The sequence below is a fragment of the Triplophysa dalaica genome, chromosome 25 (assembly GCF_015846415.1).
Source record: "Triplophysa dalaica isolate WHDGS20190420 chromosome 25, ASM1584641v1, whole genome shotgun sequence".
Classification (NCBI taxonomy): Eukaryota; Metazoa; Chordata; class Actinopteri; order Cypriniformes; family Nemacheilidae; genus Triplophysa; species Triplophysa dalaica.
The window spans coordinates 4,121,661-4,265,839 of NC_079566.1; the positions used below are offsets into that span (position 1 = coordinate 4,121,661).

General features: G+C 38.2%; 4 protein-coding genes across 10 annotated transcripts; all 4 read right to left on the minus strand.

The window, feature by feature from the left end:
• Positions 1–5,197: 5,197 nt before the first annotated feature.
• On the minus strand, positions 5,198–9,941 carry clic1 (chloride intracellular channel 1). Its single transcript, XM_056741773.1, has 6 exons — positions 9,595–9,941; positions 8,730–8,839; positions 8,514–8,639; positions 8,318–8,424; positions 7,195–7,376; positions 5,198–7,123 (listed from the first exon to the last, which is right to left on the minus strand). Exons 1-6 carry the CDS (start codon positions 9,634–9,636, stop codon positions 6,962–6,964), a joined length of 729 nt encoding a protein of 242 aa, XP_056597751.1. The 5' UTR covers positions 9,637–9,941; the 3' UTR covers positions 5,198–6,961.
• A 16,317-nt stretch (positions 9,942–26,258) lies between these two features.
• On the minus strand, positions 26,259–27,948 carry lye (lymphocyte antigen-6, epidermis). The gene is made up of 3 exons (XM_056741800.1): positions 27,804–27,948; positions 26,927–27,037; positions 26,259–26,756 (listed from the first exon to the last, which is right to left on the minus strand). The coding sequence occupies exons 1-3, from the start codon at positions 27,853–27,855 to the stop codon at positions 26,545–26,547; spliced, it is 375 nt and encodes a 124-aa protein (XP_056597778.1). The 5' UTR covers positions 27,856–27,948; the 3' UTR covers positions 26,259–26,544.
• An 887-nt stretch (positions 27,949–28,835) lies between these two features.
• Positions 28,836–34,144, minus strand: spaca4l (sperm acrosome associated 4 like). Its single transcript, XM_056740807.1, has 3 exons — positions 33,996–34,144; positions 29,678–29,791; positions 28,836–29,586 (listed from the first exon to the last, which is right to left on the minus strand). The coding sequence occupies exons 1-3, from the start codon at positions 34,045–34,047 to the stop codon at positions 29,372–29,374; spliced, it is 381 nt and encodes a 126-aa protein (XP_056596785.1). The 5' UTR covers positions 34,048–34,144; the 3' UTR covers positions 28,836–29,371.
• Positions 34,145–43,069: 8,925 nt separating this feature from the next.
• On the minus strand, positions 43,070–105,430 carry LOC130415353 (CMP-N-acetylneuraminate-beta-galactosamide-alpha-2,3-sialyltransferase 1-like). 7 transcript variants are annotated; one of them, XM_056740991.1, is made up of 8 exons: positions 105,251–105,279; positions 104,761–104,806; positions 61,262–61,657; positions 56,529–56,722; positions 55,038–55,217; positions 54,845–54,890; positions 54,635–54,754; positions 47,252–47,840 (listed from the first exon to the last, which is right to left on the minus strand). In XM_056740991.1, the coding sequence occupies exons 3-8, from the start codon at positions 61,547–61,549 to the stop codon at positions 47,673–47,675; spliced, it is 996 nt and encodes a 331-aa protein (XP_056596969.1). In that variant the 5' UTR covers positions 61,550–61,657; positions 104,761–104,806; positions 105,251–105,279; the 3' UTR covers positions 47,252–47,672. The 7 variants fall into 7 exon arrangements, with proteins under 7 accessions (XP_056596970.1, XP_056596969.1, XP_056596968.1 ...); XM_056740992.1 differs by lacking the exons at positions 47,252–47,840; positions 104,761–104,806 and adding an exon at positions 43,070–43,463 and having other exon boundaries at positions 105,251–105,353; XM_056740990.1 differs by lacking the exons at positions 104,761–104,806; positions 105,251–105,279 and adding an exon at positions 105,300–105,430.
• Positions 105,431–144,179: the final 38,749 nt, after the last annotated feature.

Below are 144,179 nucleotides of genomic sequence, written 5' to 3' on the forward strand. Positions count from 1 at the left end.
TGAGTCTTCAGTGAATATGAGCAGGACCTTGACACCGCACCTCACTACTGGGCTGACTGAGGGAACACTGCTTCTGAACAAGCCCACACTCCAAACTGACACTTTTGCGTAACATGCCAGCGCCCATCGTGGGAAGTTTTATGCTCAATTCATTACAATGGAAGGAAGCGGCGTCACGCTTTCCATCTTGTATACAGTCTATGGTCCTAACCAAACGCGATACGACGACATGCGATGAGGTCCATGTTAAGGTAGTCTCACTGTCTTTTTGCTCCTACTTTGCAGCTGCATATGACAAATGAATGCATGCTCGAACTGCAATGTGACCGCGGTTTTACCGGCCGTGACGTCAGTGCTGCGCGACGAGCATCGCCCGTTTCTATTTTAGCAGCTCTGCCAACTTTTGAGTTCAGTTTGGAGGGAGATTTCTCTGCATGAGGGCGTTAATGTTGTGGAGGAACTGCAGAGGGTTTAAAAACAAGTAAATCTTGCATTAGAAGTATAACATCATTTAATTACTTTCATTAATGTGAGCTGAACTGTCCCTTTACATTTAGAGCACAGATCAGATAAGGGACGTTTCTCTATTCCATGAATGCAAAAATCGGATTTGACAAGTTCAGACTCGAGATTGAACTCATGACGCGTACTCGGTTATTTTAGAAATGGAACAGCCGAGTACTTGATGCATCACTCAGTCAAATACATTCAATCCTGCTTCACTAAATAGCCCATTTATTTGAATGTAGCTTAAGCTTTAAACAAAGTAAAATGAAATCATATGACAAAACACAAAAGTGCTTCATGTAGTTTTTATTTAAAAAATATTAATGTGTGATTCTAGTAACATGCCTGCTCTCAGATTGGTTTATTGTTATAATCTCACTCTTTTAGGACAGTTCAATCGGCCAAAAACATTTCCCACGTTTTATACATGACAAGAGGAACGAGTCAAGAATATGGATGAAGAAAAGAAATCTGAGGTTTTACTGGACCTGTTGGGTAGGCATCCTCTGTGATTAATGATTATAGAAATACACAGCATATTGATTTTTAATAAGGAAAAAAATATGATGCAAAACACAATGCTTTATAAAGTGTAAGAAGTATGTAGTATAGGGAACATTTTGCAGTTGCTGCGCAATGGATCCAGAATTCAAACATACCCTTGTGTAACACTATCGATTTTTATTAATATTATTATTTGTTTAACATTTATTTTTATCTGTGCGACTCGTGTGTCATTAACTTTTTCAAATAAAACTGTTTAATATCCAAACAGCTATGGCTGGTCGATTTGGCATCAAATCAAATTTCGATTTTCTCTGGATTACAATTATTGAACGACTATTTCGCTTTTAATTATTTTTCTGTGTTTTTTTGCCCGGGAAGTTCACGGACAAGGTTTGTAGTGTAAATATGCCCAACTAAAGGTCGGGTCTTTTTTCCGATGAAACTTCTTATCTCATGTTATTTTTAGATGATCAAAGAAAATACAAAGTATTTATGGTTATTTGTTGAACATTTCGAATAATTGACATCTTTGTGGTCTTTTTTTGGAAACACTTCCTCTGCCACTGAAGACAGGAGAATAAAAGCCACACAAATCATCTGTCTGCATGTGTCGTGAGAAATCGAGTGTACTTTAGGACCCTGCCTGGAGGGTCAGGGTATATTCTGGCAAACTGTTTCCCGATCACGCCGTTTACCAACACACGATGGGTGATTCGCAAAGCCCAATGTTCCTTCTTGTTTTCCCACCACGATCCCATATAAAGGAGTTTAAAGTACGAGGTGGAGAATTAAGGGGCGGAACAATAGTTAAACAATTTCAAAGTTAAAGTTCGGGCAAAAAATATTAAACAAGTTTCAGTCAAATATTTATGCTTTGTAGGAAAATCCAGTGTTAAAGTAGAGTGCAAACAATCATATTTGGAACATTTTTCAGCAGCAGATTCAGTGACGTGAACGAATGCTGCTTTTAAATGAACATAAATTGTAGTTAGGGCGGATGAGAAATCATTCGTTATTGTAACGTTATTTACTTATTTATTTTGCTACCCGAGCTGCGGGTATCTGTTTGAAAATTTCAAAGTAAAAGTAAAAGTATAAATTAAAATTTTTCAAATCTGCCGGCTAAATTGTCACGTTAATAAACCATAAAAATATAAACTAAAGAATATGGGCAATTCCGTTAAAATTTCAACCTTTCCATTAATTTTTTTTTAGTTTTACCAACGGTTTTTATTATGCCAACAGCAAAGATATACATATTTGATGATTGAAATACCCATGTGAGGTCTCCCCAAGTTTTAAAAGCATCTGTTTAAGTTTTAGTACATGATTTTTGATAGTTGGGTAGGTGCCATTTTCAGGATTATCACATCCATATCGCTAGATATTCCTAATAAACGGACACAAGACATTTTAAATAAAGTAATTATTTGATGTTCTTTAAAGAGTCATCCCTTCTCCATTCATTGGGTATTGTTGCTTAAGGATTGTGCATTTTAATTCAAAGAAATCCTTCAAAGTTTGACGTCTCCCAAAAACTGTGTCCATTTTTTGTCACATCCATATAACGCATGTTTATATCCTTTTTTTTTTAATTAATTTTTTTATTCATAGACTGACACATGCCTGATTTTTAGACTATCAACAAGAGTTTAGTAAAACATAAAAAGATGGTTCTATATATTCGTAACAAATAGATTCTCTGAGCATTTTTTTATCACATCCATAACTCAAAGTGTCGGGTCCACAATGCTGGAATTGCCCAAATATAAAACTATCCAGTGGTATAGGATGATGGCATATGGCATTACGTTCCTAAAAACGGAACTCTTTCAGTTTAGACATATTTTTTCTCAGTGATTTTTGAAATGTCCATTAATATGGATTTTAACCAAAATGACTTCCACATGCCAAATAGGGATGATTAACCCAGGAGTACATTTGTGCATTTAAGCTGAAGAGTAAATAATGATGAAGTTTTCCCTCATTTAACCTCTTTATATAATAATTGAAACGACTGTAATCACCCTGCCTCATATATACTATGTACTGCTAAAAAAAAAATAGGGAAAACTTATAATCAGCACAGCATAATACCAAGGATGCATAACTGATGGTTAATCAGTTTCAATTGCATATAGCAAATAAAAGTGACAACAGGTACACTAGAGAGGCAACAGCAATGGTTGTCTGTGGAGGACTATAAGGGGATGAAATGCTCAGATCTGTTGTCAGATCTTTTGCCTTGGGGGATCTCCTCTGTGACTTGGATTTGGATCAGAGTATAGGTGAGCCCCTTGACAGTCTATGGTGTTACTTGACAGCTTCGGATATACAAGATCACAGAGGGTCTCAACTGGATTTAGGTCTGGGTAACATGAGGGCCAGTCAATGGCACCAATGCCTTCATCATCCAGAAACTGTCAACAGACTTTGGTCACAAGTGGTTGGGCATTATCATGCACCAGGAGGACCCTGCACTGCACCAGCATAAGGTCTGAAAACACATCTGAGGATTTCATCCCCATAGCACATGAGGTCTGTGTGACCCCCTAAGGATGGTCCACCCCAGACCACCCTTGCGGTTGACTCTCCAGTATACCTGTTGTCACTTTTATTTGCACCAAAAACTGTAAAAATGGTTCAAAATCACTTATGCTTAAGTCACAGGTTGATTGATATTCCTGAAGGTTAACTGATCTAGTGTGATACTGCGATAAGCATTCCCTTAATTTTTTTGAGCAGTGTATATATAAACACTCTAAAACGTGCTGGGTTGTTTTGACACATGATTAAATATTTGACAGAACACACTGCTGGGTTAAAATAAGCCATTGCTGGAATATTTAAATAAAATTACATACCCCTTATAGAATTTGGTACAGATAAACCTAAAACGTTCACAATTAATCAAATTATGATATTAATCCATGCATCAGCCTAACGATTTAATGGTTATGGAGATGGTGGTCTAGTGGGTTAAACCACTGAACTGGGAACCAAAAGGTTGCTGGTTTGATCCCAGCATCCACCACCAGTGTGTCCTTGAGCAAGACACTTTACTCCATGTTGCTCCAGGGGGATTGTCCCTGTAATAAGTGCACTGTAAGGTCTGCCAAATGTAAATAGTTAAAATAAAAGCAGGATTGTGAACATTTATGGTTGTATACGGTTTCAGATTTTTGTTATAATTACTGTTCTTGTCATTTTACACTTTTATTTTACTGTATTTCAAAAGCCTATCCATAGACTGGGGCTGCAAAATTATCCATTGGCTAGAAGTCTGTGTGTAGAGCATCTGTAATGTTATCTTGCATTGTTCCTGTTGAATAAACACTCAAATAAATACGAATTAACAGAGGATACCAAGAAACAAAAACTCAGAACTTGAAAAAAACGCAGTCTTTGGTATCCTGTAAATGATTTACTGCATTTTAAAAACAGAACGTTGAAATTAATAGATTAATAGAAATAAAATTTAAATTTAAACCGCCAATAGGTGTCGCTACTACCGAAGTAAGTTAGTCATAAGTTAGTCAAAGAGTCATTATTGATTTCATTGAACCGATTCAAACAGCGGATTCATCTAGGAATTATTTTAATTAAGACCTAACCCGACAATATTTTATCTAAAATATATTTCGCAACAATAACTTTTTGTATAAAATCAATTTTACTTAAGCATTGGACATGCTGGTATTGCTAAAAAAAAACATAATCTTGTGCTTTTGCAAAGTGATGTGCGTTGTGGGATAAACGCAATAATTATAAGAGTTACTTTTTTTTAAATAGCCAGAAGTCTAAAACCTGTACGACATTGCTCATCAAAAATAAAATTACAATAATTAAACAACACAATTTTCTTAAATTTCTCTTTTGAATTCCCCTCTGCATTCCAAGCTCTATATGTATCTGTGTGTCAATTTTCCTACATGGTATTATAAAGTTTTATACGTTTATAAACTCATGGTAACGGGTGTGTCGAGTTAAAGATATGCTTTCTGCATTCAGACTGGCGCGCGGGTAACCTTACCTACATTGACCAATCATGTGCGGTTTACGTTCGAACGTTTGCAACTTTTACTTTGAAATTTTCAAACAGAGACCCGCCTCTTCCGTCTCCTGCTTCTCGTTTCAAATTCAAATCGATAGTGTAGCGCTCGGAAATCAGACACGGCCGATTTGCTTTGCGAATATCCATCGTGTGTTAGTAAACGGCGTGTGATACAGACTGCTTTGCCGATTGAAAAACGTGATCGGGAGTTTGCCAGACCTGGAGACACCAGTGCTGCTGTCATAAGAGCGGTCACGTGAGAGAAACAGACGGAGATTTTAATAGTTGAACGGAGCATAGTTCCTAATCACATAGGCCTAGAAAATCGCTCATTTTCATTTCCCGCAGCTCTTTACACACGATATAACTACAGAAGAGTCCAATTTTAAAAAGGAAAAATATCTAAACTCTTTGGTCATTTTTGAACGCGATGCAACTGGTCTAATTGGATTCAATGATCTATGCTAAGCTTTGCTAAAAGTGCTATCACCAGATTGGAGAATGAGCCTATTTCCTAAAAAAGGTGGAGTGTTCCTTTAATTCTCTCCTCTTTTTCAGTTTTTACATTTTACATTAAATAAGAAGTGCTGAAATATATCACAAGTATATTGAAGACAACTACACAGCATTTATTGCCCATTTATTCTTTATTATGTTCTTTTATTGCTGGGTAACAATTTAAGAAATTAAAACACTAACAATACCTTTAATATTTTACTGTCAATCCTTCATCCAATCTATAAAAAAATCAATACAAACATTGTGTTGTGCTTCTCCTTAAGTGCAAATGAATAAACATGTTTACTTGAACATATCATTACTCTTCTGTCCCTGAATTTATTCTATTCCACATAAACACTTGAATATATATGTAGTAACAGTTTTCTTATGAAATGTATCTAACCAGAAAAATACAGGACCCAATATAACACATGTTAAAAAACATAGAAAAACTGTTAAGAAACATTTAAAAATCTCTTCATCTTGGAATCAGACCTCATCAGAACTTTAAACAGCAGGAAATATAAGAAACACTTAAATCTAACGGTTATGGTCCCTTATAAAATAATCTCTGTCAGATGTCTTGTCAGAAATTGACTTTATCAGACAGTAAATACACGATCAGTTTGATGTACACTAGTTTATAAAGTCACTGTGAAATGACCTTATCTTTCGCAAATAGCGTCTCGCACATTAAAAGGCTTGAAGTGAAGAGTGATATGCAGAGATATGACAGTCTGTGAGTCAGACAGACAGCTTTAGAACTCAGGGCTGTTTCTCACACAAGGTCATGTTTTATCATATTCATATCAAATATAGCACATATGAGGTCATAAGGTGCAATGTTTATGTATGAAAAACATGGGCTTATGCAGCAGCGTGGCGAGTTGTCATGATGCTGATGTGAATGTGACACAGAGGTGCAGAAACCTGGTTTACATCTGTTAAAAAGTGCCAATACTTCATCAGGGGCATCATTTCCCTTAACCTGACCTCATTAAACACTCAGCATGTCAAATACCAACATGAAGTCGATACAGTTTCATTGGAAGAATTTGGGCTATCAGAGGTCTAGTAGGGAAAAATACTATCATCATTAAAAAAGGGATACAGGCCATTTCTCTCTGCCAATCCCAGACCAGGTGATTCACTTCATGAAAGAAAAACACTATAAAGGATTGCTGCTGGTTTACACGTGTATAGATGATGTGTGTGTGGCCTGAAATACACTTCATGCTCACCATAATTCTGTCTGCAAAACTGGGGAATACAAAACTTATATTTAGGAAATAAGATAGTCAGGTCCTCACTAATATATAAAGCCTCAGCTGCTGAAGAAATGCAAGCAACTATTGAAACACGGGACAATGTGGACAGAGACTGTGTGTGTTTCTACTTAAGAGCCTTCACAACAGTGGAGTAAGCCATGTGAATCTCCTCATCGCTGGGGCAGGTGGAGGAGAACTCCTCGCGTGCATACGCTGCATCCAGATATCTCCAGAGAGCCGTGAGAGAGCGAGGGATGGAGAAACCTCGGAACTTCTGACACACCACCTGTGGGCGACACACACACCATCAAACTCAAACACACACTTCTAGAGGTTCATGTGCTGTAACGCTCTTACCTTCACGATGTGCAGTTTGGGCAGCAGGTTACAGTCGGCCAGCGTGAGATCCTGACCGTCAAGAAAGGGGCGGCTAGAGGAAGTGACATCATCAGAGCTGTTCTCGTCGATCTCGTCCGGGAGAGGTGAGTTCAGGTAATCATCTAACTTCTTCAGGGCCTTCAGTAAACCCTTCTCTAAATCTGAACCCACAACACACGCCTTCACTTCACACACCAAACCCCTTATCTTCCCTCTTTCACAATGTGTTCAAAAACCCCAGCGGCTCATTCAGCGTCTCCACAACACTCATGATTGTAATAACAGAACATTTTATGATGATTTTTGGCATCACACAAATAAACTAAAGACAATAAAACGCAATATGACGTATAAAAAAGCTGACAATTGGATGTATTATGGTAGTCAATAAATGCTTTCTCCCATGAAGGAAAATGATGTCTCATTTACACAATAACCATGGAGTAGAAAATGGAAAAGTATTTTGTTTGGCTTTTTTCAAAGTTGTCAAAACGATCTGTGTTTGCACACGAGCTAAAAGCTGTATAATGCATGCCAGACCAGCGGATCTGCGCACAAACACATTCCCAGTTTGAAGTCAAAAGTTCTTTTAACAGCCTCTTTGGGTGTACGTGTGTGTTGTCTTGGCGGTGCAGTACATCTACACTGTCAGTGTTCCTGTGGCTCAGTGGGTAAAGCGTTGTGTTATTAAAGGTTTGTTACCCAAGGATGAAATTAAAGGTATAGCCCAAATGCTCTGTAAGTCTCTGAGATAAAAGCATCAGCCAAATGCATAAATGTGAATGTAACGTACTTTGGGAATACTCATGCATGCCTACAGACTGAACATGTAATACACATGAACACTGTCATCATCATTTTGTGCTTTCACAATTTAAAATATAAACAAGAACTGACTTTTTCAAAACCGTGCACTTAGGAACATGTTTTTCGAGAGTTTGTGTTTTGAGTCGTAGTGTAAACGAACAGGCAAAAGTCGAGTTTTCAGTTGAAACACCTGTCCCTGGGATTTATTTTACTGTAAGTGTTTCATTCTGAGTGAAATGAGCATTATTCCTGCTAAATAAACAATCCTGAAGATGAAAATGAGAAGCACACTCACTGTCATTCATCTGAGGGTTGGAATTTTTGATGTATGCTGAGAACTTGGAGAACACATCGAGTCCTGCGGTGTTGGATTCTGGGTTACGCGCTGCCAGTCGAGGATATCTGTGATGAATGAGCGGGAGAAAGAGACGGTTAAACTGGTCACAGACGGACGGATGGATACTGTATGAAGTAACGGTGGGACGAGGTACTTTGGAGGGCTGAGGGTTTCCTCCAGAAACTCTTCAATCTTGTTGGTGTCAGTCTTCACCTCACTGCCGTACAGTAGGAACGGAGGCTGAGCGCCCGGAGCCAAATCTTTCAGAATATCTGGCTTCCTACAAAACACAGAAGAGAGGAAGGTCACTCCTTCCTTCAGTCAGAAACACGTGTGCATGTGTTCTGCATATAAACTAAACAACACAAACCTCTTCATATCAACGGTGGTGACATTAAACGTCACTCCTTTGAGCCACAGGACCATGAAGAGCCGCTGAGAGAACGGACAGTTCCCGATACTCTGACCATCACTCCCAGCCTACACACACACACACACACACACACATGTATGTTTTATTATCTCCATGGGGACAGTCCATAGGTGTAATGAGTTGTATACTGTAAAAACTGTATGTTTTATCACCTAACCCAACCCCTACACCTAAAGAAGATTTTAAAAAATTATCGTTCTGTACAATTTATAATCTTTTGTGCCCAATGGGTCCCCATGAGTATGTGTGCATTCAGGTTTAGGTCCCCACTAACATATAAAAACATGTCCACACTCACACACACACACAATACAGTTAAACGCATAGAAAAGTTCCATTTCATTCACTCCAGCAGGGAGCGCGCGGAAGTAACAGGTTACACGAACGCGCCTTAACGGAAGTAAACCGTGCAAACAAAAGCAGCTTTCATGCTTTAAAGTAAAAACAAACTTTATCAAAAATTCAAAATCTAAATAAATACACGAAAACAAAATAATAATAATTCATTTAACTGATGTAAAACTGTGAATTTGCACTGTTAGTCAGAAAGCGGAAGGCTCGAGGGACAACGCCCCTCTCATAATAAAGTCTTCTTTATTTAAATAAACTACACTCAAATATATCACATACACATTACTGAATGAATCACGCATATTCATAACTATATAACATACTGAATCTTTATTCCCTCTTTTTTGCTCTAAACGCTACTTTATCAAACGTATTAATAAAAGTGTTGTTCTTTATAACGTAGCAGCAGTGTTGTTATAAGCGCCGTTATTGATGAGATGATGAAACTCACTTTCACAAACAGCTCGACCTCTGGCCTCTCTTCACTCATCATGAAGTCTTGATGAAACCGATGAAGAAATAAAAACACACAGATATAAAATATTCAGTTTCTACACGAACGTCCTTCACAGTGAGTTCATTTCCGCTCTGTCTCAACGGATCAGTCTAAACCCGCTTCACTCTTCAGACGAGACCGAATGAAAAAGTGAAAATATTCACTACAGTTACAAAACTAAACACAAACTTCTGTGACTTATAATAAAAGATGCTGTTCACAAAGCTAACAAGTAAAATCTGCCTCTCTTTCTCTTTCTCACTTCCTTCACCTTGTAACCACTTTGCTGCGTTGACGCCGTATCGTAATTACCGTACAGTGTCGAGATGACAGCCGGTTCCATTCGAAGGAGTTCTACTTGAAGCTTTTTACACTTCGAGATCGTATGTTTCATAATTTTACGGTAATTACTAAGCGTCACCTCCATAATGGACCGGTCAATACACAGAAGTGAACGGGGTGTTGCGGCTGTGCTGGATTGAAAAATCAACCTATAGTCTGCGTTTCCAGACCGATCTCAGTGCTTGAGAAGTTCTCACAATCGTGACAGCAAGTATTAATGCCATTGTTAGAACGTTTTTCTACCTCAGGTAGATTGTAATCGGCTTAGAGTAGTAATCATAATTCACTTCTGTGTGTTATACTCTTGACCGGTCCAATATGGAAGCCCTGTACTTATGTCCGCTGAACCGTGCGTACTGACGCAACAACACGTTCCACGTAAATGACCCACGCGTATATTAACGTTGCGAAGAAATCTGTGCTAATTGTAAAAGTATACATGCACTTGTTTAAGCGTCATCAATCACAATGTTAAAAAATCGGTGAGGGATTTAGGTCTAAAAAGGGCACCTTCACCACATGAATAAATGTAAAGGTTCATACAAAATGTAGGTGTAATATAATCATGCACAACACATCAACGTGTCATTTAAAAAGCGAATTTATTTATTTCAATAGGGTATTGATAAAGACTACTATATTGTTTTATTTGCACTTCTAATTCATAGATGCAGCAATCACCTGTCACGTGAATAGCATGTTATTTTTATGGAAGTCTGTAATTCCCATAATATAATATAAATTATTAATAAATAATGTAAATAGGAAATGTAAATGAAAGAATTTAGTCACATTATAGGTGCACATAATTGTCCTGGTTCTTTCTTGTAACAACTCCCCATAAGCTGTGGTAATAACCCAAGTAACCTGTATAGCTCACTGGTACAGCATTACACTAGCAGTGCAAAAGCTGTATCCAAGGGAACACATACAATAATAATAACGTCACCATAGGAGCCGCAGGGATCTCGCTTGCGTTGGATGTGTGCTTAGATGGCTGCAGGTTTACCTTAAAATCTTCTTTATTGTCCTACTCAAGATGTCAAATGTCACCAAAATCTGGGATGGCCAGAGGGAGTAAACAAACAACATTTTTATACAAAGGTTATAAAGAGAAATAGGGCTGTGATTTATGAACGAGCCTAAGACCGAAAACTGGACGTAGGCCGTTTCCACTCAAAACCTGACATTTATCAATATCGTGATCGGTTGATTAAATGTCACGACAGGTCTCAGTTCCTGTACGCAAGTTTTGAGATAGTGTGAAGGTGTGTGTACACTTTACCCTTTTGATAACTGAAAAGGTATGATGACAAATAGAAAGATTTTTTTTTTCGTTTAATATAAAATTGATATGCGATTTATTATGTCCATTCATTAATAAAGTATTTTCCATTCTAGCCTTACTATAGGATCATTTTATTGTTTGAAATTACAAGGTTAACGGGTGCTTTGGTGTAAAAAAACATGAGCTTTTAGGCTATTTCTAAGATAATTTACCACAATTAAAATGTTTTAAAGTAAAACATTTAAAAACCTACAATAATACATAAAAAGCAATGGGTAAGTGTACCTATTTGCAACATGATAGTTTCTGTGTTTGACAAATATGCTTTGATGTTTTTTTTTGTGTGACCTGCGATGTTTGATGGGGTGGAAGCTCGAGGTTGTCTGGCTTTGTGTGGCATGTTCCAGGTCGGTGACAGACCTGAAAGAGAACAAATAAATGAATCAAACATAAAACTGTGTGTGCTTGATTAAAGCAGCCTGAAATGAAAGATTAGCAGCATTAGATTTTCAACCTTTATCCTGCTTAGGAAATATTAGGATTCGAGACTATTGTTTCATGTTTTTGCCACCAGATGTCATTGTTTCCACCTGTTTGTTTGCCGTTAAGGTCCCGTATTGTTTTCACATATGCCTCGTTTATCCCCAGAGTATTTAAGTTGCCATTCGATCTCTGCCTGTGATCGGTGTGCTAAGTTCAGTGGACATCTTTTCGAGTTGGCCTCCAGTCTAGTCTTTTGAATGTATTTATTTGAACCGCTTACCTTGTGGATGAATTTTTGTCGGCATTTTTGAGTAATACCAGTTTTTGAACATCCTGCGCGTCTCTCTTTTGGGTTCTCCATACTATGGAGGACCAGAAGAGTCGTGTGTAAAGTAATAAAGCATTTCATTGTTTAATAACTAATTATAAAATAAACAATTTGTTTCAACTTCATTTTTATATTCATATATAAATAGGCGCAATGATAAAGTCATTTATTGTTTTAATGGGCAATAAAAAGTGTGATTGTAAAAATAATCAATAAATGAAATATGAATCTATCAATAAATACTTCAAATTAAAAAGGGACTTTAAAAAACAACATAAAACACGAAATAAGTACTTAAAGGGGATTAATGAAGTCCTTTATAAATAGCGGAATTTCAAAATGCATATAACAAATTAAACTAGGAATACAAGATTTAATCGGTCATTTAAAAGACTATTTCTTTTACCACTTGCATTTCCATTTCCCCGCTGCCTTTCCTTTACCGATATGCTATTCGATTAGCTTAGTCATTTAGCTTCTCTATTTAGCATTTCCCTGACACTTTGGGACCTTGCATTGGTAAAACGAGGTTAAACAATGCAAATTAGCAAATGGCGAAAGAGATGTTACAAGCCCTCCGGTGGCTAGTTTCTAGTAGGTCATGTTCACAGGTGTCAGGGTCGGCGAGGTAAGAACCCAAATGCAGGCAGCGGCAGGTAAGGGGTGCCAAAGGTTTATTGGCAGCATTCACAACTGCTGGCAGACATCCCCACTTCGATCCGACAGCTCTTTGATCAGTTGCCCCTGCCTCAAGCCACCCCTCCAGCAACTGCCTGTTTCTCCAGCTCTCAAGAACCCACTCCCTTGGCTGAAACACACTTACCTCCACCTCAACGCTACACAGGAAATCACAGTGCATGTCATGGATTCCTTATGCAGTGCTCCCTCAGTTTTGAATTATAGCCATCATCCTTCCCCTCAGATAGAGCTAAGATGGCTTACCTCATCACTCTCCGCAAGGTCCTCGCCTGGGCCACGGAGGTTTTGAAGGTCAAAGGCCTGTTTTGCTCAAGTTACTCTTCTTTCAAGAATAAGTCCTAGAGGGTTTTCGATCATCTCTTTAGTTGCCAGGAGGCATCTAAACAACTGCTGTCTCTCCAACAGGGCGGTCGAAGTCCAGCAGAGTATCCCATCCAGTTACGTACCATAGCTGCAGGAAGTGGCTGGAATGATGAATCTCTTATTGTGTGCTTCCAAAATGGTCTTTCGGAGACGCTTCAGGACGAACTGGTCACACATGAGCCTTCTTATACTCTTGATCCCCTCTTTGACCTGGCAGTCCGGCTGGATAACCGTTTAGATTAGATTAGATTAGATTCAACTTTATTGTCATTACACATATACAGGTACAGTGTAACGAAATGTAGTTTAGGTCTAACCAGAAGTGCAATTAGCAAGTGCAGATATACAGTGTGAATAAATACAGAATACAATATTAGGAAAATAATTTACGTTGGGCATGTACTATGAAAATATGACAATCGGTATGTACTATGAACAATATATACAGAAGGCTATATACTGTGAACATTAATGTACAGGAGGTTATGAACAGATAACAATATAGACTATACAATAGTGCAAGTGACTTGAGTGTGCATTAGTTACAGACATTAGCTATTAAAGTTACAGTGCAGTAGATGAGTTAATGTGGTTATTAAAGGTACGGTGCAATACATGAGTAGATGCAGATATACAGTCACAGTGCAGTAGATGAGTTAATGCAGTTATTGAAGTTATAGTGCAATAGATGAGTAGATGCAGTTTGTTATGCGATAGATGCAATAATGCAATAGATGAGTTACAGTGCAGTAGGTGAGTTAGTGCAGTTATTAAAGTTACAGTGCAGTAGATGAGTTAATGCAGTTATTAAGGTTACAGTGAAGTAGATGAGTTAATGCAGTTATGAAAGTTACAGTGCAGTAGATGAGTTAATGCAGTTATGAGAGTAGTCCATTAGTGCAAATGAGCATTCAGTGTAATGTTCCTGGTGTGCAAGTGAGCAGTATAGAGTGCAAATGATGCGTGTAAACAGTCCGGTAGAGCAGATACATGAAGTACTGGTGTGTACAGTTCCGTCATGCATGGCAGCCCTGTAGTGCAATGTAAACATTATAATAGCAGCATTAAGTTAAAGTTATGAGAGGTAGTGAAATCAGTGGGGAGCAGAGTTCAATAATGAAACAGCTCTGGGAAAAAAGCTGTTTCCTAGTCTGCTGGTTCTTGCCCGGAGGCACCTGAAGCGCCTACCGGAAGGCAGGAGAGTAAACAGTCTATGAGCGGGGTGAGAGGAGTCCTTGAGAATGCTGCGAGCTCGACGCAGACAGCGTTTCTTCTGGATGTCCTCAATGGAAGGGAGTGTAGTTCCTGTGATGCGCTGGGCTGTTTTCACCACCCGCTGCAGTGCCTTGCGCTCAGCAACAGAACAGTTCCCGTACCAGACTGTGACACAGTTGGTCAGGATGCTCTCTATCGTGCAGCGATAGAAGTTCACCAGGATAGTTGAAGACAGTTGGTTCTTCTTCAGTGTCCTCAGAAAGAAGAGACGCTGGTGAGCCTTCTTGACCAGGCATGAGGTGTTGGTGGTCCAGGACAGGTCCTCCGAAATGTGGGTCCCCAGGAACTTAAAACTGGAAACACGTTCAACAGCCGTCCCGTTAATGTGGATGGGGTCGTGTGTGCCTCCTTTCGCCTTCCTGAAGTCCACGATGATCTCCTTTGTCTTTGAAGTGTTAAGGAGCAGGTTGTTGTTTGAGCACCATGTGGCCAGGTGCCGTACCTCCTCCCTGTAAGCAGTCTCATCGTTGTTGCTGATGAGACCAATCACTGTTGTATCGTCTGCAAACTTGATGAGGGAGTTAGATCCATTCACAGGCCTGCAGTCGAGTGTGAAAAGGGAGTAGAGAAAGGGGCTCAGTACGCAGCCCTGTGGTACACCAGTGTTGAGGGTGGTTGTGGTGGAGCAGATGTTGCCTAGCCTAACAAGCTGAGGCCTGTTCGTCAGGAAATCCATAATCCAGTTGCAGGTTGTATTGTTAATGCCTAGGTTTCCAAGTTTGATGATTAGCTTGGAAGGGATTACGGTATTGAATGCAGAGCTGAAGTCTACAAACAGCATGCGTGCATAAGTGTCCTTATTGTCCAGGTGTGTGAGCACGGAGTGCAGCGCCATGGACACTGCATCATCTGTGCTCCTATTGCTACGGTAGGCAAATTGGTATGGGTCCAGTGTGGATGGTAAAGAGTCTTTTAGGTGTGACAGGACCAGCCGCTCAAAGCACTTCATAACAATGGGTGTGAGTGCTACAGGGCGGTAGTCGTTCAGGCATGTCGGGCTGGAATGTTTTGGAATGGGCACAATGGAGGTGGATTTGAAACATGCTGGAACCACTGCTTGGGCGAGGGACAGGTTGAAGATGTCCGTGAAGACCCCAGCGAGCTGCTCCGCACATGCCCGGAGTACGCGACCAGGGATGCCGTCAGGGCCAGCAGCCTTGCGCGCATTTATCCGGCTTAGTTCAGTTTGAGGGTTATTCACCCCTATTGCTCACCCGAGTAACTCAGAGATGTTACCACAGTCCCCAGAGACCCCTGAGCCCATGAACTTATGCCGTATGAGAGAGCGCTGTTGCCTTTATTGTGGCCTTCTGGGACATCTCAGGATCTTCTCGTCCCGTCTAGAGACCAGACATGGGTGTTCCAGAGGTCTGATCTGGGATGCCAGAATGTGTCCTTCCCCTGAGAGAGTAGGTCCTCTGTCAGGGGAATGGTTCAGGGGGAGTCGCTGTCCAGAGCATCAACTCTGAAGCCAAGTGTGGTTAAACCAGTGTGGTGTAACCAATGACACTTGGTGCTCCTCTTACCTGACCTTGCACAGTGTCTGTGAAAGGAGGCTCCTGGGGGGGGGGAAGTGTGCTTCCACCCGTCAGCTGAGCGCCAGGGCATCCGTGCCGAGGGGGGGGCCTCGCTCAGGAAGTACCAAAGCAGACAATGGGTGGTGTCGCGGGAGGCAAAGAGGTCTATCTGTGCCTATCCGAACAGCTCCCAAATGAGCTGAAACAGGGATGGAGTCGGCACTCTCCGCAAGGTGTATACTGACGAGAGAGCGCGTCGGCTGTCTGGTTCAGTTTGCCTGGGATGTGTGTGGCCCGCAGGGAGCGGATCACCTGCTAACTCCACAGGAGGAGGCGTCTGGCAAGTTGAGTTAGCTGCCGTGAGCGTACGCCACCCTGGCGATGTACGGTACGGCTGTCATGCTGTCCCGAAGGACCAACACGTGCTGTCCCTGCACTAGAGGCCGGAGCCTTCTCAGCGCAAGCCACACAGCCCACAACTCTAGGCAATTGCATGCCAGCGCAGACGGGGGACCGTCCAGCGCCCCGCTACTGCGTGCCCGTTGCACACTGCACCCCACCCCTGCAGCGAGGCGTCCGTCATCACCACGACGTGCCTCGTAACCTGCCCGAGGGGAACCCTGGCCGGAGGAAGGTCATGGAAGACCAAGGGGTTAGGGTGCGTTGGCAGCAGGGCGACATCACCACGCGTCTGCTGTCGGTGTGCCACGCTGTCCTCGGAACTCGACTCTGTAGTCAGTGTTGAAACGGTCTCAAGTGCATCAACCCGAGGAGTATACCCCTGCGGAGAATGCGATGTGTCCCAGGAGCCTCCAGTTCAACACTGACTAAGCGCGTGCTGCGGACAGCTGCGCTGTCATGGTGCAGAGTTTAGTTCCATACCGAGAAAGAGGATGCTCTGCACTGGGGAGAGTTTGCTCTCTTCTCGGTTGACCTGAAGTCCCAATCGATCTAGATGCCGGAGCACCAGGTCCCTCTGTGTACACAACAGATCTCGCGAGTGTGCCAAGATAAGCCAGTCGTCGAGATAGTTTAGTACCCGCAGGAACAGACCGAAAGGGAGGACTCTGTCCTGATATGCCCGCCCCTCGAACGCGAACCGTGGAACGGGGCGGTGTCGAGAGGATCGAGACATTAGAGTAAGCGTCCTTCAGGTCGATTGCCACGAACCAATCCTGACACCTGATAGATGTCATGATGCGCCTCTGCGTGAATGATGAAGTGCGGGTCGTGACCCACTGAAAATCTTGGTTTTAGGGACGAACTCAATGCCTGTTTCGCCAGAAGGGTGGTGACCTCTACCCAAGTACGGAGGCGTCCCTGCCTCTGACAGAGGGAGAGATGATGCCTTGAAACTTGGAAGAGTCTCTGGCGAACTGGATCGAGTAACCAAGACGGACCGCCCGCATTGGTCAGCGAGACAGTGTGGGCAGCTCTCGAGCTCCCAGGGACTGTGACAGGGTGACCAAGGGGACGGTCTGCTTCATCATTCCTACGGGGGTGGTTCGTCGGCTGGCGGAGCTAACCATCTGTCACGGGGGTCCCCGGAGGGAAGGTTGGCTCCGCCTTTTTACCTGCCTGGCGGGACAACGGCATGCACTGTCGGTTTGAGAGTGGTGACGGCTGTCGTATGTGTACGACCTCACACCTCGCCAGGGTGTGAGGTCGGTTCGCCGAGCACAGTCCAGTGGAGTGTGCGATCGGCTGCAAGTACACCCGGGAGAACGGAAAAACTCTGTGAGTAAGTGGGCGCCAGGCCCTGAAAAGGGCCCCAGCTTTGGTGACGAGGCAGGAATCGTCCCGTACCGACCTATCAGAGCCGTGGCTGTGAAGGTTCGGGCCCGATGTTGTTCTCCTAGGAGTCTTCCCGTCAGTGTCCCTTCTCGTGAGAAGTATGCTGACGGGGTGGAGGTTTCCCCCTCGACATCTGCTTCCGGGGTGCCGCCTGTGGGGGCACAGGAACCGGAATCGATGTCGAAGGGGTCCTGGGTTGCAGGGAAGCAGACGTCACGCGGGATCTCGGAGGCCTTTTGGCGGCCGAGTCGCGGTGAGAAAAATGTGGTTAATTGCCACTGTCTGCTTCACCGTCGAAAGCTGCTGAGCGCAGTCCTCGACGATGTTTACCAACAACCCACCCTGCGAGATGAGTGCATCAAGAAAGCGGACTTCCTTGCTGTCACTCTTCTGCACAAGGTATAGCCGGGGGTGTCTCTCCTGGACCACTACCGTGGACATTGTCCGACCCAGGGCCCGTGCAGCTGACTTAGTCGCCTGTAGAGCGCTGTCAGCGGCGGCACGGAAATCCTGCATTATACCCAGGTCGGCCTTACCCTCGTGGGGCTCTCTCAACGCCTTGGCCTGGTGGACCTGCAGGCTGGCCATGGCGAAGAGAGAGGAGGCAGCCTTGGGTGCCCCACCATCGAGGGAAGTAAGGGAGGTGGAGCTGGTTTTCACTGGAGCGGTCCGTGAGTGGAGCGCTCCAAGTTTTACACAGCTCCTCATGCACCTCCGGAACCCGGGTTAGCATGAATGACATTTCTGCTTCCTCCTAACTCGACCGCTGGGGGTGGAGCTCGGATTCGTCAGAGTCGGATGTCAGTCTCCCTCCGATGCTGCGAGCGACATCTCATCTACTCACACATCGTTCCCGATGTGTGTGTGAGAATCCAGACGGTATGCCACCGCCAGTTGGGGAACGTTCAGAAGAGCGAATCGTGGTGCGATCGGCCGTGAGCACTTAGCTGGCGGGTTTACGTTCATATCACTAGGAAGTTGTCACTAGGAAGTTGAGTTCCCCATATCACTAACGCTGCTAACGTGGGTGGTCATCGGGGCCGCAGCCACAGATGTCACAGCCCGGGTAGCAGACGAAATGGTGGCTGGTTCCCGTAGGAAGACAGTCACCGGTGACCGCAACTTCTGAATGACAATCTGCCCGCAATGCGCGCAGATGTGTCAATGAACGCTGCTTCAGTGTGCTGGACACCCACACACCTAATGCAGCGATCGTGTCCATTCCCTGCCGCACCCAAGAGAACAGAGGGACATGTCGTTCTCGATGTGTGTGCGTGAGAATCCGGACGGTATGCCACCGCCGGTTGGGGAACGTTCAGAAAAGCGAATCGGGGTGCGATCGGCCCGTGAGCACTCAGCTGGCGGGTTTACGTTCGCAGAGTTCCCCATATCACTAACGCTGCTAACGTGAGTGGTCATCGGGGCCGTAGCCACAGATGTCACAGCCCGGGTAGCAGACGAAATGGTGTCTGGTTCCCGTAGGAAGACAGCCTCCCGTGACCGCAACTTCTGAATGACAATCTGCCCGCAGTGCCGCAGGCCGAACAGAAGGTGGGTCTGGCTGGATCATAACTGGGATAGCGCACTGTCCACAGCTGCCCGCTGAGTTCAATGTTTGCTGGTTCGTTCTATCAAGAATTTGGTATGAGAACCCATACGCAGACAGCAGTTTGCAAAACAAGGAATTTATTGAACACAAAAACCCACGATAGGGCAATCGCGATAACAAAGAAAATTTAAAAAAGCTCCAAACAAAAAAACTTCCCACGAGGCGGCAAAACAAGACTGTTCGCATAAACAGGAACAATAAATCTTAACAGGAATTGCAAAGAAGGAGCAAGGCAACAGGTTGGGAAAAAGTATAACAAAGAACAAGAACAAGACAATAAAAACAAAGGCATTAAATAGGTTAACTAACAAGGGGTCATTAAAATTAGGCAGGTGAGGGATATTAAACGAGAAATGAGGAAACGAGGTGGTTGGTCAGGAGAGCACATTGCCAACATAAGAAACAATGACCATGCGTTTCCACACAAAACACGTGTGGCTGTCATGATCCTGCCTCAAGTGTAAAAAGCATGACAAGGTGAGGCAGGATAATGACAGGGGTAGCTTCATGGCATTCCCACCAATCACAGCAAATTCAATTCTATAGGCACCCAGTAAATACAATTGTTATATACAATAAAGACCCGTTAACAATCAATAAATCACTCCATACGGCACACAAACCCTGTAGAGGCTCTATTAATCTCTGCCCAGCTCTCCACCAGCACTACCGTGGGAGGCCACCCCAAAAGGCTTGGGCAAGGGGAAGAAACAACCCCAGGAGATCAATGTAGCTTATAGAAAAAAAACAAAGGAAAAAAAACTAGCCAACACTTAAACACAAACACAACTAAATAACAAAACATATAAACACAAAGCTGGATAGGGAAAACATGACTTCAAAACAGGGAGCAGTCATAGTTTTACACTTACTTTAAGTAACAAACAAAAAAACATAAGAGAACAGCGTCAAACGTGTAGCAATCAATTTCCAATCCTACAACAACAAATCGTATCATGAATAACAGTCATTCAAATAACAAAACAAGAAAGAAACAAATCAAACAAAAGAACCTTAACAGGGCACAACCAGTCAAAATACATAGTCATCAGGAGGATCCATAACCCACATTCTACATTCAAAATATAAAATCACTTTTCATCTATACAAACAACCAAAAACATACCTTCGAAGCGCACAACAAATACACACACACACCTGCCCTGGAGCTCTACGAACTAAACACCTACCACATGCTCGCAGGACCCCAGCTGCCCTTCGCTTTTACCTGTCCTTTAAATCAACAAGCACACTTCCCATACCGTGATTTATTTGGAAACCTCTCTTCAATACCTCCACCCTTTGTCCTACCTACCCTGCTACATTCAGAAGAAATAAAAGACTGAACACACAAAACACAGACACACACAGGTTCATACACACCCACAAGCATAAAACACAACTCGCAAGCAAGCAAGCAAGCACAGATTTATCTCAGAGAAGCACACGTTTAAGATAAAGGCGAGAGAAACATAGTTCACATATTAAACAGACTATAAATTCCTTTATGTAATAACAAATAAACTAAGCAGAATGTTACATTTTAAAGTTATATTAATAAATATGAAAGCCCCCCCGCGGTCCGGCAAATAGTCCAAAACAGTTTTGCCGGTTGCCGCCTAATAATCCCTTAGAAGATTTGTGTCATGGAAGTGTTGTGATCGAGATGCGTCTTTAATCTACAATTAAACTGACAGAGAGTGTCTGCTTCTTGCACAGTATTCGGAAGACTGTTCCAGAGTTTGAGTGCATGGTAGGAAAAGCATCTGCCACCTGCACTTGATTTTGAAAGTCTAGGTATAACCAACTGGCCTGATCCCAAAGAGCATAGTGAACGTGAGGGACTGTATAATGGTAGAACTTCACGTACGTTCATGTACTGTGGAGCTAAACCATCTAAGGTTTTATAGGCAATCAGTAAGATTATAAAGTTAATACGATGCTTAATTGGTAACCAGTCCAATGTTGACAGGACCGGGCTAAAATGCTCATACGTTTTTGTTTTTATAAGATCTCGAGCTGTTTTGAGTAGTTGGAGTTTTTGTAATAAACCTGCAGAGCAACCACCTAATAGTGTGTTTTAATAATCTAGTCTTGACCTCATGAGTGTCGCTTTATCATATCTCCTAGAGGTAGCATGTACAATGCGAAGAAGAGCAGAGGCCCTAAGACTGAGCCCTGTGGCACTTGTGATTTGCATGAAACCTCATAGTTTATTGCTACAACTGAAAATAGTTATATAGGTAAGAATAAAACCATTTTCAAGTCTGTGTAAAAAAATGCTGCGGTCAATGGTGTCAAACGTTACGAGATGCAGCCACGATCAGATGCCAAAAGCAATGATTTGTTATTCAGAGCAGTCTCTGTAGTGTGATGTGCTCTCCATTGAGCTAAGGCTAATTAACAGTGACTAATGTTTGTCCATTAAGTCTTGCCTAATAATTTCACTGCAGAAGCTTAGGTGTAACCAGTAAGACTACAAAAGGACCATCGCTTCTTGACATAGACCATTTGCCCTGGCACAATACTATGCCCCCCTCTTGGGGCATTTTCCAAGCTCCCTGAACCGGTTTTGAGCCTTTTGTATAACCTCTGTCAAAGTCATGCAGTACATTAAAAGTGAATGCGACATCAAATGCACATCAGCCTCAGCAAGATCTGGAGTTCCTGGTAACGATATTGGTCGCCCTGTGATAACCTCAACATTTTCATTAGCTTTTTGTTTTTTGTTTGTTTGCTGTTGTGCTTTTCTGCACCACATCTTAAGCCTTTTCCATCCTTCTATCTCTGATCTAGGGTTTGCCATGCCCTCATCATACAAAACATCACCAAGAGCTTTCTTCACATTCCTTATATCTGTGGGTGACAGATTCACTGAGACTATGCTAAACCCATCTCTGACTGACAGAGAAAACACCTATTTATGAAATCATAAATTAAATAAACAAGAAACAAGTGTATGTTTCTATCCAGATCTATCATTCCCCCCTCTTAATCATATATGAAATAATTAGATTATGTATGATTATAAATCTAAAGGATTAAAAGCAAGCAAAAAAAAGCTTCTCATAATCAAACAAACCAACAACAAAAAAATCAAAAAGTTTGGTTAATCAGGCCATACTTTTCCCTTCTCCATGCCCTTTAAATGGACAGGTCATTTTCTCTTTCATACCACGTACTAGCATGAGAAAAGGGGATGTGACTAGTCTCAATGTGCTGTCGTCTGACCAGCATTGTACTTTTGACAAATGCTTTCAAATGATTCCAGATTGGTCCTAATATTGATCCGAACCATGTATCCCACTCAGATGAGAATATACCATGATCTTTGTTGATTTTAGCAACCTGTTCATGTAGAACTTGAGCTAGATGTGGACTACTTCCTAAGAATTGTCTGGAATGTAAGTACAATACTCAGTACGAATTATTTTACAGGCTCCTCCCTGAGAGGCTAACATTATATCTAAAGCCATTCGATTTTGTAGAACAACTTTTCTCATTGCATACATTTCAACAGAGATGTTGGTGATAGACTGAAGATTACTGTTTGCTGTTTTCTCAAAAGCTTCCTGTAATGCCTGTACTTCAGTTTGTAGATCAGTCACTCCGAGGAATGGTACAAATCGCCCTAACCACTTTTCAGCCTTGGAAAGGGAACGCCTAGTACGTGTCAGGATTAAATGACGTCTAACATAATCTTCTGACACTACTCGAACTGCTGGTAAAACATAAGCCAAATAACATCTTCCTCTCCATCCCTTAGGAAGGTACGGATAGGCTTTGTTAGCACAAACAAAGTGTGTGCCATTAGGAGCAATGAATGTTGAATTTGTGATAAATGTCATATTACATTAAGAAGCCTGAAAAGTCAGGTTTTGGTCAGACCGCATTCTACCATGCACCATGTCTGAACAAACCCCACGTTTATCAAAACTCTACTGGTTAATAAGTAAGTACTACAAACCGGAGTAAAAAACAAACCTGAAGCTGAAGAGACCTAAACGTTAACGGAAAAGACGCGCAAACCTGAGTGACTGAGAGAGAGAGAGAGAGAAAGAGAGAGAGCTGCGGACACAGTCAGCAACACAATACATCTGTATGTGTGTAGGGGAGGGGCGCTGTGACTAGCCTATCACAGAACGCAGACACAGTCAGCTACCAAATGAGGATTTTTATTCAATCCGAGCACAGATATTGACTCGTATTACTCGTATGATACTCGTACTCGGCAAAAGTGCTTTATCCGGCTCAACTCTAATAAGTGTACCCATTTAAGCCCCCCTGTAGTGGCTGTATTTCTACTTCTTCCAAATATAACACTTTTGGCCATATAAACACGTCTTTGGCATTTGCAGGCACATATTTGTAAAGGACTTCATCTTGACCCTGAATCTCACGATCCATTAACACGTTTCCATCCTTTGTTTTCTGAATATAAACTTCAGTTTTCTTTTGGCCTCTTTTAACATCAACCCTCAAGGGTCTGAGTCTTGCCTTTGCTCCCTGAAATTCATCAGAATCAGTATCTGTGTCATAATCAGTATCACAGGATTTAAGGATTTTCCTTTCTCTTACAGAAGGAGGTTTTTGCTTCTCTTTCTCCTTTCTACCCTGTTCAAACTGATCTTCGAACTCCTTACACCCGTCCTGTAGAGTTTGTTATTTCTATAGTCATAACTTCCTTCTCTTCGTTACAGTTTTCCACCTGGGATTTTAAATCATCACTCCTATCTTGTAATCCCCTCAATTTGCTTTCCATAACATCTTTCTCCCTTTTATGGGTATCTTTGTCTATTTTCATTTCCCATTTCCTACATTTAGACAAGGTAACAAGAGTCCAAGGAACCTTCCTTGAATCTCTTTTCCTCATCCTCTCAATTTTTTTCCATACTGTCCTGATGTCATTAGGCTCCCAAATGCAACCTTTCTGAGCTTTGATCATACATTTTTCAACTATTTCTGCCTCTGTTTGTTTAGTGTCAGAACATTCAGATAATTTATCTGACAATTCCCCAGCTGTTTCGTATGGTCTAATCTCTGCATCACCCTTAGTTTCAGACATCTTTTCATCTTTAGTTTTGTTACCTGACATTGCCATACCTATAATGAACAATTAGTTTCAATCCCCTAACACAAATAGTGTTAAACCACGGTACAGTTTAACTTTTGATTCTTTTGATTCTTTAGATGGAGATGACAAACAACCAACTCACACTGCTGTAGGCGCGCCCCAGTTGCAGCAGCATGATGAGGAGAAGACCTGCAGGGTTTCCCTTCGTACCTCTCTTCCGTCACAAGTCCGGTTGTTCAGCTGTCATTCCATCCTGCCGACAACGCCATATGATAGATCCAACTATGGCTTGTAGATCTCATAAATCTAAACTTTGAGTCCAGTTTCACTAGATCTCTCTCTGTCAGGAACAAATTACACCTGGAGATATCAACTCCGTTGTGAGTCAATCCTTTAACCCAACCACCAGGGAGATATAGAGCTGAAGGGAAGAACAGCAGGCAGGAGACGAAGTGATGTTAAATAGACAGACAAATGATTTATTGAATAATCTCAGTTGTGCGTTGATGCTCAGTCAAACTCTGCCAAACTTCGTCTGACTAGAAACAGATTCAATATGTTTTTTTAACATTCAAGATTACAGTATCAAAACATTGTCTCATGACATTATTATGAACCTTGAGATGAAGACCAACGGATACTCATATCAGCATAAGACACAATAAAACTCCCAACGAGGTTAAACAACAGGAAAGTAAGGAACAAATAATATGAATAGAAGTGAATAATACAATAAATGAATGAATACATATGATGAATATTGAAATAAATGGGATAAATTAAATAGAATAATAAAATGAAATAAACAAGAAACAAGTGTATGACCATACAATACAGAATAGTTTTTTGACAAATACAAATGCACCCAAAGACGTGTTTTAGATGCACTGTACTGTAAAATACTTATTCTTCTGTTGCCTTCTGGGTAACGTATTTATGAGAGTCATGGAGATTGAAAGCAGGCAAACCCCATACGTCATTGTGTCCCTTTTGGACACAATGACTGCTAGATGTCTGGACATATCCATAGAAGATTTCCATGGATGGCACAGGCATGCCAAAAGATTAGTTTCTAGGTGTATTGCCCTGGATGACATACAATGTGATGTGGATGAGAATCTGTGGCCAAATGCAGAGAATTGATTCGACTAGCATTCCTACCATATCTGTGGATGCTTTGAATTCTCGTATTTGGAAATGACTTCTCAAAACAAACAAAAAAACAGACAGCACCATGTCTGATTACTGTAATTCCTGTAACATATAATGAAGTAAACAGTAGATAGCTGTTTTTCTTTTACAGAAAAACAATGTTAACCGTAATGCTTCCTGTTGTAAGTTATTGTTAGATCATTGGTTTATAGATGATAAAGCGTGTTTGTTGACTGACAACCTTTGCTCGGGTTATGAAATAATAAGCTGATTTGAGACATGAATGAAGTGTTTTGATAGTCTAAGTGAAGTTTGAATGTGAAATGAACTGTTGTGCAAAGATGAAAATTTGTTAGGAGAGCTGTGTGAAGAGTTTTGTAAAAGTCACCTTAAATGTGTCCTAGCAATTGTAAAAAACTTTAAATCAGCCAATTGTCCTTCCATGCTATGTGAAATATCTCAAGTTTTGTTTCCTTAAAGTTAGGCTTCATTTTCCAGGCTCCTCTCTTAAGATGGTGAGTGTGCTCATTACACCACAGTGTTGGACTCCTATCTTTCATTTTCTTTAGGCGCAGAGGAGCAACTGTGTTTAACGTTTTGGAGAAAACGCAGTTAATATTTTCAGTGATAGTAACAAAATCTTCTCGGTTAACAGATGTGCTAGAGAATTGAAACATTTCAGAGAGAAACAAGTCTTTGGTAGTTGAAGTTATTTATTTCACCCAAATGTCATGTTTTACATCAGGTAGAGACATTGTCTTCCGTATTATTATTTATACCAATCATGCAAGGAAAATAATAAAATGCAACAACAGACAGAGTGAATTCATATTGATTTCATATATAGAGACAATCGATCACGGAAAAAATATCATTGTGTAATAATAGTTATAAGTGGCACAGTGTTAAAAGAAATGTAAAAAATACAGTATAGTGTCAGAAGGTTCTAAGATTTCATCTCGATGTGTTGTGAGAGGAGCATCACATGTAAGTGCTCCAGAATGTGGCCAGCAGGGCGGCGCTCACGGCTCCAGCTACAGACATGTGTGCAGCACTGGCTCCGTTGCACAGTTCTGTAGTACAGCAGGTTTTAGTGACGGTGTATCCGGCACCCAGAACACTTCCTCTTGTAATATTGCAGTCTGACGTGCAACCGCTCGTAGACAAACTTAAAAATCCTGTCACGTTGAACTCTATGAAAAACAAAACAAATTTGTACCTCAACACAGGATATCTAGTGTACATCAAACGTGAAGAATGAAATGTTTGATCTGGATGTAGATATTTATTGCGTGTATGATCTAATTCTTCAAAATGCTTCTGGCTGATGGATAAGTGAGTGTGTGTGTGTTTGTCGTCTGACCTGCTTTAGCAGTGAAGCAGCTGGTTTCAGCAGCAACACACGTGGCTTGAGATTTAAAAAAGCATTTTCCCAGAATGCCGACTTGACATGTGTTACACTTCAGAGCTTCAGCTGGAGAAACAAAGACACAACATGAACATGAGCAGAGAATTAACACAACCATGTACACACTAACATCAGTCTCACATCACACACCACTTCAGCTTCTGTTTTATTTCACAAAACACACACACACACAAAATATAAGGAGCACCAGAACACTGAAGAGCGTTACTTCACGAAGTTAGCATTGTATTGCATAAAAAGGTGAAATTGTGACATTTGTTCTTTTTTGCGTTACACTTTCACTGCTCAACGTGACCTTTGACACTGTCGTCACCGGTGTGTCTGTATGTATTAACCAAAGGAGATAAAGACACAACACTCCAAAAACAGCCATGTGTGTACAAACCCTTCATTACTTCAAAAGAAAATCTAACGCTACTAAAGATCATTATTACACGGCTCTCTGGAATACTTGATTGTGATTGGTCAGTCCCTGACCCGCTGACCTCACACTTGATACCATGAGTCATTTTTACCGCTGCAGTTTAATATGACCCATTCGTTCCTAACATATCTGAGACTATATTTAGAAACGATGAAGCCAAACCGCGCGTTCATTAGTCACACAAGAGTTCACATCAATATGAAGGATAATCAATGTGATGAGGTCATGACCACCGGCTCTTTTGTTCAGCGTGTTTCTTCTGACTGATGTGTGATTTATGGTTTTAGCTCATTAACATTAAACTCTCAACAACAATATAAATGCATCAACAGATCAACATAATAAACATGAATGTGTAAATGTGAGTGAAAAGAAATCATGACTTACATAAAGTGAAGAGCGCGACGACGGCGATGACTCCAAACACAACTCTGTTCATGATGATGGTGATGTGAAGACTTGCTGTGAAGTGAGATGCAGCTGTAAATGTGATTTGTGTGGATGAGCGCTCTCATATATGCTGAACATATGGATGGGTGGGGTCGTGCGTGAAGATCCGGTTTGGCCACATTTCAGGTATCACCGCTCAAAAGTCACATGTACTATTTCCTCACCACCAAACCATCTGCACGCTGACCCTAGATCAGTGAACGCCATAGTCTTGGGGATTCTTCAGTCACACAACTACTTCAGATGAATGTGTTCCTCATTCTTACACAACTGTTTTAACCCTGAGGCTCAGATCAGAATCAAATCTCACAGAAACAACATGAAACCCTCTCTGGGATCTATAGAGGAACACCAGCCGTCACTGTTTGTCAACAGGGTTGAAAACATCAAACCTTCCAACCATAATTCTACACGAGGACCTCGTAACCCTCACCTTCACACTGTCACCTGAAACATGACATCTCATGACGTACTCTGAAAATGTTCTTTTATCAAGTCACACGAGGGGTCAGTTTCGGGATCTAGATGATATCTTTAAAAACATTGATCAGTGGTTGACTGTGATGATACCAGAACAATGATGTTCAGTGTGTCTCAGCAGTGTTAATACTTCAAGCTTTTCAGGTTGTTTGTGTTAAAGTCAGATTTCACACATCGTAGATGTGTATCTATAACATAACACAAGAATCAGTACTCAGTTGTTAATGAAGCAACACATTCTCAGAAGAGTTTGACAAACCCACTGTAAGCTAAAGTCACAAAATGGCTCTCTGTGTTCTTAAACACAACATGTCGCTTTCATTTATTTCACACAAAACCAACACTAAGTTTGTTCAAATGACACATAATGTGTTAAATAGCATATAACATTGTATATTAATAACATTTACACAAATAAACAAAATGCTTTTTCATTCTTAAAAGACTAAATTCTCATCTGGTCAGAGTGAAAATAAAGAATGAGTCCGCTTTCAAGCCAAGCCAAACTCTTTTATTATAATTCTGCTGCTTTCATTTTCTATCATGATAACAATTCAAACACAGGACACCTGATCAGTACACATGACGTCACTTCAGGCTGTCCCATAACACAACTAAACAAGTAAGTAAATTAGGCTGATAAATCATGTGAGTGATAAAAATGTCTTTGACCTGAACATGATTTATAACTTAGACTGCAAAAATAAAGAAATAAAAAAACTCACAAGCACAATAATATAGTCTTAAAGCGTATTTCATTACCAGGGTTTAAATCCTCAGCTTCTGTAAAGAAGCACATGTGGAGTTGTGTTTTATATGACTGAGGTGTGTGGGGTTCATATCTATATTAAAAAGTTTTCATTTCGATGTTTCATTTCAATTTACAGTTTATGATTGTCAGATGAGGACATTGCAGCATTATAAACTATCACTTTATAACTGAGAACAGCAAAGATTCATTCATTTTCCACAGAGAAACTGTGTTTGTTAAGTCTCAGTGTGTGTGTGCGTGTGCATGCTCTTCTTCACATGATGAATTTGACGGCGGCGACGGCAGTGAGCGTCATCACGAGAGCAGAGATGTGCGAGCGGTCCGGAGCAGAGTTACACAGGTCTGTATTGCAGCACGTCTTTGTAATGGTGTACACTGTGCTCTCGTTGGTCGGAAAACCCACATTCTCGGTTTTATTGCATTTACTCACTTCAAGACATCCTTTGGTCTTAATGTCCAGAAAGCCAGCTGAAAGGATGAAAGAAAGAAAGATTACAATCATATATTCAAGATTACATGTCATGATTCTTCTCTTTCAGAAAGCTCAATCTCTCTGTACCTGCTTTACCCACACCGCTGAAGCAATGTTGGCTGGATGATGAGCAGTTCTCTTTACTGGTGAAGCACAAACTCCCCACACCAAGAGCACACTTGTAGCACTGCAGAGCCTGAGCTGAAAACAACAACAACAACAACACAATTGATTCATTACAATTTATTAATTCCTTACATTTAAATAGCGCTTTTCTGATCACTCGAAGCGCTTTACATGGAAGGGTGAATCTCCTCAACCACCAATGTGCAGCATTCACCTGGATGATGCGACGACAGCCATATTGTGCCAGAACGCTCACCACACACCAGATTATTGGTGGAGAGGAGACAAAGCGTGATGAAGCCAATTCATCTGTCAGTAAGTCACTCTTGTGTGCTCACACATGACATCTCCTTCAGCTCTTAGCACTCCTAGTGAACTACACTCATTTTAGTGCTCCATATAGTCTTCATGGGAGTTGGAGGTGTGTTAAGTTCAGATGTTTCCATAATCTCTTTATCATTTCAGAAGTTATTGTTTGACATCAATGAGATTCAGAGGAGAATGAAAAGATCAAATCCACACGCTCATTTCTATTCATACTGACATGTTTGACTTTGTCATCACGCTGTCTTATGATCAAATGATGTCAACTGTTTGGACAGAAAACTCACACAATATCAACTGTTTTCAATCGTTTCTGTTTAGTCTGGGACAAAACTCTTAAGTCTTAAGTAGCACGGCAATATTTTTTGTAAAAGACAAAAATACATTGTATCGGTCAAAATGACGGATTTTTCTTTTGTGCCAAAAATCATTAGGATATGAAGTAAAGATAATTTTCCATAAAGATATTTTGAAAATGTCCTACTTTATATATATAAAAAATTATTTTGGTGAGTTTACAGTGCCCCTGTTTAACAACTTCAAAGGCCATTTTCTCAACAAAAATTTTTTTTTTGCACTTTCAGATTCCAGAGTTTTAAACGGCTGTATCTCCACCAGGTATTGTCCCATTCTAACAAACCATACAACAAAAGAAATCTTGTTTATTCAGCTTTCAAGTGATGTAAAAATCTCAATTTTCGAAAATTGACCCAAAAGACTGGTTTTGTTGCCCAGGATCACACTATTGTCAAGATTCTCATCTCTGAGTGTTTCTATAAGGTCTTACAGAGATCAAGTGAAGCATCTGTATCACAGTAAACTAAAAACACCGCAATTAGTTGTGTAACACAAACACAAGTATGTCAGACACGCTCAAGGACGCATTAAAAAAAGTCAGAAAATTCCAGTAATTTGCTGTTGCACTGGTCTGATGACAAAGCACAGAAGTACACGTAAACAAAAACATTCAGTGCGGAAATCACAAATATTTGATATCCTTATAGCCATTTTGCTTATGAAAAGTGATGCTTGTGCTGTTTGACTCCACATGAACACATTAAGTCATATAGTTCATCTATCTGAGCATGGAGATGAGCAAAGTGAATCACAAAAACTGCACTCACACTAAGTAGTTTCGGTCACGCCCGACATGAAGTACAAGAAGCACACACACACACATGTGCACACACACACTTTATAAAAAACTGTCACTCTTCTTTTTCCACCACCAGACCACAACATCACAGCACACATGATGTTAGTTATTTCTTCATGAATCCGTCATGTTTTCCTCAGAGTTGTGTGTTTATGTGGGAGGGGTGTTTGTTCATTTTTTATATGTGAGCACAATTCTTCACTAGTTACGTTATGGGCCAGAAATGTCTTTTGAAGTCTTCCTGTTCATTCTGTGTTGTCGGAAGTCCTAGTTAAACTGGTTCTTCAGGTACGTAAAGGTTTCGTCACAGCGGGGTTTCTGATATTGCGGCTGAACTCGCTTATAGAATCAATGTAGAAGAGTTATACATGTTTTTATCAGTAGCACCTGATGTGTGTTGTATAAGACAAACACAACTGAGGAGAGCTTTTAACATACAGAAAGAATGTGTGTGCAGATGTTGTTCATGCCTGAAGGAGTTTCACAAGACGCTTAACATAAACATTCCAAAAACAACCATTTCATTCTTACCTGAAGAACCCTTTTCAACTAGAAAAAAGAACAGCAGACGGGTTCTGTGAATTTTTTATAGGACCATACAAGCCAACAAAGAGCAAATATTTAAAGACATATATCAAATAAATTAAAATGTGTACATTTGGTTAAGATATCTAGCATTCAATTTACATATCTCAGTATTTGACTAAACTAAATATTTGACCAGCTGAAAAATATATTTTAAAAATACAATTAAAATAAAAATGTTTCACTTGTAATCAATATTAAACGATACATCACAGGGTTAGATCTATAAAATAGTGTGAGATGTTTACACGTATGTAAACAGCCTAACCTTCACTTAAGACCACATTTCAATGCAATGGTGTAACTATGTTTGAAAAGTGGTGGGGACTCGTTGGGAATATGGATCATTTTTAGTGGGCGGTCCGTCCATTAACTTCGCCACTTTTCGATTCCAGCTCTGTATGTGTTTCACAAACTGTCATTTGGGCAAGGTCACTTGGCTGTTGCTGTGCACTACACTTAAAAACAGTTCATTCTGAATAAAAATGTCACTTGTTCATTGGTTTGTGTTAATGGACCCTAAACAATACACACCTTCTGCAAGCATTTATTATTTTTTTCCAAAAAGTAATGAGGTCATATCCCATCTGTCCCACCTGCAAATTACGTCTCTGTTTCAATGATTAACAAGGTAGTTTTAGGATTACAATACATTGTCATATTTATTGCTGTAAAGTATATAATTATCGATTAATAATAACTGATGTGTATATATGTGCGTATGCAATGTTGTGTATCTATTATCTATTATTTTATTATCAATTATCCATTGAATGTTTAAGCCGTTTTTTGTAGTTTGAGTCTGAATCAGTCAAAACCCTGAAGCAACAGCGCCCCCTGGTAATAAACACCCCGATTTACAGCAGCACACGAACGCCATTAAACCTCGCGCATGCGCCTTGCATTCAGTTCTAAGGTTAAAGGCAGGGTGTCCGATTTCTCATAATCGTTGTTGTTCAAATCACCAAAACAGACACACCCCTATCCCCATCTTTCGCTTACGTCAGCGCTCAGCTCGACTAATGTCCGTTCTGTACACCTCACTGCTGATTGGCTACAAGGTTGTTTTGGTACTCGGACCGACTTTCTCTAAACAAGTAATTCAGAAATCGGACACCCCACCTTTAACAATAATGAGACAGTTTCTAATTTCTAAACGTTTCAACTTCTGGAATAAAAATGATTCATTGATGTTATTAATGATGAACTGATACTGATAAAGTTTTATACACTGCGTGTGTGTGTGTGTGTGTGTGTGTGTTTTTGGATATATCTACAGATCTGTTTCACACACAAAGACTTCACAAGATGAGGTTAATGTGCAGATCACGACCTCCTTGAATGACTAAATCTCTCTTTTTTTATAATTAATAAATATTTGAATCAATAAAATATTAATGTACTTAATAATGTACTAATAAAAAACTAGTTCTAAAAAAACTAAATCACGTCAAACAGTGAGCAGAGAAGTGAAGTTGAAAAGGGGTTGTGATGATATTTACACGCATGTCTAATGTTACAGCTCTTTATCATTGTGTATAGACATTTAACCTCGACACACCATTCAAAGTTTAGAAACACCAGCTATTGTTAAAGGAAGAGAAAGTCAAGTTTCTGACTGATGTTCAAACAGCAGAGTTTTGGATAAACTGATGAAACAAATAATGATTTTAGAGAGTAAAGACACACACACACACACACACTGTTCAATTCTTTACATTCTCTCTCGACATGTACTGACAAGCACTCTTTTACTATACAACGAACTTTCCCACACTACACAAAAACTGTGAGAGAGAGAGAGAGAGAGAGAGAGAGAGAGAGAGAGAGAGAGAGACAGAAAAGATCGGATTCGACACCAGAGTTCGTCTCACAGACTCAAACATTTTAAATTTAAAATCAAACACTTGCGGCAAAATTCACGACTTCAAACAAAAAAAACTCTTTGTTGGATGGATGGTGACTCATTTATTTGAGAGTCATATGAGAATGAGTCATAACCTACAAACTCCTCAATTTAGCCTACTGTATAACTTAATTATCATAATGACTTTATTCATCCCAGAAACTTTGAACCAACCATCAGAAAAAGAAAAGCATTTATTCATCGCCGAGACTTTATTCGTTCTTCTCTGTTCTATTTACTTTCAAAAGTATTTTTCTTTCCACGCGATTATTTGAGCAGAATGAAATATAAAAGAGAGAAAGTCTTACCGCTGATGGCACAGAGCGCGACAGCGAGCGCGAGCAGAAAGACTTTATTCATGTTGGTTGATGTAGATGCGCGTGTTCTTCAGCTGGAGGACAGTTAGTTACACTCTTGTCTGATTCCTGTGCTGCTCAAAGATCCGCTAGATTTATACATCACACCCCCGACACGCCCCTTAAACCCGCCTGTGACGCGCGCCTGAAGGCCAACGGTGACGCGCATCAGGGCGCGGTGTACAGGGCTTTACTCTCTTTATGCTCGAACATCACGCGCACACGTATAATGCACTAGTATTATTGTTATGATGATGACTTCTGCCGATTAAAATCAATCCAGAAAACCAAGAATACAGATATATAAGACATTCAAATTGGACAAGAGATGAAATTGTGAAAGACGTTTAGGAGATTAACGTTTAATATAGATAGGCCTATACATATTGTCTGTTTGAACTCGAAACACTGCGGTGTTGAGTAAATAACTGTCAGGAGTATTTTGTGTTTTTATTGTGTTCTATAGTCTGAGTCAGCATTCATTTCTCATTAGTCTTCCAGGTTGTTAATTCTGTTGATCTGTTTCTAATTTTGTCCTCAGTAATTTAAACTCTTGTTCTCTTGTTCTTGATCAGTCCTCACTCGTGTGTCGTGTTGTCTGTTCTCCTGTATTTGTGTATGACATTTACATTTACATGTAGTCATATAACAGAGGCTGTGATCCAAAGCGACTTACAGAGAGTTATAAGGAGCAATAAGTGATATGTCACACAGGAGCAATAACACAACAGGTGCTGATACAAAGTTACTAGTTCCAACAAAACTAGTAACTAAACTAAACTAAAACATTTTTTTATTCTCATTTGTCTGTCAAGTATTCACAGAACAGATGAGTTTGAAATAGTTTTCTGAATGTTGTGAGAGATGTGGTTGATCTCCACCTTTTAAAGTGTTATTTCCACTGTAGATTGTACTCCGACAGGTGACAATAACAGTAGTCCTATAAAATGTATTTTATTCATAATTCAATATATTGAACACGTGTTTCATCTGTTCCAGACATAAAAATAAATAATAATAATAATTGAACCGAGGCTGAGATGCTGATAATCTCAAGGTAAAATAAAAAAGCACAGAAGAGTGATCCTGATGAGAGAAGATGTGTCGTCTGAGCAGAGATTAGTGTTATATGATGATGTATATATGGCATCCTTTTTCGTAACAGGATAGTATATCAGTGTCACACAAACACCCAAACCACATCCACGACCTCCTTCACCTGAAGTCTGAGCAGACGCACATGTAGTCTCTCTTTAGATGAAGGACTCTAACAGATGTTAACTCACTCACCTGCCACCTCTACCCTACCTCCACGTCTCCAAGTGTTCACCCGTCTCTGCTCTTAATAAACATACCTGTTTGGCTCCATCTGTCTCTGTGCAGAGTCTACACACCGTTACAAGCAGTTACTTGGTCTCCTGACACCAGATTTTATTTTCTGTAAGTAATCCTCTCTGAGTTCAAAAAAATACAGAAATATAAGCAAAAATACAGAACATGTGAGAAATGCTACACATGAATTTGACAAGCACAAGTTTGAGGTTGTACATGTGCTACAGTTTGATGTGTTCAGAAGAATGAAACTTCTCTGTTAATGTGATGATACTGTGTGTTTATGTGAGTACTATAAAGGCCTGTAGAGGATTCTGGGAAGGGATTTCTGAAGCACAATCATCTGTGCTGCTGTCTCCTGAGGTTTCATTGGTGTGTCATGAGTTTTACTGATGGATAAATGAGAAGGAAGCGGTTTGAGTTTCCTGTAAACTTAAGTTAAATCACACCACATTACAAAAATGAATAAGACAGAAAAGAAATGTGAATACTGTATAATGATTTAAAACATGATTGAAGTGTTTTGGTAGTTTTAGTGCATTTTGAATGTGAAATGAACTGCTGTGTTAAGCTGAAAGTTAGTTTGGAGAACTGTGGCAAGAGTTTTAAAAATGTCCTCAGTACTGAAATGTGAAATGACCCAGTGATGGTATAAAAATGGTAATAAATCTGAATGCTTGTTCTAGTTCTGTTGTTCTTTTAAATAGTTTATCTTCTTTGTGAGTGAAGATAGCAGCACGTTTTTCATAATTTTCAGAATACATCAGGCACCATTGATAATGATTATTGAAGGAATTGTGTGAGGACATTTTAATTTGATTTTACAGTCTACACTTTCTTATGTGTTGTTTTGGTTGACAAGAATATGTACTCTCCATTAAAAATGAGGTCACCCTAGAAACCCTTTAAAACAAAGTGTGTCTGTGGATGTGTCTTATCGACTCATGTTCTGTTCATCAGAGTATGTGATGTGGTCTGGAAACCCAATTTCACATATGACAGCGCTTTCTTAAACTTTTAGTTTGTTCATAACAAAAGTGGTAATCCAGGTGTGTAAACCCATCCCTGTGGGAGTACTGGTGGAGATGGAGGAAAGCTCAGTCAACACTCCCGTTACAGAGGATGATCTGCTACTGGACCATACTTGACTGGGCTGATGAAGTGGGTTTCTGGTTCACCCTGCTCTTCCTCGTCTCCGCTGGTCCCACACAGCGGATGTGATGTTATTGGTGAGAGGTGTTGCCATTCTGGTATGTGTTTTTGCACCATGTTTGTTACACCGTATATTACCATTGATTTAAAGAACTGTAAATGGTATGTTAAGACAGATGTTTATATATACCATAGAACACAATAAGGAGTTTCCCGATCTGAGTCCACCTGCATTTAAAAAAAAAGAAAGCAGTGATGGTCCCATAGGGATTATGAGTTGTTGTAAAGTTAGAAGCATGTGTCATCTGTTTCAAGCGATGACTGCAGTAAAATCAGTAAGATTATTTGCACACATCGGTGTTGTGTGGACTTGTGTTTATAATACGTCCATCTGTCCGGCCCAAGCATCCATTCCAGCCTCATATGTTAGCGGCCCACCTGGAATAGTTCTGGTAGTCCAGATAGCCAGTCAGCCCCTTGTCATGACCGTGGGCCATCGGTGGGACGGCCATTATGGATATTGACAGAATGTCCTACAGGTCAGTCTGCCCCTGGACTCTTCAGATACTTGCTGCTGAGTGGCTGGTATAACTGAAGGAAGTGAAATTAGTTTGGGGTCTTTCATTTTAAAATGTAGTTACAGTGTCGCGAGGATGGCACCCTGTGATTTTGGGGGGTCACGAGAGGAGAAACGAGGTTGGCAGAGAGAACGCAGCACGTTGTGATGAGTGGCTGGAATGCCGAATATTCAGATCAGAAATGTTCATTGAAGTGTTATGAGGGTCTCAACATGTGATTGACAGAACAAGCCAAAAACGCACAGGAACACCTCAATTTAATATTAGGATATTCTAGATATTTTAAGATTTTGTATGATTACATTGTGAGTGATAAGTGCTTGAATACCAATCGTTTTTAAACACTGGTACATTTGCACTCATTTTAAAAGCGAGGCTGTGCGTGTGACTGTGATTCATTAGGGTGACAATCTTTGCCATTTCTCTGAACAAATAGAGTCATTATGATGTAGTCTACTGTTTTTCTCCTGCATGCCATGTCGGAGTTTCACACATAGCAGAATGTCGGCGTGAGTGGACGGGTGCAGACACAAATATTGTGATAGGGATTAAAAACACATATTTTATATATACACTTTCACATTAGCTTTTAATTGACTCAGTCACCAGCATGAGGATAATAAAGTCTTGGTTACGACTGTAACCTCTGTTCTCTGATGGAGGGAACAAGACGTAGTGCGAGACAGAATGGGGATTGAACTTGAGAACATTTCACCTCTGATCATTATTTCAAAAGTCCTATGAACTTGGCGAATGATATGCACATGCCAATCTCCACCCCGTGCACACGAGTATAATGTTAGATGGCTTGCCCCTTCAGCTTTGTGCCGCGGTATCCATGTGGATATACAGTACCAGCATGATCTCACCATTGGAGAGAACTCATGGGACCATTGGTGTTCGAGGCCCTATCCGAGGGGTGCACAACTAGTGCTGGTGTAGTCCACCTAGGGGAGGTCACAGATTCATGAGAAATACGTCAGACATGACCACTCGAGAGGGTGGAGCCAATACATGTGGAGCACTAGCTCAGGTATAGGGGTTCACCTGCCCGAGGGAAAACTCTACCAAAACCACGACTGCAGGCAGCTGGCCAATAAGAATCTGTTCTTGCCATCCAAGAGCCAGACGTGGGGGTGCCAGGATGCGCTCCAGCATCAACAACCTGAAGGATATTTACATTTACAAAACATTTACATTTATGCATTTGGCAGATGCTTTGTCCAAAGCGACTTACATTGTATTATCCTATACATTTATACATAGGTATCTGCAATCGCCTGGAATCCAACCCACAATCCTCTTACCACTGAGCCGCTGGAAAGCGATATCCTCAAATTTTCCTGTTCAGGGTAGGCAGATCTCAAAATGGGGCGCAGATACCCAACTTATTTGGGGATGATTAAGTAAGGAGGGCTGGAGGGAAGGTGTGACCATGCCTCACCCGAGGGGTGGTGACTTCTGCCTGAAGCACGGAGACAATCTCACCTTAAAGAGGAAAATAAAATGACCCAAACCTGGGCGGGCGTCTAACAGACCAAATCACGTAACCAAGACGGATCGTCCACACTAGCAAATACGACTGGCTGGGAGTGCTAAACTTGCCCCATAGACTTCATAAAAGAGGACTTGGGGATTGATCTGCTTCATCGACCTTGGGGGGAGGTTCAGTTGCTGACAGCTGCGAGTGGAGTCATCACACGATGCAACGTCAGGTTGAGAGTGCAGAAGGCTGTGAGAGGTGTCGTCAGACGCTCTGTTCGCAGTTTACATAGCACCTTAAGTTTTTCTCTTAGGTGATACACTCAAGGGGTCACTTCCACTTATCTAAGGGAATAACTTAAGCCTGTTGCATGAAATCCCTCATACACTTCTCAAAGGTAAGGAAAAAAGCTTATTTACATTTACATTTAGGCATTTGGCAGACGCTTTTATCCAAAGCGACTTACATTGCTTTATCCTATACATTTTACATAGGTATTTGCAATCCCCTGGGATCGAACCCACAACCTTGCAATGCTCTTACCACTGAGCTACGGGTAAGCTTATCACGACAGTGACACAGGTTTGGTGTTACAAATGTTGTTGTTGCCATAGAAACGCCACTGTTTACATCAACGCAGGCAGAGGTTTCACAAGAAAAAGCTAGAACATAAACAGCATAAAGAAATGGATGAAGAAAAAAAAAAGACAGAGAGCCACATTGGACTAAGTAAGAGAGATGTCTTCTTCTGGGTGAATTTTAAAAAGCAAACTGAATCCTAACGTAACTGCGTCAAAAAAACAAAACAGTGGGAGGAAATGAACTCACAAAATCTCGATGTGAAGAGGATGGCTCAGGAGGTCATAAGAATATGAAAACATCTCTGTCGTAGCAAAAAAGAGTTGAGCACTGCAAGAGGGAATCCAACAAAACAGGACATTCTTGGCATCCCTGGTGCTTTAGAGAGAAGCTGAGCCAGTGCTACAAAGTCATACGGAGTGAGACAACATCATGTATCAGTGTAGCCTTACATTAAACTTAGATTATACATTTTATCTTTACAAAGTGTATAAAAACGTGATGACTGGCATTTCACAAATAGACCTTTACAGAACTGTCAGAGCCGATCTCCAGAAACAATGTGTTTATCAATGTGGAAACAGCTCCCATTACAAACTGAGAAATCCCAGTAACAAAAAGCGAAGCGCTGTAACACCGCTGGTATTGAGTGGTTGGGCAAGGTGAAAGGGTCAATGTCGCATTCCAGTCGGTTAGTGGTTATAGTAAGAGATTATTCTGAGGGAAATCACACTTAAGGTGCTTTATGCCACCGGGATCTGGCCCTCCCTGCTGAGACTGGTTTCTCTCTTCATAGATTTAACATTTGAGTTTGGGTTCCTCCCTACAGGGGTGTTGGCTCACTGGGAGACCGCTGATATCAGATATTAAAGGTAGGGGTCAATTCTGTTAACACGGCTTTATAACGATCATCTTGCTAGTTCTACATCACCATGCACTCAACTGTGTTTGACCTTTTCTCTGCTTTTCTCCTGTAAATCTGCTTTGGAACGATTCACATTGTGAATTTATAAATGCAAATGAATGGAATTCTGTCACAGTAGCACACATTCACTATTTGTTGTGTAACAGTAACACAAACTCAGTGGTTGTGAAGGTCACTGTATAAAATGGGAAATGATTTGAGTTAACTTTGGGCTTTGTAAACACTGAGATATGTTTGAGCAGACGTGTGTTCATGACTTTTTAACTGAAGACAAGTTGGAACACACACAACACAGGGTTCATACTTCAGGCGTTACACATTTACTCAGCTCACAAATGATATGGAAGTCAAAGGATAAGTCATTTGATAAACTGTGATGTTGGCCTGACAAACAACTTTTTACAGAGACCTTGACATTAGAAGGTGGTTTTGTTTGTAACGAAGTACATTTACACAAGTGTGCATGTTTGAATTCTTTAGTAAATGTAAATAAAAGTGCCTACAGGATTCCCCCGGGTCATGACAAACACTTGACAAGGACCTACAGTACACTTGGGCCTTATACCACCCATGAATAATATGCCTGTTTAACTTTGCACAATTAAAATAATGACTAAGCCAACAATTGATTCCTAACAGTCCATAAAAACAGTATTTTTAATCATTCTATTATGAAATATAATGAGTGAAATGAGGAGATGACATTAAATGGTCTTATTTGCCAGCACTGTGTAACAGACAAAATAACACAAAACAAGTGTTGACCTGGAGAGAAAAGATGTGTGATGTATTCGATGTTCTTACATAATTACTGACTGATGATCATGATCTTGAGTCATCTCTCTCAACCTGGAAAAATAGGGCAGAGCCGTACACACACACACACACACGCACACCTACACACACACACACGCATGCATGCACGCACACACACACACACACACGCACACACACACACACACACACACACACACACACACACACACACACACAAACATTTACTCTGTCATTGTCTGTACTTTGACTATATGATGTTTTGTAAACATTCATGATGTTCAGTTTGACTAAATGACCAGAATTTAAGAAGGTTATCCTGGAGACACTCGTGTTATTCTTTATTACTCCTATAAAGGCTTTACACCCATAACACTGAGATTTGACAGATATAGATTTTCATTTGAAGAGAAAAGATTAGGACGTTCAGTCCAAACTTCATTAGACAAAGACAGACAGCAGCCCTATTGTGTTTGATGAAGGCACGGGCCCGGTGTGTACATCATGAGAGCAGACGTCACTGAAATGAGAAACAATGAAATGTTTGGGGGGGAGTGTTGACATGCCTTTGATAGCAACACATGGAAAATCAGCTGATGGGAGGGGCCCAGACAAAGACACAGTCTACACAGGTATTTACTCCCACCTCCCAGTTAAAAGAACCAATCCTCACGTCACTACAGTGTCAAACACATTTCACATCACTGATCATAGTGGAGGAATGAAGAGATGACGTTTCAGCGGGAGGGACATCAAGTTGTGTGATGCTAGAGACCATCACAAGGTGATAAACCAACAGTTTTAGTTCCAGCCAAAGTATGGGACAGCCCACAACACTGAGACAAAAAAGTCATGGATGAAACTAAGCTCCAATTATCCCATGGTCTGTTTGAATACTGGATTCTGATTGGAAAGTGTGGGTTAAAATCCTTCAAACATCAGGACAATGATGAATGCAAACTTTAAATCACAGTGCGTGGTTCAGATGTTTGAGTCTGAAGAGGAAAAAAACACTTAAAAAACAAGAGACCATAAGATTGAAGAGTTCTGAAGGAAGGATGTCGTGTATATTTTGAAGTCTCTTTTGAAGGCATTTATCAAATGGATTCTGCCATCATAATGAGTTCATGATCAGGGGACACTTTGGAAATAATAATAAGACTGGATTTACCAAAACTGTATTTTGTAAATTACATTTGTGTATTCAGTAAAAAACATATTAACCGGATGACACCACAGACACTAATAATGTGAGACATGTGTATTGTCAGAAATGTAGCAAAATTGAAGAACAGGAATAAAAAAGAAGGTTGTCTTCATGAACCCCTCCGATCAAGCAGCACCTGACATGACCTTTGCACACAGGCAATCATCCCAACACACTTCATCCTTCTCACACCACACACATGAATCTGGGACACATTTTATTTAAAAAAACAGTTTAAAACAAATGTATATGTATATGTTACAGTATATAAAATCCAAATTCTCAAAAGCATTGGTGTTAAACTGTTCTATTGTTTAATGTCAGTACATGATACCTCTCATGCAGGTTTGGTGGGAACATGTATGCAAATCATAGTATGCTGAAATGAGTACCCTCAAAGTTCCCGGATGGTCTACTGTTCTGATGACAATTCAAGTTTGAATCCATAGACACTTAATGGATGATACTACCCATAACTCACTGCGAGAGGGCGGAGTTTGTAGACATTTAGGAAACATGCTAAGTTCATATTTGGTTACAATATTCGATTCTATTGTGTTGTTTTGTTACAGTTTAGTAATGATAATATTTACAATGATTACAAAAATAATACATTGATATATAAAATATTGAATTTAATGGGTGTATCTCAAATTGTCCCATATCAACATTAAAATAGTGTAGATTAGTTTACAATGTTTTACGAAAACCATTTATTATATTTAGTTTCCATTTCATTCATGCAACACAATTGATTTTTAAACTTATTTAAACTTAAAATGTAGCTTAATAGTTACTTTCCCTGGTAATCAGTTACTTTTGTAATGATGTTATTCAGTTACTTACTTAAATTACTGTTTTGAGAAGTAACTAAGTACTTTTTAAAAGTGACATGACCAACACCGTTCAAGTGTCAAAACAGCACCATCTGTAGGTTCATAAAACATTTAGTAGTCACTTCTGGAAGAAGAAATGACAAACGATGTAAACAGCAGATGAAATTCAGATTCATTTTAATTCTATGTGTACAAACAAAGCTTAGAGAACCACGTGTGTGTGTGAATAGTCAATATTATACATTCATTTATCCATTCAAGTGTGGCAATAAATTCAAATATAAGTTATTATTCATTTTTAATACTAAGTGCTTCACAAAAAAAGTCATACAAATTAACATCCATAAGATACTACAAAGACATAGACCACAGCTCTCAAACTGAGTTTAAAGTGTTTTAAGATTAGTTGTTAACACAGACGAGGTTGGGATCATCCTCACTAATGAAGGTAATAATGCGTTCCACAGTTTAGGGGCAGATTCAGTCAAGCCACGCTCCTCATAAAAGGATCAGACTGCACCGGTCCGCTTCGGTCTTCCTTTCACCTCCATTCTCTGTGTGTTGTGAAATAAAGTATCTTATTTTCTGCTTCTGGAGTAAACTGTTACAAGTATAATCTTCATTGCATATGTTTGGTAAAACATGTCACTTTTAACAGCACACAAATTGTGTTTAACCTATAGTATATAAACACTGAATGATTCATTGCCATTTCAAATGTTGTAGAATAGAGCGTCTCCACCTGCCATCACAAGTGAAGAACGTTCCTTCTAAGAGATGTATTGAGGTGTGAAGCAGTCATATGACAATGAGTAACACACTCACACACTCACACACACACACACACACACTCACACACACTGCAGTGGAGGAGAAAACCACTCATTCAGAACGCAAACAAGACAAACATCCAGTTTCAGACCTTCCCTGAGCGCAACATGCCAAGACAATACAGATCCAACAATAGATTACACAACAGTGATAAAAGGAACGGCAAATACAAGCCATGAATGCATGAATGTACTATAATACATAGTTCATAAGTCATTTCACTGAATACAACACAGATGTTTGTTTTCACCCTCAAGACAACATGTAGTCACCTCTCAGATAATACACACACACAAACACACACACACAAACACAGACACACACACGCACACACACACACACACACACACACACACACACACACACACACACAGACACACACACACACACGTATGTTTTATCTCTTATAAAACACCTCTCATAGGTGTTATGAGTTGTATACTGTACAAACTGTATATTTTATCCCCTAAACTTTAGCATTTTTAGATTTTTCATAAATGATCGTTCTGTACAATTTATAATGTTTTGTGCCCGTGAGGACCTCAGTTTTGTTCCTCACAGTGACACGAGTCCCTATGAGTTGCTGTGCATTTAGGTTTAGGTCCTCACTAACACATAAAACAAAGTCCAAACACACAGACTAGGGATGAATTACACAAACAATGACAACCCGACAATTTTTCTTTTCAGAATCATCAGAATCAGAAGGAGCTTTATTGACAAATATGTTTCCACCAGTTGGTGACAAAAATAAATGGCTGGATATATACTGAAATACAAACAGAAAGAAAGAGAAAAGAACAGAAGCAGAATACATATGAGTCATTTGCAAAAGTGCAAATGTATGTAAATCTGTAGCCCTGTACACACACACTTGAATGTCCGCACTCTCTCTCACACACACACACGTTCAGCTCACATTACCCATCTATCTATCCTAAACAAAATATCTTGCTTTGTTTAAATGATTGAAAGGTTTAGTACAACACTCTTTTAATAGAGAAAATACATGAAAACTTGTCATTTCTTAAAAAGTGTAATTACAGATGATACACATCTATGTCCTGTGATGTTGACTATGTGTGTCGCTGCTTTACATTACAACCACATTTACATAAATGCATTTACATTCAGTCATATGACAGACAACACTTATCCAAGAGTGAGAAAACATGAGGTTGATGGAGGCGCAGAGAAAGAAGAAATAGAGTTGATTCTTACGATCTGTCAAATATTCCAGGAAGAGATGCATCTTTCACTTTTATTGTGTTTTATAGCAGAGTGGAGCGGAGTGAATGTGAATAAACGTGACAGTGATGTTGTGTTAAACGTCCTTCACATTCACGTCCTCATTCCTGGGATTTGCTTTGTAAAACAGCATCAGCGAGCAGTTCACACAGTCTATAGCTGTTCACATCTGATTCTCAGAAGATCTTTAAAAACATGAACGTTTGAAAGCAGATTGTGCTATGATTGCTCAGAATAATGGAGTTTTATAATTATTATTTTTAAATCCAGAGGAATTGTGTGCGGGAGAAAAACAACCCATTCCATACACAGATGTCCAGAGGACATTGAGACATAAAACACATGTCAATTGTTGTTCTTTAAAAAATCTCTTGATGGTTTTGGTCAATTTAGCGTCAGGTGTCATGTGAACAAAGGGGTCAGATGGATCCTATCTTAGACTTTTTATTACATTTTTGAGGGACACGGTAGGTTCATAGGCGCCTCCTTCTCTTTAGCTTTTGTCATCCATGAATTGGCCATAGCAAAAAATGTCATGTGGTGCGACTATGATTTATCTTCAAATAATTTCATATGATCACTGGGGTCCCTCAGGGGTCGGTGCTTGGACCGCTGCTTTTTCCATCTACACGACATCACTGGGACCCATCATACAGGCACATGGCTTCTCATAATCACTGTTATGCCGACAACAACCAGATCTACATCTCGTTTCACCCAGACGATACCACTGTAGCAGCTCGCATTACAGCCTGCCTCGAGGACATCTCAGCTTGGATGAAAGACCATCACCTCCAGCTGAACCCTGCCAAGACCGAACTACTCGTGTTTCCGGCACACCCTACGGTCCAACACGATTTCAACATCCATCTTGGCAATACCACAATCACCCATTCCAAAACAGCCAGGAACCTCGGAGTCATATTTGATGAACAGCTGTCCTTCAATGATCACATTGCAAAGACAACACGGTCATGCCGATATGCCTTATTCAACATTAGAAAGATCAGACCCTATCTCACGGAGCATGCGGCACAATTCCTTGTCCAGGCCCTGGTAATCTCAAGGTTGGACTACTGCAATGCTCTCCTTGCTGGTCTTCCTGCAAAGGCTATCAAACCACTTCAGCTGGTTCAGAACGCAGCAGCACGCCTCGTCTTCCAACAGCCCAAAAGGGCTCACGTGACTCCCCTTTTCATCTCTCTTCACTGGCTACCGGTTGCAGCCCGTATCAGATTCAAGTCACTTATACTTGTCTACAGGACTATCACTGGATCTGCACCGGCTTACTTCCACACTCGCCTGCACTCCTACACCCCATCAAGATCCCTGCGTTCAGCAAACCAGCGGCGGCTTGTATTGCCTTCCCATAAGGGCAGTAAATCGCTCTCCCGCTCTTTCTCATTCACAACTCCTTCCTGGTGGAACATTCTTCCTAACTCTGTCCGTTCAACCACATCTCTCACAACATTTAAAAAACTACTTAAAACCAACTCTTCTGTGAATACTTGACAAACACATGAGAAAAAAAAAAAATACACTAACCCTTTCTCTCAACAGGTAGTGGTCTAGCTTTTGTTGAAACCAGTAACTTTGTATTGGCACCTAATGTATTATGGCTCCTGTATGAACTTTCGCTTATTGCTCCTAAACTCTTTGTAAGTCGCTTTGGATAAAAGCGTCTGCTAAATGTCTAAATGTAAATGTAAATGTAATTTTATTCATTTCCTTGACATGATCAACATTTTTAACAAATCTTAAGTAATTAAAGTTTTTGTTTTATAATTTTGAAGATCGCATGCAACTGATTAAAAAATACCACAGTATCAGAGATTCACATTTCAGCCACAAAAATGAAATATTATTATTATTTATTTCTAATTGAAAAGTGGTGGTTATACATCATTGACCCAAACACAGGAACTGTACTTTACTGTTGTTCAGTTTTTTATACTGTACAAACTGTATGTCATATTCCCACCCCCTAAACCTCACAATCACACAACACTTTCTGCACTTTTACATTTTCAAAAAAGTTAGTTCTGTTTGATTTATAAGCTTGTTTCCTCATGGGGACCAAAATGTCCCCACAAGGACAAGGGTTCGGGATATTGCCACCTTGACACGGATAGTGTCACCTGTCTTTACACCACCACAATGATTGTCAGAAGTCAGAGTAAGACTTTCTCATGTGTGCAGTGTCTCTGGTGTCAGAAATCACAAGGTCTTCAGGTGAGCACACATTGAGGAAACACTCAACAAGTGTCAACAAGCCTCAGTCTGCTTTATTTCAATATAATATTAACACAACCATCATAGTGAAGTAAAAGAGACAAATAAACGATATACTGATAGAATACAACACGACAGAGCTACACTAGACCATGAGGATTAAAACACTATTATTATGATTTTATATCCAGTCCAACTGAATTAATGTACACGCATGAATGACTTTCTTTGATGTAAAACACATCTGAAGGCACTTTTCTCTGAGTTTTGACTACAAACACGAGGCACTTGAAAACATTGAAAAACATGAACACATCACATATTATAAATTCATAAATACATTCTCTAGATTTACTCCTGATATGATATTTAATGATATTCAACATGGCAGTAAAGCATATAAAAAGTCCATAACGCTGAGTTTGTATAAATCAATGCTGATGTGTGTGTGTTCATGTGTGGAGAGTGATCTTGTGTTTATCTGCCAGCAGAAGTGTGATGTTGTACTCATAATCTCCATCATGAACGGCGGTGTGTCGAAACGCTCCTCCCTGCATGTTCTTCTCCCAGTAATGATGCCAGTTTCCATCCGCATCCGCACCGAATCCAAACACATTCACCTGAGTGAAAACACACAAGCATTCACTTCCAATGATGGAAAACACACAACATACAACAGATGTACGAGAGGAGCCTTTCTTACTGCACGACACACATCACTCTTCACAGCTTTGGTGATAGTTGATCAGTTCTATAACACCACTATAGTCCTTCTTTAAAACCTGACGTCATGCTTCCATTGAAGATGTACATTTTTACCTTTCACATTACCTTCAAAACACAAGATCATTGTGACATGATGACAACATCACACAGGAGTACGGCCTGTTTTAGTTCTTTTAACAGCAGGAAACAACACAAGATCCATGTTTCAAACCGCTGTTAGCGCTGACTGAATGTTATACTGTAGGGGTGTGAATCCCAGATCAGACCTGTATCTCTAACAATCGCAAAATTATTCATATCTGTATTCAGATGGAACAGGATGTGGGCGGGGCTTACACTGGAAGTTCATCAAAGAGAACAAGAAATATGTCTTTTATAATAATATTTCAATTCAAAAGGTATAAATATTGATTTTAATAGTTGGTTGCTTGTCCCTGTCAGAACAGGTCTGTTGGACGCACACTGTAAAGAATCTCAGAGTACTGTTAGAGCACAGAGCCGTCTGCTCACGTGATACTGTGATGTCACACAATGATGGGTCTGCGCAGCGCTGCAAGTCCAAAGCGTTCTTTCAGCTCTAACGTAGAGCTCAAGCTATGAATGAAACCACGACTAATAGTTGATCAAAAAGAGATTCATTTTGAGTGACATAGAGACCCTCAACAAGACTGAGCTGTAGAGTTGTCAGTTCGCTGAAACTTAACCGTTTTCTTAGCAAACACATCATCGCTTGATGAAAAATGACCTCAGCGCATTGAGAGCGGAAGTGGCTTAGAGGGCTGAGATTTAAGTATGTTATTGCCCCGTATGCATGTAACCCATCGTTTCGTCTTCCTAAACCGGTGGACTTTGTTTTCTCTAACTTTATGACGAGTCCACTCTCATTTATTCTACTCGCTCTGGATGAGTCATCTTTCAGTTTATCATGGTCTGTTGCTCACGTTCAATAGTTTGTAGTGTCAGTCTTATATTACTGTATGATACATTGAAGTATCTGAAAGATCTTGTGTCACACATCATTGGACCCTCTCAAAGCCTCTCCACCTTTAAACATTCCTCTTGTATAATTAAATGTAAAGTCATTCACTAAAAGTGCTAATGTTCTGTGTTTGCTACAGTTGGATGTTTGAAGTTAGGAGTGTTTCTAGGACTTTTGAGTTAGTTGATTTAACTCCAGACAAATCTCTGATTCCTGAAAGATGCGCAGAGCCACAAGGCTCATGACACCCCTCCATCCGTCCTGGGGTCACGATGGCCTTTCTCTGTTCACCGGTATTTTATACTTTCTGTGGATAACTCACCCCTCTTTTAAAACCACCGTGTAGTCTTTAATAACATGAGCATATTTGTTCATTTACACAACTGGAAGGGGATTGTTGGCATATTAAATTGTATCTAACTAGCCAACTTCACAAAGTTTGTTTGTTTGGTGAATTAATAGTTGAGGGAGAAATGGAGAGATAACTTACTACATTACTTACTAAAATGTTAATCATTGTTTTAGATGAAAAGAGATGAGAACTCCTGACCAGACTTTTAAAAGTCAGACTGAGACACTGCCAGCAATCTAGTGCAACGGGTGCTTGATAAAACTGCACAAATGGTCATTGTTGATTATTATAGTTAACTATCAATGCCAATAAGTGTGTAACTGCACTCGTAAATGTGACCCAGTGTGACAAAACTAGACTAAAAGTCTAGTTATGATTGACGAGCATCAGAGTATGATCCATTTATTTCAGTATGACTTACTCTTAGACACGGCCTTAGTCAGTCAATATTAAACCAAATCTAAATCTAAAGATTATACTGTCACAGGACATTCTTTACATTATGTTGGTTGTCCTGCTGAAAAAACAAAGAAGGCTAAATGTTAGTCTTAACTCGCTGAGTTAGACTAACAAAACCAGCAGGTCCCCCATCTGTCACTGGCTGTTAAAATCTAGCTTGTAATAAAAAAATAAAAATAAGTTGTATCTCAACCAAATAGTGTCATATCCAAACAAACCATACAGGAATAGCAAGCTTATTTATTCAGCTTTCAGGCGATGTAAAAAAACACGTCCACTAGCAGCAGCAGGCAATACCACAGAAACATTGGTCTTGATGTTTGTGTTGTTCACTGTGTGCATGCTTCTGATGGCTCAGTCCATAGACGCTTGTGTTAGGAGCGGGAAAATAATGAGTTTGATCCCCGGAAACATGCACTAATATATCCCTTAAATGACTGTATGTTGCTTATCCAAAGCGTCTGTCAAGTACATACATGTAAAAGTAAAAATTTAGTGAATTTAAAATGGTCAAATGTTGGGTTAGGGGCTGTGCAAAATGTGCACACATTACATGTAAAAAACACACACACATCCTGAATCATAGAAACGGTCAAATGTCATTTCATGACGTCACACACACTCACACACACAACCCTCTTTCAGTACAGCACAAACATCACTACACATCAGGAACACTTTAGTCAGTTGGTTGTTATGGCAGAAATGGCGTCTACACACGCCATTGTTTCACCCATCACTCCCAGGTCACCCCGCTGCACAAGTCAGATCATTTCCTCAACACTCTTGATCTCGACTTAACTTCTCCAGACACTACACATGCTTCCACACTGGTCACATTCCGACGCAACCTACGATCACTCTCTCCCTCCCGCTTATCCTCTGCAGTCTCTGCCACTCTCCCACCCCCTAAACAGTTCTCTCTCCTTGATGCTAACACTGTCACCCACACCCTTTGCTTAGACATCTTATGCCCTCTCAGATCTAGGCCATCTCGTGCATCTCCTTCTTCCCCCTGGTTATCTGATGTTCTCCGAGAACATCGCGCCCCTTTCAGGTCTGCTGAGAGAAAGTTGCGCAAATCCAAAGAACCTACCGACCTCTCTCTCTATCAGTCTATTCTCTCTTCTTTCTCTGCGGATGTCTCCTCTGCGAAAACCCAGTAAACCACGCTAAAATCAATAACTCTCCTGACCCTCGTGCTCTCTTTAAAACCTTTTGGGCTCTTCTTTGCCCGCCTACCCCCTCAGCTCCATCGGACTTAACAGCTGACGATTTTGCGTCATTCTTTGTAAAGAAAACGACCGCCATCAGCAATCAATTCTCTGCACCACCACCTCTTGACCACATCCAATCCCCAGACACATCCTTGCTCCCCTCGTTCTCTCTCGTATCTGAAGAGGACGTTTCCAAGGTCATTTCTTCGGACCACTCGACTACCTGCCCCCTAGATCCCATCCCCACTCATCTCCTCCAGGCCATTTCCCCATCAGTTGTTCCCTCTCTGACTCACATTATCAACTCATCTCTCACCACTGGTACATTTCCTACACTCTTCAAAGAGGCCCGTATTACCCCACTACTTAAAAAACCTACTCTTAATCCTGAACTGCTAGAAAACTACAGACCGGTATCCCTCCTCCCCTTCGTTGCGAAAACTCTAGAACGTGTTGTATGTAACCAGCTCTCATCCTTCCTCACCCAGAACAACCTCCAAGACAGCAACCAGTCTGGTTTCAAGAGCGGTCATTCCACTGAAACTGCGCTGCTCTCTGTCATTGCAAACGAACGGCGTCTTGTGGTGCCATCCCAAAAAGGTAAAAAATCTCTCTCGCGCACCTTCTCCGGATCTGTTCCACCTATGTGGAATGATCTGCCCGCTGCTACAAGATCTGCAGATTCTGTAGCCATCTTTAAGAAACGTCTGAAAACACATCTCTTCTGTCAACATCTGACTGATCTGTTCTGACTCTTTTTTCTTCTCAACTCTTTAAAAAAAAAAATATGAATAAATGAATGGTTCTGCATACTGTGTTAGGTTATATGAGACCAGTCTTCTCTTTTGATTGCACTTATGCTTTTGTTGTTCTTATGCTGTCCCAATTGTTTCCATTGCCTACCCCACCTGTAAGTCGCTTTGGATAAAAGCGTCTGCTAAATGACTAAATGTAAATGTAGAAATAGTGTCAGCCTCAGAATGACCATTGGCTGAACGTCTGATGGAGGCCTGTCGCAATAAAAACTTTTTGCTTGCCGATAAATTGCATCAGAAATAATATTATTGTCATTTTACTAATGTTTGATGCCACTGATTAAGTTATGATATTATATTGCAAGTAAACCCCTTACAGAACAAAAGCCTTTTAATAACATATTTGCACATTGAAATTGGAAAGTAGACATAACTGGAGAGTAAATATGTAAATAAATATCTAAAACAGACTTCTGGTCCTCAATTAGGATTGGTTGATTTTCGTAACAAGGCGTTATGATGAAGTTAAGGTCGAGCAGAGCTCTTGATAAGTGAACTCTGGAGAGGTCAGCACCATTGTATGTCATCATGTCTCTTTATCTGGAACAATCTGACCTTTTGAGAGTTGCTCCATTCCTGAAGTGTCCTACAAAGGAACAAAAGTGCTGTTTGGAACTTGTGTAGGGTGTTTTCATAAATGTGACATGTCTTAATGAACTTAACTGTCTGTAAGACCTCTCTCCAGCTTCTAGTGCTGCTTTTGTTGTAATCCGTTGTGTTGCTGTTTTCGTTTCCTCCGTATTTAAAGAGTAGTGCGTCTTGTTCACGCACTTTTGTTTTCATATCGCAGTGGGCTGTGAGGTTTAGTCCATAACTATTCTGAAATGGCTTTATTCATCAAGATAACACGGTATGAGTCCTCGACTCTTTTCACCTGCTGCTGTCCACCACGTATGTGTGACTGTGATTGTGTGTATGTGTGTGAGAACTCTTCTTTTGACACACTGACACAGGGCAGCAAACTCATATATAAACTCAATGGCGATATATTGCGTCACCAAAAACTACAGACGTCCAGTTTATATATCGCTCAAAAATGGAGTACCGCGACATGCCAGCTGTGTCTGAATCTGCTCCCTGTAGTGTAAAGAAACTCAGGGATCGTTAAGATTTTTCTTTTCTCCATTAATCAATCATTGGAGTTTGGGTTCCTCACCACAGCAGGGCAGTGTTGGCTTGATCACCGGGAGACTGAATTTATTTAATGAATTATTTATTTATAAGATATTATTCATTAGAAGGATGTTGCTTGCTCTATAAACACCATGCACTAGGCTGTGTTTCACCTTTCTGTGTTTTTCTCATTTTCTCCTGTAAAGCTGCTTTGGAACAATGCACATTATGAAATGCGATATATAAATAAACTTGAATTGAATTGAAGAATGTCCATTCTACGAGAGTAATTCTTTGAATTGTTTTGGTGGCCAAACTGGTAACGCGATGGAGACTTGTTCAGTAAAAAGTCTTTATTTGTGTTAAGGGGTACAAACACAACAACTGGTGATGAGGACTTTAAGAATGTTGCATTGAAGCGCTTTCCTGTTTTTTTTGTGATGGACGTTTTTTGCCTGGAAAACAAGAGGAAAAGAAAATGCAGTTTCAGGGACAGTGAGATACGTTGTAACCTGAGCAAGTAAGTGGAATAAGCAAGATGGCTGGATACATTGGAATAATTGAGTCATTTGACAGTGCCACGGATGACTGGACAATGTAATGAGAATGAATCGAGCAGTATTTTGCGGCTAATCATATCGACGTCAATAAACACGTGTCAGTATTGTTGAGTGCAATTGGGAGTAAAGCTTATGGGTTGTTGAGAAGTCTTACTGCCCCCGTGAAGCCGGCAGAACTCAGCTTTGATATCATTGTGAAAGTAATGCAGGAACACTTAGCTCCAAAGCCGCTACTCCTAGCGGAACACTTCAGATTCCATAAGCAGAACCAGAATGAAGGGGAATCCATAGCAGCTAATGTGGCTGAACTGAAAAAGTTGTCAGAACACTGTCAGGTCCGAGAGGAACTGAATGAAGCGCTGAGAGACCGCTTGGTTTGTGGCACTGTAAATGAGAGAACCCAGAAAAGATTGCTCAAAGAGGCAGATCTCACATTTAAGCATGCCATTGGAATTGCGGTCGCTATGGAAACAGCCGCTAGAGACGCAGTGGAGCTGCGATTAGGAGTGAAGATTTCTGTGAATAAGGTAGCTGCTGTGTACAAACCCAAACAGACACATAAAAATACAGAATTGTGTTACAGATGTGGCAGAGGTGGACATAAAGCAGATCAGTGCAGATTTAAAATTGAAACATTCAGGAAAAGAGCATGTCGTTCGGGTTTTTCTCAATTAATGAAAGACAAAGACCGTAAAGGGCTTCGAGAAAGACATACAAAGAGTTGCATGTTGTTGCTAATCAGTCGGATGACGAAAGTGATGCAGGATTTGCAAATTTGTCAAAAAGTCAATGGACATACTGTCAGAATGGAGTTAGACACGGCTCAGCTGTATCAGTGATGTCGCAGGGTGAGTTTGAAAGACATTTCAAGAAAGTTAAATTAAAACCATCACCTGTCAAAATAAAAACATATACAGGAGAGCCCATAGTTCCCCTCAGAGTGATGCCTGTGACTGTAAAATACAATAACCAGCAGGTTGAACTAGATCTATACGTAGTGCAGAAAGACGGACCAGAGGAAGCTAAACTTGGACTAGGAATCCATTTAAAGCCTACAAGTATCTAACCCGGATTCACAGCGTACCCAGAAACAACTGGAGGAAGTGCTGGGTAAAGCTAAAACTGTGTTCCAACCAGACTGTTCATTACTACTTGAAAACACTGAAGAAACTGAAAGTGTAAAACTCTTTTACCTCATCACAGACATGAACCGCAAACATGAGAGAGAGAAAACCAGTGGACGGATATCTGCCATGACCCTCCAGCCACGAGTCATACACATACTTCATGAAGCTGGGACTGTAGATTAACACCTGTCAACAACACCAACACACACTTGTCAACATCCATGTGTGAGAATCACTCCATGCTAATAAGACCATGATAAAGGTCAATCAACTGACCTTGTGTTTATTGGCTCTGATGTGAGACATGACAGGTACATACGTGCTGAAACACCACAGTAATAACACCACACAACACTGTTAATAACAAAGAAACTAGCAAATATGAATGGAAATGTTAGGAACAAAAACAAACAGAAGCGTCGTCATATGAAACCTGACACTGAATGTGAAGAATAAGTTCTGGTCTCACTGTGAGATGTTTCCTGTGGTCAGTGCGCTGGTGATCCACTCCAGATCCAGAGTTTTAAAGGGAATGAGAAGAAGACTTGTGGAGTTGTTTAAATCAACAGCGCTTTCTGGATACATGACGTGATGAGTGGTCCTCCAGCCCACGTCTCTCTCAAAGCCTTCAGTCGGAGCCTGATTCATTCTGTCAGGACACAAACCACAGTGTCATTCTACACACAGAGATCAGATTCAGGTTTGATTAGATCTGATCTGAAGTTTGAAGGGCTTGTGTCACTTCATTCATCTCAGTTTGTCATTTGTTTTGTACGTCCACACATGTGTCAGACACAACAGAGAGTTTTGGCTGTTAGACGTGCCTCTTTTGAATTCTGTTCAGATGGCAGCGAGCACTTTGAGAGCTGTTTAGGGTTGCCGGGTGCTTTGTGTCTTTGCTCTGAGCGCCAAAAAGAAAAGTGCTTGACATCATGTGCTTTTATTCCCATTGTCCCATCGAATGAGAGGAAGGCTGCGGGCCTCCAATGTGTTGATGGAACGTCTGTAGTCTGAATGATGAAGGAGAAACTTGTTTTGTCAGATCAAGCACTCACTGCTCGTACCTGTTTAAAGTCAATATGACCGTTAACAGCAACCAGAGCGCTCGCGCTTTAATCCTTGACTGACAGGACAGATGTTTCGGTGGTCTCCAAGAAACATAAAAAAACTGTTACCCTTTCCGTAAAGCATGAATGTATAATGCATTATAAAGAGTTATTAGCAGGTAAAATACATTATAATTCATAATGTGTGTGGTAATGAATTACATGTAGTTAACCAATTTAAAATGTGTGGTGTAACAATGTATTGCTAAGTGTTATAATGTATTAACTGTAATATCAATTATTTATAAGACATAACAATACACTAAAAGGTGCATTAGAACACTTTAAAACTACTTTTATAATGGATTATACATACGTGCTTCAAGGAAAGTTTTACCAAAAAAACACTATTGGTCGACTCTTTGAAATGAGCAGCGGCTCACGTTTTCCAACATGAAAAGTGTGTTGTATGTGATCGCTGCACATTTTTTCTTCATTTACATTTAGTCATTGAAATAGGCACATTTACAGGCACAACGTGTCATTCTCACTGTTGGAAGTCACAACTCAATATGACATTAAAGAATCACAAGAGTGACTTGACTCTACTCTGTCATCCATCTGGAAACATATAAAACTGTGCTAGGGCTTTATGGATGTCTAAAGGACCAGTGTGTCATTTTTTGGAAGATCTATTGTGATGACATCAGTGAACAGGGAGGAACGGAGTGAGCCATTAGTTGCAATTCACGATCTCACCTGTAGATGCCGCTACATTTTATACACTGGACCTTAAATGCCTTTGGTAATGCAAAGTCTTTGCTAGAAATCATGATCACTTGTGATTTCAGCATCACTTCTGATCCTTCTTCACTGATGAGAACTCATGAGACTGATGAAGAAGTTTTTTTTACCGTATGACAAAATCACTGGCATCAATGTCCGACCCATAATGAGACTCCAGGAGATTCCCAGAGTTTCCCACTACAGAGCAGATTCGACAGCGGTGTGGACCGCCATCATCATACTGTTCATCAGACGGGATCAACTGGAATAATCTGTCCAACACTGAGGTCAGATTAGACGGGTTCTTCTCTGCCTGGAGCCACTGTACAGATACACACACACACACATTACACGGTATGAAGATACATGTATGGAGACGTCAATGTAACAGTAAAAGTTCATTTGAATAACCTGAGGCTCAGTGGTTGGGTCTACACAAACGGATCAGGGAACTCATTTATAACCGTGGCGTAAACACAAAATATACCCTGAGTGAGGTGTACACCACTTCCCACGCAAAGATAGGATTTATAAAAACAAACTTGATAGAAAAATGTGCGCACCTGCACGCAAACTCTGACCCATGCGTACATACATTCAGGAGACAAGGTGAACTGAAGTTCAACTGCAGAAAGTAAGTTAGAGAAATGACTGGTTGATAATCTCGGCTGTCAACATTAGTTTACTGATAGATCTGCTTTCACAGCTTCCTGCTGGCTTCTTGCTTTGTCTGTGTGTATGTGTTCTTGTTTGTGTCTGATGCTTGTTAGATTGTGTTTTTATTGTACATCTTAGCTTACAGTCCTTTTCTACTAATTTGACGTTCTTTTAGGCTGACTTTTACCATCTGTTTTAGGGACGGCAGGTGAAAATTAGCCTTTTGACATACTCTTGCATATTGACGGAAATGTTTATTAATATGCATTGTCCCTGTAATAAATAAATAAATAAGTGTGTTAAAAAGGAACCATTAATGCTTCACATATTTAATTTGACCTCATAACTCTTAAAGATCCACATCATCACAAAGATTAATTTTGGAGTTATTTGCTCTTGAATTGATAAATGTTTCATGCACCTTCTTGTAAAATCCAACTGAAATCCTAAAATATTCAAAAATCCTAAATACATATTCAATCTAAATATTTAATCGCTGCTGTCAAACACACGCACTATGAGCGCATGAGGAGGAGATGATGTGACTGTGTAAATACTAAATATATGTTATTTACATAGTGTGCATCATCATCACATGTAAAGTGTGGAAATACAGCCGTCAAGCTCTCGCACAATCATTTCTCTGTCTGTCCTCATTATCAGTCCAAACTATAATCATGTTCATAACACAACAGGACTGAAGAAACATTGGTCTTTTACAATGATGTCTTCAAATGTTCTCTCAGGTGAAGGACACCGCTGATAATGATGTGATTTAATGAGCTGTTAATCATCAGTCTGGTGCTGTAAACATAGAAACCTTCTGCTTTAATAGAAATATTATAATAACAATTATTGATTTGTAAATCTTGTGTGGTCATTTGTGATTTCCTTACGGAGATAAAGGATGGGATCGGGGGTGTTCAGCAGTTGTTTTCCTATGGCATCTGATAGCGGTTTGATCCAGAAATAGTTCATTATGGTGCATGACGTCAGGGTTAACAAGTGGATTGGATGCCAGGCTTATTAATATAAGGGGTGCTCCGATCAACGATCCTCGATCACTGAAAGCTGTATCGGCCGATACCAATCACCGATTACAGGAACTATTTGAAGCTTTCTCAGTACCACAAGAGAAAGTCTCATGAATTAACAAATGAATATTAGTAAGTAACATATTTGGTAACACTTTCCTTAAAGCATGTATGTATAATGCATTATAAAGAGTTATTAAAGGGTAAAATCCATTATTAATATTCATAATGTGTGTTGTAATGCATTATATGTAGTTGTAAAGAATTATAACCAATTTAAAATGTGTGTTACAATGAATTGCTTAGTGTTATAATGTATTAACTGTAATAACAATTATCTATTAGACATTACAAAACATTAAAATGTGCATCACACTGCTTGAAAACTACTTTTACAATAAATTACACATACATGCTTCAAGGAAAGTGTTACCACATATTTTCATAAAACATAGCAGCATGTGACATGAGTCCCAGACACCCTTTGTCTTCCACAGTATAAAGTGGCCGTGATCAAAACAAATTTATTACATTATTTTATCTGATAATCTGATGTTTCTTTATGCTTCTTACTGTCCTTGCAGTAGGGTTGATGCTTTAAAAAATGTCTCTGTTACTGTCAGCTGAGGAGAGGTTGTGCTAGACTTAGACTTTTCATTTATTATTCAATGTTTCAGTTGTCGGACATAAAATAATAATCTAATTACAAGCAAATGTTTATGTTCTTATGTCCATACAATAACAATGACAGGTGCCTGTAAAAGGTGTTTTTTACTAACAAGAAAGCTGTGGTTTGGTCATATGTGACCCTGGATCACGAAAGCAGTCTTAAGTAGCACGGGAATATTTTAGTTATAGTCGAAAATACATTGTAAGGGTCAAAATGATCGAATTTTCTTTTATGCCAAAAATCATTAGGATATTAAGTAAAGATCATTTTCTACGAAGACATTTTGTAAATTCAATATGCTAAATACATAAAAACTTTATTTATGTGAGTGGATGGCCATTAACAGGGCCTCTTATTAACAACTTCAAAGGCAATTTTCTCAATATTTTGAATATTTTGCACCCTCAGATTCCAGAGTTGTAAACGGGTATATCTCCGCCAGATATGATCATATCATGACAACTTATACATCAATAGAAAGCTTAATTATTCAGCTTTCAAATTATGTATAAATATTAATTTCGAAAAATTGACCCATAAAGACTTCTTTTGTTGTCCAGGGTCAGATATATGTGCTGCTTCAGTGAACAGAGAAAACGCAGTTAGAGATATTTTTCCACTCACTGAAAGCTATTATTTATCTAAAAAGACGCTATTTTATGAAGTAAAAACTCTGTAAAGACGGCACCACATCGCGCCTGTGTGTATGCGGGGAGTGATGGATGCATCTCGAGTCTCTGTTGACCACATGCGCGTTTAGCAAAACTGAGCAGACATTTGAGAGTAAGATCATGAATAGAAACACACGATCTGTGCATCTGAGTGGCGCTCGAGCTGCTGAACTGCGCGCTCACTCTGCGCGAGGCTAACTTTGAAAACTACTCGCACTCCTTTACGTGACTAACCCTCAAACGTCTAAAGAGGTTGTTGGTGTAAAAATCTCGCATCGTGGAATTCACATAGTACACACGCATCAGATTGATAAAGCATTGTCTATTTCACACACCTTGTAGAATTGCCAGACCGGTGAAGCAGTTTTCATAGCGCGTAAAATAAATGTCTCGTCAATTATGCGTCATCTGATCGGCTTTTCTGGATCGGCCTTTTAGAGAACCGCCGATCATACTTCCCAAAGTGATTATCGGCCGATTATGATCGGCCACCGATCAATCGGAGCACCTCTAATTAATATAGGAATCAGTATGCATGAGGTGCGTGTGCGTGTACATGGGGGAGATGAGGCTGATTAACGCACACACACTGTCAGGTGATCTGTGATTTATAAAGTGAATATTGCTCACAGGTGTGCATACGCACAGTTTTATAGTCTGAATATTTTTTGGCGTACCCCATTTTGGCCTTTCGTGCGCACATACACTTTAATAAGGATCCTACGCACAGTTTTATGAGGGAGACCCCTGATGTGTGGTCTGAATGCACTGTTTGTCACTCTGATGCAAATGCATAAATGTAAATATTAAACTACATGATAATAAGGAAAGATTTATTGTACGTCAACATTTATTCTTGAGATAAGTTGTATGTTGTTTAATATATGTGTGAAGACATGAGTGACATGTGACTGAAAGCTGCTCTCTGATTGGTCACAGCTCTCTGTGTTCAGACACTGCTGTGATGATCTGATGATTGTCATGTGACGGTCATGTAGCTTCTCAACTCTTTATTGTTCAATTCTTGGCGTGACGAGAGGTGCAGTGTGACAGGCCGGTGTGTATAGTAGACATGATAAAAGGCCTTTAAATACATCTGACTGATTCATTCCAGCTCCATCAGCACTATTTAACACATCTTAATGTTTTCCGTCATCAATGTACACATGTCACATGCTGGTGAAGTCATCTCTTCACAGTCAGCTCGCTTCTGTCATGACTGTTTGCTTTCACACATGGACTGAAGAAGGAATGAACCTCATTCCATGACATGTGCTTGAATCAGACATGATGTAGGGGTGATATCACATGACCTTTAACAGGTCAATACAGTGATGTTTTCAGGGTAAGGACGTCTATGTCACATCAGGGCCGGACTGGGAAACAAATTCAGGCCGGGATATCCAACACACATCCAGGCCATAAACCACAAATCTATTTTTTTGTATGTAGAATGTTTTGCTTTGTAATCATAATCAAAACAAATTTGATCATATGGCCAAACCACAAAGCACGTTTAAATGATTTAAACCACAAGTCAATCTTAAAGTGAAGAATTATTCAATCTTTGGGTTTTTATAATAAAACAACAAATGCACATTATATGCTTAAATTGTACGTGTGAAGAGAAACAATTGCATTGTGCTGTCAATAATTTCTCCTTCACTTCTTTATGACTGTTTTGATGATCATATTCTGGGCTATATCAGTGATTGCACTCAATTGCTTCCATTGTTTCCCTCATCTGTAAGTGTCTTTGGATTAAAGCGTCTGCTACATGACGACATGATCAGTGATGCGGTGAGTCTGTAGACGTGTGTTGTGCTCACCTGCCACCATCTGTACGTGTCATCTGAGATGAACCCGTTTGATCTGGACAGCAGCGGCTTGAAGGAGTGATTGAAACGCTCCATAAACCAGCCGTCCTCATCACGTTGGGGATTCAGGTGAGAGATGCAGCGTGAACAGGCACATGAGCCGTCGGACAGACCCAACAGCACTCTGAAGAAGTAGAGCGAGGGTTCTCCCAGCGTGCAACTCAACACCAGCATTGAGAAAGTCAAAGCGCAGCACAGTGCCGTCAGCGTCCTCATTCTCCTGGGAGAAAAGCGCCTCATCTCACGTGGACTCCAACAAATGAGCAGCGACAGAGACCAAAACCAGATCTCAACACCAGACCAGAGGCGGATATATCCCACATGTTCGCTCCTCACACACACACGACTCTATCAGAACAGAATATCACAAGAATAAGTCATCTGATGAAAGCACACACAGGATCTTGTGGACGGTCACTTCACTGTTCTCTCTCTCTCTCTCTCTCTCTCTCTCTCTCTCTCTTTCTTTCTTTCTTGTTATTGACTGTGAGGGGTCAATGACTGTCGGCTCCACCCATTCTGTATAATCATCCACCAGGAGGACAAACACATTTCTCTCTTAACATCGCCAGACCAACTATAAAAGGTTCTCTTGAAATCCATTTCTTATCTCTGGTCAGGATTGATAATGTTTCCCATAACGCTCTAACCCACTTGTAGAACAGTGTGACCATACGTGCCATGTTTCCTGGACATGTTTCAGGTGCATCCTGTGGAGGTGGCATTTGTCCACATAAAAGAATAAACCTTCATGACCTGAGGTCCTGACCAGCAGTGCCAGGTATGCTCACTCAATTCTAGAGGTCACTGGCCACATACACACAATGACCAGCGCATTTAAATGAGAGATTGAATTCACCAAATGATCGTTGCTTGTGTGTTCAGAACAGGTAGTCACTCCTGCATTTGTTTTAATTGACACACGGGTAACCAGAGCTGTCACCATCTGTTCTGTGTTCCCCTCTTATTTTGGACTTTTCAGTCACTTCCTGTTTCTGCCATGTGTTTTGTAGTGCCTTGTAGTTTTTTTGGCTGCATCCAAATATATCTACTATTTCCTGTTTTTGGCCCTAGTGTTCTAGTGTGTGTGAAGATGAGCATGTAATATTTCTAACCTGACGGGACACACTTGTGTAAGTGCAAACATGTTACGTTAATTAATGTGGTGTTTCTAATCATGTGATAATAAAGTGATTTAAAAAAAAGACATAACTCTTCTCCAATAAAATGTGTAACACTACGTTTTACTACAAAATGATATGTAATATCTAATTATATAGTCCAGTCAAGTTTAAAGTGCTTTATTTGTATTGTATCAAAGCAGCTGTGAAAAAGCAAAAACAAGTTTAAGTGCTATAATCAGGTCCCGGGTGAATCTAGAAAACATGAAAAATAAGAACCCAGTGAGTTTGTTTTGGTGTGCCTTTCCCTGCAATCATGCGAGAGAGCCATTCAGATTTCGCTCCGGTTGTGATGTCCAAAGCAGATTTTATTATAATGTTACCGTCCCTTAATCTACACAGTTCTGCGCTCCGCCATTGTTGTTTTCACAAGCGACAGTGGTGTCAAAAACGGCATGGCCAAAGTTCGTGGACAGTTGCTGCTAGTTGCTGCATAGAGTCCAATCCTAGTAAGAGACGGAACTCTCTCAGAAACCAGGAGTAAAAACCTGCTTGTTTGCGCGAATCACACAAACCAGAGTGCTTTTTCAACCTGGGACAGTACAAGCAGGATTTGCTTCAAAGTTGTTCCTCAAGAGGGATCGAGACCGACTGCACAAGCAAAACTGCCGATGTGAGTAATATTTATCAACACTCTGAATTGAAGTAAACGTACCGGTGTTGTGTAATATTCAGTTTCCGTGAAAAACTGTTTCAGTGGGCGGGGTTAGTGTGAATATTCATAGTTTGTTCTGCTGTGGGCGTGAGTGTTGTAGTCTGCTCTTCAGCTCATTTTTGATTAATTATTTCGTTAAGGTATTACAAACGAATGGTCATATGCCCCGTTTAGATGTCTGTTATTCACACAATAAGGTAAATTGCTGATTGTTTTGCATGTGCTTTTATAAAAACACTTTCTCATGGCCAAATGACAATGTTTTTGCTGTGTACCTTACGTGGATGATACTAAACCACATGCAGAGCGAACCAAATCGAGCTCATGTATCGTTGTTTTGTCATTTATTTCCAAGCTGTACACTGTGTCAGCTTGGTGTGTGTGTTTTTGTCACGATTGAGAGACCAAAGAATCCAGTTGCAAGTGTAAACAGATTTAATATAATAAGGAGAGCGGAAACAGGAATAGTGGGAGGAAGACAAAGTGAGTAGGTTCTAGAAGCTGATCTTCGATCGTTATAGATTGAGTCCAACCATCCCGAAGATCCAAACACTACTGGTAGTCCTCAGCAATATGATTATCCCCTGACAAGAGACTAGGTGAACAATGAGCAAGAGTCACAACGAGGAGCTTAGGGATAGCAGTGCAGATATAGGCAGCCGGCAATGCACTACAGGTGCCGCCAAGCTGATTGCTAATCAACGCCCTGGTGCTAAGGGAACAGTAATCAGCAAACAGACATGAGACAAACAAGCAGGAATGAACACACGGATCCATGAACCGTGACAGTTTTGTTTTCCTTTTTTTTGCTGCATCGTAACTTTCACAACTTTTCATAATAATCAATGACTACTTATAAAACTAAGATGTCGATAGATGCATTTATAAATAAAGATCTGTTTCATGTTCTCTGGTGTTATTTTGTCAAGAGCCTTGAGGTGTTGTTTGTAATTGTTTATATGTTGCCCATTAAAAGGCTTTGCATCTATTACCTAAACACACACACAGAGTAAACGTTTCACGCATCTGCATCTGTCAGACACAGGTATCCTCGGGATGGGCGTGATCTCTGCTCTGATTCTATGAGATGTTGGCATCCAGTTGGAGCTGGGGATTATATGGGCATCCCAAGGTAAGGTGGAAGGGCAGACAGAGTAATTGGCTTCAGTTGATGAATTTTTAGGTCATTGATTATGTAATTTTTATTTGATCTTTTACTTTTAAAGTATGAATAAAACTTTTTTTCAATTACACAGAAAGTGGATTCTTTTTAATTTTGTAATCCAGCCACTAAACTTTTTGGTTGATTGACAGGGTTATTTCTCAGAGACTGTTGTTTATAACTATTTAATAATACCCAACTCAACACCATAGCTCATTTATGTTGCTTAACATGGAATCATGTAGAAACATGTAATAAGAAAATGGTTATTACTTATTTTAATTTGTTTCCTTCAGTGTAAAGGAATGGTGGGCAGGGAACAGATTGCCAAACCCAATAATATTCATATTTTCTTTGGTTTGGATTCCTGTTGTTTGTTATAACTCATTTTTGTATTTCTCAACTTGCTTTAAACCTACTTATGTACATACTGTATGTTTGTACATTTGTGTAAATATATTTCTAATCATACAGAAAACATGAACTGAGGATGTGAGCCAGCAGTTTCTTGCAAAAGCTGTTTTTAAATAAAACATACATCCAAGTTTTTATTTGTTTCATTTGTTTATTTTTTTGTTTATCTTTTTTTATATCTTGTGTTTGTGCATCTAGAGAGAACATGCATGCTGGTAATGACAAAAATGAGTAATGCATTGTTGCATCACTTATTTATGCATGAATAAAATGTGAAACGTTGACTGAAACGTTGACTCTTTGTGTATGTGTAAGTAAGGACAGTGGGCACTACATTACATTTTTGTCTTTTTGTCTTTCTTCTCCTATTTGACTTTTATCTCTGAGGAAAACACATAAACAACACCTCTCCTCTCTGTCATGATTCTGCTATCCTGTCATGTCTATTCTTGGTCTTGGGGCGGAGTCATGGCATGGCCTTAGGTTGTGCGAGGAGGGAGAGATAGTGATCCTACTGCTTGCTATACTCTCTCTCCGGTCTGAGTCTTAGTTTCCGCCATCTCGTTTCCTCATTAGCTTTACTTGAGTGTTCATCCCTATCATCTGGTCCTTATTAATTATCCTTTGTCTGTCTCCCCTATTAAACATCCTCGTGTCTGGTGTCCTGTGCTTGTGCGTTGTATGTACTCGTATGTAAATGTGCCATGTGAGCTTCGTGGTGTTACCGTGTCGTGTGCTGTAGTTCTTGTTAACACCTCTCTCCTTGGATTTCCTTTCCTTGCCTGTTTGTAAGACGTTGTGTCGGTTTGGTTTTTAGTTTAGTTTTTGCCCCCTCGTGAGAAGTCTTTTCATGTCTTTTTGTTATATATATTATTTAGTCTTGTCTTTGTCACCCCCCATCGTGGGTTTTTGTTTTAATCCTGTGTTGTGTTATAATAAATTTGTGTTAACCCCTTCACCACCTCAGCTGCTCATTGTTCTTTTGACTTGCTGTAAGGCTCTTGACAAAAAAACGTCACAAAATAACCAGAGAACATGAAACAAAACTTCATTTAAACATGCATCTAACGAAATCTGAGGTTTATTGCAGTCAATGAAAGTTACCAAAAGTTGTGAAAGTTATGATGCAGCAAAACAAAACAAATACACAGCAAGTAGAGACACAGGAAACACTTAGGCCTACAGCTTGAAAAAACAACAAAACGTGTTCGATTTGATTCGCTCTGCTTGTTGTTTAGTAACATCCACGTAAGCTTCACAGCAAAAACATTGCCATATGGCCATAAGAAAGTGTTTTTATAAAAGCACATGCAAAACAATAAGCATTTTAGCCTACTATGTGAATAAAATACATCTAAACGAGGCATATGACCATTCGGCTCTATTACTGTATTATGAAAAGTGTACAAATATTTTATACTGAATGGGAAACAGGAATAAATACACAATCTGGAAAGTAACACACAAAACAACGTGTACATCCTTGCGTTTCTCAACTGATATGTCAGAAGAATTATTAAAAAGCTGCTTGTATTTACATTTACTGAAAACTTTACTGAACAGCGGTCGCTCGCGGACATGATAAAATAATACATTTTCAAAGAGTTATGTTTATTCAGATGTTCATCAGTGAATTAATGCTTATTTAACTTAAAGGAGATTTAAGGCTAGAAATGTCAGATTTGGCACCATCATTTCTTAAGAGTCAAGCTGAATAAACTACATATGAGGCATTTATGTAAAACACATCTAATTTGTGCATTTATGGCTGTAATGTTTAATAAAGGTGAATGATTAAAGCAAATCAAGTAAGCTGTGCACGCTGTTGATGTTGCAATTCTCAAAACGGCCACCAGATGGCGCAGTTTATCGGACAATCCGATGTTAAAAACTGATCAGGAAAACGACATATGAGTCGATCTCTACGGTTTTGTCTGTCAATTTAAACTGTCTTACCGCCTACAGATGCACTGTGTTTTGTCATTTCTCAGAAGGCCTGTTCACAGAGCGCTAACCCCAGTGAAAAATAAATATACTCAAATTTATTTGTATTACATTTATTTAACCCTAACTATACTGCAAATCCGTTTACATCTTATGTACTCAATGAAAATACACTGAGATTGTATTTGTGGTATACTAAATGTGTGTGCTTAAAGTCTGCTGGAAAACATTTCGATGCATTCTTTACATTTACTGGACTCTAAACACACTTGTACTGTATGTACACAGTGACATTACTAGTTTTGTTTACAAATGTTCATCGATAAGTATGTCTACGTGGAGCTTTTAAAAAATGAATTTATGTTCTGTGGATTTATGTTCTGTGGATTTATGTTCTCTGGATTTATGTTCTCTGGATTTATGTTCTGTGGATTTATGTTCTGTGGATTTATGTTCTGTGGATTTATGTTCTGTGGATTTATGTTCTCTGGATATATGTTCTGTGGATTTATGTTCTGTGGATTTATGTTCTGTGGATTTATGTTCTGTGGATTTATGTTCTGTGGATTTATGTTCTCTGGATTTATGTTCTGTGGATTTATGTTCTGTGGATTTATGTTCTGTGGATTTATGTTCTGTGGATTTATGTTCTGTGGATTTATGTTCTGTGGATTTATGTTCTCTGGATTTATGTTCTGTGGATTTATGTTCTGTGGATTTATGTTCTGTGGATTTATGTTCTGTGGATTTATGTTCTGTGGATTTATGTTCTCTGGATATATGTTCTGTGGATTTATGTTCTGTGGATTTATGTTCTGTGGATTTATGTTCTCTGGATTTATGTTCTCTGGATTTATGTTCTGTGGATTTATGTTCTGTGGATTTATGTTCTGTGGATTTATGTTCTCTGGATTTATGTTCTCTGGATTTTTGCCTGTTTCTTGTTCACCTTTATGTTCTGTGGATTTATGTTCTCTGGATTTATGTTCTCTGGATTTATGTTCTGTGGATTTATGTTCTGTGGATTTATGTTCTGTGGATTTATGTTCTGTGGATTTATGTTCTCTGGATTTATGTTCTCTGGATTTTTGCCTGTTTCTTGTTCACCTTTATGTTCTGTGGATTTATGTTCTCTGGATTTATGTTCTCTGGATTTATGTTCTGTGGATTTATGTTCTGTGGATTTATGTTCTGTGGATTTATGTTCTGTGGATTTATGTTCTCTGGATTTATGTTCTCTGGATTTTTGCCTGTTTCTTGTTCACCTTTATGTTCTGTGGATTTATGTTCTCTGGATTTATGTTCTGTGGATTTATGTTCTGTGGATTTATGTTCTGTGGATTTATGTTCTGTGGATTTATGTTCTGTGGATTTATGTTCTCTGGATTTATGTTCTCTGGATTTATGTTCTCTGGATTTATGTTCTCTGGATTTATGTTCTGTGGATTTATGTTCTGTGGATTTATGTTCTGTGGATTTATGTTCTGTGGATTTATGTTCTGTGGATTTATGTTCTGTGGATTTATGTTCTGTGGATTTATGTTCTCTGGATTTATGTTCTGTGGATTTATGTTCTCTGGATTTATGTTCTGTGGATTTATGTTCTGTGGATTTATGTTCTGTGGATTTATGTTCTGTGGATTTATGTTCTGTGGATTTATGTTCTGTGGATTTATGTTCTCTGGATTTATGTTCTGTGGATTTATGTTCTGTGGATTTATGTTCTGTGGATTTATGTTCTGTGGATTTATGTTCTCTGGATTTATGTTCTCTGGATTTTTGCCTGTTTCTTGTTCACCTTTATGTTCTGTGGATTTATGTTCTCTGGATTTATGTTCTCTGGATTTATGTTCTGTGGATTTATGTTCTGTGGATTTATGTTCTGTGGATTTATGTTCTGTGGATTTATGTTCTCTGGATTTATGTTCTCTGGATTTTTGCCTGTTTCTTGTTCACCTTTATGTTCTGTGGATTTATGTTCTGTGGATTTATGTTCTGTGGATTTATGTTCTGTGGATTTATGTTCTGTGGATTTATGTTCTCTGGATTTATGTTCTCTGGATTTATGTTCTGTGGATTTATGTTCTGTGGATTTATGTTCTCTGGATTTATGTTCTGTGGATTTATGTTCTGTGGATTTATGTTCTGTGGATTTATGTTCTGTGGATTTATGTTCTCTGGATATATGTTCTGTGGATTTATGTTCTGTGGATTTATGTTCTGTGGATTTATGTTCTCTGGATTTATGTTCTGTGGATTTATGTTCTGTGGATTTATGTTCTCTGGATTTATGTTCTCTGGATTTATGTTCTGTGGATTTATGTTCTGTGGATTTATGTTCTATGGATTTATGTTCTGTGGATTTATGTTCTGTGGATTTATGTTCTCTGGATTTATGTTCTGTGGATTTATGTTCTGTGGATTTATGTTCTGTGGATTTATGTTCTGTGGATTTATGTTCTCTGGATTTATGTTCTCTGGATTTATGTTCTCTGGATTTATGTTCTGTGGATTTATGTTCTGTGGATTTATGTTCTGTGGATTTATGTTCTCTGGATTTATGTTCTGTGGATTTATGTTCTGTGGATTTATGTTCTCTGGATTTATGTTCTGTGGATTTATGTTCTGTGGATTTATGTTCTGTGGATTTATGTTCTCTGGATTTATGTTCTCTGGATTTATGTTCTGTGGATTTATGTTCTCTGGATTTATGTTCTCTGGATTTTTGCCTGTTTCTTGTTCACCTGCATCCTGTTTTCACACAGGATTTATGTTCTCTGGATTTATGTTCTGTGGATTTATGTTCTCTGGATTTATGTTCTCTGGATTTATGTTCTGTGGATTTATGTTCTCTGGATTTATGTTCTCTGGATTTATGTTCTGTGGATTTATGTTCTGTGGATTTATGTTCTCTGGATTTATGTTCTGTGGATTTATGTTCTGTGGATTTATGTTCTCTGGATTTATGTTCTCTGGATTTATGTTCTGTGGATTTATGTTCTGTGGATTTATGTTCTCTGGATTTATGTTCTCTGGATTTATGTTCTGTGGATTTATGTTCTGTGGATTTATGTTCTGTGGATTTATGTTCTGTGGATTTATGTTCTCTGGATTTATGTTCTCTGGATTTATGTTCTCTGGATTTATGTTCTGTGGATTTATGTTCTGTGGATTTATGTTCTGTGGATTTATGTTCTGTGGATTTATGTTCTGTGGATTTATGTTCTGTGGATTTATGTTCTGTGGATTTATGTTCTGTGGATTTATGTTCTGTGGATTTATGTTCTCTGGATTTATGTTCTCTGGATTTATGTTCTGTGGATTTATGTTCTGTGGATTTATGTTCTCTGGATTTATGTTCTCTGGATTTATGTTCTCTGGATTTATGTTCTCTGGATTTATGTTCTCTGGATTTATGTTCTCTGGATTTAGGTTCTCTGGATTTAGGTTCTGTGGATTTATGTTCTCTGGATTTATGTTCTGTGGATTTATGTTCTGTGGATTTATGTTCTGTGGATTTATGTTCTGTGGATTTATGTTCTGTGGATTTATGTTCTCTGGATATATGTTCTGTGGATTTATGTTCTCTGGATTTATGTTCTCTGGATTTATGTTCTGTGGATTTATGTTCTGTGGATTTATGTTCTGTGGATTTATGTTCTCTGGATTTATGTTCTCTGGATTTATGTTCTCTGGATTTATGTTCTGTGGATTTATGTTCTGTGGATTTATGTTCTCTGGATTTATGTTCTGTGGATTTATGTTCTGTGGATTTATGTTCTGTGGATTTATGTTCTCTGGATTTATGTTCTGTGGATTTATGTTCTCTGGATTTATGTTCTCTGGATTTTTGCCTGTTTCTTGTTCACCTTTATGTTCTGTGGATTTATGTTCTGTGGATTTATGTTCTCTGGATTTATGTTCTGTGGATTTATGTTCTCTGGATTTATGTTCTGTGGATTTATGTTCTGTGGATTTATGTTCTGTGGATTTATGTTCTCTGGATTTATGTTCTGTGGATTTATGTTCTGTGGATTTATGTTCTCTGGATTTATGTTCTGTGGATTTATGTTCTGTGGATTTATGTTCTCTGGATTTATGTTCTGTGGATTTATGTTCTCTGGATTTATGTTCTGTGGATTTATGTTCTCTGGATTTATGTTCTCTGGATTTATGTTCTCTGGATTTATGTTCTGTGGATTTATGTTCTGTGGATTTATGTTCTGTGGATTTATGTTCTGTGGATTTATGTTCTGTGGATTTATGTTCTCTGGATTTATGTTCTCTGGATTTATGTTCTGTGGATTTATGTTCTGTGGATTTATGTTCTCTGGATTTATGTTCTGTGGATTTATGTTCTGTGGATTTATGTTCTGTGGATTTATGTTCTGTGGATTTATGTTCTGTGGATTTATGTTCTCTGGATTTATGTTCTCTGGATTTATGTTCTCTGGATTTAGGTTCTCTGGATTTATGTTCTCTGGATTTATGTTCTCTGGATTTATGTTCTGTGGATTTATGTTCTGTGGATTTATGTTCTGTGGATTTATGTTCTGTGGATTTATGTTCTCTGGATATATGTTCTGTGGATTTATGTTCTGTGGATTTATGTTCTGTGGATTTATGTTCTGTGGATTTATGTTCTCTGGATTTATGTTCTGTGGATTTATGTTCTGTGGATTTATGTTCTGTGGATTTATGTTCTCTGGATTTATGTTCTGTGGATTTATGTTCTCTGGATTTATGTTCTGTGGATTTATGTTCTGTGGATTTATGTTCTGTGGATTTATGTTCTGTGGATTTATGTTCTGTGGATATATGTTCTCTGGATTTATGTTCTGTGGATTTATGTTCTCTGGATTTATGTTCTCTGGATTTTTGCCTGTTTCTTGTTCACCTTTATGTTCTGTGGATTTATGTTCTGTGGATTTATGTTCTGTGGATTTATGTTCTGTGGATTTATGTTCTCTGGATTTATGTTCTCTGGATTTATGTTCTGTGGATTTATGTTCTGTGGATTTATGTTCTCTGGATTTATGTTCTGTGGATTTATGTTCTGTGGATTTATGTTCTCTGGATTTATGTTCTGTGGATTTATGTTCTGTGGATTTATGTTCTCTGGATTTATGTTCTGTGGATTTATGTTCTCTGGATTTATGTTCTCTGGATTTATGTTCTCTGGATTTATGTTCTGTGGATTTATGTTCTGTGGATTTATGTTCTGTGGATTTATGTTCTGTGGATTTATGTTCTGTGGATTTATGTTCTGTGGATTTATGTTCTCTGGATTTATGTTCTGTGGATTTATGTTCTGTGGATTTATGTTCTCTGGATTTATGTTCTGTGGATTTATGTTCTGTGGATTTATGTTCTGTGGATTTATGTTCTGTGGATTTATGTTCTGTGGATTTATGTTCTCTGGATTTATGTTCTCTGGATTTAGGTTCTCTGGATTTAGGTTCTCTGGATTTATGTTCTGTGGATTTATGTTCTCTGGATTTATGTTCTCTGGATTTATGTTCTGTGGATTTATGTTCTGTGGATTTATGTTCTGTGGATTTATGTTCTGTGGATTTATGTTCTGTGGATTTATGTTCTCTGGATATATGTTCTGTGGATTTATGTTCTCTGGATTTATGTTCTCTGGATTTATGTTCTCTGGATTTATGTTCTGTGGATTTATGTTCTGTGGATTTATGTTCTGTGGATTTATGTTCTCTGGATTTATGTTCTCTGGATTTATGTTCTCTGGATTTATGTTCTCTGGATTTATGTTCTGTGGATTTATGTTCTGTGGATTTATGTTCTGTGGATTTATGTTCTCTGGATTTATGTTCTGTGGATTTATGTTCTGTGGATTTATGTTCTCTGGATTTATGTTCTGTGGATTTATGTTCTGTGGATTTATGTTCTCTGGATTTATGTTCTCTGGATTTATGTTCTGTGGATTTATGTTCTCTGGATTTATGTTCTCTGGATTTATGTTCTCTGGATTTTTGCCTGTTTCTTGTTCACCTTTATGTTCTGTGGATTTATGTTCTGTGGATTTATGTTCTGTGGATTTATGTTCTGTGGATTTATGTTCTGTGGATTTATGTTCTGTGGATTTATGTTCTGTGGATTTATGTTCTCTGGATTTATGTTCTGTGGATTTATGTTCTGTGGATTTATGTTCTCTGGATTTATGTTCTGTGGATTTATGTTCTGTGGATTTATGTTCTCTGGATTTATGTTCTGTGGATTTATGTTCTGTGGATTTATGTTCTGTGGATTTATGTTCTGTGGATTTATGTTCTCTGGATTTATGTTCTGTGGATTTATGTTCTCTGGATTTATGTTCTCTGGATTTATGTTCTCTGGATTTATGTTCTCTGGATTTAGGTTCTCTGGATTTAGGTTCTCTGGATTTAGGTTCTGTGGATTTATGTTCTCTGGATTTATGTTCTCTGGATTTATGTTCTGTGGATTTATGTTCTGTGGATTTATGTTCTGTGGATTTATGTTCTGTGGATTTATGTTCTGTGGATTTATGTTCTCTGGATATATGTTCTGTGGATTTATGTTCTCTGGATTTATGTTCTCTGGATTTATGTTCTCTGGATTTATGTTCTGTGGATTTATGTTCTGTGGATTTATGTTCTCTGGATTTATGTTCTCTGGATTTATGTTCTCTGGATTTATGTTCTCTGGATTTATGTTCTGTGGATTTATGTTCTGTGGATTTATGTTCTGTGGATTTATATTTTCTGGATTTATGTTCTGTGGATTTATGTTCTGTGGATTTATGTTCTGTGGATTTATGTTCTCTGGATTTATGTTCTGTGGATTTATGTTCTGTGGATTTATGTTCTCTGGATTTATGTTCTCTGGATTTATGTTCTGTGGATTTATGTTCTGTGGATTTATGTTCTCTGGATTTATGTTCTCTGGATTTTTGCCTGTTTCTTGTTCACCTTTATGTTCTGTGGATTTATGTTCTCTGGATTTATGTTCTGTGGATTTATGTTCTGTGGATTTATGTTCTCTGGATTTATGTTCTCTGGATTTATGTTCTCTGGATTTATGTTCTCTGGATTTATGTTCTGTGGATTTATGTTCTGTGGATTTATGTTCTGTGGATTTATGTTCTCTGGATTTATGTTCTCTGGATTTATGTTCTCTGGATTTATGTTCTGTGGATTTATGTTCTGTGGATTTATGTTCTCTGGATTTATGTTCTGTGGATTTATGTTCTGTGGATTTATGTTCTGTGGATTTATGTTCTCTGGATTTATGTTCTGTGGATTTATGTTCTGTGGATTTATGTTCTGTGGATTTATGTTCTGTGGATTTATGTTCTGTGGATTTATGTTCTGTGGATTTATGTTCTGTGGATTTATGTTCTGTGGATTTATGTTCTCTGGATTTATGTTCTGTGGATTTATGTTCTGTGGATTTATGTTCTCTGGATTTATGTTCTGTGGATTTATGTTCTGTGGATTTATGTTCTCTGGATTTATGTTCTGTGGATTTATGTTCTGTGGATTTATGTTCTGTGGATTTATGTTCTCTGGATTTATGTTCTGTGGATTTATGTTCTGTGGATTTATGTTCTCTGGATTTATGTTCTCTGGATTTATGTTCTCTGGATTTATGTTCTCTGGATATATGTTCTGTGGATTTATGTTCTGTGGATTTATGTTCTGTGGATTTATGTTCTCTGGATTTATGTTCTCTGGATTTATGTTCTCTGGATTTATGTTCTCTGGATTTATGTTCTCTGGATTTATGTTCTCTGGATTTATGTTCTGTGGATTTATGTTCTGTGGATTTATGTTCTGTGGATTTATGTTCTCTGGATTTATGTTCTGTGGATTTATGTTCTGTGGATTTATGTTCTGTGGATTTATGTTCTCTGGATTTATGTTCTGTGGATTTATGTTCTGTGGATTTATGTTCTCTGGATTTATGTTCTCTGGATTTATGTTCTGTGGATTTATGTTCTGTGGATTTATGTTATCTGGATTTATGTTCTCTGGATTTTTGCCTGTTTCTTGTTCACCTGCATCCTGTTTTCACACAGGATTTATGTTCTCTGGATTTATGTTCTGTGGATTTATGTTCTCTGGATTTATGTTCTCTGGATTTATGTTCTGTGGATTTATGTTCTCTGGATTTATGTTCTCTGGATTTATGTTCTGTGGATTTATGTTCTCTGGATTTATGTTCTGTGGATTTATGTTCTGTGGATTTATGTTCTGTGGATTTATGTTCTGTGGATTTATGTTCTCTGGATTTATGTTCTCTGGATTTATGTTCTGTGGATTTATGTTCTGTGGATTTATGTTCTCTGGATTTATGTTCTCTGGATTTATGTTCTGTGGATTTATGTTCTGTGGATTTATGTTCTCTGGATTTATGTTCTCTGGATTTATGTTCTGTGGATTTATGTTCTCTGGATTTATGTTCTCTGGATTTATGTTCTGTGGATTTATGTTCTGTGGATTTATGTTCTGTGGATTTATGTTCCCTGGATTTATGTTCTCTGGATTTATGTTCTCTGGATTTATGTTCTCTGGATTTATGTTCTGTGGATTTATGTTCTGTGGATTTATGTTCTGTGGATTTATGTTCTGTGGATTTATGTTCTGTGGATTTATGTTCTGTGGATTTATGTTCTGTGGATTTATGTTCTCTGGATTTATGTTCTGTGGATTTATGTTCTGTGGATTTATGTTCTCTGGATTTATGTTCTGTGGATTTATGTTCTGTGGATTTATGTTCTGTGGATTTATGTTCTCTGGATTTATGTTCTCTGGATTTATGTTCTGTGGATTTATGTTCTGTGGATTTATGTTCTGTGGATTTATGTTCTGTGGATTTATGTTCTCTGGATTTATGTTCTCTGGATATATGTTCTGTGGATTTATGTTCTCTGGATTTATGTTCTCTGGATTTATGTTCTCTGGATTTATGTTCTCTGGATTTTTGCCTGTTTCTTGTTCACCTGCATCCTGTTTTCACACAGGATTTATGTTCTCTGGATTTATGTTCTGTGGATTTATGTTCTCTGGATTTATGTTCTCTGGATTTATGTTCTGTGGATTTATGTTCTCTGGATTTATGTTCTGTGGATTTATGTTCTGTGGATTTATGTTCTCTGGATTTATGTTCTCTGGATTTATGTTCTCTGGATTTATGTTCTCTGGATTTATGTTCTGTGGATTTATGTTCTGTGGATTTATGTTCTCTGGATTTATGTTCTCTGGATTTATGTTCTGTGGATTTATGTTCTGTGGATTTATGTTCTGTGGATTTATGTTCTGTGGATTTATGTTCTGTGGATTTATGTTCTGTGGATTTATGTTCTGTGGATTTATGTTCTCTGGATTTATGTTCTGTGGATTTATGTTCTGTGGATTTATGTTCTCTGGATTTATGTTCTGTGGATTTATGTTCTGTGGATTTATGTTCTGTGGATTTATGTTCTCTGGATTTATGTTCTCTGGATTTATGTTCTCTGGATTTATGTTCTGTGGATTTATGTTCTGTGGATTTATGTTCTGTGGATTTATGTTCTGTGGATTTATGTTCTCTGGATTTATGTTCTCTGGATATATGTTCTGTGGATTTATGTTCTCTGGATTTATGTTCTCTGGATTTATGTTCTCTGGATTTATGTTCTCTGGATTTTTGCCTGTTTCTTGTTCACCTGCATCCTGTTTTCACACAGGATTTATGTTCTCTGGATTTATGTTCTGTGGATTTATGTTCTCTGGATTTATGTTCTCTGGATTTATGTTCTGTGGATTTATGTTCTGTGGATTTATGTTCTGTGGATTTATGTTCTGTGGATTTATGTTCTGTGGATTTATGTTCTGTGGATTTATGTTCTCTGGATTTATGTTCTCTGGATTTATGTTCTCTGGATTTATGTTCTGTGGATTTATGTTCTCTGGATTTATGTTCTCTGGATTTATGTTCTGTGGATTTATGTTCTGTGGATTTATGTTCTGTGGATTTATGTTCTGTGGATTTATGTTCTCTGGATTTATGTTCTCTGGATTTATGTTCTCTGGATTTATGTTCTCTGGATTTATGTTCTGTGGATTTATGTTCTCTGGATTTATGTTCTGTGGATTTATGTTCTGTGGATTTATGTTCTGTGGATTTATGTTCTGTGGATTTATGTTCTGTGGATTTATGTTCTCTGGATTTATGTTCTGTGGATTTATGTTCTGTGGATTTATGTTCTGTGGATTTATGTTCTGTGGATTTATGTTCTGTGGATTTATGTTCTCTGGATTTATGTTCTGTGGATTTATGTTCTGTGGATTTATGTTCTCTGGATTTATGTTCTCTGGATTTATGTTCTCTGGATTTATGTTCTGTGGATTTATGTTCTGTGGATTTATGTTCTGTGGATTTATGTTCTGTGGATTTATGTTCTGTGGATTTATGTTCTGTGGATTTATGTTCTGTGGATTTATGTTAGGGTTAGGGTTAGGGTTCTGTGGATTTATGTTCTGTGGATTTATGTTCTGTGGATTTATGTTCTGTGGATTTATGTTCTGTGGATTTATGTTCTGTGGATTTATGTTCTCTGGATTTATGTTCTGTGGATTTATGTTCTGTGGATTTATGTTCTGTGGATTTATGTTCTGTGGATTTATGTTCTGTGGATTTATGTTCTGTGGATTTATGTTCTCTGGATTTATGTTCTGTGGATTTATGTTCTGTGGATTTATGTTCTGTGGATTTATGTTCTCTGGATTTATGTTCTGTGGATTTATGTTCTGTGGATTTATGTTCTGTGGATTTATGTTCTGTGGATTTATGTTCTGTGGATTTATGTTCTGTGGATTTATGTTCTCTGGATTTATGTTCTGTGGATTTATGTTCTGTGGATTTATGTTCTCTGGATTTATGTTCTCTGGATTTATGTTCTGTGGATTTATGTTCTGTGGATTTATGTTCTGTGGATTTATGTTCTGTGGATTTATGTTCTCTGGATTTATGTTCTGTGGATTTATGTTCTGTGGATTTATGTTCTCTGGATTTATGTTCTCTGGATTTATGTTCTCTGGATTTATGTTCTGTGGATTTATGTTCTCTGGATTTATGTTCTCTGGATTTATGTTCTCTGGATTTATGTTCTGTGGATTTATGTTCTGTGGATTTATGTTCTGTGGATTTATGTTCTGTGGATTTATGTTCTCTGGATTTATGTTCTCTGGATTTATGTTCTGTGGATTTATGTTCTGTGGATTTATGTTCTGTGGATTTATGTTCTCTGGATTTATGTTCTGTGGATTTATGTTCTGTGGATTTATGTTCTCTGGATTTATGTTCTCTGGATTTATGTTCTGTGGATTTATGTTCTCTGGATTTATGTTCTGTGGATTTATGTTCTGTGGATTTATGTTCTGTGGATTTATGTTCTGTGGATTTATGTTCTCTGGATTTATGTTCTGTGGATTTATGTTCTGTGGATTTATGTTCTGTGGATTTATGTTCTGTGGATTTATGTTCTGTGGATTTATGTTCTGTGGATTTATGTTCTCTGGATTTATGTTCTCTGGATTTATGTTCTCTGGATTTATGTTCTCTGGATTTATGTTCTGTGGATTTATGTTCTGTGGATTTATGTTCTGTGGATTTATGTTCTCTGGATTTATGTTCTGTGGATTTATGTTCTGTGGATTTATGTTCTGTGGATTTATGTTCTGTGGATTTATGTTCTCTGGATTTATGTTCTCTGGATTTATGTTCTGTGGATTTATGTTCTCTGGATTTATGTTCTCTGGATTTATGTTCTGTGGATTTATGTTCTGTGGATTTATGTTCTCTGGATTTATGTTCTCTGGATTTATGTTCTGTGGATTTATGTTCTGTGGATTTATGTTCTCTGGATTTATGTTCTCTGGATTTATGTTCTGTGGATTTATGTTCTGTGGATTTATGTTCTCTGGATTTATGTTCTCTGGATTTATGTTCTGTGGATTTATGTTCTGTGGATTTTGCTGTTCTTGTTCACCTGCATCCTGTTTCACAGGATTTATGTTCTCTGGATTTATGTTCTGTGGATTTATGTTCTCTGGATTTATGTTCTCTGGATTTATGTTCTGTGGATTTATGTTCTCTGGATTTATGTTCTCTGGATTTATGTTCTGTGGATTTATGTTCTGTGGATTTATGTTCTCTGGATTTATGTTCTGTGGATTTATGTTCTGTGGATTTATGTTCTGTGGATTTATGTTCTCTGGATTTATGTTCTGTGGATTTATGTTCTGTGGATTTATGTTCTCTGGATTTATGTTCTCTGGATTTATGTTCTCTGGATTTATGTTCTGTGGATTTATGTTCTGTGGATTTATGTTCTGTGGATTTATGTTCTGTGGATTTATGTTCTGTGGATTTATGTTCTCTGGATTTATGTTCTCTGGATTTATGTTCTGTGGATTTATGTTCTGTGGATTTATGTTCTGTGGATTTATGTTCTCTGGATTTATGTTCTGTGGATTTATGTTCTCTGGATTTATGTTCTCTGGATTTATGTTCTCTGGATTTAGGTTCTCTGGATTTATGTTCTCTGGATTTATGTTCTCTGGATTTATGTTCTGTGGATTTATGTTCTCTGGATTTATGTTCTCTGGATTTATGTTCTCTGGATTTATGTTCTGTGGATTTATGTTCTGTGGATTTATGTTCTGTGGATTTATGTTCTGTGGATTTATGTTCTCTGGATTTATGTTCTGTGGATTTATGTTCTCTGGATTTATGTTCTCTGGATTTATGTTCTCTGGATTTATGTTCTGTGGATTTATGTTCTGTGGATTTATGTTCTCTGGATTTATGTTCTCTGGATTTATGTTCTCTGGATTTATGTTCTCTGGATTTATGTTCTGTGGATTTATGTTCTGTGGATTTATGTTCTGTGGATTTATGTTCTCTGGATTTATGTTCTGTGGATTTATGTTCTGTGGATTTATGTTCTCTGGATTTATGTTCTGTGGATTTATGTTCTCTGGATTTATGTTCTGTGGATTTATGTTCTGTGGATTTATGTTCTGTGGATTTATGTTCTGTGGATTTATGTTCTCTGGATTTATGTTCTGTGGATTTATGTTCTCTGGATTTATGTTCTCTGGATTTTTGCCTGTTTCTTGTTCACCTTTATGTTCTGTGGATTTATGTTCTGTGGATTTATGTTCTCTGGATTTATGTTCTGTGGATTTATGTTCTCTGGATTTATGTTCTGTGGATTTATGTTCTGTGGATTTATGTTCTGTGGATTTATGTTCTCTGGATTTATGTTCTGTGGATTTATGTTCTGTGGATTTATGTTCTCTGGATTTATGTTCTGTGGATTTATGTTCTCTGGATTTATGTTCTGTGGATTTATGTTCTGTGGATTTATGTTCTGTGGATTTATGTTCTGTGGATTTATGTTCTGTGGATTTATGTTCTCTGGATTTATGTTCTCTGGATTTATGTTCTCTGGATTTAGGTTCTCTGGATTTATGTTCTCTGGATTTATGTTCTGTGGATTTAGGTTCTCTGGATTTATGTTCTCTGGATTTATGTTCTGTGGATTTATGTTCTGTGGATTTATGTTCTGTGGATTTATGTTCTGTGGATTTATGTTCTCTGGATATATGTTCTGTGGATTTATGTTCTGTGGATTTATGTTCTGTGGATTTATGTTCTGTGGATTTATGTTCTGTGGATTTATGTTCTGTGGATTTATGTTCTGTGGATTTATGTTCTCTGGATTTATGTTCTGTGGATTTATGTTCTGTGGATTTATGTTCTGTGGATTTATGTTCTGTGGATTTATGTTCTGTGGATTTATGTTCTCTGGATTTATGTTCTCTGGATTTAGGTTCTCTGGATTTATGTTCTGTGGATTTATGTTCTCTGGATTTATGTTCTCTGGATTTATGTTCTGTGGATTTATGTTCTGTGGATTTATGTTCTGTGGATTTATGTTCTGTGGATTTATGTTCTCTGGATATATGTTCTGTGGATTTATGTTCTCTGGATTTATGTTCTCTGGATTTATGTTCTGTGGATTTATGTTCTGTGGATTTATGTTCTCTGGATTTATGTTCTCTGGATTTATGTTCTCTGGATTTATGTTCTCTGGATTTATGTTCTGTGGATTTATGTTCTGTGGATTTATGTTCTGTGGATTTATGTTCTCTGGATTTATGTTCTGTGGATTTATGTTCTGTGGATTTATGTTCTGTGGATTTATGTTCTCTGGATTTATGTTCTGTGGATTTATGTTCTGTGGATTTATGTTCTCTGGATTTATGTTCTCTGGATTTATGTTCTGTGGATTTATGTTCTCTGGATTTATGTTCTCTGGATTTTGCCTGTTTCTTGTTCGCCTTTATGTTCTGTGGATTTATGTTCTGTGGATTTATGTTCTGTGGATTTATGTTCTGTGGATTTATGTTCTGTGGATTTATGTTCTCTGGATTTATGTTCTGTGGATTTATGTTCTGTGGATTTATGTTCTGTGGATTTATGTTCTCTGGATTTATGTTCTGTGGATTTATGTTCTGTGGATTTATGTTCTCTGGATTTATGTTCTGTGGATTTATGTTCTGTGGATTTATGTTCTGTGGATTTATGTTCTGTGGATTTATGTTCTGTGGATTTATGTTCTGTGGATTTATGTTCTCTGGATTTATGTTCTGTGGATTTATGTTCTCTGGATTTATGTTCTCTGGATTTATGTTCTCTGGATTTATGTTCTCTGGATTTAGGTTCTCTGGATTTAGGTTCTCTGGATTTAGGTTCTGTGGATTTATGTTCTCTGGATTTATGTTCTCTGGATTTATGCTCTGTGGATTTATGTTCTGTGGATTTATGTTCTGTGGATTTATGTTCTGTGGATTTATGTTCTGTGGATTTATGTTCTCTGGATATATGTTCTGTGGATTTATGTTCTCTGGATTTATGTTCTCTGGATTTATGTTCTCTGGATTTATGTTCTGTGGATTTATGTTCTGTGGATTTATGTTCTGTGGATTTATGTTCTCTGGATTTATGTTCTCTGGATTTATGTTCTCTGGATTTATGTTCTCTGGATTTATGTTCTGTGGATTTATGTTCTGTGGATTTATGTTCTGTGGATTTATGTTCTCTGGATTTATGTTCTGTGGATTTATGTTCTGTGGATTTATGTTCTGTGGATTTATGTTCTCTGGATTTATGTTCTGTGGATTTATGTTCTGTGGATTTATGTTCTCTGGATTTATGTTCTCTGGATTTATGTTCTGTGGATTTATGTTCTGTGGATTTATGTTCTCTGGATTTATGTTCTCTGGATTTTTGCCTGTTTCTTGTTCACCTTTATGTTCTGTGGATTTATGTTCTGTGGATTTATGTTCTGTGGATTTATGTTCTGTGGATTTATGTTCTGTGGATTTATGTTCTCTGGATTTATGTTCTCTGGATTTATGTTCTCTGGATTTATGTTCTCTGGATTTATGTTCTGTGGATTTATGTTCTGTGGATTTATGTTCTGTGGATTTATGTTCTGTGGATTTATGTTCTCTGGATTTATGTTCTCTGGATTTATGTTCTGTGGATTTATGTTCTGTGGATTTATGTTCTGTGGATTTATGTTCTGTGGATTTATGTTCTGTGGATTTATGTTCTCTGGATTTATGTTCTCTGGATTTAGGTTCTCTGGATTTAGGTTCTCTGGATTTAGGTTCTGTGGATTTATGTTCTCTGGATTTATGTTCTCTGGATTTATGTTCTGTGGATTTATGTTCTGTGGATTTATGTTCTGTGGATTTATGTTCTGTGGATTTATGTTCTGTGGATTTATGTTCTCTGGATATATGTTCTGTGGATTTATGTTCTCTGGATTTATGTTCTCTGGATTTATGTTCTGTGGATTTATGTTCTGTGGATTTATGTTCTGTGGATTTATGTTCTGTGGATTTATGTTCTGTGGATTTATGTTCTCTGGATTTATGTTCTCTGGATTTATGTTCTCTGGATTTAGGTTCTCTGGATTTAGGTTCTCTGGATTTAGGTTCTGTGGATTTAGGTTCTCTGCATTTATGTTCTCTGGATTTATGTTCTGTGGATTTATGTTCTGTGGATTTATGTTCTGTGGATTTATGTTCTGTGGATTTATGTTCTCTGGATATATGTTCTGTGGATTTATGTTCTGTGGATTTATGTTCTGTGGATTTATGTTCTCTGGATTTATGTTCTGTGGATTTATGTTCTGTGGATTTATGTTCTCTGGATTTATGTTCTGTGGATTTATGTTCTGTGGATTTATGTTCTGTGGATTTATGTTCTCTGGATTTATGTTCTGTGGATTTATGTTCTGTGGATTTATGTTCTGTGGATTTATGTTCTGTGGATTTATGTTCTGTGGATTTATGTTCTGTGGATTTATGTTCTCTGGATTTATGTTCTGTGGATTTATGTTCTGTGGATTTATGTTCTGTGGATTTATGTTCTGTGGATTTATGTTCTGTGGATTTATGTTCTCTGGATTTATGTTCTCTGGATTTAGGTTCTCTGGATTTAGGTTCTGTGGATTTATGTTCTCTGGATTTATGTTCTCTGGATTTATGTTCTGTGGATTTATGTTCTGTGGATTTATGTTCTGTGGATTTATGTTCTGTGGATTTATGTTCTGTGGATTTATGTTCTCTGGATATATGTTCTGTGGATTTATGTTCTCTGGATTTATGTTCTCTGGATTTATGTTCTGTGGATTTATGTTCTGTGGATTTATGTTCTCTGGATTTATGTTCTCTGGATTTATGTTCTCTGGATTTATGTTCTCTGGATTTATGTTCTGTGGATTTATGTTCTGTGGATTTATGTTCTGTGGATTTATGTTCTCTGGATTTATGTTCTGTGGATTTATGTTCTGTGGATTTATGTTCTGTGGATTTATGTTCTCTGGATTTATGTTCTGTGGATTTATGTTCTGTGGATTTATGTTCTCTGGATTTATGTTCTCTGGATTTATGTTCTGTGGATTTATGTTCTCTGGATTTATGTTCTCTGGATTTTTGCCTGTTTCTTGTTCGCCTTTATGTTCTGTGGATTTATGTTCTGTGGATTTATGTTCTGTGGATTTATGTTCTGTGGATTTATGTTCTGTGGATTTATGTTCTCTGGATTTATGTTCTGTGGATTTATGTTCTGTGGATTTATGTTCTGTGGATTTATGTTCTCTGGATTTATGTTCTGTGGATTTATGTTCTGTGGATTTATGTTCTCTGGATTTATGTTCTGTGGATTTATGTTCTGTGGATTTATGTTCTGTGGATTTATGTTCTGTGGATTTATGTTCTGTGGATTTATGTTCTGTGGATTTATGTTCTCTGGATTTATGTTCTGTGGATTTATGTTCTCTGGATTTATGTTCTCTGGATTTATGTTCTCTGGATTTATGTTCTCTGGATTTAGGTTCTCTGGATTTAGGTTCTCTGGATTTAGGTTCTGTGGATTTATGTTCTCTGGATTTATGTTCTCTGGATTTATGCTCTGTGGATTTATGTTCTGTGGATTTATGTTCTGTGGATTTATGTTCTGTGGATTTATGTTCTGTGGATTTATGTTCTCTGGATATATGTTCTGTGGATTTATGTTCTCTGGATTTATGTTCTCTGGATTTATGTTCTCTGGATTTATGTTCTGTGGATTTATGTTCTGTGGATTTATGTTCTGTGGATTTATGTTCTCTGGATTTATGTTCTCTGGATTTATGTTCTCTGGATTTATGTTCTCTGGATTTATGTTCTGTGGATTTATGTTCTGTGGATTTATGTTCTGTGGATTTATGTTCTCTGGATTTATGTTCTGTGGATTTATGTTCTGTGGATTTATGTTCTGTGGATTTATGTTCTCTGGATTTATGTTCTGTGGATTTATGTTCTGTGGATTTATGTTCTCTGGATTTATGTTCTCTGGATTTATGTTCTGTGGATTTATGTTCTGTGGATTTATGTTCTCTGGATTTATGTTCTCTGGATTTTTGCCTGTTTCTTGTTCACCTTTATGTTCTGTGGATTTATGTTCTGTGGATTTATGTTCTGTGGATTTATGTTCTGTGGATTTATGTTCTGTGGATTTATGTTCTCTGGATTTATGTTCTCTGGATTTATGTTCTCTGGATTTATGTTCTCTGGATTTATGTTCTGTGGATTTATGTTCTGTGGATTTATGTTCTGTGGATTTATGTTCTGTGGATTTATGTTCTCTGGATTTATGTTCTCTGGATTTATGTTCTGTGGATTTATGTTCTGTGGATTTATGTTCTGTGGATTTATGTTCTGTGGATTTATGTTCTGTGGATTTATGTTCTCTGGATTTATGTTCTCTGGATTTAGGTTCTCTGGATTTAGGTTCTCTGGATTTAGGTTCTGTGGATTTATGTTCTCTGGATTTATGTTCTCTGGATTTATGTTCTGTGGATTTATGTTCTGTGGATTTATGTTCTGTGGATTTATGTTCTGTGGATTTATGTTCTGTGGATTTATGTTCTCTGGATATATGTTCTGTGGATTTATGTTCTCTGGATTTATGTTCTCTGGATTTATGTTCTGTGGATTTATGTTCTCTGGATTTATGTTCTGTGGATTTATGTTCTGTGGATTTATGTTCTGTGGATTTATGTTCTCTGGATTTATGTTCTGTGGATTTATGTTCTGTGGATTTATGTTCTCTGGATTTATGTTCTGTGGATTTATGTTCTGTGGATTTATGTTCTCTGGATTTATGTTCTGTGGATTTATGTTCTGTGGATTTATGTTCTGTGGATTTATGTTCTGTGGATTTATGTTCTCTGGATTTATGTTCTGTGGATTTATGTTCTCTGGATTTATGTTCTCTGGATTTATGTTCTCTGGATTTATGTTCTCTGGATTTAGGTTCTCTGGATTTAGGTTCTCTGGATTTAGGTTCTGTGGATTTATGTTCTCTGGATTTATGTTCTCTGGATTTATGCTCTGTGGATTTATGTTCTGTGGATTTATGTTCTGTGGATTTATGTTCTGTGGATTTATGTTCTCTGGATATATGTTCTGTGGATTTATGTTCTCTGGATTTATGTTCTCTGGATTTATGTTCTCTGGATTTATGTTCTGTGGATTTATGTTCTGTGGATTTATGTTCTCTGGATTTATGTTCTCTGGATTTATGTTCTCTGGATTTATGTTCTCTGGATTTATGTTCTGTGGATTTATGTTCTGTGGATTTATGTTCTGTGGATTTATGTTCTCTGGATTTATGTTCTGTGGATTTATGTTCTGTGGATTTATGTTCTGTGGATTTATGTTCTCTGGATTTATGTTCTGTGGATTTATGTTCTGTGGATTTATGTTCTCTGGATTTATGTTCTCTGGATTTATGTTCTGTGGATTTATGTTCTGTGGATTTATGTTCTCTGGATTTATGTTCTCTGGATTTTTGCCTGTTTCTTGTTCACCTTTATGTTCTGTGGATTTATGTTCTCTGGATTTATGTTCTGTGGATTTATGTTGTGTGGATTTATGTTCTCTGGATTTATGTTCTCTGGATTTATGTTCTCTGGATTTATGTTCTCTGGATTTATGTTCTGTGGATTTATGTTCTGTGGATTTATGTTCTGTGGATTTATGTTCTGTGGATTTATGTTCTCTGGATTTATGTTCTCTGGATTTATGTTCTCTGGATTTATGTTCTCTGGATTTATGTTCTGTGGATTTATGTTCTGTGGATTTATGTTCTCTGGATTTATGTTCTGTGGATTTATGTTCTGTGGATTTATGTTCTGTGGATTTATGTTCTGTGGATTTATGTTCTCTGGATTTATGTTCTGTGGATTTATGTTCTGTGGATTTATGTTCTGTGGATTTATGTTCTCTGGATTTATGTTCTGTGGATTTATGTTCTGTGGATTTATGTTCTGTGGATTTATGTTCTGTGGATTTATGTTCTGTGGATTTATGTTCTGTGGATTTATGTTCTGTGGATTTATGTTCTCTGGATTTATGTTCTGTGGATTTATGTTCTGTGGATTTATGTTCTGTGGATTTATGTTCTCTGGATTTATGTTCTCTGGATTTATGTTCTCTGGATTTATGTTCTGTGGATTTATGTTCTGTGGATTTATGTTCTGTGGATTTATGTTCTCTGGATTTATGTTCTCTGGATTTATGTTCTCTGGATTTATGTTCTGTGGATTTATGTTCTGTGGATTTATGTTCTGTGGATTTATGTTCTGTGGATTTATGTTCTGTGGATTTATGTTCTGTGGATTTATGTTCTCTGGATTTATGTTCTCTGGATTTATGTTCTCTGGATTTATGTTCTCTGGATTTATGTTCTCTGGATTTATGTTCTGTGGATTTATGTTCTGTGGATTTATGTTCTGTGGATTTATGTTCTGTGGATTTATGTTCTCTGGATTTATGTTCTGTGGATTTATGTTCTGTGGATTTATGTTCTGTGGATTTATGTTCTCTGGATTTATGTTCTCTGGATTTATGTTCTCTGGATTTATGTTCTCTGGATTTATGTTCTGTGGATTTATGTTCTGTGGATTTATGTTCTGTGGATTTATGTTCTCTGGATTTATGTTCTGTGGATTTATGTTCTGTGGATTTATGTTCTCTGGATTTATGTTCTGTGGATTTATGTTCTGTGGATTTATGTTCTCTGGATTTATGTTCTCTGGATTTATGTTCTGTGGATTTATGTTCTGTGGATTTATGTTCTCTGGATTTATGTTCTCTGGATTTTTGCCTGTTTCTTGTTCACCTTTATGTTCTGTGGATTTATGTTCTCTGGATTTATGTTCTGTGGATTTATGTTGTGTGGATTTATGTTCTCTGGATTTATGTTCTCTGGATTTATGTTCTCTGGATTTATGTTCTGTGGATTTATGTTCTGTGGATTTATGTTCTCTGGATTTATGTTCTCTGGATTTATGTTCTGTGGATTTATGTTCTGTGGATTTATGTTCTCTGGATTTATGTTCTCTGGATTTATGTTCTGTGGATTTATGTTCTGTGGATTTATGTTCTCTGGATTTATGTTCTCTGGATTTTTGCCTGTTTCTTGTTCACCTTTATGTTCTGTGGATTTATGTTCTCTGGATTTATGTTCTGTGGATTTATGTTGTGTGGATTTATGTTCTGTGGATTTATGTTGTGTGGATTTATGTTCTCTGGATTTATGTTCTCTGGATTTATGTTCTCTGGATTTATGTTCTGTGGATTTATGTTCTGTGGATTTATGTTCTGTGGATTTATGTTCTGTGGATTTATGTTCTCTGGATTTATGTTCTCTGGATTTATGTTCTCTGGATTTATGTTCTCTGGATTTATGTTCTGTGGATTTATGTTCTGTGGATTTATGTTCTCTGGATTTATGTTCTGTGGATTTATGTTCTGTGGATTTATGTTCTGTGGATTTATGTTCTGTGGATTTATGTTCTCTGGATTTATGTTCTGTGGATTTATGTTCTGTGGATTTATGTTCTGTGGATTTATGTTCTCTGGATTTATGTTCTGTGGATTTATGTTCTGTGGATTTATGTTCTGTGGATTTATGTTCTGTGGATTTATGTTCTGTGGATTTATGTTCTGTGGATTTATGTTCTGTGGATTTATGTTCTGTGGATTTATGTTCTCTGGATTTATGTTCTGTGGATTTATGTTCTGTGGATTTATGTTCTCTGGATTTATGTTCTGTGGATTTATGTTCTGTGGATTTATGTTCTCTGGATTTATGTTCTGTGGATTTATGTTCTGTGGATTTATGTTCTGTGGATTTATGTTCTCTGGATTTATGTTCTGTGGATTTATGTTCTCTGGATTTATGTTCTCTGGATTTATGTTCTCTGGATTTATGTTCTCTGGATTTATGTTCTCTGGATATATGTTCTGTGGATTTATGTTCTGTGGATTTATGTTCTGTGGATTTATGTTCTCTGGATTTATGTTCTCTGGATTTATGTTCTCTGGATTTATGTTCTCTGGATTTATGTTCTCTGGATTTATGTTCTGTGGATTTATGTTCTGTGGATTTATGTTCTCTGGATTTATGTTCTCTGGATTTATGTTCTCTGGATTTATGTTCTGTGGATTTATGTTCTGTGGATTTATGTTCTGTGGATTTATGTTCTCTGGATTTATGTTCTCTGGATTTATGTTCTCTGGATTTATGTTCTCTGGATTTATGTTCTCTGGATTTATGTTCTGTGGATTTATGTTCTGTGGATTTATGTTCTGTGGATTTATGTTCTCTGGATTTATGTTCTGTGGATTTATGTTCTGTGGATTTATGTTCTCTGGATTTATGTTCTGTGGATTTATGTTCTGTGGATTTATGTTCTCTGGATTTATGTTCTCTGGATTTATGTTCTGTGGATTTATGTTCTGTGGATTTATGTTCTCTGGATTTATGTTCTCTGGATTTTTGCCTGTTTCTTGTTCACCTTTATGTTCTGTGGATTTATGTTCTGTGGATTTATGTTCTGTGGATTTATGTTCTGTGGATTTATGTTCTGTGGATTTATGTTCTCTGGATTTATGTTCTCTGGATTTATGTTCTCTGGATTTATGTTCTCTGGATTTATGTTCTGTGGATTTATGTTCTGTGGATTTATGTTCTGTGGATTTATGTTCTGTGGATTTATGTTCTCTGGATTTATGTTCTCTGGATTTATGTTCTGTGGATTTATGTTCTGTGGATTTATGTTCTGTGGATTTATGTTCTGTGGATTTATGTTCTGTGGATTTATGTTCTCTGGATTTATGTTCTCTGGATTTAGGTTCTCTGGATTTAGGTTCTCTGGATTTAGGTTCTGTGGATTTATGTTCTCTGGATTTATGTTCTCTGGATTTATGTTCTGTGGATTTATGTTCTGTGGATTTATGTTCTGTGGATTTATGTTCTGTGGATTTATGTTCTGTGGATTTATGTTCTCTGGATATATGTTCTGTGGATTTATGTTCTCTGGATTTATGTTCTCTGGATTTATGTTCTGTGGATTTATGTTCTCTGGATTTATGTTCTGTGGATTTATGTTCTGTGGATTTATGTTCTGTGGATTTATGTTCTCTGGATTTATGTTCTGTGGATTTATGTTCTGTGGATTTATGTTCTCTGGATTTATGTTCTGTGGATTTATGTTCTGTGGATTTATGTTCTCTGGATTTATGTTCTGTGGATTTATGTTCTGTGGATTTATGTTCTGTGGATTTATGTTCTGTGGATTTATGTTCTCTGGATTTATGTTCTGTGGATTTATGTTCTCTGGATTTATGTTCTCTGGATTTATGTTCTCTGGATTTATGTTCTCTGGATTTAGGTTCTCTGGATTTAGGTTCTCTGGATTTAGGTTCTGTGGATTTATGTTCTCTGGATTTATGTTCTCTGGATTTATGCTCTGTGGATTTATGTTCTGTGGATTTATGTTCTGTGGATTTATGTTCTGTGGATTTATGTTCTCTGGATATATGTTCTGTGGATTTATGTTCTCTGGATTTATGTTCTCTGGATTTATGTTCTCTGGATTTATGTTCTGTGGATTTATGTTCTGTGGATTTATGTTCTCTGGATTTATGTTCTCTGGATTTATGTTCTCTGGATTTATGTTCTCTGGATTTATGTTCTGTGGATTTATGTTCTGTGGATTTATGTTCTGTGGATTTATGTTCTCTGGATTTATGTTCTGTGGATTTATGTTCTGTGGATTTATGTTCTGTGGATTTATGTTCTCTGGATTTATGTTCTGTGGATTTATGTTCTGTGGATTTATGTTCTCTGGATTTATGTTCTCTGGATTTATGTTCTGTGGATTTATGTTCTGTGGATTTATGTTCTCTGGATTTATGTTCTCTGGATTTTTGCCTGTTTCTTGTTCACCTTTATGTTCTGTGGATTTATGTTCTCTGGATTTATGTTCTGTGGATTTATGTTGTGTGGATTTATGTTCTCTGGATTTATGTTCTCTGGATTTATGTTCTCTGGATTTATGTTCTCTGGATTTATGTTCTGTGGATTTATGTTCTGTGGATTTATGTTCTGTGGATTTATGTTCTGTGGATTTATGTTCTCTGGATTTATGTTCTCTGGATTTATGTTCTCTGGATTTATGTTCTCTGGATTTATGTTCTGTGGATTTATGTTCTGTGGATTTATGTTCTCTGGATTTATGTTCTGTGGATTTATGTTCTGTGGATTTATGTTCTGTGGATTTATGTTCTGTGGATTTATGTTCTCTGGATTTATGTTCTGTGGATTTATGTTCTGTGGATTTATGTTCTGTGGATTTATGTTCTCTGGATTTATGTTCTGTGGATTTATGTTCTGTGGATTTATGTTCTGTGGATTTATGTTCTGTGGATTTATGTTCTGTGGATTTATGTTCTGTGGATTTATGTTCTCTGGATTTATGTTCTGTGGATTTATGTTCTGTGGATTTATGTTCTGTGGATTTATGTTCTCTGGATTTATGTTCTCTGGATTTATGTTCTCTGGATTTATGTTCTGTGGATTTATGTTCTGTGGATTTATGTTCTGTGGATTTATGTTCTCTGGATTTATGTTCTCTGGATTTATGTTCTCTGGATTTATGTTCTGTGGATTTATGTTCTGTGGATTTATGTTCTGTGGATTTATGTTCTGTGGATTTATGTTCTGTGGATTTATGTTCTGTGGATTTATGTTCTCTGGATTTATGTTCTCTGGATTTATGTTCTCTGGATTTATGTTCTCTGGATTTATGTTCTCTGGATTTATGTTCTGTGGATTTATGTTCTGTGGATTTATGTTCTGTGGATTTATGTTCTCTGGATTTATGTTCTGTGGATTTATGTTCTGTGGATTTATGTTCTGTGGATTTATGTTCTCTGGATTTATGTTCTCTGGATTTATGTTCTCTGGATTTATGTTCTCTGGATTTATGTTCTGTGGATTTATGTTCTGTGGATTTATGTTCTGTGGATTTATGTTCTCTGGATTTATGTTCTGTGGATTTATGTTCTGTGGATTTATGTTCTCTGGATTTATGTTCTGTGGATTTATGTTCTGTGGATTTATGTTCTCTGGATTTATGTTCTCTGGATTTATGTTCTGTGGATTTATGTTCTGTGGATTTATGTTCTCTGGATTTATGTTCTCTGGATTTTTGCCTGTTTCTTGTTCACCTTTATGTTCTGTGGATTTATGTTCTCTGGATTTATGTTCTGTGGATTTATGTTGTGTGGATTTATGTTCTCTGGATTTATGTTCTCTGGATTTATGTTCTCTGGATTTATGTTCTGTGGATTTATGTTCTGTGGATTTATGTTCTCTGGATTTATGTTCTCTGGATTTATGTTCTGTGGATTTATGTTCTGTGGATTTATGTTCTCTGGATTTATGTTCTCTGGATTTATGTTCTGTGGATTTATGTTCTGTGGATTTATGTTCTCTGGATTTATGTTCTCTGGATTTTTGCCTGTTTCTTGTTCACCTTTATGTTCTGTGGATTTATGTTCTCTGGATTTATGTTCTGTGGATTTATGTTGTGTGGATTTATGTTCTGTGGATTTATGTTGTGTGGATTTATGTTCTCTGGATTTATGTTCTCTGGATTTATGTTCTCTGGATTTATGTTCTGTGGATTTATGTTCTGTGGATTTATGTTCTGTGGATTTATGTTCTGTGGATTTATGTTCTCTGGATTTATGTTCTCTGGATTTATGTTCTCTGGATTTATGTTCTCTGGATTTATGTTCTGTGGATTTATGTTCTGTGGATTTATGTTCTCTGGATTTATGTTCTGTGGATTTATGTTCTGTGGATTTATGTTCTGTGGATTTATGTTCTGTGGATTTATGTTCTCTGGATTTATGTTCTGTGGATTTATGTTCTGTGGATTTATGTTCTGTGGATTTATGTTCTCTGGATTTATGTTCTGTGGATTTATGTTCTGTGGATTTATGTTCTGTGGATTTATGTTCTGTGGATTTATGTTCTGTGGATTTATGTTCTGTGGATTTATGTTCTGTGGATTTATGTTCTGTGGATTTATGTTCTCTGGATTTATGTTCTGTGGATTTATGTTCTGTGGATTTATGTTCTCTGGATTTATGTTCTGTGGATTTATGTTCTGTGGATTTATGTTCTCTGGATTTATGTTCTGTGGATTTATGTTCTGTGGATTTATGTTCTCTGGATTTATGTTCTGTGGATTTATGTTCTCTGGATTTATGTTCTCTGGATTTATGTTCTCTGGATTTATGTTCTCTGGATTTATGTTCTCTGGATATATGTTCTGTGGATTTATGTTCTGTGGATTTATGTTCTGTGGATTTATGTTCTCTGGATTTATGTTCTCTGGATTTATGTTCTCTGGATTTATGTTCTCTGGATTTATGTTCTCTGGATTTATGTTCTGTGGATTTATGTTCTGTGGATTTATGTTCTCTGGATTTATGTTCTCTGGATTTATGTTCTCTGGATTTATGTTCTGTGGATTTATGTTCTGTGGATTTATGTTCTGTGGATTTATGTTCTCTGGATTTATGTTCTCTGGATTTATGTTCTCTGGATTTATGTTCTCTGGATTTATGTTCTCTGGATTTATGTTCTGTGGATTTATGTTCTGTGGATTTATGTTCTGTGGATTTATGTTCTCTGGATTTATGTTCTGTGGATTTATGTTCTGTGGATTTATGTTCTCTGGATTTATGTTCTGTGGATTTATGTTCTGTGGATTTATGTTCTCTGGATTTATGTTCTCTGGATTTATGTTCTGTGGATTTATGTTCTGTGGATTTATGTTCTCTGGATTTATGTTCTCTGGATTTTTGCCTGTTTCTTGTTCACCTTTATGTTCTGTGGATTTATGTTCTCTGGATTTATGTTCTGTGGATTTATGTTGTGTGGATTTATGTTCTCTGGATTTATGTTCTGTGGATTTATGTTCTCTGGATTTATGTTCTCTGGATTTATGTTCTGTGGATTTATGTTCTGTGGATTTATGTTCTGTGGATTTATGTTCTCTGGATTTATGTTCTCTGGATTTATGTTCTCTGGATTTATGTTCTGTGGATTTATGTTCTCTGGATTTATGTTCTCTGGATTTATGTTCTGTGGATTTATGTTCTGTGGATTTATGTTCTGTGGATTTATGTTCTGTGGATTTATGTTCTCTGGATTTATGTTCTGTGGATTTATGTTCTGTGGATTTATGTTCTGTGGATTTATGTTCTGTGGATTTATGTTCTGTGGATTTATGTTCTGTGGATTTATGTTCTGTGGATTTATGTTCTGTGGATTTATGTTCTGTGGATTTATGTTCTCTGGATTTATGTTCTGTGGATTTATGTTCTGTGGATTTATGTTCTCTGGATTTATGTTCTGTGGATTTATGTTCTGTGGATTTATGTTCTGTGGATTTATGTTCTCTGGATTTATGTTCTGTGGATTTATGTTCTCTGGATTTATGTTCTCTGGATTTATGTTCTCTGGATTTATGTTCTCTGGATTTATGTTCTGTGGATTTATGTTCTGTGGATTTATGTTCTGTGGATTTATGTTCTGTGGATTTATGTTCTCTGGATTTATGTTCTCTGGATTTATGTTCTCTGGATTTATGTTCTCTGGATTTATGTTCTCTGGATTTATGTTCTGTGGATTTATGTTCTGTGGATTTATGTTCTCTGGATTTATGTTCTGTGGATTTATGTTCTGTGGATTTATGTTCTGTGGATTTATGTTCTCTGGATTTATGTTCTGTGGATTTATGTTCTCTGGATTTATGTTCTCTGGATTTATGTTCTCTGGATTTATGTTCTGTGGATTTATGTTCTGTGGATTTATGTTATCTGGATTTATGTTCTCTGGATTTTTGCCTGTTTCTTGTTCACCTGCATCCTGTTTTCACACAGGATTTATGTTCTCTGGATTTATGTTCTGTGGATTTATGTTCTCTGGATTCATGTTCTCTGGATTTATGTTCTGTGGATTTATGTTCTCTGGATTTATGTTCTCTGGATTTATGTTCTGTGGATTTATGTTCTCTGGATTTATGTTCTGTGGATTTATGTTCTGTGGATTTATGTTCTGTGGATTTATGTTCTGTGGATTTATGTTCTCTGGATTTATGTTCTCTGGATTTATGTTCTGTGGATTTATGTTCTCTGGATTTATGTTCTCTGGATTTATGTTCTGTGGATTTATGTTCTGTGGATTTATGTTCTCTGGATTTATGTTCTCTGGATTTATGTTCTGTGGATTTATGTTCTGTGGATTTATGTTCTCTGGATTTATGTTCTGTGGATTTATGTTCTGTGGATTTATGTTCTGTGGATTTATGTTCTCTGGATTTATGTTCTCTGGATTTATGTTCTCTGGATTTATGTTCTCTGGATTTATGTTCTGTGGATTTATGTTCTGTGGATTTATGTTCTGTGGATTTATGTTCTCTGGATTTATGTTCTGTGGATTTATGTTCTGTGGATTTATGTTCTGTGGATTTATGTTCTGTGGATTTATGTTCTCTGGATTTATGTTCTGTGGATTTATGTTCTGTGGATTTATGTTCTGTGGATTTATGTTCTCTGGATTTATGTTCTCTGGATTTATGTTCTCTGGATTTATGTTCTGTGGATTTATGTTCTGTGGATTTATGTTCTGTGGATTTATGTTCTCTGGATTTATGTTCTCTGGATATATGTTCTGTGGATTTATGTTCTCTGGATTTATGTTCTCTGGATTTATGTTCTCTGGATTTATGTTCTCTGGATTTTTGCCTGTTTCTTGTTCACCTGCATCCTGTTTTCACACAGGATTTATGTTCTCTGGATTTATGTTCTGTGGATTTATGTTCTCTGGATTTATGTTCTCTGGATTTATGTTCTGTGGATTTATGTTCTCTGGATTTATGTTCTGTGGATTTATGTTCTGTGGATTTATGTTCTGTGGATTTATGTTCTCTGGATTTATGTTCTCTGGATTTATGTTCTCTGGATTTATGTTCTCTGGATTTATGTTCTGTGGATTTATGTTCTGTGGATTTATGTTCTGTGGATTTATGTTCTCTGGATTTATGTTCTGTGGATTTATGTTCTGTGGATTTATGTTCTGTGGATTTATGTTCTGTGGATTTATGTTCTCTGGATTTATGTTCTGTGGATTTATGTTCTGTGGATTTATGTTCTGTGGATTTATGTTCTCTGGATTTATGTTCTGTGGATTTATATTTTCTGGATTTATGTTCTGTGGATTTATGTTCTGTGGATTTATGTTCTGTGGATTTATGTTCTGTGGATTTATGTTCTGTGGATTTATGTTCTGTGGATTTATGTTCTCTGGATTTATGTTCTGTGGATTTATGTTCTGTGGATTTATGTTCTGTGGATTTATGTTCTGTGGATTTATGTTCTCTGGATTTATGTTCTCTGGATTTATGTTCTGTGGATTTATGTTCTGTGGATTTATGTTCTGTGGATTTATGTTCTGTGGATTTATGTTCTCTGGATTTATGTTCTCTGGATATATGTTCTGTGGATTTATGTTCTCTGGATTTATGTTCTCTGGATTTATGTTCTCTGGATTTATGTTCTCTGGATTTTTGCCTGTTTCTTGTTCACCTGCATCCTGTTTTCACACAGGATTTATGTTCTCTGGATTTATGTTCTGTGGATTTATGTTCTCTGGATTTATGTTCTCTGGATTTATGTTCTCTGGATTTATGTTCTCTGGATTTATGTTCTGTGGATTTATGTTCTCTGGATTTATGTTCTCTGGATTTATGTTCTGTGGATTTATGTTCTGTGGATTTATGTTCTGTGGATTTATGTTCTCTGGATTTATGTTCTCTGGATTTATGTTCTCTGGATTTATGTTCTCTGGATTTATGTTCTGTGGATTTATGTTCTGTGGATTTATGTTCTCTGGATTTATGTTCTGTGGATTTATGTTCTGTGGATTTATGTTCTGTGGATTTATGTTCTGTGGATTTATGTTCTGTGGATTTATGTTCTGTGGATTTATGTTCTCTGGATTTATGTTCTGTGGATTTATGTTCTGTGGATTTATGTTCTGTGGATTTATGTTCTCTGGATTTATGTTCTGTGGATTTATGTTCTGTGGATTTATGTTCTCTGGATTTATGTTCTGTGGATTTATGTTCTGTGGATTTATGTTCTGTGGATTTATGTTCTGTGGATTTATGTTCTCTGGATTTATGTTCTCTGGATATATGTTCTGTGGATTTATGTTCTCTGGATTTATGTTCTGTGGATTTATGTTCTGTGGATTTATGTTCTGTGGATTTATGTTCTGTGGATTTATGTTCTCTGGATTTATGTTCTCTGGATATATGTTCTGTGGATTTATGTTCTCTGGATTTATGTTCTGTGGATTTATGTTCTGTGGATTTATGTTCTCTGGATTTATGTTCTCTGGATTTTTGCCTGTTTCTTGTTCACCTTTATGTTCTGTGGATTTATGTTCTCTGGATTTATGTTCTGTGGATTTATGTTCTGTGGATTTATGTTCTCTGGATTTATGTTCTCTGGATTTATGTTCTCTGGATTTATGTTCTCTGGATTTATGTTCTCTGGATTTATGTTCTGTGGATTTATGTTCTGTGGATTTATGTTCTGTGGATTTATGTTCTGTGGATTTATGTTCTCTGGATTTATGTTCTCTGGATTTATGTTCTGTGGATTTATGTTCTGTGGATTTATGTTCTGTGGATTTATGTTCTGTGGATTTATGTTCTCTGGATTTATGTTCTGTGGATTTATGTTCTGTGGATTTATGTTCTCTGGATTTATGTTCTCTGGATTTATGTTCTGTGGATTTATGTTCTGTGGATTTATGTTCTGTGGATTTATGTTCTGTGGATTTATGTTCTGTGGATTTATGTTCTGTGGATTTATGTTCTCTGGATTTATGTTCTCTGGATTTATGTTCTGTGGATTTATGTTCTGTGGATTTATGTTCTCTGGATTTATGTTCTGTGGATTTATGTTCTGTGGATTTATGTTCTCTGGATTTATGTTCTGTGGATTTATGTTCTGTGGATTTATGTTCTGTGGATTTATGTTCTCTGGATTTATGTTCTGTGGATTTATGTTCTCTGGATTTATGTTCTCTGGATTTATGTTCTCTGGATTTATGTTCTCTGGATTTATGTTCTCTGGATATATGTTCTGTGGATTTATGTTCTGTGGATTTATGTTCTGTGGATTTATGTTCTGTGGATTTATGTTCTCTGGATTTATGTTCTCTGGATTTATGTTCTCTGGATTTATGTTCTGTGGATTTATGTTCTGTGGATTTATGTTCTGTGGATTTATGTTCTGTGGATTTATGTTCTCTGGATTTATGTTCTGTGGATTTATGTTCTGTGGATTTATGTTCTGTGGATTTATGTTCTCTGGATTTATGTTCTGTGGATTTATGTTCTCTGGATTTATGTTCTCTGGATTTATGTTCTGTGGATTTATGTTCTGTGGATTTATGTTCTGTGGATTTATGTTCTGTGGATTTATGTTCTGTGGATTTATGTTCTCTGGATTTATGTTCTGTGGATTTATGTTCTGTGGATTTATGTTCTGTGGATTTATGTTCTGTGGATTTATGTTCTGTGGATTTATGTTCTCTGGATTTATGTTCTCTGGATTTATGTTCTGTGGATTTATGCTCTGTGGATTTATGTTCTGTGGATTTATGTTCTGTGGATTTATGTTCTCTGGATTTATGTTCTCTGGATATATGTTCTGTGGATTTATGTTCTCTGGATTTATGTTCTCTGGATTTATGTTCTCTGGATTTATGTTCTCTGGATTTTTGCCTGTTTCTTGTTCACCTGCATCCTGTTTTCACACAGGATTTATGTTCTCTGGATTTATGTTCTGTGGATTTATGTTCTCTGGATTTATGTTCTCTGGATTTATGTTCTCTGGATTTATGTTCTGTGGATTTATGTTCTCTGGATTTATGTTCTCTGGATTTATGTTCTGTGGATTTATGTTCTGTGGATTTATGTTCTCTGGATTTATGTTCTCTGGATTTATGTTCTCTGGATTTATGTTCTCTGGATTTATGTTCTGTGGATTTATGTTCTGTGGATTTATGTTCTGTGGATTTATGTTCTCTGGATTTATGTTCTGTGGATTTATGTTCTGTGGATTTATGTTCTGTGGATTTATGTTCTGTGGATTTATGTTCTCTGGATTTATGTTCTGTGGATTTATGTTCTGTGGATTTATGTTCTCTGGATTTATGTTCTCTGGATTTATGTTCTGTGGATTTATGTTCTGTGGATTTATGTTCTGTGGATTTATGTTCTCTGGATTTATGTTCTGTGGATTTATGTTCTCTGGATTTATGTTCTCTGGATTTATGTTCTGTGGATTTATGTTCTGTGGATTTATGTTCTGTGGATTTATGTTCTGTGGATTTATGTTCTGTGGATTTATGTTCTCTGGATTTATGTTCTGTGGATTTATGTTCTGTGGATTTATGTTCTCTGGATTTATGTTCTGTGGATTTATGTTCTGTGGATTTATGTTCTGTGGATTTATGTTCTCTGGATTTATGTTCTCTGGATTTATGTTCTGTGGATTTATGTTCTGTGGATTTATGTTCTGTGGATTTATGTTCTGTGGATTTATGTTCTCTGGATTTATGTTCTCTGGATATATGTTCTGTGGATTTATGTTCTCTGGATTTATGTTCTCTGGATTTATGTTCTCTGGATTTATGTTCTCTGGATTTTTGCCTGTTTCTTGTTCACCTGCATCCTGTTTTCACACAGGATTTATGTTCTCTGGATTTATGTTCTGTGGATTTATGTTCTCTGGATTTATGTTCTCTGGATTTATGTTCTCTGGATTTATGTTCTGTGGATTTATGTTCTCTGGATTTATGTTCTCTGGATTTATGTTCTGTGGATTTATGTTCTGTGGATTTATGTTCTCTGGATTTATGTTCTCTGGATTTATGTTCTCTGGATTTATGTTCTCTGGATTTATGTTCTGTGGATTTATGTTCTGTGGATTTATGTTCTGTGGATTTATGTTCTCTGGATTTATGTTCTGTGGATTTATGTTCTGTGGATTTATGTTCTGTGGATTTATGTTCTGTGGATTTATGTTCTCTGGATTTATGTTCTGTGGATTTATGTTCTGTGGATTTATGTTCTGTGGATTTATGTTCTCTGGATTTATGTTCTGTGGATTTATGTTCTGTGGATTTATGTTCTGTGGATTTATGTTCTGTGGATTTATGTTCTCTGGATTTATGTTCTGTGGATTTATGTTCTGTGGATTTATGTTCTGTGGATTTATGTTCTGTGGATTTATGTTCTCTGGATTTATGTTCTCTGGATATATGTTCTGTGGATTTATGTTCTCTGGATTTATGTTCTCTGGATTTATGTTCTCTGGATTTATGTTCTCTGGATTTTTGCCTGTTTCTTGTTCACCTGCATCCTGTTTTCACACAGGATTTATGTTCTCTGGATTTATGTTCTGTGGATTTATGTTCTCTGGATTTATGTTCTCTGGATTTATGTTCTGTGGATTTATGTTCTGTGGATTTATGTTCTGTGGATTTATGTTCTGTGGATTTATGTTCTGTGGATTTATGTTCTCTGGATTTATGTTCTCTGGATTTATGTTCTCTGGATTTATGTTCTCTGGATTTATGTTCTGTGGATTTATGTTCTCTGGATTTATGTTCTCTGGATTTATGTTCTCTGGATTTATGTTCTGTGGATTTATGTTCTCTGGATTTATGTTCTCTGGATTTATGTTCTGTGGATTTATGTTCTGTGGATTTATGTTCTGTGGATTTATGTTCTGTGGATTTATGTTCTCTGGATTTATGTTCTCTGGATTTATGTTCTCTGGATTTATGTTCTCTGGATTTATGTTCTGTGGATTTATGTTCTCTGGATTTATGTTCTGTGGATTTATGTTCTGTGGATTTATGTTCTGTGGATTTATGTTCTGTGGATTTATGTTCTCTGGATTTATGTTCTGTGGATTTATGTTCTGTGGATTTATGTTCTGTGGATTTATGTTCTGTGGATTTATGTTCTGTGGATTTATGTTCTCTGGATTTATGTTCTGTGGATTTATGTTCTGTGGATTTATGTTCTCTGGATTTATGTTCTGTGGATTTATGTTCTCTGGATTTATGTTCTGTGGATTTATGTTCTGTGGATTTATGTTCTGTGGATTTATGTTCTGTGGATTTATGTTCTGTGGATTTATGTTCTCTGGATTTATGTTCTCTGGATTTATGTTCTGTGGATTTATGTTCTGTGGATTTATGTTCTCTGGATTTATGTTCTGTGGATTTATGTTCTGTGGATTTATGTTCTGTGGATTTATGTTCTGTGGATTTATGTTCTGTGGATTTATGTTCTCTGGATTTATGTTCTGTGGATTTATGTTCTGTGGATTTATGTTCTCTGGATTTATGTTCTGTGGATTTATGTTCTGTGGATTTATGTTCTGTGGATTTATGTTCTGTGGATTTATGTTCTGTGGATTTATGTTCTGTGGATTTATGTTCTCTGGATTTATGTTCTCTGGATATATGTTCTGTGGATTTATGTTCTCTGGATTTATGTTCTCTGGATTTATGTTCTCTGGATTTATGTTCTCTGGATTTTTGCCTGTTTCTTGTTCACCTGCATCCTGTTTTCACACAGGATTTATGTTCTCTGGATTTATGTTCTGTGGATTTATGTTCTCTGGATTTATGTTCTCTGGATTTATGTTCTCTGGATTTATGTTCTGTGGATTTATGTTCTCTGGATTTATGTTCTGTGGATTTATGTTCTGTGGATTTATGTTCTGTGGATTTATGTTCTGTGGATTTATGTTCTCTGGATTTATGTTCTCTGGATTTATGTTCTCTGGATTTATGTTCTCTGGATTTATGTTCTGTGGATTTATGTTCTGTGGATTTATGTTCTGTGGATTTATGTTCTGTGGATTTATGTTCTCTGGATTTATGTTCTCTGGATTTATGTTCTCTGGATTTATGTTCTCTGGATTTATGTTCTGTGGATTTATGTTCTGTGGATTTATGTTCTGTGGATTTATGTTCTCTGGATTTATGTTCTGTGGATTTATGTTCTGTGGATTTATGTTCTGTGGATTTATGTTCTGTGGATTTATGTTCTGTGGATTTATGTTCTGTGGATTTATGTTCTCTGGATTTATGTTCTGTGGATTTATGTTCTGTGGATTTATGTTCTGTGGATTTATGTTCTCTGGATTTATGTTCTGTGGATTTATGTTCTGTGGATTTATGTTCTGTGGATTTATGTTCTCTGGATTTATGTTCTCTGGATTTATGTTCTGTGGATTTATGTTCTGTGGATTTATGTTCTGTGGATTTATGTTCTCTGGATTTATGTTCTCTGGATATATGTTCTGTGGATTTATGTTCTCTGGATTTATGTTCTCTGGATTTATGTTCTCTGGATTTATGTTCTCTGGATTTATGTTCTCTGGATTTTTGCCTGTTTCTTGTTCACCTGCATCCTGTTTTCACACAGGATTTATGTTCTCTGGATTTATGTTCTGTGGATTTATGTTCTCTGGATTTATGTTCTCTGGATTTATGTTCTGTGGATTTATGTTCTGTGGATTTATGTTCTGTGGATTTATGTTCTGTGGATTTATGTTCTGTGGATTTATGTTCTCTGGATTTATGTTCTCTGGATTTATGTTCTGTGGATTTATGTTCTCTGGATTTATGTTCTCTGGATTTATGTTCTCTGGATTTATGTTCTGTGGATTTATGTTCTCTGGATTTATGTTCTCTGGATTTATGTTCTGTGGATTTATGTTCTGTGGATTTATGTTCTGTGGATTTATGTTCTGTGGATTTATGTTCTCTGGATTTATGTTCTCTGGATTTATGTTCTCTGGATTTATGTTCTCTGGATTTATGTTCTGTGGATTTATGTTCTGTGGATTTATGTTCTCTGGATTTATGTTCTGTGGATTTATGTTCTGTGGATTTATGTTCTGTGGATTTATGTTCTGTGGATTTATGTTCTGTGGATTTATGTTCTGTGGATTTATGTTCTCTGGATTTATGTTCTGTGGATTTATGTTCTGTGGATTTATGTTCTGTGGATTTATGTTCTGTGGATTTATGTTCTGTGGATTTATGTTCTCTGGATTTATGTTCTGTGGATTTATGTTCTGTGGATTTATGTTCTCTGGATTTATGTTCTCTGGATTTATGTTCTCTGGATTTATGTTCTCTGGATTTAGGTTCTGTGGATTTATGTTCTCTGGATTTATGTTCTCTGGATTTATGTTCTGTGGATTTATGTTCTCTGGATTTATGTTCTCTGGATTTTTGCCTGTTTCTTGTTCACCTGCATCCTGTTTTCACACAGGATTTATGTTCTCTGGATTTATGTTCTGTGGATTTATGTTCTCTGGATTTATGTTCTGTGGATTTATGTTCTGTGGATTTATGTTCTGTGGATTTATGTTCTGTGGATTTATGTTCTCTGGATTTATGTTCTGTGGATTTATGTTCTGTGGATTTATGTTCTGTGGATTTATGTTCTCTGGATTTATGTTCTGTGGATTTATGTTCTGTGGATTTATGTTCTCTGGATTTGTGCCTGTTTCTTGTTCACCTGCATCCTGTTTTCACACCTGAAAACAGATCTGTCATTAAACCCTCTGCACAGGTACTCTTGAGTGTGTGCTCTCCTGCTTGGACCAAAGGTGTGACACCAATATTCTACATTCGAATGGGTTCTATCGTCTTCTATCGCGTACGGTTTATACGGGTGTAAGAGAATCGTGGCCTGTTCATGGCCTGACAACTGCAGTTTTTATTTCTTAATTGCGATAGAGCAAAGCTTTTTTATCCGAGACTACATGTAAACAATGAGTTGAGTGTCATAAAAAGCATCTGCAATGTGTGTGTGCTGTTAAGCCTTTGTCCTGTATTGAACCAAAGATGTTCTCCAGAGACTGCTGTCAACTATTTTGATGAAATACCGATGAGAGATAAAGCAGAAAGAGACATTACTGTGAAAGGCCTTGATTCATCTATTAAAAACTTATCAAATGTAAACCCAAAGCTTTAATTAGGTATGATGACATCGTAACCACTCGCGGCGAACATTCTGACTCAAAAATGTGTTCCAACCCGCGCGGTACTAAAATGTGTGTGTCATTCAATATCTTCTCCTGGCCGCCTGGTGGGAGTATGTTTTTCCTGAATACGACGATAACTACATCGAGTGCGAGCCCCTGAAGCGTTGGACACTTCGGGATTTCAGCCCTAATGTGATTTCAGGTCACCGCGGCTTTCAGAAAATTTGCGTTGCGTTCAACCGGTCGGTGGGCTTCATCTAAGCTTTGGACACTAATGAAAGGTAGTTGGACCTAAATACACAGCTTTTATCTTGTTACTTACGAAATTCCATCGAAATCCATCGAGGAGAAAGTATTTAACTAAATCGCGGAAATTGTGAAGTCACATTTGTGGCGGGTAGATTAGCGAATGCAATGCAGGCGCCGTTCTAAAAAAAACATCGTCTGTATTCAACTCATTCTGACGGTGTTTTTCTTGAAATTTCTCTCAATTAGTCATGCTATGTAGTTTAATATGCACATCATATGTGTTGTATGAATATGAATTAGCAATTAATTTTGATGTGTATTGTTTTTTTCTCTTGTATTCTCAAAATAAATGTTTATGAATATGAATGAACGCTTATTAATTGTATGTGTTTTGAGTGAGGTACCATGGGTCTGATGGCCATTCCAGCTAAAACAGTACATTTTCATGATTTCATTTGAAAGAACGAACACAATTCTACCTTCTATTCAAATTTCATGCAACTATCTGATCAAATAAGGAAGTTACAAGCAAAAATGTGTGAATAATAAGCATTTTCGGTCACACGACTTTTATTGGAGTTAATGTTAATTATTTGACTATATTCCTCGGTACTATAAATATCATAACTTTCGCAATCCTCAACTGATTTTCACAATTCAGGTGTCGTCGGATTCATGTGATCCATTTTGAGATTAGGGGTGTTTGAAAATTTTGTCATCATACCTACTTTAATCTAGTGTTCAACAGACTTCCAACTGCTCTTGTAAAGACATCTGAAGACACAAATCCAGCAGTCATTACACCCTGTGTGTTTCAATCTCTTTATATATATATATATATATCATCATCATTTTAAAGTCACAACTAATCCTTCATTAACATTCTTAATGGTGGCGACCTGTAACTGTAGTATTTGGTTTCAAACTGTGCATGAGGGGATCTTAAAACATGATGAATATTATTTACATTATTTTGATTTGTATTGCATTATAATTATAATATATTGTAAAATGGGTTTATATTTGTGACATAATTCGCCAAGCAACAAGCGTCATAACAATGTCATCATTAAAACGCATTGTTTGAATAGACCGCAGTCATAAAGCGTGTTAAACTGACATTAGCAATCATTCTTACAGCACGTGCTGCACTACAATCATATTACACATTACATCATTATAACTGTGACGTGAAACGAGAAAATATATGAAACTCACCATGAGCTGAAAAACAAAGACATGCAGGTGCGCGAGCAGGTTGACTTACATGAGCTCGCGCGATGGTCTTCTCTCACTGCATTGATTCCTTCGCCTGTCACGCGACGATAATGCGCGAATATCAGGCGCGAGGGGTCAGAGAAATATGACGCGGTGTGACGCGCTCTGTCATCAGCGGACCTGTGGACGCAGCGCGAGCAGACACGCGCACACGAAGCCCCTCCTACAGCTGGCTGTCACGAGCATTTACATCAGAATCAGAATTTTCTTTATTGCCCAAATGTGTGCAAGGAATTAGTTGTGTTTCTTATAAGCTCATGGCACATAAAACACATACACATGACATGAGAACATGAAGAAGAAGAGAATAAATACATATATATAATACTGTTCAGTACAACTGATTTAAATGTTAAATCGTCCACGCTTGCATGGTGGCTTAGTGGTTAGCACGTTCGCCTCACACCTCCAGGGTTGGGGGTTCGATTCCCGCTTCCGACTTGTGTGTGTGGAGTTTGCATGTTCTCCCCGTGCCTCGGGGGTTTCCTCCGGGTACTCCGGTTTCCTCCCCTGGTCCAAAGACATGCATGGTAGGTTGATTGGCATCTCTGGAAAATGAGTGAATGAGTGAGTGTGTGTGCCCTGCGATGGGTTGGCACTCCATCCAGGGTGTATCCTGCCTTGATGCCCGATGACTCCTGAGATAGGCAAAGGCTCCCCGTGACCCGAGGTAGTTTGGATAAGTGGTAGAAAATGGAATGGAATGGAATCGTCCACGCTCAAGACTTTCACTCCTACAGTTTTTGTTTTTGTTGTGGTGTACTGTTTGTGGTGTACTGTTTGTTGTGGTGTACTGTTTGTTGTGGTGTACTGTTGTGGGAGACAGAGCTCCGTCAAACTTTTTCTAAATATATCGTTTATTCCTGTTATTTCTTAATATTTATATTGTAAATTGATAACTCACAGAGGGTTAAACCTATCCTTAAGTGTATCCCATACCAAATATCGTCATATAACGCACAGATAGATTTGTTTTATACGATCATTCGCTATTAGCACTCAGGCTGTTAGCATTCCCAGCCTTTAGTTTCTGAATATTGCCTCTACTGCTTAACTCACTGTTCTCATTATGACACCACTAATGGCTAATGATTCAGATATGTGTTTAACGTTACCTTTGAGTGCAGATGATGAATCTTTCTTCGCACTTCAGTCAGAACTGGAAGCATTTGAGAAGCAGATCCACGATCTACTCGAGAGGCAAACACGTCTGCGAGAACGTAAAACGGCGATAGAAACATCCCGGGCTGACGCTCGCAAAGCTGCGGTAAGTGTTCGACGTGATTGTAATACTCCTATCACTTCTACTCCGTGTGTTTCTATGCACAGAGCCCAGGCTTCAAGATCACGACGAGCCGAAATGAACTTCACTCCTGCACCTGCACACACACGGCGGAAGGCGAAATCCAGGACCGGAGCGATGACCTCTCCCCCACCGCCGCGACCGGTCTTCGAGATTTCTACGAGAAATCGCTTTGCCGCCCTCTGCGAGACGAAATCCAACGCTGTGGTCATCGGAGACTCAATCGTCCGGAACGTACGCGCCTCCTTCAATGCAGGTAAGGTGCGCACTCACTGTTTTCCTGGCGCCCGTGTTCTCGATGTGTCTGCACAGGTAACTGCGATTCTGAAGGAGGATGCAAGAGTAGGAGCCGTAGTTCTGCACGCGGGGGTGAATGATGTGAGAATGCGGCAGTCGGAGATCCTGAAGAGGGACTTCAGGAGTCTGGTCGATACTGTTCGCAACGCATCGCCCACGGCGAGGATCATCGTATCAGGGCCGCTTCCAACTTACCGACGAGGGAACGAAAAGTTCAGTAGACTATTTATGCTTAATAATTGGTTAATGTCATGGTGTATTGAACAGAAGCTGCTCTTTGTAAATAATTTTGATCTGTTCTGGGAGCGACCTAGGCTTTTCCGCCCCGACGGGCTGCACCCCAGCAGCATTGGAGCGGAAATTCTGTCTGACAACATCTCAAAGACGCTACGCACCATTTGACTAGTAAGTACAAATTTTAACTACAGTCTGTGTTCTTCTCACCCAACTGTTAAGAATGTTACTGCTTTCAAATGCATAGAGACTGTGTCTGTCCCCCGAATAATACAACCAAATAATAATTTATTTAAAAGTCAGAGAAAAAATCTTATCATGATTAAACCAAAAGACAATATATTTAATGAGCAAAACCAACGCCTAAAGTTTGGGCTACTTAATATTAGATCACTAAATCCAAAAGCAGTTATTGTAAATGAAATGATCACAGACAACAGTTTTGATATACTTTGCCTCACTGAAACCTGGCTTAAGCCAAATGATTATTTTGGTCTAAATGAGTCTACTCCTCCAAGCTACGGTTATATTCATGAGCCACGTCCGGTTGGTCGAGGTGGTGGTGTCGCAACAATCTTTAGAGACTTTCTTACCGTTACTCGGAGAACAATGCATACATTTAAATCATTTGAAATGCTTGCGTTGAACATAACAGTTCCAAACAAAAGTAAAAAATCATTGGTCTCTCTTACATTGGTTACTGTGTATAGACCCCCTGGGCCTTACACTAATTTTCTGATAGAGTTCGCAGACTTCTTATCGGATCTATTGGTTAACGTCGATAAAGTACTGATTGTTGGAGATTTTAATATCCACGTAGACAGTGCTAACGATCCATTAGCTGTGGCGTTTAAAGAACTACTAGACTCTTGTGGTGTAACACAATACATCAATAGACCTACTCATCGCCTTAATCATACCCTAGACTTGATTATATCTCACGGAGCCGATCTAACCAATATCGATATTATACCTCAAAGCGACGATGTTTCCGATCACCATCTTATAATATGTACACTGCGCACTGCAGAAATCAGTTGTATATCTCGTTATCGACAAGGTAGAACAATCACCTCAACTACTAAAGATAGTTTCGTAAAGAACTTGCCAGATCTGACTTCTCTAATAACCTTTCCAACGAATATAAAATTGCTCGATGACATGACCAGCAACATGGGCACTATTTTCTCTAATACATTAGAAGCGGTCGCACCTATGAAGTCAAAAAGGATAAATGAAAAGAACATAGCACCATGGTATGATAACACCACTCGCGCCCTAAAAAGAGAAACGCGTAAACTGGAGCGAAAATGGAAACAAACCCAATTAGAGGTCTTTAAAATTGCATGGAAAGAGAGTGCAAGCTGTTACAAAAAGGCACTAAAAGCAGCAAAAGCCGAGCACTTCCGTAACCTCATAGAAAATAACAAAAACAATCCAAGGTTTTTATTTAGTACAATTGCTAAATTAACAAACAAACAGACTCCACCTGACCTGGGTATTCCGCCGCACCTTGGTAGCAATGAATTCATGAAATTTTTTACAGAGAAAATCGAAATAATACGAGACAACATAGCTAAAACCAAACCTCCAAGTTTGTCGGAAGAATTAGTTTCAACCGTCACCCAAAAAGAAAAGCTAGAGTGTTTTTCTCCTATAAATCAGGAAGATTTAATTAAAATTATTGCAACATCCAAACCGACGACATGCTTATTAGACCCCATTCCGACTACTTTATTAAAAGAGTTACTACCTGCTGTAATTGAGCCCATTTGTAACATAATCAACTCGTCTATTAATCTAGGACATGTCCCAGGACCCTTTAAACTGGCTGTAATTAAGCCTCTTATCAAAAAACCAAATTTAGACCCAAATGAACTTGGAAGCTATAGACCGATTTCAAATCTCCCGTACTTGTCTAAAATACTAGAAAAAGTAGTGTCAACTCAACTGTGTACCTTCCTACAAAATAATGACATGCACGAAAAGTTTCAGTCTGGCTTTAGACCGCATCACAGCACTGAAACTGCGCTCGTTAGAATTACAAATGACCTTCTTATTGCTTCAGATAAAGGAAACATCTCACTCTTAGTCCTGCTTGACCTTAGTGCTGCTTTCGATACTGTAGACCATAAAATACTACTAGATCGTTTACACCATTATATCGGTATTCAGGGACAGGCACTGCAATGGTTCAGATCTTACTTAACAGACCGATATCAATACGTCCATTTAAATGGGAAATCGTCAAATCTTACGCAAGTCAATTATGGATTACCACAGGGATCGGTTTTAGGACCCTTGCTTTTCTCCATATACATGCTGCCCCTCGGCAACATTATTAGAAAACATGGAATTAGCTTCCACTGTTATGCAGATGATACTCAGCTATATATCTCATCAAGACCAGATGATTCCTTTAAGCTATCCAAACTGGCAGAGTGCATCGAGGACATAAAACATTGGATGACTAGTAATTTCCTCCTTTTAAACTCTAGCAAAACAGAAATATTACTTATAGCACCAAAATTAAGTAAACCGAATATCTCCGATTACAGCCTGCAAATTGAAAGCTGCACTGTTACTCCAACAAATACAGTTAAAGACCTAGGCGTTATATTAGACGGCAACCTGTCATTTAAAAATCACATCTCAAATATCACAAAAACAGCCTTCTTCCACCTTAGAAATGTTGCCAAATTACGAAATAGTTTATGTGTTGCAGACGCAGAAAAGCTTATTCATGCATTTGTGACCTCACGGCTTGACTATTGTAATGCTCTACTTAGTGGTTGTCCTGTATCATCGATAAACAAACTACAGTTAGTTCAGAATGCAGCTGCCAGAGTTCTTACTAGGTCAAGAAAATACGATCACATAACCCCAGTTTTATCATCGCTTCACTGGCTACCCATTAAGTATCGCATTGATTTTAAAATTATTTTAATTACTTACAAAGCCCTGAACGGTTTAGCACCTACTTACTTAACCGAGCTTTTATCACGTTACAACCCATCACGCTCGCTGAGATCTCAAAACTTAGGACTTTTGACAATACCTAGAATAACAAAATCCACCAAAGGTGGACGAGCTTTCTCATACGTAGCACCTAAACTCTGGAATAGCCTTCCTGATACTATTCGAGGGTCAGACACACTCTCCCAATTTAAATCTAGATTAAAGACACATCTTTTCAGCCAAGCTTTCACTTAATGCATAGTTAATGAACAGCAGCTACGCTAATTATTCTCTTTATTCTCTTTCCGCCTCTGCCTCGGGATGCCCATCCCGAGGTAGGAAGAAGTTTCACCATGTCCAGACGACCGACAGATGCCCATCCCGAGGTCGTAAGAAGTTCCAACATGTCCAGACGATCGACAGATGCCCATCCCCAATTTGAGATTACACCAGATACAGCTGCAGACTGACTGACCATCCCAGCTCCATCTAAGGCAATTCCACCAGCTGCCAAGAGAAATATGACCATCGGACCATCTCAGCTCAGACCACTACATCCCCAACCAAGAGCAAAGACGGACTATTTGTCTTATTAATGCTGAAGTTACAATATTTGGTATTAAATGCTAAACTAAAATCACATGTCACCAGTCTGAGTGCAGCTGTGACACGTCAGAGGGGATCTGGCCCTCCCGGTTGAGCCTGGTTTCTCCCGAGGTTTTTTTCTCCATTAATCAATCATTGGAGTTTGGGTTCCTCGCCACAGCAGGGCAGTGTTGGCCTGCTCACCGGGAGACTGCATTCATTCATTTATTTATTTAGAAATTAGATGTTATTTATTAGAATGAACTTACTCGTTGTATAAATACCATGCACTGTGCTGTGTTTTAACTTTTCTGTTTTTCCTGTTTGCCCCTGTAAAGCTGCTTTGAAACAATACACATTGTGAAAAGCGCTATATAAATAAACTTGAATTGAATTGAATTAACACAAGTGGACTATTTTGGACGGCACTTTATGAGTATAAAATGTAACAAAAAATGAAATACTTTGTGATGGTGAGACAGATCTAACGCAATAACAATCATACAGATTTCATATGAAGTCATCATTAATCATTATTAACATTGTACTGGAATACAATTCTGAACATAAGGATTGTTGAACATTTAAAAGAAATAAAAATGTGAGGAGAAAAAACGAAAACTATTCTCATCATACAGCCACTACTATCACGACCAAATGATACTGAAGTGCAGCTATGACTGTTTATTCCTATAGAGAATATGAAACAAGCTAATGGAAGATCACGTACATCATTTCATGACGTTTAGTAAACACAGCATTATCGTCTCATCTCGGCAAGACCAGTCACGTGTCAGTGTTATTCAGTCGTGATGTTTGAGGACTCACTAATCCTGAAGCCTCTGGTCATGTTCTGATGACAGAAGTCATGTATGTTATATAAGTGAAATATCCAGAATGAAGTGAAGAGACACCTACTGTCTGTTTTTATCTGTTGGCCACGAGACACGTTTCACCCAATGCTCAGTTTATAAATTTTGATTTGGTTGGTGTAGAAACATTTGTTTCCCGCTGGGGTTTTTAAAGTTCAATGTGCAGTGTTTGGAGAGAGAACACACTTCAATATAATGCCTTGATTTCAGTACATTGTTGGGTAAAATACGGACAAAAATGACCAAGAATTTGTGTAGATTGCAAACGCTAGATAGCACCGAACCTGAGAATTGATTTCTTGTTACCATCTTGATGTATGTTATCAGATGGATAATCCATTTTTAAAAACCTTTGGCCAATGTACTGTTGCCTAGGTGACGTTGAACTGAGAGCAACAATACAATGCTTGTGTATCACAATACATAAAAAACAGTATCAGCATCACAATGACATTGATATCTTTCACACTTATCAGAGTGTTGACACTAGAAATACTGTTCAGATGTAGATGGTTGCACAATTTCCACAATTATTGTGTTGTGTTTGCAGTTTGATTGTGTTGTGTTACTGTTGATCTCTTGTCAACATGTCAGAAGGATGCTGTCTGTTTCCATGTGATGCATCTCTTCATGTGGAGGCTCGCTGTACTCATGAATAACAATAAGCAGGTAAAGACCTGCGCTCAAGCTCAGCATAACACACAAATGCTCGTCTGACGGAGGTAAAAGGACAAAAGATGAAGCAACAAATACCAGAAAGCAAAAGAAAATTCAACAGTTTAAAGAAAAAAAGTAATTCAGAATTAACATCTTTCTCTATGACTCACAAATGTTTAGAAGCGTGACAGACAGTCTCAACGCCTTTTGAGCTGTGAGAGCCCTTCTACTAATGTCTCTGAAGTCAAGGTCAATGCACCTGCACTCTACATTACACACACACATCACAGCAGCACTCTCTCTCTCTCTCTCTCTCTCTCTCTCACACTCTCTCTCTCTCTCTCTCTCTCACACTCTCTCTCTCTCTCTCTCTCTCTCTCTCTCTCTCTCTCTCACACTCTCTCTCTCTCTCTCTCACACTCTCTCTCTCTCTCTCTCTCACACACACTCTCTCTCTCTCTCTCTCTCTCTCTCTCACACTCTCTCTCTCTCTCTCTCTCTCACACACTCTCTCTCTCTCTCTCAAGATTCAAGATTCAAGATTCAAAGGAGCTTTATTGGCATGATAAAAGAAAATTTACATTGCCAAAGCACAAGATTAAATATAAACATGCAGAAATACAGATTAAGATCAAAAATAAGATAGAATAAAATTAAAAGTCTATAAGTAAAAATCTATATATATATACATCTCAATATAAACAGAAAAACAGTTTTAATTAAAGTTCTCAATAAGGGTGATAGTGTCAGTTTGTGTGTGTTGTTCTGTCAGTGTTGTGTTGTGTTGTGCTGCTTGTTCTTTGGTCGTGGCAGGACTTGACATATCTTGCAGCCAGGTTTGAGCTTCTTGACTTTTCTCCCAGTATGTATGAGATCTTGTCCTTTTGTTGAAACTGGTCAAAGTCTTTGTGTAAGTTTGTAAACTGGGGGAAGAATGTTTCTCTGATGTGTGTGTAGTTGGGACAGGAGAGGAGAAAGTGCAGCTCTGTTTCCACTTGATTGTGTGTGCAGTGTGGACACAGTCGCTCTTCTCTCGGTGTCCATGTGTGTCTGTGTCTGCCCGTCTCTACAGTGAGCTGGTGATCACTGAGTCTGTACATGCTCAACACTTTTCTTAGTTTAGGGTCTGATACGCTTGTGAGGTATTCTGACACTTTATATTCTCTCTTTAGTGACAGATAGCATTCCAGTTTACTTTGCTGAGCTGTTGCTTCTGTCCAGTGTTGGAGATATTTCTCTTTTTGTCTTTTCATCATTTGGTTTAGTCTGGCTGGGGTTTGGGGTTGACTTGGGCATGTTTGGGGTTGTAGAGTTAGTTGTGAGATCAGTTGGATGAAGGGGTTTCTCTCTGGGCTCAGCTCTTGATGACTTAAGGCTTTGTGATGGAGTGTGTCTCTCTCTCTCTCTCTCTCTCACACTCTCTCTCTCTCTCTCTCTCTCACACACTCTCTCTCTCTCTCTCTCTCTCTCTCTCTCTCACACTCTCTCTCTCTCTCTCTCTCACACACACTCTCTCTCTCTCTCTCTCTCACACTCTCTCTCTCTCTCTCTCTCTCTCTCTCTCACACACACTCTCTCTCTCTCTCTCTCTCACACTCTCTCTCTCTCTCTCTCTCTCTCTCACACACTCTCTCTCTCTCTCTCTCTCTCTCTCACACACTCTCTCTCTCTCTCTCTCTCTCACACACTCTCTCACACACTCTCTCTCTCTCTCTCTCTCTCACACACTCTCTCTCTCTCTCTCTCTCTTAATGATTGCGTGATATAATTTTAACCATGTTTTAATTGGTAAGCTTAATTTACCAAATCGTGCTTTTATGGCATAAAATGCCCTACGAGCTTTTTCACTTAAAGCTTTTACTGCCAGAGCAAAAGACCCGGATGCTGACACATCAATGCCCAGGTACGTGTAGCTAGCGGTGTGTTGGAGGACTTCTCCTCTGTAAATGAACTGGTGTTTGTTTCCCTGAGATCTGGCCTTCTTCTGGAACACCATGACTCTGGTTTTGTCTAGATTGACTGTCAGAGCCCATTCCTCACAGTATTGTTCCAGCAGGGACAGGCTCTTCTGAAGTCCCTCTGCTGTTGGGGATAACAGCACCAGATCATCTGCATAGAGCAGACATTTAACCTCAGAGTCATGCAGAGTAAGTCCTGGGACACTGGAGCGCTCCAGAGTTTCAGCCAGATCATTTATGTAGATATTAAACAGGGTTGGGCTCAGAGCGCATCCCTGTCTCACTCCACGACCCTGCTGGAAGAAAGTGCTTCTGAAATCTCCAAGTTTGACCGCACATCTACTGTTCTCATACATGGACTGAATAATGTCAAATGTTTTTCCACCGATTCCAATTTTTAATAATATGTATAATAAACCATCATGCCAAATAGAGTCGAAAGCTTTTTTTAAATCAACGAAACATGAAAATATCTTTCTTTGTTTGCCCTTAAGATTTTTGTTGATTAGAGTATGGAGAGAGTAGATGTGATCTGATGTCCGTTGTTTTGGAAGAAAGCCAATTTGTGATTTATTTAGGATGTTGTATTTTGTCAGAAATGTAACTATTCGGCTGTTTATTATATTACAAAAAAGCTTTGCAAGATTACTGCCCACACAAATACCCCGGTAATTATTGGGCTCAAATTTATCTCCTTTTTTATAAATAGGGGTGATGAGTCCTTCCGACCAGGTCTCAGGGAAGCTGCCAGACCTTAACACCAGATTAAATAGTTTTGCTAGGGCTTGAATTATATAAGGGCCGCTGTGTTTCAGCATTTCATTACTAATGTTGTCTTGTCCACATGCTTTCTTGAGTTTAAGATTTTTGATGTGTTGTGTTATTTCTGAAGTTGCGATGAATGTGTCTAATGGGTTTTGGTATTTTTTTATTGTTTTCTTTAGATCTTCTAATTTCTCCTTTGTTTCTATTTGGGGCTGATTGAGGTCTGAAGGTTTAATTTTTTGATAAAGGTTTTTAAAGTAAGAGCTCCAAATTGTGCTGCTCTTTAGTAATATGTCTGATTTGGGGCTTTCAGATTTTTTAAAGAGATTCCAAAAATTGTTTTGGTCAATGGATTCATCAATTTCCTCAATTCTAGCTTCATAATATTTATCTTTTTTGTTACAAATAAGTTTTTTATAGTTTCTCAGACAATTCGAGTAGTTGAGCCGAAGAATCTGATTGGTTGGTTCTCTATGTTTCTTATTAGCGAGCTGGCGAAGCTTTTTTCTGGTACATTTGCATTCTTTATCGAACCAAACATCTTCTTTAATTCTCTTTTTATGTATTTTATGATTGTTTTGTTGTTTCATGTTAGATATAGTCGCCAATGTTTGCAATATATAATTAAGATCGTGTGTAGCTGAATTTATATCATTGGTATCTGGAGTAAACTCTCTGGACATAAATTCATCCAGCAGTTTTAGTATTTCAGGACTGCTCATGTTTTCTTTGAAATGTTCGACATTAGATTGATTCCAAACGAACTTGGGTTTTAAAGGGATAAGTTTTTCTTGTTTGTTTGATGTTGTGACTCCATCAAACGACTGCTTCAGGTAAAGCAGTGTTTGGCAGTGGTCAGAAACTGGAAGTTGAGGTCTGACTGTGAATGCATTAATAAAGTTTGGCTCAATATCTGTCAATGAGTAATCAACCACACTGGCTCCTAGTTTGGAGCAGTAAGTAAATCTACCAAAAGAATCTCCTCTGGTTCTGCCATTTATGATGTACAGCCCTAGACCTTTACAAAGCTTTAACAACTGCTTCCCAGTTCTGTTGATGACATTGTCACAGCTGTTTCTTGAAGTAAAGACGGGTGTTGACTGGCGCATGATGTCCCCAAATATATGATCATTACCTGTGGTATTAACATAATCCATTTCTCTTCCAGTCCTTGCATTTAAGTCACCACATATAACAACATTTCCTTTGGACTGGAAGTATAAGATGTCTTTGTGTAGGTTAAGAAAGCATTCTTCTTGGTAATATGGAGAATCATGAGGTGGAAGATAAGCTGCACAGATGTAAAGATTGCTCTGGGGTAGAATAGATTTTACTTGAAGCCATATTAATGAATTTTCAATTTTGACCGTTTTTATCAGATGTTTTATATTCTCTTTGTGCCATATAAGTATTCCTCCTGAATCACGGCCGCATTTTATTTGGGATTTCTTTAGTGATGGCACAATGATCTCTCTGTAACCTCTTGGACAGTGCAAAGTCTCATTACTCCGACACCAGGTCTCATGAAATATTGCAATGTCTACATCTTTTATACTGCTAAGTAAATCTCTGTCTATCGTCTTGTTTCCAAAAGTTGAAGAGTATAAACCTTGTATATTCCAACAACTAATTTTAAATGACTTCATAGATAATAAAAAGTGTGTGTGTGAGTTATTTCACGAGTTTGGAGCAGATGATGTTGAGTAGATGTCTTATCTGGTTGAGTTCATCAGCGGCAGGGTTTGGTGTCTGTTGGACGGCTGCGGCGTAGCTCTCTAGTTGTGATGAAGATGCAGGAGTGGAGATCTCTCTGCTCTTTGATGAAGGGTGGATGTTTCGTTCTGTCTGTGATCTGCTCTTGCTGTGTGGATTTCGGTTGTGTTCTCTTTTATTAAGTGCTGTGTTTTTCAGCACTCTTGTGAAGAGTTGTACTCCTTGCTTGTTCAGGTGCACATGGTCATACATATGATGAGGCCGAATGTCTCTATGGTATGCAAGGAAAACATTTGGAATAAGTGCACAACTTCTGGAGAGCTCTGCGTTGTTTCCCTGAATCACATGAAGTGGCACATCGCTCCGTGGCAGTAACGTGGACATGGTTATTCTAGTGTCAGGGAATCTTTCTGAAGCTTTGATGGCCACCTCTCTGAGTGCAGGAGCCACGTGACCTTCTGTTGATCTTAAGTCATTGGTCCCTGTGTGGATTATGATGTGCTTGTAGTTTTCATTCAGATTTTTGTCAGACAGGATCTGAAGAGCCTTTCTTGTGTTCGGGCACCAGAACTTCTTTGCTTTCATTTTTGGGAATAAGAGTTTCTGGTTGATGTATTTCCCGTTGGAGTCGATCAGAATTAGAGCTTCTGTTTCAGTAGTGTTGTCTGAAGCGCTGCTGTGGTCTTCTGGTGAGGCTTGACTTTCATCCGCCGGAAGTGACTGATGATTCTCCGCGAGGATTACTGAACAGGTCGGGTGTTTAGCAGAAGATTCTCTACACGTGTGAACCTGAGAAAGTTGTTCCTTCATGTTGTTTATCACTTCATCTTTCTTTTGGAGTTCTAATTTAAAGATAAAAAGCTCTTCCTGCATTTCTGATTTAATTTCTGTAAATTGTTTTCCTATAATTGACTTCATTTCTCTCAGTTCTTCTTTGGTTTGTTGAAGTTCCTTTGACATCTGTTCTTTGTTTGTCTGTAAGTCTTCAACCTCTTGTCTTAGAGTCAATACATTCTTTTTAAGTTGCTCCATGTTGCTGTTATCATTCAGACATTCGGACATTATGAATTCTTTTAGTTCCACCATATCCATCTCCAGGAGTGAGAAATGTTCTTTCATTTTTGACATGGGAGACTGAGTTAATGCTGCTGTAGTTGTTGCTGTATGTTGGATGTGTTTAGGTAAAGAGTCAGTAGTAAGATCTTCATGTTTTTGTATGGAGCTTGTTTCAATCTGTGACTGCTTTTTTATTTCTGTTAAATCCACTATAAATGAACGGAGGGCTGGATCTGATCCTTGGATCATGACAGTGCCATTTTGATAGATGTTCAGAGATAAAATTCTTGAATCTTCATTTCTTTCTTCATCTTCAAATATCAAGATCTGTCTGCCTTTACATATGCCTCTTTTTGTGATGAAGGTGAAGTGTTGACAGAAAGCATTGTGCCATAAAGAGCTGTTTTCAGTGAAGAAGAGCAGGTGACTCAAAGTATTGTGATCATTGTCAGCAAAAAATGTTTCAGGATTCTCCCTAATCTGTTTCTGTCTCTGGATCTGCTTTGAGTTTTCAGAGCTCTTCTGAGAGTAAATAAAGGGGCGGGGCCAGTCTGCTGCTGTTGCCATGGCTGACTTTAGAATGTAAACACTCAACTGAAAAAACTGTTGATCTGTTTGTTTTCAAAATTCCTATTGCGTACTATATGTGTTTATATAGCTTAAAAATACAAAATCCTAATAATATTGATGAATATAGACGGCGAAACAAGATCAAAATGTCCACTTTTCATGCAAATAAATCTCCAATAGAATTAAATTTGTCCGTTTAAGTTCCTTTTAAATAGTTCAGTCTGTACCTCCTTTGATGTTCAGTCTGTGTCCAACTTCCTATACCTCTCGATCTAAAGGGTCTCCGCTCAAGACAGGACAAGGGTCCGTATCAGGAAAATATCCAATGGCATCAGAAGTTCATTCAAGTACTTATCCAACGGTCCAGTTGATTCCTCCTCTGAAACTCAGTCTGTTAATAATCTCCACACAGGCCCAAAATTGAAATGGTCTCCACTCAAGGCAGTATATATAAAAAAAAAAAAAAAAAATGCTCAAAATGTACAAAATTTTGCTCAAATAGTGATCAGGTTCTTTTTAAACTATAAGTTGTCTGTATTATAAGGTCAATTTCCTAAATTTTCATTATATTTCTGCAGCTCACAAAAAGTGTGACTGTTCATCACGGAACTCTCTCTCTCTCTCTCTCTCTCTCTCTCTCTCTCTCTCTCTCTCTCTCTCTCTCTCTCTCTCTCTCTCACACACACACACTCTCTCTCTCTCTCTCTCTCTCTCTCTCTCTCTCTCTCTCACACTCTCTCTCTCTCTCTCTCTCTCTCTCTCACACACACTCTCTCTCTCACACTCTCTCTCTCTCTCTCTCTCTCACACTCTCTCTCTCTCTCTCTCTCTCTCTCTCTCACACTCTCTCTCTCTCTCTCTCTCTCTCTCTCACACTCTCTCTCTCTCTCTCTCTCTCTCTCTCACACACTCTCTCTCTCTCTCTCTCTCACACACACACTCTCTCTCTCTCTCACACACTCTCTCTCTCTCTCTCTCTCTCTCTCTCACACACACTCGCTCTCTCTCTCTCTCTCTCTCTCTCTCTCTCACACACTCTCTCACACACACACTCTCTCTCTCTCTCTCTCTCTCTCTCTCTCTCACACACTCTCTCACACACACACTCTCTCTCTCTCTCACACACTCTCTCTCTCTCTCTCTCTCACACACTCTCTCACACACACTCTCTCTCTCTCTCTCTCTCTCTCTCTCTCTCACACACTCTCTCACACACACACTCTCTCTCTCTCTCACACACTCTCTCTCTCTCTCTCTCACACACTCTCTCTCTCTCTCACACACTCGCTCTCTCTCTCAAGATTCAAGATTCAAGATTCAAAGGAGCTTTATTGGCATGATAAAAGAAAATGTACATTGCCAAAGCACAAGATTAAATATAAACATGCAGAAATACAGATTAAGATCAAAAATAAGATAGAATAAAATTAAAAGTCTATAAGTAAAAATCTATATATATATACATCTCAATATAAACAGAAAAACAGTTTTAATTAAAGTTCTCAATGAGGGTGATAGTGTCAGTTTGTGTGTGTTGTCCTGTCAGTGTTGTGTTGTGTTGTGCTGGTTGTTCTTTGGTCGTGGCAGGACTTGACATATCTTGCAGCCAGGTTTGAGCTTCTTGACTTTTCTCCCAGTATGTATGAGATCTTGTCCTTTTGTTGAAACTGGTCAAAGTCTTTGTGTAAGTTTGTAAACTGGGGGAAGAATGTTTCTCTGATGTGTGTGTAGTTGGGACAGGAGAGGAGAAAGTGAAGCTCTGTTTCCACTTGATTGTGTGTGCAGTGTGGACACAGTCGCTCTTCTCTCGGTGTCCATGTGTGTCTGTGTCTGCCCGTCTCTACAGTGAGCTGGTGATCACTGAGTCTGTACATGCTCAACACTTTTCTTAGTTTAGGGTCTGATACGCTTGTGAGCTATTCTGACACTTTATATTCTCTCTTTAGTGACAGATAGCATTCCACTTTACTTTGCTGAGCTGTTGCTTCTGTCCAGTGTTTGAGATATTTCTCTTTTTGTCTTTTCATCATTTGGTTTAGTCTGGCTGGGGTTTGGGGTTGACTTGGGCATGTTTGGGGTTGTAGAGTTAGTTGTGAGATCAGTTGGATGAAGGGGTTTCTCTCTGGGCTCAGCTCTTGATGACTTAAGGCTTTGTGATGGAGTGTGTCTGTGTCGCTGTTCTTAAGGTGTGTGTAGAATTTTAAAGCTCTTTTTTGTATTTTAATGATTAGAGGATACAGTCCTAATTCTGCTCTGCAGGCGTTGTTTGGAGTTTTTCTCTGTACCCGTAGAATGTTTTTACACATTTCTGTTTGCAGAATCTCTATTGGGTGTTTGTCCCATCTGGTGAACTCTTGGTTGGCGAGAGGACCCCAAACCTCACTTCCATACAGCGCGATTGGTTCTATAATTGATTGTATTATTTTCAACCAGATTACGGTTGGGATGTCAATTTTGATATTCTTTTTGATGGCGTAAAAGGCTCTTCGTGCCTTGTCTCTCAGGTCATTCACAGCCTTGTTTAAGTTTCCGGTGTTACTAATGTTTATACCAAGATATGTGTAGTTCTTGGTGTGTTCTAGGGGCACGTTGTTTAGTTTGAAACGGTGATGTTGATTTTGGCTACTGGGCTTTTTTTGGAATATCATGACTCGAGTCTTCTTAAAGTTAACCGATAGGGCCCATGTTTGGCAGAAAGTGTGCAGGGTGTCCAGATGTTGCTGTAGACCTTCTTTTGTGGGTGACAGCAGCACCAGATCGTCTGCAAACAGGAGACATTTCACTTCGGTGTCTTGTAAGGTCGGGCCGGGTGCTGGTGACTGTTCTAGAGCTCCAGCTAGTTCATTCATGTAAATGTTAAATAGTGTAGGACTTAGACTACAGCCCTGTCTCACTCCACGACTCTGGGAGAGAAAGTCTGTGTGCTTGTTGCCAATTTTAACTGCAAATGTGTTATTGGTGTACATTGATTTGATGATGTCGTAGGTTTTTCCTCCGATGGCGCATTGAATCAACTGAAGAAAAAGTCCCTCATGCCAGATTGAGTCAAAAGCTTTTTTGAAGTCAACAAAGCATGAGTAGAGCTTTATTTTATTTTGGTTTGTTTCTTTGTCAATTAAGGTATGAAGAGTGTATATATGATCGGATGTGCGGTATTTGGGTTGGAAACCAATTTGGCATTTTCTCAGGATGTTTTGGTTGTTTAGATATTGGATAAGTCTGCTGTTAAGAATGTTACAGAGGAGTTTACCTAGATTACTGTTTACACATATTCCGCGGTAATTATTAGGGTGGAATTTGTCTCCACTTTTATGGATTGGAGTTATGAGACCTTGGTTCCAGATTGTGGGAAATATACCTGTACTAAAGATGATATTAAACAGTTTGAGGATGGCGAGTGTAAGTTTTTGGTCTGCGTGTTTAATCATCTCGTTTAGGATACCGTCGATACCACTTGCTTTTTGGGATTTAAGTTTTGGTATATTTTGTTCTAGCTCAGCGAGTGTAATTGGATAGTCTAAAGGGTTTTGGTAATCTTTAATTGTTGACTCCAGAGTGCATAGTTTGTTGAGTAGGTTAGTTTGTTCATGGTTCTTGTTTATTTTACTAAGGAGGTTTGAGAAGTGCTTTATCCATATGTCTCCGTTCTGAATGGGAAGATCTTCATGGTGGGGTTTGTTAAGTGTGTTCCAATGTTCCCAGAAGTGATTTGTTTCTAGAGATTGTTCAATTGCTTTTAACTGGTTTTGTGTATCTTGTTTCTTTTTCTTCCTTAGTGTTTCCTTATATTGTTTAAATTTTTCATGGTAGAGTTGGCGTGTGTTTACATTGTCAGCGTCTCTGTGTTTCTGATTTGATAGAATTCTTACTTCTTTTCTAAGGTTTTTACACTCCTTATCAAACCATTTCTCATTTACAGGCTTTTTGTTTGGTTTTGTGTTAGTGGGTTTTAGGTCAGATAGGGTTGCAGATATTGTAAAAATTTGGTTAATCCTGTCTACTGCTAAATTTACACCTTCACTATCGTGTGGAAATGGGGTATCGAGGAATTTATTCAGTAGGATTTGAATTTTTGGTTCACGAGTTATGCTTTTGTATGTATCTTCGCAATTTTGTTTCCACCTGAAAGTTTGTTTTAGGGTATGGAGGTGAGTTTGTTTTGATGCCTCTGTGTTAGGTTTGGATCTATTGAGGTAGAGAGTGATTTTACTGTGATCTGACAATGGGGATGGTGGGCTAACTGTGAACGCTCTGAAGGAGTTAGGATTCAGATCCGTGATGAAATAGTCTACCGTACTGTTACCCAGCTTAGAACTATAGGTGTACCTGCCGTATGAATCTCCTCGTAGTCGTCCATTGACCATGTACAGACCCAGTGTGCGACAAAGATGGAGAAGTCTTAATCCATTTTCGTTTGTTGTTTTATCGTAGTTCAGTCTTTGTGTATGTGTAGGTATGGAAAGGACATCTCCTCCTGGAATGTGTTTGTCTCCCTTGGAGTGAACCGAGTCTGATTCTTCACCTGTCCTGGCATTTAGGTCACCGCAGATCAGAACATTGCCCTGTGACTGAAAGTAGTTGATCTCCTCTTCCAGGATCGTGAAACTGTCCTCATTGAAGTAGGGTGACTCTGCTGGAGGGATGTAGGTTGCAACCAGGAAGATATTCTTATCTGTTGAAGTGATGGTCTTGTTGATTTCTATCCATGTGTAAAACTGGCCAGTTTTAGTCATTTTTATTGAGTGGGCGTATTCGGACTTATACCAGATCAGCATTCCGCCTGAGTCTCTTCCCTGGGTGGCACCAGGCAGTTTGACGGATGGAATGATGAATTCTCTGTAGTTTGTAGGGCGACCAGTGGGTCCGTCTCCTCTACTCCATGTCTCCTGTAGGAGGATGTCTGAGTTTTTTGTTTCAGAGCTGAAGTCTATGTTTTTGCTTTTCAGTCCAAAAGCAGATGACCTCAGGCCTTGAATATTCCAACATGATATTGTAAATGATTTGTTATCCATAAGTTATTTATTTGTTTATTGCGGATTTTGTCTTAATACAGTAGGTGTGAGCAGATCAGGTTCAGCATCTGATGGATGTCTTTTAGCTCGGCTGTTGGAGCTTGTGCAGATGTCGGTGTGGAGTTTCTGCTCACTGTCTGGGCATAGCTTAGGCTGCTGGAGTTCTGTTGCATATGCCGGGTGGGGGGTGTAGGCAGCAGGGGTGGTGCTCTGGTCACACACACACTCTCTCTCTCTCTCTCTCTCTCTCTCTCTCACACACTCTCACACACACTCTCTCTCTCTCTCTCTCTCTCTCTCTCTCTCTCACACACTCTCTCTCTCTCTCTCTCTCACACACTCGCTCTCTCTCTCTCTCTCTCTCTCTCTCTCTCTCACACACTCTCTCACACACACACACTCTCTCTCTCTCTCTCTCTCTCTCTCTCACACACTCTCTCTCTCTCTCTCTCTCACACACTCTCTCTCTCTCTCTCTGTCTAGTGCGCATGAGTGAGTTTGGCGTGGTGAGGAGTGTGAGAGGCGTTTGATTGATCTTTACATTCTCCTTTTTTCTAAACTTTATGGTCTTTTTTTCTCACCTTAGTCAGGGCTTAATTGGCTTAAACTGGTGTCCATTTGCATAGACGTTAAACATGGCCTCACCCGCAAATGAGGGAACGCCGATTTTCTCCATTGGAAATGGATGCAAGTGTTTTCCAGATCAAATTTGTACGGTGGAAGATGTACTTATGGCCATGGGAAGGGTTGTTGGCCATGATAAAATAATTTCAGCGTCTAGGATGAATAAGGCCGTCGTTGTGTTTCTGGAAGAAGAGAAGTTTGTTAATGTGCTTGTAGAGAATGGAATTGAAATGGCGGACACGTTTGTGCAGGTGACACCTTTGCGTTCTCCTGCGACGCGTGTCATAATCTCGAACGCGCCCCCGTTCATAAAGAATGAAGCGATAATAAAAGAACTAAGTCGCTTTGGAAGATTTGCGAGTCCAATTAAAACGGTTCCACTCGGCTGTAAGAACAACGCACTAAAGCACGTAACGTCTTTTCGGAGACAGGTTTTTATGTTTTTGCAAGCACCGACAAAGTTTTTGGAAGTATCTTTTCGTATACAACACGAGGAAAGCTCTTACATGATCTTCGCAACAACGGAAAGTATGCGATGCTTTGAATGTGGAGATTTAGGCCACAAGAAATTGTTTTGTCCTCATAGAAAACAAAATGAGGAGAAAAGCGCAGAGACGGAAAGCAACGAAAAGAGAAATCAGTCGGAACTTGGAAAAACTAGTGATAAAATCGAAAAAGACACACGGTGGTAAAAGAAACGTATACACAACCGAAAAATAAAAAGCAAAAAGTACAAAACGAAAAACAAACCGAGGAGACTCAGGATAAAAGTTCAACTAACAGTGGATGTACTAGTTCCCTTGAGAGCATACAGCTTTCAGAAGGACAGGCCGAGTCAGACAAGGAGTCAATGTCAAGATCAGAGGTGAGTGAGTCTTCTTTTCCGATAGTGCTTGGTGTTTCAGGAGCTGAGCAGAGTACTATATGTGGCAATGATATGGAAGTTGAAATGGCAAGTGGAAGTGGTTTACAGTTTGTTGAGGAGGATGAGGTGTGTGTTGATGAATCAAGATGTGACAGTGACAGTTGTTCAGAAGTTTCGGAGTTTGAGTTGAGTCAAACATCTAAAGATCTGTATACTGCGGAAGAATTTAATGACTTTCTGGATCAAACAAAAGGACAGAAAGTGGATGTTTTGAAGCTTTTTTCCGGATGCCGTTAAATTCTTGAGGTCAGTTATGACTGTACAGCAAAGTGTAGGATGTGATGTCATATCAAAACAAAAAAGATTTCGTTTGAAAAAAATGGCTACAGTAGTTCGTAAAAGTCTAAAAGGAAAGAAAAAGAATAAATAGGTTCACATGGGTATGGGTGCTGCTCTTATATATCTCTTTCTCTGTCTTTCACTTTTTTTGTTTCTTTTCCACACCTTTAACATGCAAACTTTACGAGTTAGTACTCTAAACATAAATGGTGCGAGGAATAGAGAAAAACGAGGTTTACTAACTGAGTTCCTTAAGCTTAAAGAATCGCATGTAATATTTTTACAAGAAACACATAGCGACGAAAGCAATGAGACAGAGTGGGGATTGTGTTGGGAGGGCAGTTACTCTTTAAGTCATGGAACAAATTTAAGTGCTGGGGTATCCATACTTTTTTCACCTTACCTCAATGTTGATATAGTGTCAAAATTAGAATTAGAAAAAGGTCGCCTTCTTGTTGTAAAAGCTACAATTGACGAATATAAGTTCATATTTGTTAATATTTATGCTCCAAACAGAAGTGCAGATAGAATAATTCTATTTAAAAAACTGAATGAATATTTGAAAATTGTGAATGCAGATGATTTCCTAATAGTAGGAGGTGACTGGAATAGTACAGTTGATTTTATGTTGGATAGGAATAATACTGAACCAGATTTTGAATCGTCTGCGTTTCTAAAAAAAATTGCTTTTCAAAATGATTTGTTGGATGTGTGGAGAGAGAGGAATAAAAAAGTTAAACAATACACTTGGATAAAAATTTCACAAGAGAGAATAAGTGCAGCTAGATTAGATAGATTTTATGTTTGTAAAAAAACAAATAATAGGATTGTGGCTGCGAATATTGCACCATGTGGTTTCTCAGACCATCATTTTGTTACAGTTTTTCTCAATTGTTTACACACATTTTCTGAAAGCATGTCTCATATTCTCAGAACTCTACACACAAATCCAAAAAAACACACACAATGGGCAAAACCCCTCAATTCTCCTGCAAAAATGAAACTTTAAGATCAAAACAATGTTATTTCTTATTAAAATTGGATTTTGTTTACAAATGACACATTCAAACCATCATATGTAAGAACCAGCTGAACACTGATGTGCTCAATGTAAAACACTATGATGAATATAAAACACTTCTTTTCCATTCATCATAATGACTTTTTTGGTTCAGCGTTACACTTACTACAGACAGTACAAACATAAGTGTGTTGTAAAATATTTGAGAATATTGTTTTTATACTCGGAACACACGGTAAAACTTTATTTGATTTTTCCCGCAAAAACAATGTACACAGTGTACATCCCATTCCCAACCAACGCAAAGTTGCACATACACTACATACAAAACAACAGAAGAATTTAATGTATACAGTTACAGTAAATAAGAAAAAAAAAAAAAAAACTATGCTGCATCCTCTCTTCTGTTGCGGTCTGGCCACAGCACCTCATTCACATCACAAGCAATGTTTTCCCTGGCTAAGCAGCGGGGGAAATATTGCCTAGCATGGCGATTCCAGCCATGAAAAGCATCAGCTGCTATACCTCCACATGCCTCCTCCATAGCTTGGAGAAGAGGTATACGCGTTTGTGGATTTCGGTCATACACTTTCCATCTCCAGGCAGAAAAAAATTCCTCAATAAGATTAGTGCAGTGAACCAGTTACGAACCAGAGCAGCCCTGACAAACTTACGTTGTCCCAAATAACAACGTACCTGAGCTGCTCTGGGCCATCTACCTGATCTGGTGGAATGAGTGTGTTGTGTAGGGTGTCAAGGAATGTGATCAGATGGGCGGTGTTGTAGGGGCCAAGGGTAGCATGGTGATGGATGACGCCGTGGTGGGTAATCGCTGCACACATTGTGATGTTCCCTCCGCACTGGCCAGGGACTTCAACAATGGCACGCTGGCCGATGATATTCCTTCCCATCTTTCGTCTTTTTGTGAGGTTGTACCCCGCCACATCAATGAAGATGAACTGGTGCTCCACTGCAGCCACCTCTAGCTCAAGGACTCTCTGAAACACACATGACAATATCAGAAATAGACATGGAGTGGTCACTATTGTGAAGCACAATCATCATCATTACAATATGGAAATATGTATAATTTACTTTATACAGTGTTGAGAGTATGCATCAATTGTGGGACTCACTTGCACATAGTTATATCACAATTCTTTGACTCTTTTTGAATTGCGTTCAAATGGCACCCTGTAGACCTTCATCCTGAGATGATTTCTGCGCAAGACACGGTCCAGTGTTGATAAGCTTACCCTATCAATATTTTGAAACATGTCATTGTTTTCTATTATTTTTCTTTGTATTTGCCGTAATGATATGGCATTGTTTTCTAGGACCATGTTTATGATTTCAGTTTCCTGTTCAGGAGACAGAAGACGTTCCCGACCACCTTGTGTTGGTAATCTTTCAGTTCTGCCAAACAAATAGTAAAATATATACATTTCCTAAATACGTGAAACATACTTTTCAGTATTTTTACAGTCCTACAGAACAGTCCACAGGCAATACTGTACTACTGTACTCATTGAGGACTGTATTGATATGCAGTATTGCAATTTTCTAGTGAGAGTAGATTTCTTACCTATTCTCATTTCGGAAAGTCCAGATGATGGATGCTACATTGTACCTGCTCAAATGTGGCTGTACTCTTTGCCCAGCCTCCCTCACTGTTAGACCATGGTTGACCACATGATCAACCAAAGTGGCTCGGATCTCATCAGAGATTACGGTCCTTGGCCTTCCTCGTCCTCCTCCTCGTCGTCCTCCGCCTCCTCCTCCTCCTCCTCTTCTTACTCTCACTCCTCTGGCTCTGCCTCTGTTTCCAATGTTGGCATCCATTGCTCCAAAACAGAAGAGCTCACCTGTTGCCCTTTTATGCTAAATCTCTGATTACTAATTGTAAAACTGTGTGACGGGTGTTTGCCCTTTTGATGAGTCAGTGTGCATATTTGAATGGCAGTGTGAACCTTGTGAAAACAAGATATTTTCTGCATGAAAATTGTGCCAAAAGCAGAGAATTGTGTGTAGTGTTTTGAAAAAAGTGTGTTTTAGAACTGCAATTTGAGTGTAAAGCAGGAACTGTGCTTGTAGTTTAGCAGAATTGGTTGAGGGAGTTGAGAATGAGTTACTTGTTGTGGTCATTGTGTCTCAAGTACCATAATTTGTGTGTAAACAATTGAGAAAAACTGTAATTGTAACTTGACCTTATCACAGACTCAGTGCAAAAGCCCTTACTGGAAATTGAATGTACGTTTGTTACAGGAGAAAGAATTTATTGAAAGATTTAAATACTTTTGGGGATCTTGGGTTTCACAGAAAAGTGAATATGAAAACCTAATTCAGTGGTGGGAATTGGGAAAAACACAAATTCGCATTTTTTGTCAACAGTTTTCTTCTTTCTCTACTACACAGATTAAGAAAAAAATCATTGAATTAGAAAAGGAAATAGTAAAAATTACATCTAATATGGTGCTGCAATCAAACACTGTGATTGCTGAGAACTTATGTGAGAGAAAGAATACTCTTAACTCCCTACTGCAAGTGCAAGCTAAAGGAGCACTTATAAGGTCACGTTTTTTGTCAGTCCATGATATGGATGCACCAACTACATATTTTTTTAATCTTGAAAAAGTTTCAAAAAAGCAGAATGTAATGCATTGTCTAACATTACCAGATGGGTCTAAAACGTCTGACCCAAAAAACATGAGGAAAATTGCTGTGGACTTTTATTCAGAACTTTTTAGAGCTGAAAACTGTGATTCACAGAGTACATCGGACTTGCTTGAACAACTTCCGACTCTTAATGGAAAACAACAGGCAAACTTGGACAGTGTTTTCTCTTTTCAAGAATTGACTGAAGCTGTACAACAGATGAAACCTGGTCGTGCACCAGGCATCGATGGTCTGCCGGGGGAAATTCTATAAAGCCATGTGGGGAATCATCGGTAAAGACTTTTACGAGGTTGTACAGAAATGCTATGAGGAGCAAAATCTTCCTAGGAGCTGTCAGAGGGCTGTTCTTGTTCTTATTCCCAAGAAAGGAGACATAAGTCTCATGAAGAACTGGAGACCCGTTTCCATTCTCACCACTGACTATAAAATTCTGGCAAAAGTCTTGGTCAATAGATTGAAGTGTGTGTTGGGGGACATCATTCATAAAGACCAATCATATTGTATTCCAAATAGAACTATTTATGACAACATTTTTTTAGTGAGGGATTTACTTGATTATTGTAAATTAAATGGTATCAATTTGGGTCTTCTATCCTTAGATCAAGAGAAGGCCTTTGATCGTGTAGATCATGAGTATTTATTTAAAACTTTAAAAGCTTTTGGTTGTGGTGATGGTTTTTGTTCCTGGATTAAGACTTTGTATACAAAGGCTTCGTGTTTAGTGAAAATTGGAGGAGGTTTAAGCCCACCAATACAAATGCAGAGGGGAATCAGACAGGGATGTCCTTTGTCTGGTCAGTTGTATGCAATAGCAGTAGAACCTTTGCTGTGTTTATTTAGAAAAAAGGTTTCTGGTATATGTGTAGGAAACAATATCTATAATGAAATGAAGCTGACAGCATATGCAGACGATATCACTGTATTTGTTAAGGATCAAAAAGATGTAAATATAATTAAGAAGTGTCTTTGTTTATACGAAAAGGCATCATCTGCCAAGTTAAATTGGAGTAAAACGGAAGCTTTGTGGTGCATTGAACATTCAACAGAGGTCTTACCAGTTATTCCTGAAAATGTAAAATGGGGTAAAATAGGAATTAAATTTCTTGGGATTTATTTAGGAAGTGAAGAGTTTAAAAAAAAAGAATTGGGAAAATGTAAAGGATAAAGTATGTGCTAAGTTATCTAAATGGAACTGGTTGCTGCCTCAACTATCATATAGGGGAAGAGTGCTGGTTATCAACAACTTAGTGGCATCTACCCTGTGGCACAGGCTGAATGTTCTGGATCCACCAATGGATTTTTTTGTGGAGATCCAGAGAGTTCTTGTTAATTTTTTCTGGTCTGGAAAGCACTGGGTGAAAGAGGCAGTTTTGTACCTACCAGTTCATGAAGGAGGACAAGGCCTAATTGAATTAAAATCCAGATACGCGGCTTTCCGTCTAAATACTGTCCAAAGGTTTCTTTACCATCAAGATCAGAACTGGATGGAAGTGGCATGTGCCCTCTTGCAGAGGGTTGGTCGTTTGGGTCTTGACAGACATTTGTTTTTAATGAACTTGAAGAACATGGACCTTAACGGACTTTCGTCTTTCTATGCTTCAGCTTTACAAGTGTGGGATATTTTTTCTGTGGAAAGAGTTAGCGTCTGGACTATGGAAGAACCTTTGTTCTTTAACAGATTGTTGTCTACAGATCTACTGAATTCTGTTACTTTACGAAATAACTTGATAATAGCTGGCATTTGTAAAATTGGACATTTAAAAATTAACAATCAGTGGATTACACCAGAAGAATTGCATATGAGAACAGACTTTCGGTCTCTTCGAGTTCTTCAAAGACTGCTGGAAGAAATAAAGAACCAATTGCGTCTTCAGCTGGCACAGTTGGAGAACTTTGATGGATATTTCCCTGAGATTCGTGTGTCTGCAGAAGTGGAAGATTGGGAAGAGACTGAAGGGAGTCTACTGACTTTTAGAACACCTGAACCTGGCAATTTTGAACTTTTCTCCAAGAAAGCCCTGTACATGTTTTGTGTTAAAATTCTTAATCTAAGAGCTCTGGACAATGTGATCGAGTCAAAATGGATTGGAGTAACTGAGCATGGATCTTCCCCGAAAGGTAGTTGGAGGTCCCTGTATAAGAAGCCTATTGAAAAAAGACTAGGGGACTTTCAGTGGCGGATTGTACATTGGGCAATAGCCACAAACAGGTACAAAGCACATCTGAATCCTTTGCATAGTGTAGAGTGTAGCTTTTGTGGGGACTCTGAAACCGTTAACCATCTTTTTGTTGAATGTTCAAGACTAAGTGAACTTCTTTGGTTTTTAAAAAATGTTTGCCAAAGGTTAGGGTTTTTGTTTACTAATGGGTTATTTATATTTGGCCCAAAATATAGGGCGACAAATAAACAAAAAGTAATATTATTGAACTTTATCTTTGGTAAAGCAAAGATGGCGATCTGGTTAACCAGGAAAAACAGGATTCTAAATTTAAGTGGAGTAGATCCAGTACAGATGTTAAAAGGTTTTATAAAGGGACATTTGATGCTGGAGTTCGCCTATTATGAAATGGTAAAAGATATTGAGACCTTTTTTTATGTGGGGAACAGAAGGTGTGTTGCGTAAGCCCAATGAAGGGCAAGGTTATCAGTTAAGTTTTGGAGTGTTATAAAAGAGAAGTGGAGTTGTAAATTGTTCAGTATATGAAATTATTTTACTTTATTTTTCTTTAATTTTTTTGTATTTTTTAGAAATATTTATTGTAAAATAAATCAGATTTTAAAGGTCTCTCACACACTCTCTCTCTCCCTCTCTCTCTCACACACTCTCTCCCTTTTTCTCTCCCTCTCCTTCTCTCTCTCTCACACTCTCTCTCTCTCTCTCTCTCTCTCTCTCTCTGCGCATGCGTGAGTGTTGTGGAGCGTGGTGTTTGGAGAGTGAATGGTAAAAACTGAATCTCTCTTTCAGTTTATGTTTCCTATTTCTTTTTGGCTAAACTTTAATGCATTATATATATATATTTATTTGTTCTTTTTTGAAGCCGCTCGCGGCTTTTGGTCCCCTCACAAATATTGATGCTGAATGGGTGCAGGTGTGTCACTGAACAGGGCGTTAGTGTGGAGGATGTGCTCGTGGTGGTGGGAGAGTTGATCGGTTTTGATAATATTCTCTCAGCATCACGAATGAATAAAGCAATTGTGGTGTTTTTGAAAACAGAACAACTAGTGAATCAACTAACTGAAAACGGTATTTGGATTAAGGAAGCGTTTGTGCCCGTGACTCCTTTAGTGGCTCCAACAACAAAAATTACTGTATCGAATGTGCCACCTTTCATTTCAAATGATGCGATTGCAAAAGAGTTAACTCGATACGGAAAAATTGCAAGTCCGTTTAGAATGATCCCGTTGGGTTGTAAAAACACGTCTCTTAAACATGTGTTGTCTTTCAGAAGACAAGTGTTAATGTTTCTGACTTCACCGGAGCGTAGTTTGGAGATTTCTTTCTGTGTGAGTCATGAAGAAACTTCATACATCTTGTATGCAAGCACTGAAAATTTTAAGTGTTTTGAATGTGGAGATTTAGGCCACAAAAGTTTCGCTTGTCCACATAAGAAAGAGGAAAGTGAACGCAAATCGTCCACTGAATCAGCCGGAGGCAGCGGGTCGTCAAATAATACTGTAAATACCACAGTTGAGGATATTACAGCAACACGGACAAAACAACCTAAAGACAAGCAAAGAGAAGGGCCGATAGAGGAGGTCAATGGTCACAACGAGGTGAGTGAAAGCGATGACAATGTTGAGACTGGTGGAAAAGCTGGTTGTAGTGCCGCTATTGTATATGATAAGGTTGAGAATGTTGATAGAAAAAGCGATGTGGTTCAGAGTGATGTTCAAGATGTAGACGATGCAGAAGAAATCTTAGATGATGAGTTTGATGGAATGTCTCAATATACTGATGATAGTATGAGAGATGATGATCAATGGTCAGAAGGGTCAGAGTTGTCAAAAGCATCGAAAGCAGATTTGTATTCTGTGGATCAAATCAACGAATTTCTTGATGAAACAAAGGGTAAAAAGACTAATGTGAGTGATTTTTTTCCAGATTTAAATAAGTTTGTTGATTCTGTGTTATGGGCAACAAAAACTTGCAACAAAGATGAATTGTCACAGTTAAAACGTTTCAGATTAAGGAAACACTTGACTGTGATTCGGAAGGAGAAAGGAATAAAACGACAGCTAAAGAGGAGAAATGTTTAAAAAACAAACAAAATGGATTACATGTCTTTCTTTTTGTTAGTTCTTTTCCTCTTTTCTTTCCTTCTTGAGATGATGCGTGTGGGCTCCCTAAATGTAAATTGGATGAGGGATAGGAAGAAGGCTGATATTTTCAAAGAATTTATTGGATTAAAAAATTTAGATATGATTTTCTTGCAAGAAACTCATAGTGATGCACATAATGAGGTGGACTGGAGATTGTGGTGGAAAGATGAATGTGTTCTTTCTCATGGAACTAACTTGAGTGCAGGAGTGGCAGTACTTTTTTCTGCAAGTATGAAAGTAAGAATCTTATTAATAAAGGAAATTGAACCAGGTAGATTATTGGCAGTGAGAGCTGAAATCAATGGTATTTGTATTATTTTTGTCAATATCTATGCTCCTAACAATGGGACGGAGAGAATAAATATTTTGAATCAATTGAAAATGTTTCTGGGACAACAACAAGAGGATGATTTAATAATTTTAGGAGGGGATTGGAACTGCACACTGAATCATTTATTTGATAGGAACGGAGAAGAACCGCACTTTGAGTCACCAATAGTTTTAGGTAATTTAATTAAAACGTTTAACTTTACAGACATTTGGAGAGATTTTAATCCTTCAGTTAAACAATATACTTGGGTAAAGCTAAATGAAGGAAGAATTTCAGCAGCATGTCTTGACAGATTATATGTATCCATAAATATGAAAAGTAAAGTTGTACATACAGCTATTGTCCCCACATCTTTCACTGACCATAAGCTCATCACTGTTGACTTCACAATGACACATATAAACTGTTTTCAAAGTGTCTTGCTAACAGATTGAACAAAATATTAAAAAAGATAATACACAAGGACCAATCCTATTGTATAAAAGAAAGATGTATTTTTGATAATTTGCATTTAATACGTGATGTTGTTGATTATGCTACAAGTAATAATATTAATATAGGGTTGTTTTCACTCGATCAAGAAAAAGCTTTTGATCGAGTTGATCATCAATATCTTTTTAAAGTTTTAAAGACTTTTGGTTTTGGGGAGAAATTTGTTTTCATGATAAAGTTGTTCTATTTCAATGCCACATGTATGGCCAGATGGCGGGTGGTCTCAGTATACCTGTTAAAGTGCAGAGGGGAATAAGACAGGGGTGTCCTCTTTCAGGTCAGCTCTATAGTTTGGTCATTGAACCTCTCCTATGTAAATTAAGAGAAAAGTTAATGGGCCTACATGTTAACAGTAAAATTCCTCATGAATGTTTGAAAGTCTCAGCATACGCTGATGATATAACTGTTATTTTAAGAAATGAAAATGATGTTGAAGTATTAAAGAATATTTTAGAGTTTTTTAGATTTTTTTTGAGTTATGGGAAAGCATTATCTGCAAAAGTCAATTGGGAAAAAAGTGATTATCTGTGGTGTGGTGTTAGTCACAATGTTCCATTACTTCCAGCGTTTTTACAATGGGGAAGATCTGGTTTTAAATATCTGGGGGTTTACTTAGGAAGAGAGGATTATAGGAGGAAAAATTGGGAGGGCCTGATGGAAAAAGTGTATGCTCGGTTCTCTCGATGGCAAAGCCTGCTACCTCTGCTTTCTTATAGGGGAAGAGTATTGATCTGTAACAACCTTGTAGCCTCATCTTTATGGCACAAAATGACCGTCTTGGAACCTCCTAATGAACTGGTGGAAAATCTGCAGAACTTTTGATAGACTTCTTTTGGTCTGGGCAACACTGGCTTAAAGCGTCTGTTCTGTTTTTACCAAGACAAGAAGGTGGTCAAGGACTAGTGGACATCAAAAGCAGAGTGATGACTTTTAGTGGTGATTTTAATTGTACTGAACAGAATATTGACAGAAATCACCTTGAACCGCATATGCCATCACGAAAAAAAGGCTAATACAACTAATTAAAACTCATGAGCTTAATGATGTATGGAGGAATTTTCATGGGAATAGCAGACCGTATACATGGTCTCATTTTCGTGATAAAGTTGTGTCTTTGGCAAGATTGGATAAGATATACAGTTGTGTTCAAAATTATTCAACCCCCAATGCTGTAAATGGTTTTAGGGAATTAAGTGTACATTTGTAATTGTATTCAGAATGAAATCCTACAAGGACTTCTTAAAGAACCATATGCAACTAAAATGACATCAATTAGTTTTGTAATACAGTAGTAAATGTTTCTTTTGTGAATTCTTCATTGACATAATTATTCAACCCCTTAAAGACTACCACTCTGAAGAACAGAGGTTCAATGAAGTGTTTTCAATCAGGTATTGAAAACACCTGTGGATATCAGGGAGCAGCAATAAAGCCTAATAAGCACCAATTAAGCAGCTTTAAAATGACTGTGATACTCAGCTCCTTCTAGACATTTACTGGTGTGGTTACAAACATGGTGAGGTCAAGATAAAGGTTTCAAGGATGCTTTTTAGTTTTTCTGGAAAAAATTTAGGAACACAAAATCAACTTTCAATTCAATACAACAGTGGTGGGACTATGGAAAAGTCCAAATTAAACAATTTAGTCAGCAATATACAAAGAATGTCACAAAAAATATGGAAAGGTCAACGAATATTTTAGAGATGGATATTATTAATTTGGAAGAACGACTACAATCTACTGGAGATTGGACATTTACGAGGAATATTTCTGAGAAAAAATCCAAACTAAATAAAATTTTAGAGATGAGAGCATAAGGGTCTTTGATCAGGTCTCGTTTTCAAAGCATTGAAGAAATGGAGGTACCATCAACATTTTATTTTGGACTTGAGAAAAAGAATGGTAAAAAAAGATTTTTCCATTCATTAAGATCTGAGTCGGGGAGAATGTTAACAGATGCTAATGAAATTCGTAAACAAATTGTTCGTTTTTATAAGGAGCTATATAAATCTGAGCTGAACGTAGAAAACATGAATTATTCTTTCTTAGAAAACTTACCTCAAGTCTCTACTGAGTCAAATAAGGATCTTAGTGGTGAACTAAGTCTAGAAGAGCTTAAAAAAGCACTTCAAAGTATGGAGACTGGAAAGGCTCCAGGTATAGATGGCCTGTCAGTTGAGTTTTTTTAAACTTTTTGATCAGTGGCGGGGGAAGATTTGCTTCAGGTTTTAAATGACAGTTTTAAAAATGGATATTTGCCGTTAAGCTGTCGGAGAGCTATTCTTACCCTTTTACCAAAAAAAGGAGACCTGACAGATATAAAATGCTGGAGACCAGTTTCGGTTTTATGTAGTTACTATAAAGTACTCTCAAAAGCACTTGCTAACAGAATTGAAGGTGTTTTAGAGCAGATGATTCACTCTGATCAGACATATTGTATTCCTAAGAGATCAATTTTTGACAATATTGCACTTGTGCGGGATTATTTGATCTTGCACAAATGAAGGATATTGATGTAGGCCTGATCTCCTTAGATCAGGAAAAGGCTTTCGATAGAGTTGAACACCGATATTTGTTTAAAACCCGGGAAGCCCATGGCTTCAAAAAAGATTTTGTGAAAAAAATCAGAGTGTTATATAATAATATTGAGAGTATTATTAAGGTTAACGGTGACTTATGTGCTCCCTTTCAGGTGAAAAGAGGTGTGAGACAGGGTTGTCCTCTGTCGGGTATGTTATATTCTGTGGCCATTGAACCATTTTTACATAACGTAAGAGAAAACATTAAAGGTTTGATTTGACCATATTCTGGTAAAAATGTTTCCCTGTCAGCATATGCTGATGATGTAGTGATTTTTATTAGTAATCAAAAGGATGTCGAAACAGTGGTAAATATTTTAAATGATTTAAAGAAATATCATCAGCTACAGTTAATTGGGCCAAGAGTGAAGCAATTTTGATTGGACAATGGTCACAGGGTGTTCCAATACTCCCAAATGGTTTACTTTGGTCTAAAGGGGGTTTTAAATACCTGGGTGTTTTTCTTTGAGAAGGTTCCATTGTAAAGAAAAACTGGGAAAATGTTCTTGAAAATGTAAAAGGAAGATTAAATAAATGGAAGTGGCTGATTCCAAGAATGTCCTACAGGGGGCGTATTATTATTATTATTATTATTATTATTATAAACAACCTTGTGGCCTCCTCTTTGTGGCATCGCTTAGCCTGCCTGGATCCTCCTTTAAATCTACTTGTAGAGATTCTGAAAGTCCTGGTAGACTTTTTTGGGAAAATTACATTGGGAATCCCAAAGTGTGCTATTTTTATCCAAAGATGAAGGAGGTCAAGGTCTTATTAATGTGCAAAGTAGAATTGCTACTTTTCGAATGCGTTTTATACACCGATTATTGTATGGATCCTTGGATTCTAACTGGAAAGTTGTTTCATGTGAGATTTTAAAGAGTATGGGAGGCCTAGGTCTTGATAAAACTCTCTTTTTAATGGATCCTCTGAAAGTAAACGCATCAGATGCACCAATTTTTTACAAGAACATTTTTAAAGTTTGGAATCTGTTTAATATTTTCATTGGACAGAATCCAAAGACACTTTATTGGTTACTACAAGAACCATTGATTAATGGGACTTGTTTTGACAATGCAGGAAACGCTTCTTTTCTTTCTGCAAGTGATGGCAAATTAATCAAAGCTGGAGTAACAACACTTTGACATTTGATAAATACAGCAGGACCTACCTTGAAAATCTTGAAGAGATTGCTGTAAAGCTGGGCATTAAATCTATTCGGTTGGTTCGGCAAATTCTTACCAAATGGAAGTCACCATTGTTAGAGGAGGAATTAAAAATCCTTGCAGACTTTTGTCAAGGAATCTTAAAGCCTAATGAGGAGGACTCCTTTTATAATTTAATCTTGTCTCCTAAACTGGAAGAATGTGATGGCCCTTTGTTGGTGAAGAGAGATATATGTTTTTGTGATGATTCTCTGAATGTTAAAGAGGTGTATAAAAGTTGTGTGAAGGTTTTTAATAAAAAAGTATTGAATAACAGATGTGATACTCCATGGCGTAATGCCCTTGGACTAAGCAAAGAGTGTAAACCAGAATGGAGAGCTCTATATAAGCCACCGTTACCCAAGAGGGGGGGTGATATTCAGTGGAGGATTTTACATGGAGTTATAGCTGTAAATGCGTTCATTTCGGTGTTAAATCCGGAAATAAGTCCTGATTGTCCTTTTTGTGGTCAAAGAGAAACTGTGTTTCATGCTTTTATGTATTGTTGCAGATGGAGACCTTTATTCCATGTTTTGGAGAATCTTTTAACATCGTTTAATGAGGTTTTTTCTATGCAAATGTTTATTTGTGGTTTTAAATATGTAAGAAGAAGGTCTTTTGAATGTCAATTGTTGAATTTTGTGTTGGGTCAGTCAAAAATGGCAATTTACATAAGCAGGCAAAATAAGGTTGAAAATAAATCTGGACAGAACGTTCTGATGGTTCTTACCAATTTAATTAAGTCAAGGGTGGTCACAGATTATAATTATTTTAAGACATTAAGACAATGAATGATTTGTTATCTTTTGAAATGAAGTGGTGTTGTAAAGAAGCGCTGTGTTCTGTATGTGAAGGCATGTTCATTTTTGCATTTTTTTTGCAGTAAGGGGTTTTATGTATTAGGAAGATGCAGATGTATATTTATGTACATGTTAACATTTTTGTGAATATGTAATGTGAAAATATGTATTCAATGTATTGGAAGTAACATTTTTTTGTAATTAAATGGATTTTCAAATTCAATTCAATTCTCACACTCCAGATTCAAGATTCAAAGGAGCTTTATTGGCATGATAAAAGAAAATTTACACTGCCAAAGCACAAGATTAAATATAAATCTCAATATACATATAAATATACATCTCAATATAAACAGAAAAAGAGTTTTAATTAAAGTTCTCAATGAGGGTGATAGTGTCAGTTTGTGTGTGTTGTCCTGTCAGTGTTGTGTTGTGTTGTGCTGGTTGTTCTTTGGTCGTGGCAGGACTTGACATATCTTGCAGCCAGGTTTGAGCTTCTTGACTTTTCTCCCAGTAAGTATGAGATCTTGTCCTTTTGTTGAAACTGGTCAAAGTCTTTGTGTAAGTTTGTAAACTGGGGGAAGAATGTTTCTCTGATGTGTGTGTAGTTGGGACAGGAGAGGAGAAAGTGCAGCTCTGTTTCCACTTGATTGTGTGTGCAGTGTGGACACAGTCGCTCTTCTCTCGGTGTCCATGTGTGTCTGTGTCTGCCCGTCTCTACAGTGAGCTGGTGATCACTGAGTCTGTACATGCTCAACACTTTTCTTAGTTTAGGGTCTGATACGCTTGTGAGCTATTCTGACACTTTATATTCTCTCTTTAGGGACAGATAGCATTCCAGTTTACTTTGCTGAGCTGTTGCTGAGCTGTTGCTCGGCCCGAGGAAGAGGAGTTTGTGTGCGTGGTGGTGGAGGAGCTGCAGCAGCAAGTGGACAAAATCAAGCTCAAGTTTCAAATGAAATTCGGGCAACAATTAATGACCATGTCATCAATCATGGCTTGTTCTTTAGAGAGGCTGGACAAAGGGTCCAGCCCATTCTGAGTCACAGCACTGTGGCATCTATTGTCAGGCTTTTTCGGAATGAGAACAGGTAACAGCGTTACTGTAATGTATACCACTGTGTATTTCAGCTTTACTGCATTGCCCTGTTAGCAGAACAAGCCGTGTCTACAGTAATGCAGATGTTTTATCAATCCCATTTATGTGAATGTCATACAGTAAAGTCAATTTTGACATGCTTTTTGCTTTTACTCTATAGAATCCACACATTACCACACACTGGTGGCAGAGGAAAGATATTTGGTATTGAACAGGAGTCTGCCATTCTAGATATGGTAGTGGCAAACAATGCAATCAGACTGCGTGAAATCCAGGCAGCAGTAATTGCAGATCAGGAAGCATTTAGAAATGTAAACAGTGTGAGTTTGGAAACTATAGATCGAGTCCTTAAACGCAACCATGTCAGAATGAAGCAGCTGTACAGAGTTCCACTTGAAAGAAACTCCGACATCGTAAAGGAGGCACGATTCCAGTATGTGCAGGTACAGATTTTTATTGTTATACCTTGTTTACCATAGTTACATGCGACTGGAGTAATTTGCTTTATGAATTGGCTCTTTCTTAGAGAAAAATGGAGTTTGAAGCTAAAGGGGCACATCACAAATTCATTTTTGTGGAAGGTAAGGTGTATGATCACCGGCCATATGAGCAGATGCCCGTCCTGGAGGCAATGAATGCTGGTTGCCTGGCAATGGGTGCAGATGGTTGCCAGGGATGGATACGCCATGCAAGGAGTTATTTCTCTCGGTGCATTGCAAGGGAAAACATTCAATGCGATTTTGATGAGAACCTGTGGCATAATTGTCAAGAACGAATGGACTTAATGTGAAGGATATATATAATTAAAGGTATTTCCACCCATAAGTTTCCTTTGTTAGCTTTCTTTTCCAGTATCCATTTGAGTTTGTAAAGTATCATATTTCATTGTATTTTCATTTTTATTTTGTTATCCATCATGTAATGATTTATTGAAAGAATAAAGTAATTTGAGTTGTGGTGTTCGATGGCAATATTCGCTTATGTTGCATGTTTTTAATGTTTTGTGAGTGTTAGAGCATTTTGCTAAAAAAATGAGTCATTTTGGCCATTGAGCTTTAGTTTTATCCTGTGTTAACTGTGGCGAAAATGTGATGTCAGAGTGGGCAAATGTTTTTACGCAATCGAGAAAAACTGTAAGTGTTTGTTTTCTTAGTTTAGGTAGTCCGTGTCATTGTTTTAGTAAATCGTTTATCCTGTTTTGTTTTCTCCCTAGTGGGTTTTATTTAATCCTTTTTGTGTGTCTTTTGTTAATAAAATATCTGTTTATTTCAAACCATGAACTTGTCTGCCTGCAATTGCTTTCCTGTAACTCCCTAGTAAGAGCATCGTGTTAACAAGGCAAGGTTGTGGGTTCGAGCCCAGGGAATTGCAAATACCTATGTATAGGATAAGGCAATGTAAGTCGCTTTGGATAAAAGCGTCTGCCACATGTAAATGTAAATTGTGTTTTCCTGCCTTGTCTCCCAAGATGTATCTAGACGGAATGAACGCGCCAAACAGAACCCAGCAAGCAGCCATGGTGAACTGCTTGCGATCCCACCAGGCGCGGCACCTCTGCGGTATCCGCAAAGGAGACGATGACCTGGGGACCTATGTGGATAGGTTCCTGGATGCCGCAGAGGAGGTGGTCTTTGGGGAGGCTGAGTTGGCGGTGTTGTTCAGCCGTGGCCTCAGGGATCCTCTGTCACTGGTGGAGATTAGGATGCAGAGACCGCTGGACTTCGATGTTGTGTGGCGGTATGCCATGAACAGATCGGAGTCCAGGGTCCCAGTACAATCCAGTTATCCATCTCCGTTGGCCACTATCCCAGAGGGTCGTACCCTGCAGGTCGGGGTTGTGGGCATCACCGTGCCCTCCGCCTCATAGGGTCCCCTGAGCAGCCGGCACCGAGCCCGGTCCGGCGGCCTGCCAGAGAGTGCTGCCCGGCCGCCAGAGAGCGCTGCCCAGCTGCCAGAGAGCGCTTCCAGTCCATGTATCAGCCGGCCTTACAGACGGCCTTCTGGACAGACAGTTCCTCCCAGGACTTCCCTCGCCAAGCCTCCGGGGCGCCGCGCTGTCGCGCGACCCCACGGGCAAAGAGATCACGCTTTCAGAGCGTTGAAATGATGGATGAACCTTCCAAATATTTTTTCAATTTGGAGAAGAAAAATGGACAAAGAAGATGAAAACATGCTTTGAGAACTGAAAGTGGATCTTTGTTGTCAGATTCTCATGACATTCGAAAAAGAGCAGTTCGTTTTTTAAGAAGAATTGTATAGAAGTGAACTCTTGCATGAACAAACTGATAATGTCTTCTTTGAGAATTTGCCTCAGTTATCTAAAGAGGGTAATGCTGGGCTCTGCAAAGCTTTAACTCTGGAGGAGTTGGAGAAAGCTCTTCAAAGCATGGAATCTGGGAAAGCACTTGGAGTTGACGGTTTGTCAGTAGACTTTTATAAGTCTTTTCGGCCCGAGGTGGGTCCGGACCTATTGGAGATGCTTAAAGAAAAGCTGGCCAGCGGGCGGCTACCCAGAAGCTGCCGTAGAGCAATTCTCACCTTGATACTCGAAAAAAGGAGACCAAAAGGATATAAAAAACTGGAGACCAGTCAGTAGGAGGAGAAGATAACTGCAACCTCAGACTGCTTGGTGATAAAAAGGGAAGAGACAGATGCTCACCAGATACCGTCTGACCAGTCTCTCTCCATACGTGAAACACAGGCGATTACACATTTGCTCCAAACTTATGTACAAATGAGTTCATTTTGCTTTTATTTACAAGATAATTATGATACTTGCTAAGAATTGTGTATACCACTTGTGTGTTTGATCAGAATGTAAAGTTATGAGCTTTTGAGCATGCATGTTAACGTATGATTGCACTGAGTTAAAAGTAGAGCTGCACGATTCTGGATAAATTGAAGATCCCGATTCTTTTGTTTCAAATAGAAATACGATTCTTTTACGATTCTGAATGATGACTAAAAGTAATACATAATTTACTAGAGGTTCTGACGAAAAAGTAGCTACTTTAGGTATGTAATATGTAGGACTTTCCTTCAAAATTATTACATATTTCATGGTTAACCTACAGTAACTGGGGAAAAAAAAACCCACAAATTCCATAAGTAAACTAAAGTTGTTTTTCATTTTTTTACTTTAAATGCAAAAGTTTAACTCCCTTAAAAGTATAAATGCATTGAAGTAACTTGTATATGAAATATATCTCCGTAAAACAATTTCATAAGGTGACACTTTTTTGTGTTATACATTTGCCTGATATCTACAGACCGTTTGAAGGTGTCTTTACAGAAAGACACCACTGATAAACATAAAAAACGCAGTATTCTCAACTGTAAACAGTTTAACATAACCTGAAAACATGAAATGATGGCCAACTTGATGAAGAGCTCTAATAGCGCAGCTTCTCTATTACTGTAATAGAGTTATATGCGCTCTGATGACGTGTTTACCATAATGACGGATATAAGCACGCACTCGGATTTGTCCTCGCTAGTTTCGTTTCAAACATGTCCAGTTAAGATGTGAAGCATAACCAGAACAATGTATTACAATACTGAAAGACACTCATAAGAACAGTTTTGTTGTCAGGCTGTATTTACTTTATGTGTTGGTCTGTTATTTGGTGTGAGATTAATTTAGGAGAGATTAGGATCTTGTAAACGCGTCTCATGCGTGTGAGTTGTCAACTCTCTGCTTTAATCCCAGTATCGTCACTAGTGTGATCATTTGACACAGAAATAATGATTGTGTGTGTTTTGAAAAGACTGTTTGTGGCGTCGTTACATACCTTATAATAATAATTTTAACTTCTGCGGCAGCAACAGCAAATATTGAAGCGTTATGATTTTAGTCCGAGGTGTAAATTAATAGACACACTAGAATCGTTGATTTTCATTAATGAGATCGTCCGGTGTTCGAATCGAGATCCGGATCTTTTAACGATTAATCGTGCAGCTCTAGTTAAAAGTAAAGATTAAAATATGATTGAAGAGCTCATGGTGCAGTTTACAATTGACCTTTCACCAGAGTTTGATTGACAGGCAATCTGACCAATCATAATGCAGACATTTGACACTATTATTCAACAAACAAACAAACTAGACAGGTGAGTCAATAGATGACCGTAGTAGACACGGTATGTGCATTGAAATATTTCAACAGTTCTGATGTTCTTTTGTTGAATTTGTGCTATAACTAGAAGAGATGATGGGTTAACACATACTGTGTGCTGCTTAAACTGAGACTCTTAACATTAAAGCACCACAAAACAGTATTTATTTTTTAAATGTATTACAAATGGGCAATGCCGAGAAAATGTCAACCTTACCAAGTTTTTACCAGCGTTTAATATGGTTACAGCACAGATTTAAGATTTGGTGATTGAAATACCCATGTGAGATCTCTCTTCCAATTTGTAAAGCATTTGTTTTATTTTTAGTTCATGATTTTTCATTGTCAGTTAAGAGCTATTTTCAGGATTGTCACATCCATAACGCTTCATATTCCTCATAAATGGACACATGAAAATGAATATAA

What these genes read in the sequence shown, in the direction of transcription:
- LOC130415353 (XM_056740986.1), bottom strand. An exon ending in GCCAGTGATTTTGTCATACG is followed by an intron (nt 55,218 to 56,528) that starts GTAAAAAAAACT and finishes GTGTCCTGACAG; the next exon opens with AATGAATCAGGCTCCGACTG. An exon ending in TCAGAGCCAATAAACACAAG is followed by an intron (nt 54,755 to 54,844) that starts GTCAGTTGATTG and finishes TGTTGTTGACAG; the next exon opens with GTGTTAATCTACAGTCCCAG.
- lye (XM_056741800.1), bottom strand. Translation starts at nt 27,855, where the DNA reads ATGAACAGAGTTGTGTTTGGAGTCATCGCCGTCGTCGCGCTCTTCACT. An exon ending in CGTCGCGCTCTTCACTTTAT is followed by an intron (nt 27,038 to 27,803) that starts GTAAGTCATGAT and finishes TTGTTTCTCCAG; the next exon opens with CTGAAGCTCTGAAGTGTAAC. An exon ending in CTGCTTCACTGCTAAAGCAG is followed by an intron (nt 26,757 to 26,926) that starts GTCAGACGACAA and finishes TGTTTTTCATAG; the next exon opens with AGTTCAACGTGACAGGATTT.
- clic1 (XM_056741773.1), bottom strand. Translation starts at nt 9,636, where the DNA reads ATGATGAGTGAAGAGAGGCCAGAGGTCGAGCTGTTTGTGAAA. An exon ending in AGGTCGAGCTGTTTGTGAAA is followed by an intron (nt 8,840 to 9,594) that starts GTGAGTTTCATC and finishes GTGTGTGTGTAG; the next exon opens with GCTGGGAGTGATGGTCAGAG. An exon ending in ACCACCGTTGATATGAAGAG is followed by an intron (nt 8,640 to 8,729) that starts GTTTGTGTTGTT and finishes TGTGTTTTGTAG; the next exon opens with GAAGCCAGATATTCTGAAAG.
- spaca4l (XM_056740807.1), bottom strand. Translation starts at nt 34,047, where the DNA reads ATGAATAAAGTCTTTCTGCTCGCGCTCGCTGTCGCGCTCTGTGCCATC. An exon ending in CGCGCTCTGTGCCATCAGCG is followed by an intron (nt 29,792 to 33,995) that starts GTAAGACTTTCT and finishes TGTTGTTTTCAG; the next exon opens with CTCAGGCTCTGCAGTGCTAC. An exon ending in CAGCGGTGTGGGTAAAGCAG is followed by an intron (nt 29,587 to 29,677) that starts GTACAGAGAGAT and finishes TCATCCTTTCAG; the next exon opens with CTGGCTTTCTGGACATTAAG.